The 144,179-nt window shown below is 35.4% G+C and overlaps 1 protein-coding gene across 1 annotated transcript; it reads right to left on the bottom strand.

Moving 5' to 3' along the window:
- Positions 1 to 30,490: 30,490 nt before the first annotated feature.
- On the bottom strand, positions 30,491 to 125,905 carry nrv3 (sodium/potassium-transporting ATPase subunit nervana 3). The gene is made up of 6 exons (XM_090411010.1): positions 125,648 to 125,905; positions 85,250 to 85,390; positions 68,256 to 68,375; positions 54,365 to 54,540; positions 52,223 to 52,336; positions 30,491 to 32,507 (listed from the first exon to the last, which is right to left on the bottom strand). The coding sequence occupies exons 1-6, from the start codon at positions 125,769 to 125,771 to the stop codon at positions 32,268 to 32,270; spliced, it is 915 nt and encodes a 304-aa protein (XP_090267136.1). The 5' UTR covers positions 125,772 to 125,905; the 3' UTR covers positions 30,491 to 32,267.
- Between the last annotated feature and the right edge of the window lie 18,274 nt (positions 125,906 to 144,179).

Below are 144,179 nucleotides of genomic sequence, written 5' to 3'. Positions count from 1 at the left end.
AGAAACCACCTTAATCATCTGGACTTTTTCCAATATATCTTCATCGTTTTGAAAACCAGGTTACCATATCTGTGCACAATAGTCCACATGTGGCCTGATCAAAGCCTTATACAATGGAACCATAGCATTCTTACTTCTACATGTCAAAAACCTGCTCCTCATTCTCTTTGCTCACACACTCCTTATACAGCTTCCAGGGATGACTTCTTGTTTCCCCAGTTCTATGTAAAACCTCACCCACATTAATCTTGTAATAACCCTTTGGTAACTTATATATTTCAACCATAATCCTACTTCCCCTCCTATCCTTACCCCAGTCTCTGCAATTTGCACTTCCTCAATCTGTCTTCATACTCAACATTCTAGAGACCAGAAACCACCTTAATCATCTGGACTTTTTCCAATATATCTTCATCGTTTTGAAAACCAGGTTACCATATCTGTGCACAATAGTCCACATGTGGCCTGATCAAAGCCTTATACAATGGAACCATAGCATTCTTACTTCTACATGTCAGTGTCCTCCACATGATGTGAAGGACCCTGCATCCTCATATGATCTCACAGAGGTCGAATCTGTGAGAGTTTGCCGAACGGGTAGTTCATTGAATCGTCCGAAAGAAAAAAAATATCTGTTATGTATCGACTATTCCATCTTCCGACTTACGAGTATGTATTCCTTACCAGTGCTACGTTCCTTCTGATTGACTGCCGCCTACGCCGAACTTTATGTGTCCAATTCACCATTAGACTCATGATCGTACCAATAGTTCGAATGTTACCAACACCGTCATGGATAATCATGCAAAGCAGTGTGATAGTTTTTATAAAGTGACATAAGCCATTATCAACATTTGAATCTATAATTGTTTTTGATTTGTGTATAATGTATAACAATTTTATTTGGCTTCATTTAAATGCCATTAAAATGGTCGTCCGATTGAAACCAAAACTGAGATGACTCGATAGATTTTAGTTCACATCCTACACCTCATTAAATTCTATTCTTCCAGGGCAGAATAGTTGAATTGTATAACTTTGAAACGTTATGCTTTATCCTCTCCAAAATCCAAATGGAGAGAATGAAAATCCAAAGGTTGGTGTATCCTCGTGGAAATGTCGTTTGCCATAACACTAGGCTTCCTCGAAGAAAGATTGTTATAAGTTCGATTTAGTCGCTGACTAGAGGAACTTTCTCTAAATCTTTCTTCATCGGTTCCCGAGTTAGTCAATCTCCAGCACGAGCACGCAGGATTTTTTATTCACGTAAACTCGGGTTTTTAACCCTGCAACTCAGCAAAATTATTTGTAGAACTTGCACATATAATAATATATACGGGATGGCGGCAGTTGTCTGCTGTCCTCTCCTACCCGGATGCCTACTGAAATCATTCATAGCCTTGGGCTAGCTACTCATATTGGTGATAGCTAAGTTAAGGTTGAATATTGGCTATCCATCAGTTTTTCAAAAGCCAGTTAAGACTTACCTACTTCCTTTTTGGGAATGAAAGGCATTAGGGGATTTAATGAAAATCCATCCAGTCAGAGCCAAGGAATAACATTGGTATGGATGGACGGACCGACAGAGAGCTGCTTATGTAGTTTGTGAAATTCATCAGAAAACAGAGCTCAGAGCTTAAAAAGATCGATGGATTAATGGGATATCCAGTGTTTGAAGTATTCTGTAGAATAACTGATAACTACTTTGTTTTCTTTATCTTTCAAGAGTCATCTAAAAAAAAAAAACCTTAAGGGTCTTTGCGTTTTAGAGATGACAATTCCTCTACAATCTAAATTATAGTGTATAAAGTATCATGCGATATTATAAATGTTACTTGTGGTACATGCAGTTGGCTGATTACAGGGTCTCCAAGCTTCAAGTCATTCGTTCCCAAGACCTCTTGGAAAGCAGTAGATTTTTTTCTTTTTGCTAATTATAATCTATAATTATGTTTTCCTCAAGGTTTTCAGAATGTATTTCTCTTAGATGAGATGTTGGGTTGATCTATACGTACATGTATGTATTCTTGAACGTTTTAATAGCATCACATAATACAATGATTTCTGCATGCCTATCATACATGTCAAACGTTCTTTTAAAATTAACAAATCCTTCATGCGTACAATTGAAAGAAGTACAATGTTGAAATCTACTCTTACAAAACCTTACAGATTCTGTAAAGTTTCTTAAAACTTAAATAGCATAATAATTTCTATATGACCACATTAGTCACATAATTTTATTTCTGCATGCATCAGCTCTCTCTCTCTCTCTCTCTCTCTCTCTCTCTCTCTCTCTCTCTCTCCCAGTTCTCTCTCTATTCATGAAAAGCTAAGCTAGAAATCTGTTACACATTGGCACTATGGATTTATCAGGGAAAACACTTCTCTAAGTACTAAACATGGCCAATAAATATGATCGTAAACATTTTGTAATGTTTGTTCCATTCACACTGCGCCAGAACTAGCATAAAGATTATTCGGATTTTTAGTCTTTTTTTTTTTTTTCAGACCTAAATTTTTATACAATAAAACAAATACAATATTTTCGAGCTTCTATTTTTTTTTTTTTTTTTTAAATCTCAGCGGAAATAGTTGAGCTATTTGAAGTATTCTAGCTACTTCCTACATTGAAATCAATGACAATGAAAACACACACTCCGGCCTAATTGGTCGAGTGATTAACGTACTCGTTCTCGCCAACTGGCTGTGGATTCGAATCCCTACATGAACATGGTTGTTGGTGATCGTCTTTAGATGTAGAAACGAATTCCATCACCGGGTGTAAGACCACCTACCCGCTTACTGGAAGCCTGAAATGTCTTGAAAAAGTTCTATGTTTGATCTCTGAACAATGCTTTCAGATTTTGATAAAAAATAAATACAAATTCTTATTCCGTCCACAACATTAATGTACGAGAGTTTTTTTAAACGATCGTCTGTAGGAAACGCATAAACAAATTTAAAAAGGAATTTACTCATATTGTACAGGGCCGATAGAAATCCAGTACTTTTGATATATTTTTTTGTTGGTGGTGATAATGTAATAATGTAACTATTATTATTATTATTATTATTATTATTATTATTATTATTATTATTATTATTATTATTATCGGTAAACCCCCACCTCCAGAATCTCCTATTTTGAAATTTATGCCCATTCTCTGATGAGGATTAAAAAAAATAATAAAAAAATAGAAGACTAGGATTTTATGTTTGAAATATTGTTAGAATGTGACTTACAGAATTTGAAAGAGAGAATGGTTGTAAAAATTACAAGGTGAAATACTAAGTTTACAAAATAAAATCAAATTAAAAAAAAAAAAAATTTATGTGTTCTAATAAAGATTGTAACAAGAGATTTATGAATATTTTTAGGGATACTTTTTCTAGTCTTTACTTGAGGGTCCGAGCGAAATATCTCCGGTGGATTCCTTCATCCCTTTACACATTCTGCAGGTATGTTATGCTATTAAACTTCGTAAAATCAATTCAAGTTTTAATAGACAGGAAATTATATTATTTTTTACTCTAGTGTAAGTAAATAAACGATTGCATCTGAAATAATTTTACGATCGCTATTTTTGTGTGTGTGTGTGTGTGTGTGTGTGTGTGTGTGTGTGTGTGTGTGTGTGTGTGTGTGTGTGTGTGTGTGTGTGTGTGTGTGTGTGTGTGTGTGTGTGTGTGTGTGTGTGTGCGCGCGCGCGCGCGTGTTTGCGCTGACAGCAGTTAGCTTAGTACAAATTGTTCTAAAGCACATTGCTTTCATAGTTACATGGTGATCAACATTCATTATAATAAATTATCGAAACAACTACAATTTTTATAACACGGTAGTTGTCTTCTTAATTTATTAGAATAGATGAAAAGTAACACATGGTTGTGGCTTATTCCCAATCCTATTTAGCATTTATATAAACAGAATCCTAAAAGAATGGAAAACAACTGTCAAAGGTGGAGTTAAACTAACAAATAATATACAGCTAAATACAATACTTTATGATGATCAAGTACTAATTTCAAATTCGGAAGATATACTTCAAATTTCAACTAACCATCTAAATGAAATAGTAAAAAAATTTAAATGAAAATCTCTGAAACAAAAACAAAAGGCAACGTGTGGAAACACCGTTCAGAAAAGTTAAAATTATGCTTAACAATAAAATAATAGAACAAGTTACAGAATTCAAATACTTGGGAAATATAATCTCGCAATACAATACTGATTTACAGTTGGAAGCAAGACTACAAATGTACAATAGAATGAATGGCATAATTTAAAGAAATTTTGGAAAACAAATGACTAAAGAAACTCAATTAAGATTACATAACATGATCTCTGAACCATCTCTCAAATTTGGAAATGAAACTTGAATTCTAAAACAAAGGAACAAACAGACTGGAAGCAGCACAGATGAAGTTTCTAAGACTTCTCCTGGAACTCAGTAGGTTAGATTAAAAGAAAATAGATTGGGAATCTATTTTCTTTTAATCTAAAAATCAAATTTTAATCAAAAACAGATTGTGCGCCGCACAAGGGTGCTTGAAGATAGGGGCGCCATTTCATCACGGGAAATAATAATAAAAAAATATCAATTTTCTTATTCTTGAATTATATCGTTTGAAGTGAAACGTTATCAATATTATCACAGATTTTATTTTACAGAGTAAGCATCGACTCAGCGAAAATTGTATAAATATTCTCGATTGTTTATTAAATTTTTAGTGGCAATTGTTAGTTTAAGACAGACCGTGTATTCATTCTTACACTGTGCTTTGCCCAGTACCGTCGACAGGATGTAGCATAGAGGCAGTCTGCCTCATGGCGCTGCTTAATAAGGGCGCACGCTCGTTCAGCCGTATTACGGCAACAAGATATTTTACAAAGATACAGCATTTAGTTTACCAAATAAAAAAGGCGCCATTTCCCATTGACAGTTAAATATGTGCTTATTATATTTTATTAATAAAAAAATATAGTCATACATACTAAAACTAAACATTTTAGAACCCACTTATTAGATACTTAAGGAAACAACCCATAAAGTATCACACAATGTGAATTTCATAAACTTTTTATAGTCTATATATATATATATTAAATTATATTATGCATGAATTTTCCTACTCAAATTGCGAGTGACAATCGCCCCGACTTTTCACGTTGGAGCGATAACTCGCACCCTGCAGTAAACAATATGCCCTCCACAACAGCAACTATACTGCAAAAACACGAAAACCAATTAGTTTTATCATGTCACTGAATAAGGTTCATAGACATAATTTGCAGACTGTATAATATATTTCTCAACAAATAGTGCAATTACAGACAACTGGGAATATAAACACTAACTAATGAATCACAAGAGCCTGTGTAGCTCAGTGGATGTGGCGTTTGCACACCACGGCGCTTCGCTTCGGCTACAAAGGAAGACGTGGTTTCGAGTCCAGTCGGCGACTAGAGGAAATTTTTCTAAGCCTTTTTTCGACCGGTTCCCGAGTTAGTCGATCTCTGGCACGGGCAAGCGGGTTTTTCCTCCCGGAAACTCGGGTTTTTCGTCCTGTAAACTCAAGAAAATCGACCGTAGAACCCACATTATTTCAGACATTAAATATATTGTATTAGAGTTAAGGACCACAAGATGGCGACACATTTGAGCAGTCTCTCTTCACTGTGTGCCGCTTAATTAGTGATAGCCTTGGGGCATCTATCTCTGATTGGGTACCAGTGGAGATTGAACTGCCCACTCAGTCTCCAAAAGTTAGAGAGGGCTAAATGGCCTCGCCTACTCCCGTATACGGGAATAAAAAGGCGTTAGCTGATTTTTTTTTTTTTTTTGCTAATGAATCACATCTTCCCTCCAACAGAAACTGCTATATACAGCAGGTGCAACATATGGTTTTGCTTGACACAACCCCCCCCCCCCCCCGTCACGAACATGTTAAAACTAAGAAATATATAGCGAATGCATTTCAGATATTATGGAAATCGGTTTAAGAGAATTAGCATTTCAATTCAATTGTCAGCTTGTTTTGTTTGGGTTGCGCGATCTTTTGTAAATACCGCACCAATCATATGCACTTCTTAATAGTGGCTTTTTCTCTATTATACTGGCCTACAATCGCGCACATCTTTCACTTCTCATTAGTAATTTGTCAAGGATTGTTCATTATGTATCTCAAGTCTTAAATTACTGGTAATTTTTACTTGCTATAATGGGAAAGAAGATGACTCCATTTGGGTAGATAACTTTGATTGCACACAAGGAAACCGCTCTTGAGGACAGAAGTGATGGGGAATAGAAGCTTCTTGGTAAGTCATACCCATTTTCAGTCTTTTTTCTAAAAACTTTAGTTTCCAAAAATCCCCGCATATATCTCGCAGCACGACTTTTTAGCTTTAATTTTGGGAAAAAAGTGCGAGTTATAGTCGAGTAAATACGGTAATTTTTTTAGCTTTCAAATTGTCAGGTATGGATCATTGGTTAAAGACTGGATTTATAAAACCCACGAAAGAGAGCAATATAGCAGATTAGAAATAAGCAATTTCATCTCATTGATGATAAATTATTTATATTAAGTAAAAATGTATAGTATCTTTATAAATTTTGTTCTATTAAAAATAAATCATATTTTTTTTGTTTAAATGTACATCTAAATTCAAATAAAACAGACATTTACAATGAAATATAGTTTTATTATTATTATTATTATTATTATTATTATTTTGATAAGGGTATTTTGAAAAGGTACTTAGTAATGAAAATTAAAGAAGGGGTACACGGATATCTGAAGTTTCAGAAACACTGATTTATCCAAAAATAATTAGCCTGAATCACACGTGTATATTTCGATGTTCGTTTTCATAAATTCCGCTTCGAATTTGGATAGACGAAATAGCGTCTATCCAAAGACGCACTTCTTGCATTTTTTCGGCGTCATTTCAATTTTGAATGTGAAACATATCGAGTGTATTGTGTGTTTAAGTGACTTTGGACAATTTGACTTTGATTTTAATTGTATACTTATATTTGATAGACAAATAAAATTTTAAAGATAATAGTTTATAAATTATAAACATATAAATTATAAACATATTAATCAGCTGAGGGACCGTAGCTAAAAATACCGTATATATGCGGGATAGACTATCGGCGCATCAGGCTGACGCGGATCGGATTAAATTAATAAACATAGGTTATTTATGAGCTATAAAACCCTTTAGATGATCTTTGTTTACACATATTGCAATGGGCCCTTTCTTGATACTTTTTTTGGTGTATTTTTGCATCATTTCATTTTGTGCGTTACAGTAACAGTGTTACTGTGCAGTTTCCTTTTGTTTTATAAGATATATTTATTGTTGTTTAGTAAATTTTTTGTGAATTTGGATTATTATTCACGTAAAGTAAATACATCTATTATATTTTTGCTAAGTTTGAAAATCAGTTAAATTGTTTCATTTTAGTTAATTATCTTATTTTGAAAACACAAGATTTTTATGTTATGTTGGGTAGACATCTAGAAAATAAATAATTTTCAATAAGAGATTTATTTATGTATTTGTTCTTGTTATGGTCGGAAAACATTGAGGTTGGGGTCCGTTTACTAATTTCTTTAATAAATAATTTTAATATTCCAGAAATTTCTTAATTATTAAACAATTACCAGAATGTAAAAAATATTAAATAAATATCACCGAGAAATCAAATTTTCAAAAAATACCTAAAAAATGTTAATTTTCAAAAAATACCTAAAATGTAAACATATTTATTATTCAAAACATCTGAAAAATAATTCTATAATAAAAAAAAGTCAGTCTTGGGCCATTCATCTTAAAAATAATAGTCGATTAAGGGGTTAAAAAATAAGTTTAAGGGAAAATTTCAGAAATTATTATTTATTTTGGTGGACAACTTTTAACGCTCTTCTTATTTTAAAGTCTAACCAAGTATGTTAACCCCTAGATGTCGGGAAAAAAAGCCAAAGAAGTTATCTGGTGAACAAAACAGTAAAATTGCAACGAGAACAACTGGAACATAAATTGGCTGGATTGCTGAATAAATTTTTAACTTCAGGACCACAAAAAACGAAGAACAGAAAGTTCTGACGAAGCAAGTACTCCGTGTAGCTCTACTACAGAAAAAGAGAGGACACAAGATAACTATGAAGAAACAAATATTACATGCGAAAATGAAACTGGACTGTCTACAGAAGTTGCAGCAGAAGAAATATTGGATTCCGATTCAGCGAAACACGGAACTTCAAATTTTACTTTAAATTTTAATGTTAATGATCCACCAAAGTTAGAGATTGTTTAGTTGAGCATTGCCCGCGTCAAGTAGTTAATAATGAATTTCCCAAAGATGAATCTGGCCGCAAGTTTTCCGATTCATACTATTATCGAACTTTAGCAAATGGAGAAAAACTTTTACGAAGTTATTTAGTTTATTCAGAATCGCGAAATTCGGTTTTCTGTTATTATTGCAAAATATTTGGTAGTCAACATTCCCAACTCTCTAACGAATACGGTTGTAACGATTGGCAACATTTGAGTCACATACTAAACATACAAGAGACAAGTTCTGCGCACATTAAAAACTGTTCAAAATACAGCGAACTTAAAATGTCGTTGATTAAGAAATGCATTATTGATTGCACACAACAAAGATTATACGAAACTGAGAAAAAATATTGGTAATCTGTTATAGAACGGTTAACCTACATAATACAATATTTATCAAGACAGTGTATAGCTTTTAGAGGTTCTTCACAAAAACTTTTTGAAAATGATAACGACAATTTTTTAAAGTTAGTAGAAACTGTCGCTAAATTTGATTCGATAATGGCAGTACACTTGCATCGCATCCAAATATCACAAAAAAGGAACATTGCTCATTATTTAGGTGATAAAATACAAAATGAAATCATCCGTATAATTTCTGAAGCTATAGTGTTAACATTTTTAGAAATGGTTAAGAAGACGAAATATTATTCATTAATTCTTGACACTACTCCGGATATAAGCCACACATAACAATTATCTATTGTTATTAGATTTGTTAATCAAAATAAAATACAAATATAGCAGGTATTCATGAACATTTTTTGGGTTTCAATCTGTAGAAGATACCACTGGGCAAGGACTATTTCAATTTATAAAAAAATATTTAAAATTATTGAATATTAACATTTCGGATTTACGCGGCCAAGTTTATGATAACGGTTGTAATATGCGAGGCAAATATAATGGACTGCAGAAAAAAATCCTTGAAATAAATTCAAGGACTTTTTTTATTCCGTGTGCTGCCCATTCATTAAATTTGGTAGTTAATGATGCAGCTAAGATATCCTGTGAAACTGTAAATTTTTTTGGGTAATACAGGAATTAAATAATTATTTTTCAATATCTGTGAAGCGTTGGGCTATATTAAAAAAAAACATATTCGTGTTTTAAATTTAAAACCACTTTCTACTACTAGGTGGGAAAGTAGAGTAGAAGCAATAAAGCCACTTAAAAATAATATCAAGTAAATTTCCCAGGCTCTTTTTGATATTACAGAAGATGAAACTAAAGATGTCGATTCTAGAGTTCACGCAGACAACTTAATTTCAAAGATTTATTCGTTTAAATTTATTTGCTCTGTTTATGTTTGGTACGAAATCTTAAGTCTCGTGCAAGCAAAATAATGCAGAATCCGACATTTGATATAGGAAAAATTACAGAAAATATTGATTATGTCATACAAGAATTAAATACTCGCCGAACAGACCAATATTTTGAAAATATTATTAGAACTGCAAAAGAAGTAGCAAACGATCTCAATATTGATCCTATTTTTCGAGACAATTCGCAGAAGAACAAAAACAAAAATGTTTGGTTACGAAGCATCAGATGAGACAACGCATGATCCTAAACAAAATTTTTAAATAAATTTTTTCTTCGCGATTTTAGACACGACAATAACTTCCGTCACGGAAAGATTCATACTCTTGAAACAACATAGCTTTAAAGTGATAAGAGACATTAGCCAATTAAAAGATTGGAGCGATGAAGATTTAATGAAAAATAGTGAAAGATTTGCACTTAAAACTGAGCGACAATCAAGATTCCGACAATCGCGATAGTGATGGTATGACTTTATTTGAGGAATTAAAAACTTTGCAATGTTTTATTAAAAAAGAGTGGGCTCCTCAGGATGTTTTAAATTATATATACGAAAATGAATTAATCGACACGTTTCCGAATACTGCGATTGTGATGCGTATTTATTTAACATTACCAATATCCGTAGTATCAGGGAAAAGAAGTTTTTCAAAACTGAAACTGATACAAAATTATTTGCGGTCAACAAAGTATGGAGAGCGTCTAACGGATTTATCAATTATATCAGTTAAAAAAATATATAATTAATTCATTAGACCAGGGGTTCTCAACCTTTTCCAGTGGCTTACCACTATATTCAATTCAAGATATTAGATGTACCAGTAAGGCAGTGGTACCATAGGTTGAGAATCCCTGCATTAGACATTGCTGGTGACTCACGTTTTGTTTATATTTCATCATAAAGAAAATACCTTTTGTAAAGAAAGGTTTATAATATATAATAAAGGCTTATAATAAAACAATTGACGCAATGACCTCTCTCTCTCTTTCTCTCTCTCTCTCCTGGAATTTTTTATGCCTTCTCTAGATGGCATAAGTCTAGAGCAGGGGTTCCCAACCCTATGCCCGCGGGCACCATGGCGCCCGTCGACCAATTAGTGTGTGCCCGCCGCTGTTCAACCGTGTGGCGTATAGTTTGAAATAATCACGCAACAATTCATGGCATGCTATATGACGCATGCGTCGTTAATGACACATGACGAATATTAAACGCATACAATGTAAAGTAGACGCGCATTCGAAGTTGTTCACTCCAGTTTAAGAATTGGAATATCATCATATTCTCTTAATTATGAAGCACTGGCCAATGAAATGCAATGCCAAAGATCACACTAACTTACATATACATATTTAAATTTTTATATAATGTAAACCTTTAAAAACCTTTAAGTAACAAAACATTTAATTATAATGTAAACTTTGTATGTATTCATTTAACAAACGAATTCAAAAAAATTGCTTGAAAAAATAGATGGTGCCCGTCGCCCTATCGGTATTTTCGAATGTGCTCTAGGAAACAAAAAGGTCGGGAACCCCCTGCTCTATGATGTTCATAGTTTATTTAAGCTTCAGTGTTTTAGTGTTTTTTCTTTTTTCTTTCTTTTATAATGTCACCTGATGAAGGCTGTTTCAAACCGAAACTAGTCGTGTTTTTATATTAAAACCTTTTTACTTAAATCTCGGTTCTAGTCATTCAATTTTTTTATAAATATACATATTCTGTCGTATTTATATATTAAGGAATAAACATTTTTGAAAATTTTTATTATTAAAAATTCCTTATTAATGAATTTCAGTGATTACAATGTTCCACTACTGTTAAATAAAATTTATTTTTATGTATGCGTATAAACTGTTTTGTACTTTTAACAAAGTAAATTTTTTCATGGAAACTTATTTTTATGGGGGCGCTGAAAAAAGTTTTGCACAAGGGCGCCTCCTACCCATGGCGCGGCCCTGCATATAAATATAACCCTACAGGAAGAAGAGACAGTGGACGTCCAAGATTAAGGTAGAAAGATCAACTTCATATGCAAAGCAGTACATAAAAAGCCTATACCTGAATTGCTCAGACGACGATGACGAAATGAAAAGCGAGTTTCCTAAGAAATCAGTCACTTCGTCTGCAGACCTGATTGTTTGTTTAAACGGTGATCTTCCAACTTTCGACACTTATTCGATTCTCGTCATGACGAGAGGAACTTTATGTGTATTTTTCAGTCGAAGGTGAGTTAGTTGATCTCATATGGAAATAGAAGGGTCTTTTTCCATAACGGGGATTTTTCATCCTGCATACAGGAAATTCCGTATAAAACCCATTTAAAAGACAAAATAACTAGTAGTGGTGGACATTAATGCAGCGTTTATGGTGTTGTTGTTATTGTCGTGTAGGGTCCCCCTAATTTTCCTCATTCTTACCTTAGGACCGGTTGAGATTGTGCCTCGAATGAGGAACTTCTAAATATGAATTTTTGACTGTAGATTCGTGTGTGCTCATGGGGTCAATTTGCCTGTTCTAAGGAACGAAAAACCCGAGTTTACGGGAGAAAAAACCCTTTACCTCCGTATGAGACCGGCTAACTCACCTTTAGTCGAAAGAGACCAGATAAAAGTTCTTCGTGTTATAAGAGGGGAATCGAATCCGGGTCTTTCCCACCAAAAGGGCTTCGTGTATACCGACTGAGCTACGGAAGCTCTAGTTTATGTAAATGGATGATGGTAATAAGTATTATGTGTAAGCATCTCCAAGGAGTTAGAGACACATCGAGGGAGGGTTCTCAATTATGGATAAATCAGATTTCATTATTATTATTATTTTTTTTTTTTTAAATATATGAACCATCGAATTCTGCGGACGTGGTTTGTGCGAATATAACATACAATAAAATTTTAAACATGAGTGCACATTTTCATTGCGTTTTAAAAATTATATACATTTATTTTGTCAGTCAGAATCTATCCTTTGAAGGACTTCTTCAGTTGTCAAGGGCAGACAGCTATTAAGTATATATGAGGATAAACCTTGAATTTGTGAGATTACTAGATAACTTAATATATATATATATTAAACTGAAGAATAAATACAATAAATCGCACTGTGTCATCAACTTTTCTATAGTCGTTATCACTAAATTTCAGTGAATGAATGCACCCAAAGCACGCACGTTTCGAAAAGGAGACATTATCGCGAGATCGCTGTTGCATTTTCTTCTATAGTTCTAAACGTGAAATGCATGAGCAACTACAGATCATGATATCTAACATTTCTTCAGCTCTTTCCTTCTCTTACAAATGAAGGACTATTAACCATGGAGGTTAGACGTCTTTCAATTTCATTGTAAAAATAAGGACTGTCCAAACATTGGCTCATTATGAACTTAGAATGGGAAAGACTTCCTTCTTCTCTGTAGAATGTAGCATAATCCAAGTAATGTGAATAGATAACGTGCTGCCTATTCCGAGAAAAAAAAAATATACAAAAAAATAATAAAAATAAATAAAAAATAATAAAAATATACGAGCTTCCTCGAAGACAGAATAAAGTATATTTTTTATTGTTATTTTGAAGTATGACTTTACATTTTATAATTATTATAAAATGTAAAGTCATACTTTACAATAATTTATACTTTGTATATTTGTAAAGTCATACTTTACAATTATACAAATATTTGTAAAGTCATACTTTACAAATATTTTATAATAATGTAATTATTATAAAATGTAAAGTCATACTTCTAATAATTATTAAATAAATTTAATATGCCAGTAACAATTATGTTTCTCACTTGTGTTGCAATTGCATTTGTGTTGCAATTGTGTTGCAACTCATTTGTGTTGCAATTGCAACCGAATCAACCAAGGCTACCAGACCAAACTGTATATGTTACTTGCTTATGTTTTCTTGCCTGTTGATTTTGCGGAAGGAAATTCTTTTTTTATGCAACTAGGTAACTCACCCGCAGTTGAAGAGCTGCTTTAAGATTTTTTTAAATCAGAGGCGATTCGAACCTAGGTCTTTCCAACTGTGTGTGTGTATATCGAGCAGTAAATTTATTTATTAATAAATGAATTTACATATTAAAAATTGCTTTATTAACCACTTAACCCCCAATGTCTGTGACACGTTTTTTGTTTATTGCACCAAAATTGATTATGAATTTTGGTTTCACATATAAATACAACCGAATATAGACGCTAGACAATCTTGTGCCTATTTCCTTTCAGCCGAGAAAAGTTGCCAATGGCCTGTATCGGCTATTTCGTTTGCGTTTGCACAAATTCATCATTATTTTTCAAATAATGATGAATTTGATCCAGCAAATCACCCTCGCCTTCTGATTTTTAATTGGTACGTTAAGGGGTTAAAAATATTTCATCCTCACCACGAACAAGCACCAATAATAAAAGTTTCGTATCAATAGCAATGACAAGCGCAAACGAATATCGGCGTTAGATCGCAGTGCATTTGTTTCGTGTAACGATAATTGAAAAAAATTATTCTTTTCATATTTTCAACAGTGACACTCGTTATAATTCAGCCTTGTATCTATAATAAATAAAGATTATATGTTATTTTAACAAAATAAAATAAGATTTACAAAAAATAGTTCACCAGGCACATGCACCAATAATAAACGTTTCATATCTCACAGAAATAAGGCGCGTAAGCATACTAAAAATACACTGCCCTTTGAGCAGTTACAGTTGGGAAAGACGTAACTTGCAATGACAAGAGCAAATATCGGCGTTAGATCGCAGTGCATTTGTTTCGTAATTTAAAGCGTTAATCGAACAATTCCAATTATTAACTATTCAATCAATGTCAAAACATAAGCTGTAACCTTTAACATGTTGTACTGCATTTATATAATGTTATAAGCATTGTTATTATTTATAAACAGAAACAAAATTTAATTTTTTATTTTTTCCTTGGGAGTGCTGCAGTGTCGCAGTGTTTATGTACGCGCCGCCACTGATATCGAGCCTTGTTAAGACCCCCCATCTTGACTACTGTGCCCAGATCTGGGTGCCAGGGTTTCTTCTTGATGGGGAGGAGGTGGAGTGGATCCAGAGACGAGTGACCAAAATGATAGCAGGTCTATGGAATGAACCTTATGAGAACAAGTTGAAGATTTGTGGGTTGCAGAAATTGGTTGATAGGCGGAAAAGGGGTGTTATGATTGAGACATTCAAATTACTGAAGGGTTTCTATAAGATTAATTCGGAGGATATTTTTCAGAACAGGACTGGTGGTGGGAGGACTAGGGGACATCCATGGAAGCGGGGAAAGAGTGTGGTTAGCAAGGGTGTTAGAACTAGGTTTTTTACTTGAAGAGTGGTGAATGAGTGGAATAAGTTGCCAGAGTCTGTTGTGGGTGCCATGACTGTGAATGAGTTCAAAGTATGATAGATACTGTGTGGATGTTGAGTAGTTGTTTAGGGCCACCGTCGATGAGTCTAAGGACTCCTTGGAGTTGCCCGTAATAATAATAATAATAATAAAACTTGTAATACTAGATTGTTTGTGTATGATATGTTTTAACATGACTGTGTAGTGGCATAAGTGTTTCACCTTAAATATTTTGCGTTGTCTCCATGCTGCCTGCATAAGTGTGGGTTGTTCCCAGAATATCAGTTTTACCATTTTATCTTGCAACCATCGTAACCTATTAAGTCTGTAGTCTGCACAGAATGCATATGATGTGATTGCGTATCTTAAAATGTTTTCATATAATGCTTTATAAATTAGTATTTTTATGTGTGTCGGGGCAATGTCTTTTAATCGGTATAGTTTGCTTGCTATTACCTGAGCTTGGTGTCTAGGTAGTTTATATGGCTATTCCAACTTTAAGCAGCATCGAAGTGAAGTCCGAGATGGCGTGTTGTTTTCACCTGTGTGATGGTTGTGGTTTTAGGTTCAGCCTTGTGTATAGGAGGATGAATGTTGGATAGTGAGATATTTAGTTTCTATGGGCAGGGTTTGGGGGTTTTTGAATATCATTAGCTTTGTTTTTCCAGGGTTGATATATATGCAGTTTTCGGTTAATCAGTTAGTGATTTCATTGATGTCGTGTTGCATATTTGTTTAAGCGATATTTGCGTTGTTGTGAATGTATACTATCGCCATGTTGTCTGCGTACTGGAAGATTTTACTTTTTAGGGAAGATGGCTTATGTCGTGTGTGTGTGTGTGTGTGTATGTTAAATAGAATGGGAGATAGGACAGCTCCTTGCGGTACTCCACAGGTTACCGGTACCTCTTTGCTGTACGCTGATCCTATATGTGTGATGTGTTTCTTGTTTTTCATGTATGCTTTAAACCATTTGAGTAGACGACCTCCGAATCCGATATGCGTTAGTTTCGTTAACAAGGTTTTGTGTGTTAGTGTGTCAAATGCTTTTGTTAGGTCAATAAATACGACTAATGTTATTCTGTTTTTATCCAATGCAGCGTTTATTAGGTCTGTGAAATCTTCCAGGAGTATTGCTATTCCTTTATTTTTTGAAAGCCATATTGTGTTTTGAGTATGATTTGAAATTTTTCAACGTATGTGGAGAGTTTGCAATGCAAGATGTGCTCCATGATTTGGTTGATTACAGACAACGTGGCGATGGGTCTGTAATTACTTATAATGTTTCTTTTTCCATGTTTGTGTATGGGTGTGATTAATGCAGTCTTTAGTGTGTCAGATATGTGTCCCGTTTCGAAGATTTTATTTAACAGTTTTTGTTTAACTGGACATAGGTCGGATGAGTGTTTCTTGATGTCTTTTGGTCTGATTCCGTCTATACCCGGTCCTTTGTTAGGGTTAATTTGTTGAATTGCCAGTGATAGTTCTTCTTTTGTTACTGTGGGGAACCACATCGACTGAGCTGCTCGTGGACCCAGTGGAGAATGTTCGTTTATGTGAGGAAAGGTTGTTTCTTGTAGTTTTTGGACAGAGTTCAAGAAGTGCTGATTAAAGTTGTTTGCCAACTGGTTGAGGGATTTGGGGTCACAAGCAAATCTGTATTTTATTGTTTCTGAGGCAGTGGTTCTGTGTATATTGTCCAGCATTTCATTAATCAGGTGCCAGGTTTCCTTTATGTCTTTCTGAGCTGTTGTTAATTTTTTGCTGTAATAGTTTCTTTTTGCCGTTCTAATCTGCGTTGTTAGGATATTCCGTTTTCTTTTGTATTCAGCTTGAAAGGCGATATTGTTTGGCGATTTCTTAAGTTGTTTCCATAGGTCATCTTTTCTTTGTATGTTTGTTAATATGTTGTCTGTTGTCCATGGATTCTGTTTCGTTTGGCAGCATTTTTATTTTTGTTAATGCTTTGTTATATATTTTGTTAAATGCAAGTTTAAGATTATTATATACAGCTTCAGCAGAGTCTAAAGATGCTATATTATCCAGTCTGTTTTTCTGATTTCGTCGTTTACTATTGTTTAGAATGCTATAATACTGATTTGTAGTCTCAGTGAGTTTTATCGGTTCTGGTTCAGTGTGTAACTGTAATGCTGCGAAATAATGGTCTGCTAGTTTGCATGTTATGACGGCTGCTGTGTGGCTGTTTGGAGGTGCCCGTATATTTATATGGTCAATACAGGATGAGGTTATTCTATTTCCGACTATCTCTTCTCGTTTATACGACTGTATGGATGGGGTTATGTTACGTGCTGATAAGAGGTCTAGGTATAGTTCTGTGTTGTTATTTATGTTCCTAATGTTTATATTCATGTCTCCTATTATTATCAATCATTCTGAGGCGCCTTCTTTCGTGGCTGAAAGCCATCTGTTTAGTTCATCTAGAAAATTTGTGGTGCTTAAGTTGGGTGGCCTGTATATTGCTTTTAATATCAAGGAGTTTTCTGGTTTGATGTTTTTAATTTCTATGCATATGTTTTCTGCGTATTCTAATTTATAGTTTATTTCTGTTACTTCTAGTTTATGTTTGGTAAATATTATTATACCACCGCTTCGTTTTGTTTGTCTGCAGTGTTTGTGTTGTTGGAAGTGTGGCATTTGGTAGATGGTCGTTTGTCGTAGATACTTCAGTCAGTATTAAAATGCCTATGTTGTCTATATCTTCCTTCAGATAAGCTTGCAGGGTCAGCCAGTATTTTTGAATGCTTCTGTTGTTGATGTGGAGAATAGATAGTCCTTTTTTGGAGATAGTTATTTTGTTATTGTTTTTATTCTTTTACTGATTTCAGAATGTGGCAATTATCATGTTCCGGGGTGATTACATCTGCTTGATGGTCTTCATTCATGTAGGTTGGTGTGCTGTTCCCTTCTTTACGAGTCGTCAATATTCCTTTTAATGTGGCAACCTGTTGAGGTCTTCTGAGGATTTTATTTGGATTGGTTTTGCATCTTTTGTCTTTTTAAGGAATATTTTGCTGTCTCTTATCCATCCATATAAACTGGTAATTTTTTTCTGTTTTTACTTTCCTTGTTTGGTAGAATAGTTTCTGATAATATGGCGTTAACTATTCGGACAAGTATATTGGGGTATTGTCGTGGGTTCCTTTCAGATCCGTGACTACTGTTTTTTTGATCCTGCTAGCTTTTATAAGTGTAATTTTTGTTGGGCTGTTGGTGAGTCGCACCAAGACGGGAGGAGGACGGGAATTATTTTCTCTTTTCCTTTTTTGTGGTAACCGATGTACTGACTAGATATCTTTTGATTCAATGGGAGCGCCAATTTTTTGGCTTAGTTGTATTACGGTATCTTTTAATAATAATAATAATGATAATAATAATAATAATATTTATACGGGCATTGTTTTACTGAGCTGACTTTCATCATTCCTCCTTGCTAACAAAAACACAAACACCTGCAGTTTTCCACTGCCTATTCCAAAATCCAAAACACGCACATTCATTTATACTCTATGAGTGCAGCCTTTTTACCGAAAGTGCAATGCGCGACACGTGACCACACAATGTTTGATTCTCTTCTCACAAATATTTTTTTACTGAAACGTGTCTTTTTGACGTCTGTCTGAATGCTACTTCCACAGTTTCTTTTCAAGAAGCAATAAAATTTCCTCACTTAGCTTATTAAGCTACGTTCAGCATGTTTTGCAATGATTTACTAATCATCTCTTTCACAGCCGTGTATAACACAACGTCTGTTTGCATTCTCTGAATATAACCTCCTGAGTTCTAACTGATAAGTGTCGTGCACAACACCTGATTAGAATGCTTTAGTACTACACGACATATCCTCCATAGCATGTAACTAGACGATAAACTGAAGAATTTTTCTTTCCCTCTAACTAATTTACAGACATGGAATACCAGTTGTGGTGGAGGTGGGTGGTTGATGGCGTTGATTCGTAGTAGAGGTTCGGTGTAGTGGTTGAGACAGTTGTAGGTGTCCTCCTGCGATGCGTCTTCGGACTCCTTGGAGGTGTCAGGAATCAAAATCAACTAAACGCCTTTTATTCCCTAATAGGGAGTAGGCGAGGCCTTTATACCCTATCTAACTTTTGGAGACTGAGTGGGCAGTTCAATCTCCACCGGTAGCCAATCAGAGAGAGCTAGCCCATGTCTATCACTAATTATAGCAGCCACCGATGAAGAGGCTGGCAAACAAGTGCTGCCATCTCTTGGCACCTAACCCTAACAAGATATGTCACTGTCTGAAATAATGTGGGTACTACGGTCGATTTTCATGAGTTTACAGGACGAAAAACCCGAGTTTCCGGGAGGAAAAACCCGAGTTTCCGGGAGGAAAAACCCGCTTGCCTGTGCCAGAGATCGACTAACTCGGGAACCGGTCGAAGATAGACTTAGAAAAAGTTCCTCCAGTCAGCGACTAGACTAGACTAGACTAGAACCTAGGTCTAACTTCAAGCAGCCAAGCGCAGAGGACGCAAGCGCCACTTCCACTGAGCTACACAGGCTTACCGGTGTCAGGAATAATAATAATAATAATTCGAAGCCAAAACAAATCTCTAACTCTTACATAAATACGAAAAAGTGGCTGAAAAATTGGTGGACGCGAAATAAATAATTAAACAGAAATGCGCCTAAATTGCGCTCGATCCAACTAACAATAAATGAATAAATAAATCCTATGGTCAGAAAATCATGGTCAAGCGGATTTGATCATGATTTTGTTTTGATGCCTTCCAAAAGGGGAAGTGGGAAATCATACTTAGCGAACACGTCACTGTATACAATTCGAAGCCTCTCGTGTGATAATGTATTGCATGATATATTATACACTATTTTCTTATAGTTTAGTGGGAAAAAAAAGATTATTTCTGAAGGTTATTTTTGTACGATCTGAGTAGACTTAGATATTTTTATCATTTTATTTATTATTATTATTATTTTTTTTTTAAATTGCATTTGGTCGAATTTTAGCTCTGTCTTCTACATTGGTTCCACGTGTGATATTTTGATACCCACTTTCTTATGTTTAAGAAAATAATTAAATATTACCTCGGAGTAAATATTAAAAGAAATGGTGATAATAAGTAGTTCTGCATGTAATTCTCCATCTTTTTCCAAAGCAGTTTCTTGATTCTATCACGGATTTTCCCATAATTAATAATCGTAAGTAATTAATAAAACATACATAGAGATCGTTTTGCATTTCGATGCTTCCTTCTGCTATGTTCGTTAAGCAGAGAGCTGTTTCTTACCAATTTCTTTCCTGAAATTATATTTGAATTCTCCCCCCCCCCCCCCCACCCATCTTGCATCTGTGAAAGATTCTGTCGTGAATTACTTTTAGAAGCAATTTAAAAGTATGACCTCAATGGCGACTTACTGTTTGAAATTCAAAGCACATTTTCTCCTTTTCTTTCTTTAGAAGTATGATAAATGAAAATCTTAAGCAGACTCTCGGCAAGCTGAAATAGAAATATGAAATAGAAACATGTTAAAACTTTGCTATAAAAGTGATCATTCTCATTACGATTTGGTTTAGATGTTCACTGACTATAATATCTTCCTCCTTCTCCATTTTTTTATTCTTATTACCTTCAAAGGATTCTTTTATTATACTCTTCTACCATCTATTATTGTCTTGTTTATGCGATGCGTTTGCTCGTAGTATAGTTTCTCCTGTCATTGAAAGATTTTTTTTTTTTTTAAATATATATTTGCATTGCTATTAATCTGCTGGTCCTGGTCAATTCACAGTTTTTTGTGCTCCGATTTTACGATTCTCCTTACTGCAAACAAGTCTTCGAAATCGAAACTTACTCTGTGCGTATGTATGGGGAAAGTTGAAACGATGCAGTTTCGCTGTTCGTATTCTGCTTTGGCCAGGCGGAAGGTTTTCCATGTGGAAGGTGCTAAGAACAGAATTTCAGAATCTCAGACATTGAATTGGGGAGAAGAATCATTTACAATACTTAGCTCACTTAAATGTAATTATTTGTTATTACAAGGCGGCCCAAAATGGGTCGAATTATTAGATTTAGGTTGTTTAGAATTACGAAGCTAGTGTATTAGATCTATCAGTTTCTTGCGTTCTTCTGGTCGGATTTCCTCTTTTGTGGAATGAAAAACTCCTATTTTAACACGTTCATTGCCAAGCTGAAAATTGGAATTTCGTGTGGTGGCCAATTTTTTTTAATTTTTTTATTTAGTTGTTATTGTGCTCAAAATAAGTTAAATATATTATTTATATGCTTTTATTATTATGTACATAGGATTTATGTACTCTAAATATCTAATACGCGATATCGCGTGATATGTAATTCGGTCAAATAAGTTATATATTTTACAAATAAAAAATATTTAAATATAATATAATAAAAAAAAATCAGCTAAATATAATAATTATAACTTTAATTATCAGTCTTTTATAATCACATAGAATTTTAAAAAATAACGTACAAATAGAAAAAAATAATTATCAAAAATCAACATTTATAGGGAACTTACTAAAAAAACAAAACAAAAACAATACTCAAAATAAATCAAAACCAAACTTCAAGCACGCTAAATCAACGAATGACTAAACAAAATCGTGGCGTCGTCGCCTTGTCCGAACGCCGCCACTGTGCGCGCTGGCTAACATAAACAATAGACAAAGGCTGGCGGCCATCCCCACTCCACGAAAGTCGATCCCTTCCCTAGTGGCCAATGTAAATATTACGCGCCGTTTCGCTGTGGCCACTGTACTATTCCGCTTAGAAACTTGATAGCGACGTCCACGCGATAACGCGTGATCGACCGACAGGTGAGAACTCGCACCACGCAATATCGCGTGATTGGCAATGAACGTCTTACAAGAAAATCCTTACCACCTTCTACGAAAAGGTAATTTAGGTAGTGCAGTGAATGGGAGCCATTCGGGACCTAGGATTTTGGAGTCATCTGAAATTTGAAAATGTCAGTTGCTATTGATTTAATTTAGAAATGGTTATCGCTATATTATAGATATAGATAAAGAACAGGTGATGGACTCAGAGTCATTTCAAATGAAATCATCAGCTAGCTGAAAATGCTTATTTTGATGAAAGTGGTTAATTTGTCAGCCTATCGTGTAGATCAGTGTTTCTCAACAAGAGCGATATATCGCGCCCAGGGAGACGAAAATCGTGATTGATGCGAGAGAGAAAAAAAAAAAAAAAAAATATCACCCAGCCAGCAATGTAACTCTGTCAGATTAAACATGATGGACACATCACAAATGTGGAAATAGACACTTCGCACTTAGTTTTTAAAACAGTGAATAAATAATAGAATATCTCTTTTAAGCATGCTGCATAGAGTAAGATTCACTGACAATATACGCTGCTTGGAAAAAAGTCAGCGGACACCGTCATGGGCAAGGTGCATAGTGCCAAGTAACACGTCACCTGTACAGAGGGATTTATTGAAATATATCAACATGTATTTTCACAGAATAAATATAAGAAAGTCATATAAAATAAACTAAATGGATCATTAGACGACTTTGGTAACAACACAAAACATTAGTAGCATTAACATGGAAAAATATTTTGAAAAAAAAAGGCTTACAAATGGGGAAATAGCAAATTGGAGGAATATGATGCTCCCAAGTCAGTGCAATTGTGTCTAGATAAAATGACTACGAGAAGGGAACTGGCGGAGTTTGAAAGAGATGTTGTGATAGGATGTCATGTTGCAGGCCTATTTGTTCAGCAAATTATTGACAAATTGAGCAATCTCAGATGAACAATCAGTGATACCATACTGAGATGGAAGTCAACTGCAAGTGCTACCCGCAGTGGACGACCGATCCGCCACACTCACCGAAGGTGACTCGAGGGTGTTACGAAGGATAATATGTAAAAACCGCCATTCGTCGGCCGACTTGTTGAATGTGGAGTTCTGGACATTGACTGGAACATGAATCTGCAAAAACAAAAACATTCAGAACCAAGGTTCTGAATGTTTTTGTTTTTTCAGAACATAGTATTTTTTCAGAACATATAGAAAACATTCAGAACATAGGTTTCCGTGGCAGAACTGCAATATGCAAGCCCCACATTACCCGAACCAACATGTGATGATATGATCCTGATTTTCCTGGTTTGGTCTTGGGCCTCTCTTTTTAGTGCCACGAACATTGAACTCCGACAGGTATCTGAATATTCTGGACAATGCAATGCTTCGTGGCGTTTCTATGGAACTGACCATTGTCTTACAGCATTGTGACATAAGGCTGTTGCAGTAATTGCGTGATTTGTGGACATGACCACACTTGAGTGGCTTCCACACAGCCCTAATCTCAACCCTATTGAACATCTGTAAAATTAACTGAAGTGTTGGGCGAGGTCAAGGGATGTCCATCCCGCAACAGTATAGGACCTCATTACATACCTACATGAAGAACGGTCTAAAATAACTATTGATCGCTATCGTACGCTTGTGGAAAGTATGCCCCGTAGGATTGCTACAATCATCACAAAGAAATGAGGGCGCCATTACTGTTTGTTCCTCACACTATGGTGTCTGTTAACTTTTTTGTCCAAGCAATTATTCGTCACTTAAAGATGTAGTGATTTTTTTATCGCAATGTTTCACATTTCAAAATACTCGGAAGACTTGCTTTAGGTGTTCTGTGTGCTTTTCCCTCCCATTTTGTACTGTCCTGTACGCAGTAGGTTAAATCCAAAGTAATTTTTGTTTGTTTGTTCATTTTGTTTATTTCATTTACACATAGAGTGGAATTGTGCACATCCCAAATTGCCTTAACTGAAGTGTCTCTTCTATGAAAAACATTGCCTCAAAATTTGCAAAACATTAAACAAAGCTAAAACAGAAAAAAATTTCAAAATAATAAAGATGTTTACAATGTGAATGGCGCCCTTTTTGAGGTGGAGACTTTGTGACGTGCATAACCTGAACACCGTAAGCTGCACCATGCTGAAATCGCATTCCAAGTGTTGTCAGATCTGAGATTTTCTTGCCTAATTACCCCCTGTCCCTTTATTTTCTGACTTTACGAGTACTACTCACCTAAGTGTGATCACTATACTGACTTTATTGTCCCTCTCCGAAAGTTAATTATACATACAGTTTAACTACTCAAGTAGTAAATTCTTGAAGATTTCAACGTCAATATTCTGACTGGCTAATCTTATTTAACTTCAAAGATGAAGCTGAATTGTTTTATGTCTAACAATTTAATGCCAGATAATCCTCAACCTACCAACAAACTTTTCTTTACCAGCTTTTCTCCAAGTACATCATGCCATTAGCTCTCCTTGTCTGTGCTTCTTTTTCTGCAGATCATCTTTCTCCCAGCCAACTCGGCTTCGTATCCTGCTGGACTAGTTCCCTCTCGTCCAATTTTCCCACAATGCCAAAACATCCCAAAGTTCTGTTCTTTCATCTATACTCTCCTCCTAAATATTATCTTATGTAGCATCCAGTCCTGCACATAGGTTTGCTGATGATAGTACGTGTCATTCCTGATTTATAAAACATTGTAGTTCTCAGATGACAAGCTTCACATATTCTATGGTCTTGAACACCGCTCTTCTAGCCATTCTTAAGTGGGATTAATTCTACTAAAACACAATCCTGCTTTATTTCCCGGAAGAAAGACCATGCTTCATTCTCCTCACTTTTGATAATACTCCATTAGCCAACCAAGGTGTTTCTTTTCTTGGGCTGACTTTTACATCTAATTATTTACATAAAAACATGTCTGGTTCGTGGCCTCTTCAACCTCCAACAGATTTTTTTGTTTGTTTGTTCTAAATATCATTTTCTTCTGCTCAAATCCCGACATCTTGTGAATTCCAAATCTGTCCACATCTGGGATATGTACGAAAAAATTCTCCCTTAGAACAGATGGATATTTTACAGATTTGCTTAATAGATCGTCCTTCTTTCATTAACTTCAAGTTGATTTTCCATAGGTGCTCAGTTACAGCAGTGCTTTCTGTAGATATTTCTATAGACACTGCTGGACTAAACTGGACCCTATCATTCCTCCATTTTTTATTTTTTTTCCTAATTACGTACAAACACAGGTATATGTGTTTATACACTTCTTTCTGCCATAAAATGGCACTCATACATTAATCAGAACTGGCATATCCATATATAGATATTGCATTGCACAACCTGGAATCTACCCCACCACCACCCGTTTGAACTGCTTTGTCTCAAAATTTCTCTACAAAACAAACCTGCCTATTTCATGTGCTCTCTTTCTCTCTAAACTCTGCTAACTACTCTGATCTGATCTCTTCAACTATCTATCTCTAAAGTTCGACTTTCTATACCATAATAGTGAAGTCATCCTTCTTGGGGGATTTCAACGTTCACAACCCAAATTGGCGTCCCTTCTCCATTTTCACCAGTCAAGTAGGTAGGTATGACTAGGTGTTTGCCATTAGCAGCGACCTATCGCAGATCGTCAATCTCCCTAGAAGAATACCCGACAACCCCTCCAGTTGCAAATGCACTCGATCTCTTCCTAACGCTCCTCTTCCAAGCATACCGTGGATGCAGATCTCCTCTTGGTTACTCAAATCCCAATCTCATACAAGTCTCTTTTGCTGCAGTACAATCTTCACCCACCAGTTCCCAATTTCGTCCTTTGGCACTATAACGTGCCAAATGGGACGACCTCCATGATTCTATTCATCCTTCCTATTGTCCAATTATTATTATGGCATGGGCGCCCTCACGATGAATCCCAAGACTCGTGGGCAAATACTGCTTCAGTTCTGATCCAAACACCTACTTAGACAGCATAATAGAAATCAATCTAACAGGAACGATGACCATGGCCTTCATCACTTATTCCACTATAATAGAAATCAATCTAACAGGAACGATGACCATGGCCTTCATCACTTATTCCACTCCAAATTCATAGCTACCATTTAAACCTTGGTTCTCAAAAAGTATGCCAATGCAATAAAAGAAACTGCATACCACGAGTGACTCAAGACAAAAACTCCAGCTGCTCACCCCACCACCATATACAGAAGCTCGCAACAGCTGTAAACGAACCATCAACTCCAAATCAGGATTTGAAAAGTCCAGATGCTGCAAACTTGCCTTCTGCCCAAATGGTAGTTACTCTTCCCGGTCCCTTGGGCACAACTTTTCCCCACCACTCTCATGTCTGGATGGTATTGTAGTCACCTCACCTAAAAACTGCTCAATCTTCTGCCAGAAAGTATTCGAAGCTTCCTTAACACTTTCATTGCCAAGCTGAAAATTGGAATTTCGTGTGGTGTCCAAATTTTTTTTATTTAGTTAGCGATGGCAACGCGATAACGCGTGATCGGCCGTTTGGTGAGAACTCGCCTCGCGTGATATCGTTCATTGCCAAGCTGAAAATTGGAATTTAGTGTGGTGGCCAAAGTTTTTTTATTTAGTCAGGACGTCCACGCGATAACGCGTGATCGGCCGTTTGGTGAGGACTCGCATCGCGCGATTGGCAATGGACGTGTTAATAACCCAAACACAAAGAAGGCATTGGGTTCTGTGGTATCTCACCTATTGAGTTAAGAACTTGTGCCTCAGAACTAACCCCTATCTGGTATCACCTCTTTAATCTATCCTATTCAAATGGTACATACCCTGCAACAGGTAAGGAAGCACACATCCAACCCATCCCAAAGAAAGGCAATAAAAGTCAACCAACGAACTACTGTTCAGTTACTCTCACTTCTCTAAAATTATGGAGGTCATCAACTCTGAACCACCTAAAGATTTATCAACTAATCGGAGACCAACAATACAGATTCTGCCACTCACAAACTACAATCCATCTTCTAGTGTTCTACACCCACCTCTGGACTCAAGCCATGGAAAAATTTGGAGAAACTGACATGGTTGCCCTTGGCATTTCAAAGGCATGCCACAGTAGCCCCACTTAGCAAACTGCTATCCTTCATCTGCCCCTCCACACAGCAACTGAATTGCCAGTTCTCATTGGTGGCTCATTACGTGCTATGGTGGACGGTTTTTCTCTCCTGAAATTTCTATACCAAATCAGGAGTACCCTAGGGTTCCATTCTTTCACCAACTTTTCCTCTTATGATCTGTTCTGACAGACTTGTCCTATCCATAGCTTTGCTAATGACACTACACTCCATTCCTCCATTTGATTTGACAAACCTTGCAGTGCCAAAGTATTAGAATCCTTAAGATCCACCACAATCTGTCTGATCTCTTGCAAGAAAGAGCTCATATCCCTTCCCCTCACCTTCAATAATACATAGATATCCAAACACGATCAGATTTCCTTTCTTAGACTCACTAATACCTCCAACCTTTCCTGGGATAAACACATTTCAAATATATATACATATGTAAGCTTTTGCAGCTGCTAAAAAAAAACTTACTCTTTCGCACAAAATACTTCACATTTGCTAACTGTATTCAAATCCCAAATACACCCAGTCATGGAATATTGTTTCCATATTCAGGTGATTCACCAAAATCCTCTGTTGCTCGATTCTACCTAAATCGAAGGCAATTTGGTTAATGATTCCTCTCTCACAGACAGCATGTGTAGAAGCAGAAAACATTCACAGACAATGCTCTGTAGAATTGGCCACTGTATATTTTCCATGAAAATCATAAGAAGAGCCCCTGCTAACCCTTTTAGTTTATCTTGAAACTCACTAAACCAACTTCGTTGCATCCTCTTTCATTCCACATCTAATTTTTCCGAAGAATACAACCTTTAGTTGTTAAAAGAAAGAAGGTAAACAGATTTATCCTTTCCTCTTGCCCACACATGACACTAACCTGTTCAACCTTTTGTGTATGGATATTGTAATAAGAAATCAGGTGGATGACTACAGCAGTGTTAAACTGAATATTGAAATGAGCTATGAAGAGCCAGAAGAATATCAACTAGTATACACGAGCAAGTCCATCTTCAGTTCTCTTTATAAATAGTTGAATATCTTAAGGTGATCCTCAATGGGTCAATATATTCTTTACTGAAAAACAGGTTCATATATTCGCAGGAGTATCAGTATTTTGGTAGAATCCACATTTCACATTAAGAATTTCCCCTTGTAGTTCTATGGCTTTGCAGGCAACTAATTTCTAAGAATTAATGGATTAAATCTGCTTGTATATGTCAGTTGATTTTGGGGAAGTGCAAACAGCTAGTAACATATCTTTCTCTGAAAGAATGTTTAATCCATGCAATCTTCTTCTCTTCCACTCATGCCAGGTTGAGTTCCTCAGACGAATTTTTCCCATTTCTTTGTCTGCTGTCTTTTTAGTAAGTGCTGTTATGGAGTTTAAGTAGGTGCTTTCCTTAATGTTGTCAATCCATTTCTTTCTTGGTCTTCCTCTGCTGGGCTCTCCTTCAATTCTACCATTTAATAATATATTTAGTAGTCTTTCTGGGTTCATTCTTGATATGCATATCATGAATCCATTTCACAGGACACCCTGTCCAAAACGAAACTGAACTGCGATTGGAGAATAAAACATAAAACACAGGCCGATTATAATTATTCAAATTATTTATTTCAATCAATATACTCTCCCTCAGCTTCGATACAGCGTTTGGCGATGAGTTTTTTATATCGGTTTTTGGGATACTGTTGAGGGTTGTGGTTACTGCCACTTGAACGTTTTCAATGGCGTATCGCTTTCCTTTCATCGGCAAATGAAGTCGGGCGAAAAGTCACAGGGTGCTAAATCAGGTGAAAATGACGAGTGATCCAACACAAACTTAGTTTTCGCTCAAAAACTGTCTCACAATGTTCGAACGATGAGATGGTGCATTATCGTGCAAAAGTGACCAGCTGCCTGCATATTCATGTCATACGCGACGAATTCTCACTGTCAATCGCTTCAAAACTTCGAGATAAAACTCACCATTGACCGCTGGAAAGAATTCTTTGTGGATAATGCCCTTGGAATCGTAGAAACAAATCAGCATTGTCTTTACTTTTGACTTCTCCAAGCGACTTTTTTTCGGATGCCCCTCTTCTGGTGGTTTCCACTCAGCACTCTGTTTCGGGCTCATACTCAAAACACCACGTTTCATCACCAGTAACGATTGTTTCAAGGAAGTTTGAGTACTTACGAGTGGTTTTAATGAGGTCCTTGCAATGTTCAATTCGATACATTTTTTGGTCGTCGGTCAACTTGTGGGGAACAAATCGCAAATTCAATTTACAAAGGCGTAAATTGAATCGCAGCTCTGTTTGAAACTTATTTTCCGACCGTTCATCAAAACACAGTCACTATAACTTGGCTTCTAATGAAACAAATGTCAAACAGTTGACAAACTAATGGTTGCCACTTTCGACAACAAAAAGATACAACAGGTGGCGCCACTAGTTTCTATTTTCAAAATGTTCAGTTTCTTTTTGGACAGAGGGTGTACATTAAAATTACATTCAGGGATACAGAAGTACTCATTTTTTCTACAGAGGCCTAAAGGTTTTTTTTTTTTTTTTTTTGTGCGTGTATAAACTGTTCGTTAGTTAACAGAGAGAAGTCAGAAAAATATTTTGATACAGGGTAATGAAAGACCAAGAAAGGAAAGCAGTTAAAGCTGTGTGCAGTAAAAAAATAAAAAATACGTAACTGTTGATATAGTTTTACCCATTTCTTCAATGAAGTACAACGTGATCAAAATTAAAGTATCCCTATTTAAGGCCTTGCGGAGCACCATTCAGTGATTGATTAAATGCTGCAAAACTCTGCAGCAATACATTGTGCATCATATGGAAGTGATATCTAAGAAGAAAAAATAATTCCAAAATTCACCACCAGGGGTATTGGAAACACCAAATGCATGGAATTTGCATATCACGCAACTCAGTAGGTGCCAGGAGAGTGAAAAAGTTGGATTTAGTGAGTGATTCAAAACACATTGATGGCCACTATCATGATCAATGATGACAAGTTGCCAATTGAACACAACCGACTCAAAATAGTGGTAGTGACTAAACCATGTTGCCAGATGTGTAATTTTATGTGATGAAAAACAGGCTTGTTTTGGGAACATAAATAACTTGACCACATTGGCAAATATCTATTTAGACAATTATAGCAATCAATCTAAAGAACTCAATTATGAAAATAATGAAACAGTACTCTTGTTTACAACTGAATAATATTCCTGTATTTAATTATTACATTAGCTGTAAATAGCAAGTGACTCAAAATGAGTACTTTTAATATTAAGTACTTGTTATATTCACTTAAATGTGCTTTAAAAGAAATATCCTGCCCCTGCCAAACCAATTTATGTATTATTCATACACTTGCATACAGAAATAACTTAAATTATTAAAAAAAAACTATTTGCCTCTTTAGTTAGATAAAAAAATATTAAAACAGGAACGTCAATGTATTTTTTATATTTAATCACAAAATCAGCCAACTGGGTTTCTATACCTTTATTGGTGGTTTCTGCCGCATACAAATCGTAAATAATCACTCAAGATGTAGCAATAACCACATAATGTGTAACATTCTTTCAATTAATGAATTAAACTAATTTCAAGGCTCTTCAACAGTATATCATGGCAGTGGCACCTCAACAAACAAAATGGGCCTAGTCACATGTATAGGTTCAACACCCTGGTTTACTTCACAATTTATTGCTTGTAATTACATGTTGCCTAAAGTTACCACCATAATACCAAAAATGTTCAAGGTAGGTTGTACTCAATTGATAATTTGAAACCCAGCTATTTATTTTCTTCTATATCAACACTTGGTAGTTACAGCATTCTCAGGGATCTATGTAAATATCTACAGATTTTTTGTTCAAATTCAAATCTATACACAATATATAGACAAGCTAGAAGATAAATGAATAACAAAAGATTTCTTCAAAGTGTCTGAAATTTTAACCCATCATCCAGTTATATGCTGTAATTCATTTAATTTGATTTTAATATACCCTGATCATTTCATTTTTTTTTTTTTTTTTGAAATTGTGCAGCCTAATTTTCAAAATTGTGTATATACACATACATATACTGACACGCACACATATATACATATTTATGTATATACAAATTTTTCATATTTTTGGGATCACAAAAATTTCTTATTTTAAAACCATATCTAGAAATGCTGTTTTGCCATTTCTCTACAACACAGCTCCATTACATTCAGGGAAACGATTCACCTATAAGGTTCGTTAAGTATTCATTATAATATATAACGATTCATCCAGTTAATGTTCCACAGTTCTATTCAGGAAGTTGTATATGCATACCAATTTATTTTCACCTTACTATTTCATATACTGAAAAAATTGTAATACTACTGTATCCCAAAATAATCTAAGTATTTGAGTAACATGGCAGTCTGCTATGTTTAGCAAGCACCCGCGAAGTGGTTACAAATCAAATAAAGTGAAGATTAATACTGAGCGAATTTAGAAACATTTAAAAACTTTGCAGGTTGAATTGGCTGTTTGCATTCCATTTAAACATTACTTGCCACAACTATACAACTAAAGCACACAATGTGTGCGCAGTATTATCCAAGAATGCTAACTACAGTTTGGACAACTTTCAATAGAGTAAACAAGAGAAATTATGATGGTTTTATATACATCTTTAGGTCTGAAACTCTAGGAGTGGCAACACTTTATATAAATCTGTCTACCAATACAGAAGCAAAGCTAGTGGTTCTCCAGACAAACTTATATTATACATGAAATCTTGAATATAAACAGAATCTGATATATTGTTTGAATTCACAGTATGAAGCACTGACTACACAAATTTCTACACCTGTTTTTCTCTCTGATAAAATATAAACTTCTGAAACACCTATATAATGTAGAGAATAGAAAGAAATACTAAAAATTATTCTTTCTCATTATCAACATGTTTAATAAATATCATTATGAATGATGAAAAACTGTTTGCAGGGCAAAAAAAAAGTAATTTTTGAGAAACTTCTTGATCTTAAATTTCAAAATGATCAATTTCACAATGAGAGGAATGTAATCTTAATAATTAAACAAATACAAGTGAAAAAAAAAAGGAATAAAAAAACAACTTGCTTTTGGTATAAATACCACTCACACATGGTCCATGTAAAGAGAAAAAATAATATAAATGAGAGAGAGAGAGAATGAAAGAAGGGGAGGAAAGGGAATGTAGGATGACACAAAACTAAAGGCATTTTAAACAACTACTAATCCACTAACAGTTCAAAATGTACACTGCCTAGCCTGTCTGCTCGATCATGAATTATATTCTTCGCCCATGCTTTGCATTCGATATTAATCAAAACTCCAGGTGTAACTTCCTTAAAATGAACAAACACAAAAGGAGAAGCATAGCCTGGCTGATTGGTGAAAGGGAAGTGGTACAATGGTATGCCTTCTGCTGGATGGTATGCCAATCTTCCTATGTTATCCTTATCAGCAGAATTCTGAAAAAGAGAAAAACTTTGTATTGATTATAAAAAAAGAAGACAAAAACAATAATGATAAAGCTCCTAAAGAGAATTATGTAAAATAATCAGCATTTGTTTTTTTTTAAAAAAAGGAAAACCCATTTTCTGGTGTGCAGTCTTGCATACCAGAAAATGAGCTAGAGTGACAGCATTTTCTGGTGAAATATGAGTCACATTATTTCATGATTACTTTCCTGATCTGATCAGCTTTTACATTTTGATCTTCCTCAGGGTCTTTATCTTGAAATTTTTGCTTTCTATTCTTTCACCTCCCATTCTGTTTAAGTGATCATATCATAGATCACCTCTTTCACATGTTCATGAAAATTTGTAATGTCCAGTGTTTTCTAGTTTTTATTATGATTCTGCTAATGATGCTATCTGTTCACTTTCCTAATTCTTCTCAGAACTCTGATCTCTCATGTTTAATCACTGTTATTTTTAACCCAGCTCTCCAATTCATGTGTTAAAATTGATTTGAATATTATCTTACATGCTGCTTGCCATGGTCTTTTGGCTGATTCCTTACAAATTGCTGGCTTCCAATCATACCAACTTACTATATTTATTTCCATATGTAATTTTATATTTTCATATTAAGAGGAAAAACATCATCTGCATTGTGTAAGAAACTAATCTTAATATTTCAATAACAAATGTAATACCACTATCCTTACTACAAATAATAATAATAATGATGTAAATAAAGATCATAAATAACAATGGAAATAGTATACAATAACTTGCATCCAATTTAAAACTTAACCATCTTCTCACATAGTTCTCTTGATCTGCAAATTGATACAAGTCATGGATCACTCTGTATAATGTTCTATTTACACCATATGGTGTTCTAAGTTTCCGATCAAATTTTTCTTATGGTCACTTAAAGGTCAAAGCTAGATAACTGGGAAGAGACCTCCATATAAACTAAGGAATGTAGAAAACTGTGATTTTTAAACCACAAACAGAAAACTGTGTGTTCTGTTAGAAATTATTCTTGTTTAAGTATCTAGGTGGATACTTAAACAAGAATAAGCTGAAAGTTTCATACATAGTTGATCACATTGTACTCTGAATTGGCTTAAACCAAAAAATAAATAAATAGTAAAACATGAAATGTCATGCCAGCTGGGACTGACAATTAAAGTCTCAATGTTTCCTTCAGCGTGCCTGAGTGAAAGTGAAAAGACAGCTCTAGGAACAATATCAATAGAAAAGTGGAATTTGCAGAATAATTAGAAAATTTGGATTTTGTCAATCATGATATACAGCATCGCTTTTCCTGCATCACCAATCCTGTGCTGTTGCCAAATCCTATCATATGCCTTGGATTTCCAAGGCATATGATAGGATTTGGCACTGAGGACTTCTCAGCAAATTGGCATGTTATGGTCTACCTTCATCCTTCTGTAATTGGACCTCAAGTTTTCTCAGATGTTCACTACATGTAAATGCAGAGGATGTCCCCCTCCCCTCTCTCTTCAGATTCTCCAACTAATGCAGATGTTCTTCATGCCTCTTATTTACCTCCACACAAACACACTTCATGTACATAAATGACCTTCTGACTGACCTCAAACCTCATCCACAGTTTTGCAGATAGCACTTCACTCATATGACAGACCATGCAGTGCTCAAACATCTCATGCCATAAATACCAATCTCCATACCAATCTTCAATGGGAGCAATGACAACAGTCACCTTCACTGCTTCTGAAACACAATTTGTCCTTTCTCCTGAAAAAAAAAAAACTTAGTTCTTCACACTTATTGTTGATAATGCTTAATTCTTCTCAGATGGATTCTTACATCTAACCTATCCTGGAATAATAATCGCATCTCTATATTAACTTTAGCTTCAAAAACTTAGCATCCTCTTTTGCTCAAGATGTTACTTTTCATCTGGCTGGCTGCTTAATCTATACAAATTCCAAATCTGCCCAACCTTAGAATACTGCTCTCACATTTAGGGTGATGCATCTAAACCACTTAAAATTCTGGATGCTACTAAAGAAGCATTTGGTGGTTGACTGACAATCCCTCTCCCATATGCTCTTCAGCTACTGCCTCTGACAGTTATGCATTGTCTCTTCTACAAATATTTCCATGGGTGCTGTTCAGCAGAAATACCATCCATGCCTTCATTTCTGCTAAACCCATAGTGGCATGAGTAGTAGGTGCCCAACATCCTTTTATAGCTGAAACTGCTAACTCACTAAACCTGCTATTCTTATGCATCTATCTACCTCACGCTTGTGGAACGGTCTTCAATCAGAGTACTCCACAAGGATTACAACCTTTAGCCATTCAAAACCAGCAGCTGAAGGTTATTAGTCCTTAGGGAATACTCTTTGCTCTTGATCCCAGCCCACATACTGGCCTTTAAATAAATACTTATAGCAAATGCTATTGACCCTTTCTTTCAGTGTTACACGGTGATCAGCATTCATTTTCGAAATTATGGATTTTACAACCGTGTTATAACTAACTCTTTTTGTTATCCCGATGTTTCGATCTTCATATCATCATTAGTTCATATCAAGATCATCATCACAAGTTATTCTACTGGCATGACCTCTAATGGAAAAAAAATATATATATAAATTACATCAAGAAAACCTAATTTCCAAATTCCAAAGACTAAAAGATCGACAGAACTAGCCGCCATATTCAAATTTCTCCACGGTGTACTTGTCTTGTATATTTGTGTATGCTCCAGATGATCTTGATATGAAGATCGAAACGTCGGGATAATAAAGAGTTGGTTATAACACGGTTGTAAAATCCATAATTTTGAAAATGAATGCAACAACCAACCAGAAGCAAGAAATAACAGGAGCCACCAATCGCCTACAGGTAACATCGTTAACCTATCCAACCCCACTTTAAACAAAGAAAATCTCAATACTAAACAAAGGTTTAAATTATGCTGTAGCACCCAGATCGATAAACACTTGAATTTATTTCTAATATTGAAAGAGGTCTAAGATTCATCCCAAATAATATAGCAGAAAAAATACATTTAGAAGCCGCCAACATTTTAAATCATAACAAAATAATAACAAGCAACCTAACCAAACACGAAGTAACAGCGATGAAATCACTAAAGTCAAATCCGAATATCATAATAAACTAGAGCAGATAAAGGAAGTGCCACCGTTACTTTAAACCAAACCACTTATGTAGAAAAAACGAATCTGCTGGTCTCGGACAATAACACATACCAATTAGTTAACTACAACCCAACCAATAGAATAAAAAATAAAACAGAAACTACTTAAGTCAATTACCACATGGCCCAAAGATATGGTCAACTATCTATCCCTTAGTTGAAGGGATAGATAGCCCAACTTATCACTTAGCCAAAAAATTAGCGGCAACACTCAAGGAGTTGGTAGGTCATTCCCCCCCTCCTATATCAAAAACACACAACACTTCATTCATAAACATCAAAGACATTAAATTAAAGATTAGAAAAAGATGATTTATTAGTCAGTTTTGACATCTCTGCCCTCTTTACGAATGTCCCAATCAATGACACAATCCTTCTTTTACAGAACAAATTCCCTCCAGATATCATGCCGCTCTTTGTGCATGTATTACGTTCTGGTTATTTTGTATGGCAAAACACTTTCTACCTACAAAAAGAAGGCACAGCCAATGGGCTCGCCATTATCCCCCCCCATTGCTAACTTTTACATGGAACATTTTGAGCAACGTTGATGATGTTTTTGCAATCTGGTCACATGGTCGCCACACACTAGACACATTCCTTAGCCACCTAAACAAACAACACAAACGCATATAGTTCACAACTGAAATTGAAAAACAGAACACACTTCCGTTTCTAGATACACTTGTCACACGTCTTCCTTCGGGCAATCTTTCCTTCACAGTTTACCGAAAACCGACATATACTGGCCAATATATACACAAACTCCTACTACCACCCAACACAAAAACTAGGTGTCATCAATACTCTAAAAAACAGGGCTCTGAAAATCTGCTCCAGTGAACAGGCACTGAAAGACGAATTTAAAGTGATCAGCAATACTTTCCAAAAAAAAATGGGTACAGCCAAAACACTATTAACAAAATTCTCTACAAGATCTCAATAAAAAACAAAAACAAACCAGACTACAACAAAACTATAACCATTCCCTACATTAAAAGGACATCAGACAAAATAAACAGAGTACTACAAAAATACAACCTCAAAGCCACCTTTAAACCTCCTGCAAAATTAAAAAGCTTACTCAACTCATCCAAAGACCCATTCCCTCCACTGGCCCACCCTGGAGTATGCCGTTTTCATTGCACCTGTAACATACCATATATAGGAGAAACAGGACACACAATTCCTATCAGACAAAAACAACAAACGACACAATAAATATAATAATTATGGTGAAGCTGGCCTTTCTGATCATGCCCTGACCTTACATAGAATTGATTGGAAAAGCACCAGTTGTCTACATCACACCAAAACATGGTATGAACACTAAGTTAAGGAAGCCTGCGAGATCATTATCAAAAACCAATCTGAACAATAATGAAGGTCTAAAAATCCTATACATATGGAAGGCATATATTCGACCCACAGAACCTTCCTCTCTAAGAACAACTATAAACAGGACTGTAGTAAATCCAGGATCCTAAATCAAAAATAACAATTGTAATACTAATTATAGGACATCATTGTTACTGAAAGAAAACTATCTATAGGAAAAAATGTTTATTCATGTTATCTTAAATTAAATCTAGCTTGATGTAATTTATAATTTTTTTTTCCACTAGAGGTCATGCTAATAGAATAACATGTGATCAAATCATTGTTTCTCTAGCTTACGGTTTGTAATGCAACTCACCTTGTCTTGTATATTTGTGTATGATGATCTTGATATGAAGATCGAAACATCGGGATAATAAAAACAGTTAAAACACAGTTGTAAAATCCATAATTTCGAAAACAAATGCTACAGACTTGCAGCCTTATGTATTGTTGTGTCACCTTTTCTTAATAACTTTGATATCTATGCTCTCTACGTTTATTCGCCCCTTGGTGTCACGTGGTACCATCTATGTATAAAGGGAATTGCCCTGGGATAGAGCCAAAATCCAAATGCTCTATCCCAGGGCAATTCCCTTTATACTTCGATGGTACCACGGTACTTTGTTGCATTTGGTACCACGGATGGTACCAAATGCAACAAAGCTTCTGAGGTTCTTCTCATAAAATCTTAAGACATTTATTTGTTATCGCTGCATTAGGACAATTAGTTTAAAGGAGAAAATCTTAAAAAAGAAGTGAATACCCAGCTGTACCTCAGTGACCAACAACTGTGCAATCGTGACTGTAGACACACTACTCAAACGTCCTGCTTAGGTTCGCATATTTAGCAAGTGGTGCATCGGATAGTACTAACAAACAACTGAATCAGAGTAAGCAAAAGATTTATTTAACATACTAACATATATACAGTTCATGGAAGTCTGGGAAAGATCATTTCTAAACTACAAATTTATGTGCTATCATAATTATCAAATACGAGCAATTAATTCTCATAACTCACATAGGATTAACAATAGAGCTGTTCTATATTACTTCACACATAGGATCCTCATAACTCTCTTAATTAGAACCTAGTAAACATACATTATCACTTGTATTCACACATCCTAAGGTTATCACTCTTTAAATTACACTTATCTACATTCACAATTTATAATCTGCTACAGTCCTAAATTTTATCTTTGTTAAGTCCTTAGATCTTGATTCACATATCATTCATGTACACTATTTAACAATAAAATTTCACGATACTGTATTATAGTTATCTCCTGTGCTTGTTCCTCTCTTTACTCGTCCTTCGACTCTCAAATTGATTTCTTCGTGCTGGGGTTAGTATCTGGGATTCCTCGATCACATGCGGACCCATTCATTTCAGTCGGTCATGCCTTCTTTTCAATAGGATTCTTGGGGCAAAGTCACTCTTTCACACGTGTTGCCTTTTTACATAGATTCTGAGGCCTCTTTGCAGACTACCCTTTTCTTCTGGAGTAATGTGATTCACCTTGGACCTTGCAAGGCATAACCTTTCCCGTGGATATGCGGAGTCCTCCGTTTCCTTCTGCTGGGCATCAGGGCAGAGATTTCCCCTCGCGCTCTGGAATCGTCCCTCCACTCACGAAGTCCACACACCAAAACCACCAGGAAAAAGCCTCGTGGGGGTCCTAACTCTTATATCTCCGCAACCTATCGGCACGTTCCATAATCCCCCTCCCCTCAGACTCATCAATAGCGCTCAACGCGATATCTCTCAGTAGAGGATTTCTTCTTTTCTGCCTACTCATCATGTGCTGTGTGCACATGATATGCTTGTGGCAAGTTCCTTTAATCCTGTGCTTTTGGCCTTGGATTACGCTCTAATTCTCGCTAAAATCTGTAAGTCATTCATCTAAGCTTTGTCTATCTAATTCCTAGGAATGGTATACTGCTTTAATCATACATTAACGATCTTTTTCTCTAGATTTTCACCACCAATATTTAACTAGCTTAAGTAATCTTTCTACATAATGGAATAACACTCTTTTCTTATGCATTTTCACAATTATTATGTTTTTCTTTATTATATCCTAATTTTGTTCGCATTAATTTACAATCTTAGATGCAAGCAAATTTTCTATTATAGGGTCTTTGCTTGTTAAATTATGAATGAATCAATTCTCTTAAGAATTTTATTGATCACAATTTAACAGGCATGTAGGAGTAATATACACAAGTACAATGTCATATGTATGGTTAAATAATATAAGATGTTGCATTCAGGTAGCGGTGATTAGGTAAAGGATGGAGCAGCTATAATATTCTACACTAAACATGAAGATAAACTTCTTGAATGGCAAGTAGTTTCAAGAGTGATGTGGGCAAGTTTCAAAATGAGAGGATAGTGTTAGATATTGAATGGAGAACTTATTGACAAGTTATTCATTCAAGATCTAACATGTAAGTTTTACAAAATAACAAAGAAATTTGCATAATACCTGCTTACCAGTAGAAGATGAGAAACACCTAAATTATTGTATGTGAAAGTTTATATCAGAATGTGTAAAATATTGGAATTTATTTATTGTAAAACAGAAAGCTAAAAAAAAAAAAAAATCAAGAATAATGTTCAGATTAGCATTTCACGTAAAGGAATAATAGCTTAATTTATGTATTATCAAACTATCAAAAAATCTTAAGTCGCTAGGTAAGAAATGACTAATAGGATCAATGGTCACGTCTAAGCCCCAAGTACCTGTCGTAATGCCAAAGGCTCACGTAAGCGCTTTTCCTCGAACCTAATAGCAAGGGAATCAAACCTAAGGGCGATGTAAACTGTGGATCATGTGAAAAACAATACAGAAAAGAGGGCGCTGAGAAAAAGTATTTAAGGCAATATGCGCCAAGCTCAAGGCTTTTTTCCTGTTTTCTTTGAATATTATGGAGATCGAGGACTCTCGACGTGTGATCGGAGATAGGACAAGCCGAGGGTGCTATGTCAACGACAGCCGGCCGTATTCGTGACCTGCGCCGAGAGGTATTCTGCAGAGATACGTACGAGAATCAACAGCTCATGGAGAATGGTGCCAAACGCTGTATGATCCACCTGAGCAAGTGGAGAAAGCTTGTAGCAACAGCCATTTCTTGATTTGTGTCCGGTAACAAAGAACGGAACAACTCAGTCACAAGATGAAGGATGACCAGAGCAACACGTGGCAGCTAGCTATTAGACCTGCGGAGGGACTTGGTAAAGTAAAGATACTTTTGTTTTATATCTTGAGATTTTTGAAGGTAGAATTTGTGTCTTGATAAAGCAAGACTGAGGATATTTTAGAGAACTTTGATAGGATAGAGTAAATAATACAGCCAATTTCATTAGACAAAGAATTGTATATCATAAATCTCTAACGTGTATATGACTGAATTAGTGAAAACCCTTGTTAACTGAGTAAACTTAGTTCTGAAATGGACGATTTGGAATTCTTCCAAATGATAAATCCCCAACAGATTTTTCCTTATTTCTCTGGAGAGGACTTTGATGATGTGGGAACATTCTTTAGACACGCATTAGAGCTTAAGAGGGGTGCTCAATGGAGCAACTTCCAACTCCTAACATTGCTTCGTAGCACACTAATAGGTAAGGCAAAAAATTTCGTTTATTCTCACCCTGTTTTAAAAGGGACCCTGAGTTATGAGGACTTTAAAAGAACACTCACCTCTGAATTCTTCAGGAAGGGAGGGATCATCCAAACATTTAAGAAATTGTACAAATATATGCAAGAAAAAGGGGAAGGGGTGACTAGTTTTTTTTAACAGAATATTAACACTCACCCAGGAACTTAGGGCCTCAACTGAGGAGGGAACCCATTTTCAATGGTTAGCACTCCAACAATTCCGGTCGCGACTCGCATATGAATTGTAAGAGAGTATTTACATGAAAAAGGTTGGAAGTCTTGATGAATGTTATGAAGCTGCCAGAGAAAGGGAGAAAATGTTGGAGAATTTGGCTCAGACCCTTCAAATAAGAAAACTGGTGATGGGGAAATCAAAAGAAAGGACTCACCAGGAGGACAAGGGCCTGTTGGCGCCAAGCTCTGACGATGAAGGCAAGATATTATTATTATTATTATTATTATTGTTGTTGTTGTTGTTGTTCCGGGAAACTCCAAGGAGTCGACAGACTCATCGAGGGAGGCCCTAACATCACGTCAAGAACAACTATTCAACATTCACACAGTATCTATCATACCTTGCCTTGAACTCATTCACGGTCGTAGCACCCACAACAGACTCTGGAAGCTTATTCCACTCATTTACCACTCTCCAAGTAAAGAACCTAGCTCTAACACCCTTGTCAACCACGCTCTTGCCCAGCTTCCATGCATGGCCCCTAGTCCTCCCACCACCAGTCATATTTTCAAAAATATCTTCTGGATCAATCTTATAAAAACCCTTCAGTAATTTGAATGTCTCAATCATATCACCCCTCCTTCGCCTATCGTTCAATTTCTGCAACCCACAAATCTTCAACCTATTCTCATAAGGTTCATTCCACACAGACCTGCTATCATCTTGGTCACTCGTCTCTGGACCCTCTCCACTTCCTCCCCATCACGAAGAAACCCTGGTGGCCATAACTGGGCACAGAAGTCCAGATGGGGTCTTATCAAGGCTCGATACAGAGGAACAACAACTTGTTCGTCTCTGCATGTTAAAGTATTTTTCAGAAGCCAAGTGATTTGGTGAGCTGTTTTAGTTACTTTTGCAATGTGCCCCCTAAACTTCAACTCCCTATCCACCAACACTCCCAAATCCCTGGCCTCATCAATCTCCTGGAGTATGGTTCCACCAATGCGATATACTGCTGCTGTTCTTTTCACCCCAAAGTGCATAACCTTACACTTTGCCACATTAAATTGACATCCATTTTTCCTAGCCCAGTCCTCCAAACTATCCAAATCATCCTGTAAAATTTTAACATCCTGTGCACTCACAATTGCTCTACCCAACTTTGCATCATCAGCAAACAAGTGAACACTTCCTCTCAGATCCTTTCCAATATCATTGATGAACAAATTGAAAAGCAGTGGTCCAAGAACAGAGCCCTGTGGCACTCCACTAGTCACAAGACGTCTTTTAGACTACTCCTGAATAAACCACTGTTTGATATCTCTCCTTCAACCACCCTCCTATCCATCTCACCAACCCAATATCTATACCCATCTGCTCCAGTTTACTGATTAGGGTTCCATGTGGTATCCTATCAAAGGCCTTGGCAAGGTCCAGTAGTATCACTGTAAATCCATTACCCCAATCCAGTTCAGCCGTCACTGTGTTATAAAACGTGAGCAAGTTACTGAGGCATGATCTACCCTTCACAAATCCATGTTGTCCCCCATACAATATCCCATTTTCATCTATCCAATCCTGTATTCTTTTCTTGACTAATTTCTCTAAGACCTTGACAATGATTCCTGATATGCTAATCGGTCGGTAATTTACAACAGCAGTCTTGGAACCACCTTTATGCAGTGGAACTATTTTCCCCTCCTTCCACCAGCTCGGGACTAACCCAGACCCGAGACTCAAATTAAACAAAATGGTCAAGGGTACTGACAATTCTTTAGCTGCTTCTCGTACAACACGAGCTGGTATACCATCCAATCCCACAGATGTATTGACATTGAGGTTATGCAATAGACTACTCACCTCCACTTCATTAACCACAATTCCCATGTAATCTACTGGTTTATTCGTTTCTGCAATGTCACCACCTGGATGATATACTCTTGCAAAGTGCTCACTCAGTAACTCAACTATCTCAACTGATTCAGTTACTTCCCTACCATCGGCATTCTTTAAAATCAATCTGCCATGTACATTTTTCCTGTTACTTGCTACATATCTAAAAAACTGTTTAGGATTCTCTTTAGCCTGCATGGCCAATGTTCTTTCGTAATCCTTTTTTGCTTTTCTTACCACACTCGTCACCCTTCTGGCCTGCGCTTTATACCGTTCATGTGCCTGCCGGTCACCCTTCTCCTTAAATTTCCTCCATAGTTGTTTCTTTTTTTGCAGCTCAAGCTTAATGGTGTTATTCATCCATTTAACCCCTACTTGATTTATTATTCGGACTCTAGGTATACAGTCAGCCATTGCTTCATGCAAGCACTTCTTAACTACCTCCCATGCACTATCAACTTCTAGTCCTTGCAGTTGTACATGCCATGGCACTGAATCAATCAAACTCCTAAGCTTGTCATACTTTCCAGCCCGATAATTCCACATGTACCCTGTCTTAATTGAAAATTCTACACCTTTAGCCACCTCCTAAGTTAAGACACTATGATCACTCTCACCGATTGGTGGCAATGTGGTCATATTTGTTACAGCCAAATCCTCAGATGTAATTACTAGGTCAAGCACCTAGTAATTACATCTGACCCCTAGTATTTTCCATTACATGCTGTCGCAGATAGTTATCCCTTAATAACCGCATAAAATCCAGTTCCTTCCTTCTGTGCGTCCTCTCCTCACTCCAATCAATGCGACCATAGTTGAAATTTCCCATAATAATCACCCTCCTTCCACTCATTTCTTCTATTTGCTTGTGCATACTGTCACCACCATCTTTTCCATCACCTGGTCTATAGCAGCACCCAATTGTATATTTAGTTCTGCTAGCCACAATCTCACACCAAATGGCCTCAAATGTGCTCTTTTCTCTATCCTGCAATTCAACTTCTATTCTCCTTGGCTGGAGCTCATCAGCTATCATCAACAATACTCCTCCCCCCATTTTATTCTCTCTGTCATTCCTGAACACACGATACCCATCACATTCAATCCCACTAGTTATATCATCTACAGTCAGCCATGTTTCACTAATACCTATAACCTGTGGTCTGGAAGTGCCAACCATGGCCAAAAACTCTTCCTTCTTGTTCCTAATACTCCTAAGTATTGGTGTACATGAATTTAAGACCCCCATTAGCCCCAACCCTACCTTGATGCCTTATATTAACTATCCCACTCAGATTTGTTGTCCTTATTTGCTCTGGCATATTATATTCATTCTTACATTCAACTGCCTCCATAAGGACTGTATATCTACTCCCCCCCCCTTAACAAATCTAGTTTCCCTGAATTTGCACATCCACTACATTCAGCAACACTTTCTCAAGTCTTCTTACACCGTAACAATTCAAATGCAAGCCATCCTTCACCTTCCATCAAGGTGAAGAAAACCTCACCTTGATGGAAGGATTAGTGGAAGAGGTCCCGTGCAATTTCCTACTAGACACAGGAGCCCAAGTTTTGGTCATTCCTTTTTTCGATGTTCTAAAGGCTTGGCTCTTTAAATGCCAAGAATCTCATCGAATTTCAGCAACCCCCCCCCCACACACACACTAGTAGGTATTGCCAGGATCGAGCTTTCTTCCACTACAAAAATAAGAGTATAGATATCCATACCTTGCTTTCCCATAAACCTCACACACGAACTAATAGTTCTCCTGAGATGTCAGGCCTAAGCAGTCAGGTTGTTCTGGGCATGGATTTCCAGGAAAAAAAAAATCGATTCGCATGTGATTTTGGGAACCAATTCCTGTCCCTTTGTGGAAAAACCGTCCAACCCAGACACAGACACAGCCTACATGAAAGGGGGGAAACGATTGAAACCATGCAAATTGAAGTAAGTACATTAGAGAAGGATCATGATGAATGGAAAGAAAGGCTTGCACACAGTGCCATGGAACTGCATGACTCCGATCATGTCAAGAAAGAAATTAGCGAATTCTTCCAGTCAGCATACAGGGAATACCCCCAAAGTATTCACCGAGGGAATCACTTCCCTCTGCTGTATGAATGTGGTAGAGCACACACACACACACACACACACACACACACACACACACACACACACACACACACACACACACACAGTGCAGGTTACCTCGGAAACTCCAAAATATACAAGACAATATAAGACCCCCCCCCCCCACCAACTGAAACACCAAGACAAATTAGAAAAACTCTTGATAGAGTATGAGAAGGCAGGAATTATTGAAAGGTCAAATTTCTGTTGGAACAGCCCTTTCATTCTTGTTGAGAAATCGAATGGAGATCCGAGATTTGTGCTAGACTTGAGGGAGGTCAACAAGGTTACCAAACCCATCGATTTCCCTGTCTGCATGATAGAGGAATTGTTGGTTGGCCTGGAAGGAGCAAGAATATTCTCGAAGCTAGACCTGAACTCTGGCTATTACCAAATCCCCCCTCAGTAAGAAGGGCAGACAGTATTTTGCTTTCGCCACAAAGTGGCAAAAGTACCAGCTGTGCCATCTTCCCCAGGGAGCAAGAAACTCAGCCATGAGTTTTCCGAGTCTCATGAACACTGTGTTAGCTGATGTATTAGGCAAGGGAGTCGTGCTTCCAGGACAACTTGTTGATCTACTCATCCACACTAAGAGAACATCAGGGAATCCTGCTGAAGGTTCTAGATAGACTGAGTAGGGCCTGTCTATCACTTAAGTGCTCAAAATGTAGATTATTTTTGAAAGAAGTGGAATACCTGGGACACATAGTGAATGATGCAGGAATAAAACCAGCCAAGGACAATGTGAGTGCTATACTGGAAGCGAAGCGAAGACCATACATTAAAAATTCGGAAAAATATATAGAAAAGAGCAATGCTAACAATAATGGTAAGGACCTACTGAATTTTTTTGTTTAGGACAGACAAATCATTACCAACACCATATTCCATCAATATAGATGTTTGCAAATTCAAGAAGATATAAAAGAAGCATTATTGACTTATTATTGATAGTGATATCCTTACACAGGTTCAAGATTTGAAACACAGGAAGTAATCACCATTTAAGTTTTCACAGCAGGATTAAAATGAATATGATACTGAAAGAGAAAATATGTATAAAAGATTTAAAATGAATTGAATGTAAGCAAATATACGAATATTATTCATGAACTGAAAGTTTGGAAATAAGAGCCATGCCTTACTTCTTTGACTATGACAAAGCCTTCTGGATTAAGTTACTACACTCTTACATCAACATATTGGGGTGCAAGTGAGGACTCAGAAGTTAAAAAAAAGAGTTGTAGGCTGTCATTGTTTAGAAATACTTCTTGTGATAGGCTGTACAAAGGATAGAGGTGGATGGAATAAAAGAGGAAGAAGGAAAGCAGGTCCAGCAAGTTTGTAGTTGCACAATAAAGGGGGGGGGGGGTGCTGAGCAGCTACTACTCTCTCTTGTATTAACAAGAGAGTAGTAGCTGCTCTCACTGAAGTACCTGTAGAATACCAAGCTAAAACACTGAGATATTGTCTACGAACCAAATTGCTCTTCTCTAAACAGCATCAAGAATTTTTAGAGAAGTTTTATGTGCTCCAGCTCAAACATGTGAACAGTATTCTAAGCATGGATGAATTTGGGATTCCTGATGGATATTTTCTATCAGTGTTCCATCATCTGTTATCTTAATTTTTCAAAGCATTGAAGATACTAAAATATTCTTTTATCTTTATTTTTATCTGTGCCACTTTTTTGATATATAAATTCTATACTGAATCTTCCCAGGATGTTTAACCATTTTTACACATAAGTTACATTTTCTGTGTCCATCACAGAGTTCATCTTTGAAGAAAATTTCTAAGCAAGTTTCTTTGAACACCTGAGGGTTATAATCATTAGGAAAAACTGTAGAGGGAAGGAGGAAGATGAGAAATTGGTTTGATGAGTTCAGAGCTGAACCACATATGAGCATAAATTAGCAGCTACTGATTAGAAGAAAGTAAAGGAATGGTAGTGGCTAGTTCTGTGGAGCAGTTCTAAGGGAGGGAACTATTGTTCCCAAATGTGGAAACAATATTCTAATGTTGGATGAATTTGAGCTTTATAAAGTGAAAGTTGAACAGGAGAGAAGTACAGTACTGTTTATAACAAAAAAAACTTTTCAGAGGGGTGCTTAAGGGTCAAAGCTGTATAACTGAGAGGAGACCCCCACATAGCCTTTAAAGGAATGCGGAGAACCGACCAGGGCTTCTGACCTAATGTCCAATCCTCACCTTCTCGTGGTGCACCCTGTTGGGTATCTACTTGGATACTGAACGAACGAGGATGGGCTGGCAATTTGGGATTTAGCCGACCAAATTGTATTCTTATTGGTTAAACCAAAATAAAAAATGATGGTACAACATGACAAAATTTCATGCCGGCTAGGGCATCGCCTGGTTAAACAAGGCCCCCGTTGTTTTCGCCAGGGAACCAGGGCGAACAGCAAAAAGTCAGCTACTGGAACAAATCTGAAAACAAACCCCAATTCAACATCACCAGAGTTAAAGATCGGTACTATCAACATAAGAAGCCTGAATGGCAAAGAAATGGAGTTGCTGAGGAATTAGATAAGTACCAGATCGACATAATAGGGGTGACTGAAACAAAAAAGACCAAAACTGGTGAGATCTTTCTGAGCAATAAATACAAAATGTTATATTCAGGCAATGACAATCTAGGAAAAGGAGGAGTAGCCATAGTATTCAACACAAAATACGAGGCTAATTTTCTTGAATGGCAGTCAGTCTCAAGTAGAGTAATGTGGGCAAATATGAGAATGGGGAACTGGACAATAAGACTTATTTGTGCCTATGATCCCACAGTTCTACTAAGGTAGAAGTGGAGCAATTTTTTGATGCTTTAGAAAAAGCAACTGACACAATGAAAATGAAAAGTTGGTCCTTGTTGGGGATCTAAATAGCAGAGTAGGAAATGATTGTGAGACATACAAAAATATTTTGGGAAAATTTGGAGAAAAGAGCAAAGCTAATAATAATTGCAAATATCTGTTGGATTTCTGCTCAGGACATGGACTGGTTATTACTAACACCATGTTCCAACATAAAAATGTGCACAAATTCACATGGAGAGAAGAGGCTAGGAATAAGAAAAGTCTCATTGACTATGTTACTGTTGATAGTGATGTTTTCTCCCTGGTGCAGGACACCAGAGTGTACAGAAGATTTGAAATTGGAAGTGATCACTATTTAGTCTTGAGTAGGATAAAATTGAATTTCATATTGAAAAGAATAACATGTAAGAAAGTTTTAAAGCGAATAAAAGTTGAGCAGCTCTCCAGATGTGAACTGCAGACTAAAATACACAAAGAGTATTGAAGAAAAAATGAAAGAGTTTGAGAACAGGAATCAAACCTTGGAGATTCAGTGGCAAGCCTTGAAAAAAACCCTGATTGATTCTGCCAGAGAGGCATGTGGTGAGGTTGTCTGTAAGGATAAAAAAATCAAAACTCCCTGGTGGACACAGGAAGTTAAAGAGGCAGTGAAGGAAAAGAAAAAAGCATATCAAAAGTTCCTGTCAAATAAGTCATCTTGTGCTCTTAGAGATTATAGAGACAAATGCAAGAATGCTAAACATTGTGTAAAACTAGCTAAACAAAAGTCATGAGAGGACTTTGGCAAGAATATAGAAAATAAATATCAAGAAGGTGGCAAAATATTCTGGAGGTTGTTGAAGAAGCTTAGGAATGGAGGAAAGAGTGCTGTAAAAGGAGTTAGAGATGATAAAGGTGGCATGAAAACGGGAGAAAAAGATATCCTTGAAGTATGGAACAATTACTTTGAAAAACTTCTAAATGAAACAAGCAGTGATGACAGCATAGTGGTAAAAAACACTGACCAGGCATGCAGTCAGGAATACATATCCATACTTGAAATAGAAAAAAGCCATCAAAGGCTTGAAATGTGGAAAGAAATGTTTCAAATGTTGAAATGTGCAGCAGGAGTAGATGATATTCGACCAGAAATGCTGAAGTATGGTGGTGTGAGAGTCTTACAGTGGCTGCACCGCATAGTTCAGAAGGCCTGGACAGAGGGACGAATTCCCGATGATTGGAGTAGAGCTCTCATAGTACCCATATATAAAAAGGGAAATAAAACTGCATGCAAGAATTACAGAGGTATTTCCCTACTGAGTGTTCCCGGCAAGATCTATGCAAGTATACTTCAGAAACGGTTGAGAAGAATTGTGGAAGAAAATCTTGGTGAAGAACAAGCTGGATTCAGGCCAAATAGAGGATGTCAGGATCAGATCTTCACTTTACGACAAATAGTCGAGAAAGCATGGGAATATAACAAAGATCTGTATTTAAGTTTTGTAGATCTAGAAAAGGCATATGACAAGGTGCTAAGAGAGAAGCTATTCAATACGCTACAGGTATGGTGTCAATGGGGCATTATATCAAGCAATACTTAGTCTTTATTTGAGTTGTAAGTCAGCAGTTAGAATTGAAGGAAGTACAGGAAGATGGTTTAATGTTAAATCTGGTGTGAGACAAGGATGTACATTATCCTCTCTGTTATTCATTATCTATATGGATCACATTATGAAGGAAAGTGGTATTAAACATGATATCAAAATTGGAGATGTTAATGTCAGCTCTTTGCTTTATGCAGATGATGTTATACTTCTAAATAAATCCGCTACAAGTCTGCAAGATTCTCTGACTAAATTGAATAGCTGTTGTAATAGATATGGTATGAAGGTCAGCAATAAAAAGACAAAGACAATGAAAATAGGTAGAATCATTGAAAATGTCAACTGTGTTGTGAATGGAGAACCTGTGGAACAAGTAAAACATTTCAGCTACTTAGGCACAATTTTTACTGAAGATGGTAAATTAAATATAGAAATAGACAGAATCAGCAAAGCTGGTATGGTGGGAAGTCAATTGAATAAATTCATATGGAATAAGAGAGAAATCAGTCGGAACACTAAATTAGCTGTATACAAGACAGTGTTCAAACCAGTTTTAACTTATGGATCTGAGAGCTGGGTCAGAAGTAAAACACTTGACCAAAGACTAGAGACCACAGATATGAGAGTTCTGAGAAAGATTATAGGCGTGAACAGATGGCATCAATGGCAATATCATATTAAAAACGAGGATATTAGGAAAGAACTTGACATTGTCAGCACCCAGGAATGCATTAGCAGAGCTAATCTCAGGTGGTATGGTCACTTAAACAGAATGGGCGAGGAAAGATTAGCAAAACAAGTGTTCTCTGCTAGGTTGGCAGGAAAACGACCCAGAGGAAGACCAAGATATAGGTGGACTGATACGGTACAAAGTGCCTTAGACGATAGAAATATAAGATCTGATAATGTTGGAGTCTTGACAAGTAACAGACTGATTTGGAGGAAAATTGTAGATAGGAAATTAATAATGATGTAATTTTTTTCATGTAGTACTATCATATCCTGTACACCCCTTGAGGGTACATAGCAGGAATTTGATGATGATGACTTTTCAGAGGCAGAAGAGGATATGAATCTGATGTGGTTTTGCCAGGACAGACTAGATATTTACTTTTATTATGGATGTGCATTCAAAACACATCAGCTTTGTCAAGAGACTTTTCCTGGTTATTGAATTCCATGATCTTGAAAATTTACATCACCACTTCTGAGTGGCACAATTTTTGTGCTATAAAATGGAGGAAGAAGAACTGAGAGGATACCATCTAAGAACTGAGAGGATACCATCATGGAAGAGGATATTTCTCAAGCAATTGCATATGGAGGTGCTGCTGCTTGAAAAATTGGCTTTAGCCAACTATTTCAACTGGGCTCAAGAACTTTTGTCAGATAATCATTGATTCAGTATTTTGTCACTAGTTTCTATAATAATAGTGCATGTGGAACTAACAATTTCCCGTGTGATTTTCAGACAAGGTGATGTTCACTTTAGACTGCATTTTCAAATATCACAACCAATCACATTGGCCAATCAAATTCCACATGTAGTTATTCAGTCAAGATATCAATAACAATTCTCCATTGAAATTTGGGTAGGTATTTTTGGAAACAGATTGACAAAGCTGTTTTGTCAAACAGGCTTACAAGTCCTTTGTACCTGGACTTCTTGCAAAACCTGGTAGAAATGACTTCCACAATGCTCTTGATGTTCCCCTGGCATGGAAGAGAAACATTATTCATGCATGATGGAGCTCCACCACAGTTGTGGGGGGACCCTGAAATATACTGATCAAGGTGAGTCAATTACATGGCCTCCTCACTCACCTGACCAAAAATCCTACAGATTATTTGCAGGACCACTTGAAACAATTGGTGTACTCAACCCAAGTGAGGAATGTTGAACTGTGGAAACATGTTGACATGCATGCATGTACTGCCATTAGATAACAACCAGGAACTTCAAGCATGTACCATTGTCAATGGGTGAAATGATCACCCATTGACATTCATCAATGGATGATAGCTGGCAGTTGAGGTCATTTCAAATGACCTGCTGTGAGATAAGTTCATCTTTGTGTTTCCTTTGCTAGGTAACAAGAAGTTCATTCTCATTTCCTAATTTTCCCCTTTATCTGCATTGCAGGTTATTAGCATTTGTTATATATATATATAAAAAAAAAATCAGCTAACGCCATTTTATTCCCGTATATGGGAGTAGGCGAGGCCATTTAGCCCTATCTAAGTTTTGGAGACTGAGTGGGCAGTTCAATCTCCACTGGTACCAATCAGAGATAGATGGCCCAATGCTATCACAAATTAAGAGGCACCCAGTGAAGAGAGACGGCTCAAATGTGCCGCCATCTCGTGGTCCCTAACATAATATATTTAATGTCTGAATTAATGTGGGTTCTACGGTCGATTTTCTTGAGTTTACGGGAGGAAAAACCTGCTTGCCCATGCCAGAGATTGACTAATTCGGGAACCGATCGAAAAAAGGCTTAGAAAAATTTCCTCTAGTCGCCAACTAGACTCGAAACCAAGTCTTCCTTCATGCGGCCAAGCACCGTGGTATGCAAACGTCACATCTACTGAGCTACACAGGCTCTCCATATATATATATATTTGGCTTAAAAGTAATCAAAGAATCAATCACCAAAGTCTGAAAGATTTCCTCTTGGGTCATCTTATATAAAACAGAAAATCCACCAAATGAGAATAAGCATTTATAGGATTTGATCACTATAATACTATGAATCTACTAAACTTAAAAATATGAATTACACTGACAATACTGTAGATCATTTTAACACACAGTATCTTGAAAAATATTTTAATAAAATTTTTATACTCACTTCACCCTCACATGATATCACAACAAACTTGCCATTATAACTTTTTTTCATATCATCTGGCATATTGTCTGGCAAATCGTTTTCTGAATAGGGCTCAGGTTCCCAACCATATATCTATATAAAATAAACAACTTCTATGCCTTATAAACACACACAAAAAAAAAATAAAAAAAAGACTAAGTGATAAGAACCAAATGAATCACAAAAAATGATTTAACAACTTTAAATTCTTTAATTTTTTTTTTTAAAAGTGATACAGTCTTACCATAAATACTGTCAACTTCCACACATCCCCATGCTGTCCACAGTATTGCGTGAGCCCAGTTCAGTCAGTGGGCTCAGTCAGTGTGCAGCTAACGTTCACATATTTATCAGTTTATCAGAGTTGTCTAGCTGTACGGGTTAACATGCTATGGAGGGAGATTATGAGAGCTGTGTAACTGTAATCACGCTTCACAAGGTTGGAATGCAGCCACCTGTTATTTTCAATATGCTAAAAGCACTTGGGATCAGTAGGATGTTGTGTATTGGACTATTAACTATTGTAATGATACAGAAGATGTATCTGACTGCCAAAGAACAAGTAGACCATTCTGCATTAGGATATAACAGCTTGTGAGGGCTGTGAAAGCATGCTGCTATCGTAATTCTATGAGAATGCAGAAAGTGATGAACGTTTCACAGAGAATGATTATCACACGTATGAATTGATGACCTGGGGTAAGAGCATATTCTACTGGACGCTTCTTAACACAACTTATGCAGCAGAGGGTGTTAAAAATCAAAAGGCACTTCTCCAGCAGTAAGTGAACAACAGACATATCCTCTTCACAGATGAGATTTTCACCACTGAAGTCATTTAACTGCCAAAACAATCAAGTATATGCCTTAGATAGTCGTACAGCACGTCATAGCACCCAGGATTCAGAGAGAGATCATCACCCTGTGTCAGTGATGGAGGGGGGCTGACTTATCAGGGGTATCCAAATGGCATTTCTGTGAAATGCTTCTGCCAAAGTGTATCAAGACACCGTGCTAGAACTACCCTTGGACGACACCATGGTAGACAGTGAACCTTCCTACAGGACTCAGCCCCTACACACAAGGCAAGACCACACAACAGTGGTTGGAGACAAATATGCGTGACCACATATCACCATCTGATTGATTGTCTGGAAGCTCTGATCTGAATCGGTTTGACTTCATATTGATTGGAGCTTGAGAGAATAGTCTGCAAGAAATCACACCCTCCAGCATTGCTAGCCTGAAGGTGGATTTGGAGCGTGAAGTGACAACATTTCCATTAGATGTGTGTGTGTGTCACCATTGATATGGCCTCACAGACTTCAGGCATGTGTGAAAGCAAAATGGGGACATTTTGAACATTGAGTGCTGCTATGTGCACGTTATACACGTAGTTTGTATGTGCTGAAAGCTGTAAATGACTTACTAATAGATTAAAGGTTTACGTACTGTTCAAATTGTAACAGTATTGATGGCCAGACTAGGTACAAATACCTGATATGTCAATTTATATTTAATTTGTAGCTAAATGAAAGGTAAGAAAATCTGAACAAAATAATGCTAGCTACTCTAAAAAAAAAAAAGTTATAACTAGTTGTACAGCTGACTCATTATATCAAACTAACATAGACCACAGGAATAGTTAGTGAAGTTAGAAAGAAATTAGTAGAAAGAAATGAAGGACGTCCGAATTGGTCGCCAACATGCGAAATCACGTGCTTTATAGGTAAAATTTTCCAAATGTTATACACGCGACATAGTTAACTACAATAATCATAAAAGAGAAGTTAATTTTTCGACTGGTAATAATAAACAACTCATCCCACAATACGGACTGATTACCCTATTATCGGAATGGATTCTCCTTTTTCTGAGATGCGCAGAAGTGTCGAAGGATCTCTAATCGGTGGGCAAACTATAATAATGATAACTTAACCATGTGGCACTGTCATAGTATCCTGTACACCTGATCTCTTGAGGATTTATATAAAGAAATTAATACAACAATAATAATAATCTGTTCTTTCAACAATTTGATTTAATGTTTTAATAAATGGCCATGTACTAAAAATATTTTCTTTCATTCTTCAAATATAGTAGCTATAATTGAATACTTACTCGGTTTAGCTTGATTAAGATACATGGGTGACGATCAAAATAGCTGTAACTCTTTTCTGAAGTGCACTCCTTAGGTATGTCTTTAAATGGAATATGACATGCTTTGTCTCCTGTTGGCCTCTGATCTTCAGTACAAGATATGACAGAGGACCCAACAACGTTATTGGCATATGATGCTAAACAAAATTAGTTTTAGTTAGTACAATATAAAGAAATATCTTACAATACAAAATTGTACATATTTTGAATCTATATAGAGTACTAATGATTTTTACTGATGATTAAATGACAGTTCACAACCTCTGGTATGCAAAACTACCTTTACTGGTCTCACAGGTTCCTGTGTAATAGTACATGCTGGCACATGGAGAAGGCTATCCAACTACCACTTCATTGAAATTTATCACCTCCAAGAAGAATTGGAAAGCAAACAATCTCAGTCATAGAATAGCACATTACTTCCCACCACATATTCAGGTGGACAGACTTTCTCCTATTATGTAAAATGAAAACAAACCATCTGAATGTGGAACCCATGAACTGATATGAAATCAACTTGTCAATAAAGCAACATCAATTATTTCACTCAAAAAGTTCTTATATACCTTGTAAAATGCATGCTGCACATTGTATTATACTTCTGAAATACTGCTTTAGACAACTGAAAAATGAATTCGTAATTTTGCATATGAAGTTGATTTATTTTGCAGCAATTAGTTTTAAACCCAAAAATGCACCTCATCTGAAAACATACAACGTGGGCTAAAATCATAACTGGTAAGCAGAATCTTAATGAGGGGTAACTGTGCAACAGTCAATTCAATAACCTTGAGAAAAGGTTTGGAAAACCACTGATCTAAATGATGGTTATCTTGATCACTTAAAAGGAGAAGGAATGATATCAGAGTAAGCAATACATGATGAATCTTCCAAGAAATCTGTGATCTTTTTTTTATGTAGTATCAGCCCACATGTATAGAATAGTGACAACTGGGCTGATACAATATTACTCAAGGACCACATATTTCTTTGAAGATATTGTGTGGCCATGCAACTGAAGAAAGTTGTGAATCCTGAAATCTGTATGTATTATGTATTTATTTCCCCAAAGGTTTTGTTTTCTGTCAATCATTCTTTCCTCATAGAAATATATATTTTAAACATTAGCATCTGAACATAATTATTCCTCCTCATCTAGCCATTTCTTTGCAGTATTTTAAATGAAAAATTAAGAATGCAAAAGTCCTTACTTCTCATTGTCCACAGAATTATTCATTTCATCACTTAAATTTTGATATTTGAAGTTCCATTATCAGATTATATGTCATTTTAATCTGATAATAGTATCAGCTTTATCTTCTAAAATTATAACTTGTATCTAGATATAAGTTTATAAACTAATTACTGCAGATAGTTTGAGGACAATTAGTGGACTTAACAGATAGCATCATTAGAAGAATCATTAAAAAGAAAGACATTAGGATAGTGACATGAAGATTCAAATCTCAAACACAAGGTTGTTCAAGCTAAAGAACATTAGTATGGATGGGCCAGAAAGTCAAGGAGAAAGAAGAAACTTGATAACACTGGATTTGAAATACATCTTTAGGAAACACAGGGGGGGGGGACTATTCCACAGCAAGTGAAGGAATGAAGAGGACAAAAATTTGTTCTACAAGTTTGGAATTGAACTGTCAAGTCATATTGAATGGCTTGTGTCTTATAATTGACCTCTCAATTGCCTCTTGACCCTTTCCAGTATCTCCTCATTCTTTTGAAAACCAAGTGAGCAAATCTGTGCACAATAATCCATATAGTCTGATCAAAATATTATACAATGGAATCATAATATCCTTACTCTTACATGTTAGTCTTCTCCACATGACTGATAATGCACTGTGCTGTTCTCATGATTTTAGCAAAATTGTCCTAAAATTTTCAGATCCCTTGTCTCCTCTAAGATATCCCCACCAATCTTATACTCTGCATCCAACTGTTCTTCTAAATTTCAAAACCTTATGCTTTTCCACATTAAACTGCCAGCCCACTCATTTGCCTATTTACCCAGTAAGTTCACTTGCAAGGTACAACATATGTTCTACTCCTCATAGCTCTCTTCAACTTTGCATCATCTGCAAACAACAGTATATCATTCTTCACAATATCATTTAGATACAAATTAAACAGCAATAGTTCCAAAATAGACCCTTGGGTCACACACTAATGACTTTCCTCTTCTGGGATATCACTTCCCCCATACATAACTTGCTGATACCTATTACCCAGTCAATCCAATGTACTAATCTACTATCCCCCCCCCCCACTGTCTAATTTAATTACCAGCTTGTCAGTCATGTGGCAATCTATCAGAGACTTTAGCAAAATTTATATCTATCACTGTGTATTCATCCCCTTTGTACAATACATATGCCACTTTGTTATAAGTAAGTAGATTACTGAATCACAATCTTCCTTTAGTAAACCCACACTGTCTATCAAAGAGAATGTTACCAACCCAATTCTGAATCCTGGTGATCACTAGCCACCAGGGGTGAATTCTCCATACTTGCTATGCAAGCTCATTACTTGAGAAAGAAGTAATATTTATTTTTTAATAAATGCATGCATTTATAAGCATTCCATTTAGGCTTTTATTTTTATAGACAGAAGATGTCTTAAGCTTGCACGGCAATAATTGAGCTTTGCATTGTGTATCGAAGGCTGATGCTTACTCGTCTAGTCAAAGCTACCTTGGCTTGCTCGGTTGTGGGAGCTTCCAGGTCGTCACTTCAGCACTGTGATTTCATGCACACGCATAGCCATTTCTGCTCCCTTCAAGTCTTCTCACTCTGTTGCTTAAACACAGGCCATACACAGTCAAAGTAGCTCTAGCCAGTGAGCTTCAGCCAGCCTTTACGTGTGTGTGTGTGTGTGTGTGTGTGTGTGTGTGTGTGTGTGTGTGTGTGTGTGTGTGTGTGTGTGTGTGTTGCTTGGGAAAATTAAGTTACAACCAACTTTTTATGACAATGTTATTGACCAGTTCATAAAGAAAATTCTACGGTAGGGTAGAATTTGTATTCAAGTAGGTCAGCTAAACTGAAAAATATAGAATATCCTTTGTAAAATAAATGATGTATTTGTATGATTAAATGTACATAAATTTCTAAATATATAGTTCTAAATGGTCAGTAATTCATTATTCCTCTAATCAGACTTCAATCACACCTATCACTCCCTGAATGATAACAAGAGCAAGCGTGAATTTCAAGACCAGCATTCGCCCCTGCTAGCCACACCTTGACCACAACTCCATACAAACAGATTGGCCTCTAATTCAAAGTTTTAGTTTTATCATCCCCTTAATGAAGATACAATAGGACCATTCATATATGGTACAAGCAGCAACTCAGGAATGGCTCTTACAGAATTTGCTATCAGTAACAAGCTTTATATTATGAATACATTTTTAAAGAAAGCCCTCAAAAGAAAATGGACATGGAGAAGTCCAAACAGAGAAATAAAAAATTAAATAGATTATATACCATGTAATAATAAAGATATAGTTCAAGATACCTCAGTACTAAATCAAGTAAAAACAGGAAGTGACCACAGACTGGTGAGAGACAAAATTAAAATAAACCACAAATTGGAAAGAATAAAATGGCTAAACAACAAAAGATGAAGTTTTGACTTAAAACCTATCGAAAACAAGAAAGATTACGAAGACAAACTCAATCAAAAACTAGACTTAATAAATACCATATTTGCCGGAGTATAAGACGCATTTTTTTTTCTTTGAAAATAGGTCTGAAAAGTAAGGTGTGTCTTATATGCCGATACTCAGTTTTTTTATTATGTACTTTCATTTCTGGAAATTTTTTCTGTTCTGAGTTATGCAATTTCATTCTTGCTTCCTTGCGGTGTGTGAGAGCATTCCAATTACGTAGAGTTCAGTGGATGCGCATGCGCTGTCATTGGCAATCACAGTTGTTAAATCACAGATATGCCGTTAAATTTTCTCTAAATTTCTTGGAAAATTATGGCTGAAAATGTCGCCATTGCTACAATATTGCATATACTAAAGAACATGGAAAGAGGGCTGCAGAGAGGCATTTCGGGACACCCCAACTGAGAAAATGATAAGAACTTGGCAGAATCAGGAAGAGGATCTAAAAAAAGCAACTCACAGTAAACATAACCTATGAAGTGGAACTGCAAAATGGCCAGAACTTTAGGCAGAACTGAATACTTGGATTTTAGACCACAGAAAAGCAGGACTTTCAGTGTCTACAAAAGTGATTTTTCATCAAACAGAGGGATCGCCAACTTTAACAGATCAACATCATGGTGTTCAAGATTCATGAAGAGAAACCAGCTATGTATGCAAACTAAAACAAAAATATCACAAAAGATGCCAGCTGAATATGAAGAAAAAATTATTGAATTTCATTATGTAAATTCATTATAATATTCAGTGATCAAGTTTTTTTCCTAAAAAATGTGTACAAAAAAGGGGGTACGTCTTATACGCTGGCAAATACAGTATATTTGAAGAAGACATAAATAAAATAAGCAAAAACCTAACAGAAATAATAATCTCAGCAGCCAACAACAAAAAACCATAAACATTCAGAGGAAACCTTACAACTACTAAAAAAGAGACGAAATATGAAACAAGACAAAAACTTAATTTCTAAAATAGAATATGCAAAAGTATGCAAAACAATAAGGAAAAAGATGAGAAATGAAATAAAATCTTATAACACTAAAAAAATAAAAGAAACAATTGAAAACAATAAAAATATGAAAATACTAAGAAAACATCACTTGGCAAAAGTCAAATAAGTGCAATCAAAGATAAGAATGGAACTACAATAAGGAACCAAGAACAAATCCTAAGCAGGCTAGAAGAATTTTATAAAGAACTCTATAGTGATCCTTCAATAGATAAATCAAATATAAATAACTCTACACCATCGCATATGGAATTCATCCCCCCCATTCACTTCAGATGAAGTAAAACAAGCATTAAAACAAATGAAAAAATGTCCTGGTGAAGCCCTAATTCACATAGAATTAATTAAACAATGAGGAAACAATATAATTCACCATGTCACAAACTTACTAAATCTATGCCTAGAAGAGGGGAAGATACCAGAAAATTGGAAAAATGTTACTCTGATACTGTTATTTAAAAAAGGGGACAAAGAAGAAGCAAACAACTATAGACCAATTAGTATTCTCTCTAATCTGTACAAAATTATCACAAAAGTAATAACAAACAGGTTAACACCTCTTCTAGACTCAAATCAACCAGTAAAACAAGCAGGATTCCATAAAGGCTTTAACACAATTGATCATATTCATGCAGTAAAACAAATAATAGAAAAAGCAGAAGAAAACCAACTGCCTCTGTTTAGCCTTCATTGATTATGAAAAAGCATTTGATTAAATCAAAACTAATTCAATAATCAAAGCACTCCAGAATCAGGGAGTTCCTGGAGAATATATGGACCTCCTCCAGGCAATATACCTCACCGCAACAGCCCAACTTCACACGAGTAGCAATAAAATATCAATTGAAAAAGGTGTCCAACAAGGAGACTATCACTCAAAATCTTTACAGCAGTCCTTCAGGAAATATTTAACAATATAAACTGGACAAACCTTGGTATAAAAATTAATAACGGAAACTTAACACACCTAAGATATGCAGATGATATCATAATTTTTGCAAACACTCCAGAAGACCTTAATATAATGATAGAAGACTTATCTCATGAAAGCAGAAAAGTCAGTCTAAAGATAAACAGAGAAAAAACTAAAATCAAGTTTAATCATTTTGTAACACCAAAAAAAAAACATAATAGAAAACAATTTCTTGGAAAGAGTCTCTTCATATACATACTTTGGTCATCTCACTGATCTAAACTGTGGACTCCAAAAGAAAATAAATAGGAGAGTTCAAACTTGCCTGGAGTGCATTCAGAAAATTGAAAAGCATTTTTCAAAACAATGATGTCCCACTCTGTTTAAAAAGGAAGATGTTAACCAGTGTATACTTCCAGTCATCACATATGGTTGTGAAACTTGGTCTCTAACAAAAGCATTGGCAAATAAACTAGCAAAAACTCAAAGAAAAATGGAGAGATTGATGCTAGGCATCACATTAAAAGACAAGAAGCCTGACTCGCATCACTGACATCATTCTTCACCACGAGCAACTAAAATGTAAATGGGCCAGACATTTATCCAGAAGAGAAGATGAGTGATGGACCACCATACTAACGATCTATTTTCAATGGTATGGAAGCCAAAATGACTACTGGTGATCCTTCTTCTGCTGCAGCCTTCTGCTATTCCAGCTCAAGATATAGAATATTTAATTCAGCTTATCAGCTGTTGAGGTCTCTTGGATTGCATCCTCGACCTTGGCATTTGAGGTGATCCTTCAAAAGATAGGACAGCATTGATAACAGGAAACATAAGCTTCTCCAGTGAGAGGATGGCAATCTATAGATGAAGTTATAAACTTATAGCACATTTAATACTAAAGGTTACATAATCTGGCAACTAAACATAGTACTTCAAGTTAGCTATTAGACCATCCTGCCAATTAGAAGGATAGTCTAATAGCAGTTAATGAAAATTATCTACCATTGAAAGACCTTCAGAAACAATTATGCCACAGTGGAATTCAAGTCTACAGTCTGTAGAACAGAAAGTGATACTATTTACTTAGCTAACCAGGTCATAAAGTTAATAAGTAACACATCACAACAGGTTGTGAATCTCTATTTCAAGTGCAAATTACAGAAAATGTAAGAGCATATATATAAATGATTAAAAGCATACATTTAAAAGAATAGACATTAAAAAAAAAAAAAAATAGTATAAAATGCTACTTGCATAAAATATTACGAAAAACATAAAATGTCTATTTCGCTCATCCAGTAACTAATATACTTTAAAGCTCTTTCATTACACTGCATTACATCATCTCGGATATATATATTATTAATGTATATTAGGCAGCATTGCAGAATACGTTCCATGGTTTGTTTCACCACATGAGCAGATGTCATTGTCTGTGTAGCCCCACCTGACCATATTCTGCTTTGATCTGCCCGTTCTGGAATGAAGTCTATTCAGTGTCTTCCATCTTTGCCAGTCTAGATGTAAACCGGAAGGAAGAGATTCGTTTAAGTTCAGAGCCTCTGGAGATTGTTCTTGCCACATTGACTTTGTAGCTTTTATGGAATCAACCAGCAGTTCCAGTACGTGAGTAAAACTTTTCCTTGATCTTAAGCCTCCGATGTATGAACCTCTAAGTGTAATAGTATATGTACTATACATAGCCTAAGATAATCTGAAAACCCTGTTCTATGGATCAAACCATTCCAATCCCCAATAAGATATAAGATATCTGTATTAAAATTCAGATATCCCACAAATTAAAAATGAATTAAAGTTAGTAATAAGGCATTTTATAAAAGAGGCTAGTTGAACATTTCTTTTTGCATGTTGCGAGCAGAACGTTTTGCAATTTCATTTCTGACTAAGTCTTATTTATATGTAAAATAAATATATTTATTTTACACATAAGCTTGTAATTTTAATCTAAATACATTTATATTGTACTGAGCTGTGATATCCATTCAATTTCAATGTTGAAATGTGTGTGTTGTTTGTTATTTAGGCAAATGTTTACAAAACATGTTGCCAATGACAAGGGAAGAGACGTTACCACTAATTCACGTTGTGGAACTGTTAAATGAATTTACCTCAGTACATAAAAGATTGTGAAATGAACTGTTATAAATTCTGGCTTTTTCATAGTTTCTGAACATGTGCAGAAGTGAAAAGAACATTAGTGAACGATGCTAAGCATTCATCTGTTCAGGGAGTAGGAAGGGAACACAGCTGGAAAAAAAAAATTGCAGTTTGTGTCTTCAATATATAAAGCCTAAACAGAAATCAGAAGAGTTAGAAATGGAAGACAGAGGATATCCCCGTTTAAAGAGATAAGTGTGAAGTTTTTAGCAGTCATTAATCCATCATCAAATTCCTGATATATACCCTCAAGGGGTGCACAGAACATGATAGTACTACATGAAAAATTTACATCATCACTAACTTCCTATCTACAATTTTCTTCCAAAATCAGTCTGTTACCTGTCAAGACTCCAACATTATCAGATCTTATATTTCTATCTTCTAGGGCACTTTTTACTGTATCAATCAACCTATATATTGCTCTTCCTCTAGGTCTTTTTCCTGCCAACCTGGCAGAGAACACTTGTTTTGCTAATATTTCCTCTTCCATTCTGTTTAAGTGACCATATCACCTGAGATTAACTCTGCTAATGCAATCCTTGATGCTGAAAATGTCAAGTTCTTTCCTAATATCCTCATTTTTAATATGATATTGCCATTGATGCCATCTGTTCATGCCCCTAATCTTTTTCAGGACTCTCATATCTGCAGTCTCTAGTCTTTGCTCAAGTGTTTTACTTCTGACCAAGCTCTCAGATCGATAAGTTAAAATTGGCTTGAATACTGTCTTGTATACAGCTAATTTGGTGTTTTGACTAATTTCTCTTATTCCATATAAATTTATTAAGTTGACTTCCTACCATTCCAGCTTTGTTGATTCTGTTGTCTATTTCCATATTTAATTTACTATCTTCACTAAAAATCGTGCCTAAGTAGCTGAAATGTTTTACTTGCTCTATAGGTTCTCCATTCACAATGCAGTTGATATTTTCAATGTTTCTGCCTATTCTCATTGTCTTTTTAATGCTGACCTTCATACTATATCCACCACAACAGTTATTCAATTTCATTAGGGAATCTTGTAGACTTGTAGCAGATTTATTAAGAAGTATAACATTGTCTACATAAAGCAGAGAGCTGACATTAACATCTCCAATTTTGATATTATTATTATTATTCCTGATATCAGGTTTAATATCACTTTTCTTCATAACGTGATCCATACAGATCATGAATAACAGTGGGGATAATGTACATTCTTGTCTGACACTAGATTTAACATTAAACCATCTTCCTGTACTTCTTTCAATTTTAACTGCTGACTTACAACTCAAATAAAGACTAAGTATTGCTTGATATGATGTCCCATTGACACCATATAACTGTAGCGTTTTGAATAGCTTCTCTCTCTCTCTCTCTCTCTTGGCATATACCTTTCCTAGATCTACAAAACTTAAATACAGATCTTTGTTAGATTCCCATGATTTCTCAACTATCTGCCGTAAAGTGAAAATCTGATCTTGACAGCATCTATTTGGTCTGAATCCAGCTTAATTTTCACCAAGATTCTCTTCCACAATCCTTCTCAACTTTTCTCAAGTATACTTGCATATATCTTACCAGGAACACTCAGTAGAGAAATACCTCTAATTCTCACATTCAGTTTTATTTCCCTTTTCATATATGGGTAGTATGAGAGCTCTACTCCAATCATCTGGAATTCGTCCCTCTGTCCAGGTCTTCTGACCTATGCAGTGCAGCCACTGTAAGACTTTTATACCTCCATACTTGAGCATTTCTGGTCAAATATCAGTTTTTTTTTTTTTTTTTCCTTTTTCTACCACTGTGTCATCACTGCTTGTTTCATTTAGCAATTTTTTGAAGTAATTACTCCATACTTCAAGGATATCTTTTTCTCCTGTTTTCATGTCACCTTTATCATCTGTAATTCCTTTTACACTCTTTCCTCCATTTCTGAGCTTCTTCAACAACCTCCAGAATATCTTGCAACCTTCTTAATATTTATTTTCTATGTTCTTAGCAAAGTCCTCCTATGACATTAAATCATATATTTAGTTTAATCCTTTATCCAAATGTAAGCAAACAAAATTTGTGCCTGAAATATCTCCAAGACTGGGGCAACTCATGGCAAAGTTGGACAAACTTTACATCACTTGCCTTAATGTCCCATAATGCAAGGCACATGTATAATGCATAGCAAGGAGATGCATTATGGGAAGGTCACTATCCAGTCCAGTTTCAACCTTTGAGGTTGAAACAGGTCTGGGTAGTGACTCTTCAAATTCAAATAAAGCCAGACCCAGAGGTGATACCAAGTTTGAAGCAATGCAGAAGTCACACCTTATTAATAAATTACTCTGGATTAGAGAACGATGTTGGAAGTTTTTTGCCCTTGGTTAGACTATAAATTATATATTTAGTTTAATCCGTGGCAATTCTTGGCAAAGGTGGACAAACTTTCAACCGTAGTATCACCTCTGGGTCTAGCTTCCACTGAAGAGACCTCAATAAAGGTCGAGGCCGGTCTGGGTAGTGACCCTTCCCATAATGTATAGCATTATATGTGTCCACAAGGAGATGTGCTTTGCATTATAGAATACTAAGGCAAGGGATGTGAAGTTTGTCTACCTTTGCCACAAGTTGCCTCATTCCTGAAGATACTTCAGAGGCAAACTTTGTTTGCTTACACTTGGATAAAGGATTAAACTAAATATATAATTTATAGTCTAACCAAGTGAAAAAAAAAAACTTCCAACATCCTCTCATGACCTCTGTTTAGCTAATTTTACAGAGTGCTTAAGCTTTCTTACATTTGTCTCTGTATTCTCTAAGAGCACAAGCCAACTTATTTGCCAGGAACCTTTGATATGCTTTCTTCTTTTCTTTCACTGCCTCTAACTTCCTGTGTCCACCATGGAGTTCTGATTTTCCTATCCCTACAGACAACCTCACCACATGCCTCTCTGGCTGAATCAATCAGTGTTTTCTTCAGGGTTTGGTTCCTGTTCTCAAACTCTTTCATTTTTCTTCAATCATGTTTGTGTATTTTAGTCTGCAGTTCATATCTGAGAGCTGCTCAACTTTTATTCGCTTTAAAACTTTCTTACATGTTATTCTTTTCAATATGAAATTCAATTTTATTCTGCTCAAGACTAAATGGTGATCACTTCCAATTTCAAATCCTCTGTACACTCTCGTGTACTGCTGCACCAGGGAGAAAACATCACTATCAACAATAACATAGTCAACGAGACCTTTATTATTCCATGCCTCTTCTCTCCATGTGAATTTGTGCACATTTTTATGTTGGAACATTGTGTTAGTAATAACCAGTCCATGTCCTGAGAAGAAATCCAACAGGTATTTGCCATTATTAGTTAAAGCTGAAAGGAACTTCATTGCTCTCCAGTTCATATAGAAATGGGCCCAATAAAGTTTTTGTTTAGGATTCTCAATCTGATAAGTGATTTCTAACAGTTGATCTGGTTTTAGTTATTTCTTCAAGATCTTTCATATAGAAGGCAAATTTGTTCTGACATGACAAAACTCTTTTAAGGCCTTTAGTTGTTTATACAATGGAGTCTGATGCTACTTTCATATAGAAAGTGAATTTCAGAACTTTCTTATATGAAGAGATCTGTTTTTTTTCCAGTGTTCTGCAATTCAGGATACAGGAAGAAATTGACTAACATACATTGCTGTCATATTGAGAGCAAGTTCTATGTTAGTCTTTCTCCAGTGTGAATTCAAGAAGGAATAAAATTTTCTATAGGAATCAAGAAACTGAAATTCCAGAATTTGCTGTTTTAAGGATACTTGTGACATAAGATTGAAAGATATATTCACGTAAACACAAGAAAGATATTCATTTAACCAAATATTTCGGTCTGGAAATAGCAGACCATCTTCAGTGGTATTACAAGAACAGTTTAAAAAAAAAAATACAAGCTAGAATACTAGGTTGTATTTTTTTTGTAATCCACAAAACAACAAAGTTTCAATACGTCGAGTGCCTATTCCTTATATCTCCGGTATTTCAGAACCTATCACAAGAATTTTAAAGAAATATGATATAACAACTACGTATTCACCTATTAACAAATTGTCTTCTCATTTTCCTTCTCCTAAAGACAAATGCTCAGCTTTATCTCTTCCTGGAGTTTATCAAATTCCTTGCAACTGTGATGTCTCCTATTTTGGACAGACTGGACATTCTCTTGAAAAAAGAATCCAAGAACATCAATCCTCCATTCTTCACAACAAACATGAAAAGTCTGGATTGGCTCAACATGGGATTGAAACTGACCACAGCATCTTTTGGTCCAGGACTCGCCTCTTACATAGATTCCATTAGAGGTTCGAACGTTTGTTCAAGGAAAGCGTGAAGGCCTTGCTCCATCGTCCCAACCTGAATCGTAACGACTGCATATCTATATCAAAAATCTGGGAAAGTCTAATCAAGATTACTCATTAATTTTTTTTTTTTTTCAATCATGTCTCTACTTCAAAATATTCCATTTCATACTTAGTGATATAACATCATACGGCGTGTTCTATTTTAACAATCTATTGTTAGTATTCTAGCTTGTATTTATTTTTTAAAACTGTTCTTGTAATACCACTGAAGATGGTCTGCTATTTCCAGACCGAAATATTTGGTTAAGTAAATATCTTTCTTGTGTTTATGTGAATATATCATCGAAATTCCAGAAGTTTTGTCCATATAAGGTATTAACTGTTGTCCTATGTAACAAAGAAGGCTATGTAACAAAAATATCTTTCATGTTGTTTGAAGAATACATTGACACTTGTAGTTAAATAGTTGTTGTGATGTATACATTTGTGTTCATTTGTAAATTAAAGATTTTTACTTCATTCACAAGAGTGTTTCAATTCAATATCTTAATGGATAAATAAATGGCTACTTAAATGGTTGCTGTTAATTTAAGAGGTAAGTTACATATGAGATATCCTGAGATGCAGATCACTGTGTAAGCTAGATTTGGAGTTCAATATTTTCTATTTTGAAATTCAAAATAGAATTTCAAAACTTGGAGTGTGATGTGAGAGAGTAAGTAAAAATATACACTACAACAGACACAATTTCACACAGGATGATGAAATTCATCTAACACATTTACAAACATCCATGCCCACATTGGAATATGAATGCACAGCCTATTGGTTGGAGAGCAGGTATACTATTCACTCAGCCATCCAAGATGAGCATTTGGAAAAGTGGCATAACATGGAACCTACAATTGAAAAATGCTTCCTTTCTTAAAGACTTGAAAAACCTTACTTAAAAAAAAAATATATATATATATATATTTAAAGATAGAAAATATTATTTTTTTTTTTATAAGGCTTAAGCCTTATATTACTAACTGACCACAACCACACTAACGGCATCTACCGCCGACTACCACTGGTATTTACAATCACTAACATCCATGCCCAGGGCAGGATTCGAACGTGCAGCCTTTTGGCTGGAGAGCGGATATGCTATCCACTCAGTCAACCAGGCTGGTATGATTGTATTTCACTGCCATATGACTGATTATGCCCATTTGTTAGACCACAAAATTCTAGTAATTCTCCAACCTCTCACATCAAGCTGTTTTTCAGCCAAAAATACCACTGAATCAATGTTTGTGATTAAACCATTTTAAGTACATTACAGATAATGTCATGGGAACACTCCAGCAGATGGAAATTTACACGATACTTGAACCAGCATATCTGCCTGTGACATGTATCAAGCTCAGAATCACTGTTGGCCACTATCACAATGAATTATGTGCTCTCTCTTATACACAGGTCTCTCAACATTTTCTTATATTGTCTGCTTTATATAGCCCAAACGTGACATTTTTTTATGAAGAAATTAAACAAGAGATGATTAGGATATACCTAATGAACTGAAAACTGAACTTACTGCACATATAACCAGATCAATGAAATTCAAACCTCTCCCATAATATCATAATTTCATAAAATTATCTTAATAGGTTTATATAGTAAATTAGTAATATTACAGATTCACAGAATCTTATATTTGAAGTCTTATATATAAATAAAAAAGCATACTTACTATTAATATACTGATCAAGTGCATTTACCCAATAATTTACAGTCTCTGAATTATTAGCATTAAACCATATTAGAGTACTGTCGATATTCTTTTCTGGAGGTAAAGGTCTAAATCCTAGTCCTGCAAAGACATTTTCAAGATTAGGCAAGACTGTAGAAGTGGTGTTCTTCTGTTAATTAAAAACAATTACATATTTAATTAAGATAAATGTAAATCTGAATTAAGGAAATTATAAATATATATATACAGTAAAACCCCTTTCTTACACTTTCCAGAAGACTGATGGGAAAAAAGTATAAATAGCAAGAAAATGTAAATAGCAGGAAATATAAAAAACATTAAAAAGGCTAAAAGATGACTTACTGCTAGTATGTGACTACACACTAGATTACAAAATTTAATAACTGAAAATAAATGAATTTACAATTACTTACATTTATCTATTTAAAAAAAAAATCTTTAATTGTTGATTGTTTTTGCTTTTTCTGCACTCTTATAAGTTCCACCTGCCTCTCCAAGGCATTAAATGCCCCATCGTCTCCTGATGCACTTGCAATATATCACCTCAAAACAGAGATAGCTTCTTCAAACACTTCATCTTCTTCTGCACTTGGTACCATTGATGTGATCACACTATGTTGATGCTGGTGTGATGTGATCACACTAGCATCAACATAGTCTTGAAATGAGGAAGACTCATCCATCACATACCAGCTGTTGGGCTCTGACATTTCTTCTTCCTCCTGTAGTTGTTCCTCCTCTTTCACAAACATAACTCCTGCCTTCTGGAAACAGTTGGATATGGTTCAGGAGTAACATGCATCCATGCTTTGGCCACATAATGCATGGCATAATGGATTGATATGGTCATTTGTTTTGGGTCCATACCATTTATCATGCATAAACACAGCTTTTTCAACAAGCATTTTTCTATATTTCCATTTAAATGCATGGATGATGCCCAGATCTAATGGCTGAAGCTCATTTGTACAATTAGGAGGAAAGAACACTAATCTAATGTTTCTGAGCTGCAGATCTTCAGGGTGTGCAGGACATTTGCCTAGCAGCAGCAGTATTTTGTGGTGATTTGCCCCCATTTCACATCCACCATAATGCATGGTGGATGTGAAGATGCTGCTGGTCATCTGTGCTGTGCTGTTGGCATCATACTTAGTAGGCAGATTTTTCACATTCTTAAAACGCCTTGGCTTTTGAAATTTACCAATTACCAGTGGAGGTAATTTTTCTGATCCATCAGCATTGACCATGAGCAAAACAGTTACCCTCTGCTTGCTGAGTTTTCCACTGTGACACTTGTCTCCTTTAAAACACATTTTACTTGGTAGAATGTTATAAAAGAGCCCAGTTTCATCAACATTGAAAATATTTTTCGCTTTGTAGTCCTGAATAATAGTCTTTAGTTCATGTTTCCACTGGTTTAAAGTGTTCTCTGAAACACTATTACTTTTTCCACACACTTGAATATACACAATACTGTGATGAGTCTTGAAACGATCAATCCATCCATTTGACGCAGTAAAACCATTAATCCCCAACCTCGCAGAAAATTCAAGGGCTTTCGCTCGGAGTATAGTACCATCGACTGGAATACCCGACACTCTCATAGAAACAAACCATTCCGCCGCAAGTTTATCCAATTCATATGTTGATGTCCGGATATATTTTCGTTTTTTTGACATAGCGCCTAATTGCTTTGCATCGAGTTCAATGCTTGACCTGTTTTTTTACTATCGTGCTCAAAGTGGACATGGAGAGTCCAAGATCTTTTGCTAATTGCACATGTGTTCCGGCATGCCAATCTACACGTCGCAGAATTGCCATCTTTTCTTCTACCGAAATAGGTTTGCTTTTTTCTCCACGTTACTAACATGGATCATCTACCACCGCAACTTGAAAGTAACTATCACATGCTAAATTAAGTAGCAGAAATTCTGCAATATAACACGTGCTTCTAAATTGCGACTACAAACACCAACACTGCATGCTAGTGAAGCGATATTTCACGAACTGTGGTTTATTCACTGATATCTAATATTCACGAGTAACAACTGTTACTTGGTAGAAGTGTGAATGTGATTTCACAATTTGTGTATGATCCTTGTTCACGATTTCAATACAGCACTGTGAATGTGAAATCACACCACAACACATTATGGGTGCCATGATCTACTGACAGTTTAAAATTACTGATACGAAAACTTCACAGTATCAATTCGTACTGTGATTGAAAAATCACGGTATCGCTCATTGCTACTGCAAGCATGCGTCACCGTGATGGCAAAAACAAAACTACAGCTGAAAGCAACACCATCTGGGAATAGAAATTCACAGATTTCTGCAGAAATCAATTTGAAAATCAGTGTTGCCACCCGAAAAAAAATCTGCAAATCATGGGAAATAACGTCCACATCAAGTTATTAATGGTGGGAAAACAATATGTCGTAAGAATAGGCCTTAAAACGGGACCAACGGAGAAAACGATATAAATGGCAGGAAAACGCAAATTGCAGGAACGTAAAAACGGGGTTTTATTGTATATGCTTTTATTACTTTTAGCTGAGGTATTTCTGAAGTACGATCAGCATCTTCAGAACAGGCTAAAATGAGTAAATAACTCATGCAGTGATTTAGTTTTTTTTTTTTTTTTTTTTTTTTTTTTTTTTTTTTTTTATCTCCACAGGTCTAACTCCCACTGATGAAATCTCAATAAAGGTCAAACTAATCAGGGTGGTGACCTTTCCACACACTACATGTACCGTGCATGAGGCACAATCAATTTGATGTGAAAAACCAGTATGTACAAGCAGTCAAGTTGTAAAGATACATAATGCACAAACTTTCATTTGCTTTTGATTTGCTGATACTCATTACTGGATGAAGGATAAAAAATAATTTCTTTTCAAGTATAATTTGCAATGAAGGAGTAACATCACCACAGAAAAAAATAAAAGCATAGAGTTCAAAACATAATATGCTATCTAGATATGTGAAAAGTCATCTTCCAAAATTTACTGGTTACTGGATTGATTGATTTGGATTTACAGTAGAAGCAACTAATACAGACCAGTGTATTATGTTTGCAAATTGTGTGCATTCTTCTGCCTGGTCTGTTTTGTAGGATGAAAAGCAGTAAGTTTTCAGTTCTCATACTTTGTACGAGACGAGACAGCTAATTCATTTTCAGTTGTTGAAAAGCTCTTATAAAAGTTCTTTACATCCTAGACATTATTCAAACTTAGTTTTTTCTAAATGAAGAGCATCATCAAACCTGAGCTACATAGTGGTAGGGTTTGACACAGTGAAAATACTATAGTATAAGTCAAATCAATTTTGTAAGGAAAAAAAAAAATTAAAAACCTAAATTAGTAGTCATTTATTTCTAGGAATGCATGGTTGGGTGTGTGTTTTCATTTGCCTGTTTAGTGTTTATAAACGGTTGTTAGCTTGTATATTGTTAATACAAGCTGAGTTTGAGGCTACACTGAGTAGCCAGTGTATTTAGCACTCATGAGAAATTGGCAATTTTTAGGTTGTGTTTATAGTGTATTAGTGCAGATTTTCATGTTTTCATGACATTTTTATTGAGATATTACAATATTAAATAGAGCTGAAAATGAAACAAAAACAAGGAATGGAATGCTAACAAGAACAGCAAAATCAACAAGAGGCTTGTCCCACTAAAGATAAACTTGATATTGAAAATAAATAACTTCAAAAATTTTTGTAGAATGTTTTTTTAACTTGGGTATATTATGTATTCAAGATACCAAGTAATTTTATATAAACTTGGTTTTTAATCCTATTTCCCAAGTGAGCAAACAGACAAGTAAGTCAAGTTTGCATCTGCACATAGTGCAAGTCTTAGGCAACTCGTGGTAGTGCCACTCTAGGCAACTAGTGGTAAAGGTGGATTAAGATCTGATCACTTTCCTTAGTATTTTTCCCTTAATGTAAAGCACATCCCCTTGCGGAGATGTATGATGCTATGCAATACTAAGGAAAGTGATCTAAGAAATACTAAGGAAAGTGACCTTTACCGCGAGTTGCCTAGAGTGGGCATTACCATGAGTTGCCTCAGACTTGCACTACGTGCAGGTGCAAACTTGACTGACTTGTCTGTTTGCTCACTTGGGAAATAGGATTAAAAACCAAGTTTATATAAAATTACTTGGTATCTTGAATACATAATATACCCAAGTTAAAAACATTCTACATCTTTCTCTCATCCTGAGATTTTATCTAATAAGGTCAAAGCACCTTGTGGCAACTTGTTTAGGTAAAATTCATAAGCTCTGCATTACTTCAACCTTAGCATTGTCAGGTCTGGCTCCCACTGACGAAACCTCAATAAAGGTCGAAACCAGTATGGGTAGTGATTATTGCCTTTAATGCATAGCATCATACATCTCCACAAGAGGATGTGCTTTACATTAAGGGAAAAATACTAAGGAAAGTGATCAGATCTTAATCCACCTTTACTACGAGTTGCACTACCATGAGTTGCCTCAGACTTGCACTATGTGCAGGTGCCAACTTGTCTGTTTGCTCACTTGGGAAATAGGATTAAAAACTAAGTTTATATAAAATTACTTGGTATCTTGAAAACTTCAAAAATTGTAAAGTTAAAACAGATTATTAGACAGATGATGCAGGAATTAACGAAAGTTGAACAGGTTTAAAGAAACATAGGGAGGACAAGAAAGTAAGCAGCAACATAAGAAACAACAAAGCAGCACAGAATCAGAAAGCACAAAGCATAATGAAAATCAGGTAGGTAAAGTCGATTGTAAAAAAGGATATTATTTAGTAATAGTGACTATCATAAAACATGCCACTGATGACTGGGATAACTTCAAGGTTCCCAGAGCAAAAATTAAAAATATAGTACAAGCAATTGAAAAACAGAAAAGAAAAGCAAAATAGATCATAATTCTAGTAGATACAAACAAATTAAATCTTGAGTGTGTGTGAGAGGACATGAAAGGATTTTTGGAAGAAGTGAGAGTGAAGAGTGAGAAAGTGAAAATATTAAGCATATCACCTAGATATGATAGAAATTAATTAAACACAAGGGCAATGATGGCATACAATTCAATGTGTAGGCTGTGTAGAAAGAATAGATGCAATTTTTTGGATGTGTGGAGTTTGAAGGAAGAATGGATTTGTATAAGGGACAGCTTACACTTGAATGCATTTGGAATCAGGAGCCTTGAGAAATTAATTGGTATGAGACCTAACAGTCAGGGAAACTAGATGGGAGAAATAGTGAGAATCTGCATGTAACTGTGTTAATGATGGAAATGTGCATTATTAATAAAGGTGATTATGAGAAGAGAACAATTTTATGTTCATCTAGTTCAGACTTACCAAGCATGTGCAAGGATGTCTGCATAAGTTATCAAGTAGTCCAACTGTCATGTAGACTACAGAAAAGAGTACACAAAAAAGCATACAGGGAACTTATATCTGTGCACGAATGCTAGGACTATAAGAAACAAGGGGGGGGGGGGTAGAATTTTTTGCCTTGATGAATACACTGGAATTTCAGATTGTATGAATTAGTGAGACCTGGCTATCAGAGGCAGACATTAATCAATATTATTGAGCATAAAGGATACAGTATCTTTAGGATAGACATGATAAGATAGAGGTGGTGTGCTAATAATCATATTACATGATTAAAATCTAGTCAAAGTAGAGACTTATGACTGCAACACTAGCACGTTTTTCATGTAGCAGCGAGTGAAGCCATCTAGTGTGAGGTCGAACCTAACAAGATCAAATATATATAGTGTTGTTACCAACATAATGGATCAGTTGCTAGTGAAGAAATGCATTATCAAATAAAGATAGGTGTGAAACAAGTAATCATAATGGGAGAATTTATTCAAACATTATTATCATCATGTGATGCCTCCAAGGAGTCGAAAGACTCAAAGGAAAGCACCTACTCTATAGCTCTCTGTCTCGACTCAATCCACCAAATACAATGAACTGCAACTCCATCATCATCTACATCAATGCCATCTACCACCACATGGTGGATTCGAACCCGCAGCCTTTTGGCTGGAGAGCGGATACGCTAACCACTCGGCCAACCAGGCTGGCAAATTGATTGGGTAGCAGTGAAATCTCATAAGAATGAAACTGAATTTATTGAGCTGTTGTGAAACAACTTCCTTAAGCAGCATGTGACAGAAGGAATTTGAGATCAGTTTTAGATCTGAATGTAGCGTCAAGAGGGTGTTTCAGTTAAACCCTTAACTCGTCTGCTCCTGGTAATGATGGTGATGAGTTGGGAAGTGCTAAGTTTATGAATTTCCATTCAGGAAAGGTTACATGTTGAACAACAAAGCAGGAAATCATGACCAACCAAGGAATATGCTGGATTCTGTGCCAAGCTATCAGTTGGTGGAAGAGAACGATATAGACAGTGCATGAAAAACATTAAAAAAATAGTGTAGGAGTGAAATGGATATATAACCTTATTAATCATGAGATTTATAAGAAAAAAAGTAAAACGAATACGGTGTGCATAAGGATGATATCAGTTATGAAAATTCTAAGGGGCAAGCCAGAAATTACAACTACTGTATAGAATGTTAAGTCTGAGTGTGAAAAGAAAAAATGGAAAGAATTCTATCATTATGCCCCAATAAAAGAAAAATGAATATGAAACAATAACTTTGCTGAATGCAGGTGGACAGATGCAGAGGAGAATGGTTTTAGCAAAATGGGCACTCATTAGTTGAACAATCAACCTGCTGTATGCAACATTGAGCTTACTGCTACCTCTTCACTAAATAAAGAAATTCAAGTATATGAGGAAGAGATCTCAGAGCTTTCGCACAAACTGAATAAAAATTCAGCAATAGGGACTAATAGTATATCAGCACAGAAGCTATAAGAATATTCACAGCTGAACTGTGAATTCCTTTGACCAGGTTATATAATTTGAGTTTCAGAACAAGGAAGATTCCACAGGAGTGGAAAGAATAAGAGAGTGATCTGAAAAGTTCTCAGCCTAACAATGAAAAAACGAATTTATAATTTCAAAATTATTTTTATTTTTCAACATAATCTCCATTAAGACTAATACATTTATTCCAACGATGCTCCAGCACCATTATCCTGCCCCTGTAGTGGTTCTCAGTAAGGTCTGCAAAACAGCTGCAATCACCTCTTGATTCGAAGAAAAATGCTGACCAGCAAGGAAGAGTTTTAGTTTTGGAAAGAGACAGAAGTCAGAGGAAGCCAAATCTGGGGAATAGGGTAGGATGTTCCAACAATTCATAGTGCAGATCCCTTAATTTTCCTATTGCTAAACACTTTTGTGGGCAGGTGCACTGTCCTGATGAAAGATTCTTTTCTTCTGCAAACTGGGTCTTTTCTCAAGAATTTTTTCGTCTAGTCTGGTTAAAAGATCGGAATAATATTCCCCGGTTATTGTTTTACCCTTTTCAAGATAATTAATAAACAAAATGCCTTTAGCATCCCAAAACATCGATGCCATGACCTTTCTTGCTGATGGAACCGACTTTGTCTTCTTTGGTGCTGAACAACCGGCTTCGGTCCACTGTTTTGATTGCTGTTTGGATTCTGGTGTAATGGCGAATTACAAGTCTCATCCATAGTAATAAATCGACGCACAAAATCAGTCCAAGCACTGTTCAGAGATTTTCATGCGAGTGCGTTTTTGATCTGCTGTGAGAAAGCACGGCACCCACCTTGCGCAAAGCTTTTTTCATATGCAATTCTTCCTACAAAATATATCCTACAAGTTCTTTTGAAATGCCTAGTCTCAGCAATTTCACGCACTTTGACTCACTGGTAATCCCATACCATATTGTGCACTTGATCAATGATTTCTGGTGTTGTTAAACTTTTGGACGTCCTTCACGTAGATCATTTTCAAGGCTGGTACGGCCACATTTAAACTCGGCAGGTCATTTCTTAATTGTCAAAAATGAAGGAGAAGAGTGCCCATAAACTTTTATGAACTTGAAATGAATTTCTTTTGCCATTAAATCTTCTTTTACAAAGAATTTTATAACCACACAATACTCAATTTTATCCATTTCAAGGGATACAGACAACATTTTTGCTTTAGTCAGCTGTATAAAACAAACTACTTGATAGAATGACTCGCAATTTCACATGGATGCTTATGACAGATGTACCAACTTTAGGAAAAAAAATCTTGCCGATAGTGTTGCCATCTATGGTCGAGGCCGAGAACTTTTCAGACCACCCTTGTATATGGTAATCCTATTGCACATGGGTGGTGCAATGACTGATGTATGCAACTATTGATTTAGCAGTATCTCTGGAGCGGCGGTGAAGATTTTGGAAAAGTTGGACAGGGTTAATATACAGAAATGGGTTGACAAAGAATCTATACTCTGAAATTAACAGCATGGTTTTAATAAGGGAAGGTCATATTTGATACTTGCTCAGATTCTATAATAATGTTACCACTGAATTAGACAAGAGGAATGGATACACTGATACTTTTTGACCTAGCTAAGGCTTTTGACAGAATACAGCAAAGACTGTTGCATAAATTGGAGAATTATGGAATTGGATTATGAAATGAGTGGAAAAGCTTGTGTTCACAGTACATGTTAATTTATTTTCATGGTATTAATGACAACACAGAATGATAAGAAAATAACTAATATTTATTAACTTATTTGCTGATATTTCGTTGGTATTATATCCAGCATCTTCAGAGCACAAAAACAGCTTGCCACAGTACGCGAAACAACAATTTGGTAGAAACAGTGGGACTAGTTTAAAAAATTGTAGTGGACAACACAGGGAACTAAGGTCCTAATTAGATGCCATCTATGTTGGAAAAAGAGAGAAAACAAGTATTAATTAGATCTTAAGAATGACTCTCCCAGATTTTTGGTATATTTATGCAGCCATACTTGTTGAGGTTTGGAGTAGGAATATGTTTTAAATCTTCTGTTGATTCCAAAAACTATCTCTTTGACTTATGACATCTGTGTAGCTTGTTTCCTTCCAATTGATCCTATGAAAGGGTATTCAAGGCATGGTCTGCCAGACCCAACTTGCCATAATAATAGTGCAAGATTTATTTTTGTATGTTCACCAAGGCAGATGTCAACAGTTCTTCCTCTGTCCGTAGTAAGCAATGATAATGGATGAGAGTTGCCAATTTGACAGCAGGTTTAAATATGGCACATAGCTGGTATTTATTAAACACTCTCAATATCTTTTCAGATGTGCCATGAATGTATGGGATGGTAACGGTTTTGCTATAGTCTTGTGTGGTAGGCAATGGAGGGGATTTCTGGGGCGCATTTAGCATTTTTTTTTCTACACTATGGGGATTATAGCCATTCTTTAAGGTGTGATATGAGTGAATGAATTCAGCAGTTAGTGTTTTTAGGATGACACACTGTTGAGCTAGATGGTGCGACTGTGCAAATATATCCCTGTGTGTGTATGTGTTTTCTATAAACCAAAAAAAGATTAGGAACCATATGGAAGCTGTGAGATTAATGTATCCAAGAAAGGGCAGACAGTCATTCGCTTCTTCCATCGTGAAGTGGATTTTAGGGTGTTAGCTATTTACATGTGCTAAAAATGTATCCAATGTGTCTGGACAGTGTGGCCAAATAGCAAACACATCAACATAGCATAGCTAAACCACTCGTTTGAGAGTGGCTGTATTCATAGCTAGCTTTTCCAAGTGTTCAATGTAGAAATTGGCTAAAGGGAGGAGCCCATTGCTGTCCCATCTAGTCATTTGTATATCTTCCCTTTCCATGTAAAATAACCTGCACGCACTATAAATTTAAATAGTTCAAATATCCAGGAAAAAATGTGACTTTAGTAAATCAAGGGTTTCAAATTACAGTACATTTGTAAATAGTGAAGTGATATCAAAACTAATCATTATGTCTAAACTTTTTAAGATATGATTTTTCTAAAATACTTTTTAGGTTAACAGAATTTTTTAACAAAGGAGAATTATTTGTGAGGGTGGCCAGTAATTTAGCTAAAATGCTGCCCTTCCTAGATACACTAATCACACAACTTCCAGAGGGTCCTTATCTTTTTTGGTTTATAGAAAACCAACACATACAGGAGATATTTACACAAACAGTGCCACCAACATCCAGCTCAATAGTGTTTTTAGGATGCCGCACTAACTCAGAGATCTAGAGCTATCTGTTCCAATGACAACTCTTACTGCAAACTCACTCACTTCACACATTCTTAGCCAATGGCTATAACCCCATAGGATAGAAAAAATGCTAAATACTACCCAGAAATCCCCTCCATTGCCTACCACACAAGACTATAGCAAAACCATTACTATTCCATACATTCAAGGCACATCTCAAAAGATATCTAGAGTGCTTAATAAATATCAGCTATGCATTATATTTAAACATGTCAAATTGGTAATTCTCATCCATTCATCTAAGAACAAACTCTCTTCTTTATCATATCCAGGAGTTTATGAAGTACCCTGTTCTTGTGACTGGGATTACTATGATCAGATAAGAACTGTTGACATCCACCTTGGTGAACATAAAAAAATACATCTGGCACTATCGTTATGGCAAGTCAGGTCTAAGCAGACCATGCCCTGGATACCCCTTCACACAGGATCAATGAGAAAAAAAAAAAAAAAAAGTGCTACACAGAAGTCATAAGTCAGATTGTTTTTGGAATCAACAGAAGCTCTAAAACATTCCCCAAACCTCAACAAATATGGCTGCATAAATTTACCAAAATTCTGGTAGACAGGCATTTCAAGATCTAATTAATACTTGTTTTCTCTCTTTTTACAACATAGATAGCATCTAATTAGGATCTTAGTTCCTTGTGTTTCTGCTACAATTTTTTAAACTAGTCCTACTGTTATACGAAATAGTTGTTGTTTCATGTACTGTGACAAACTGTTTTTGTGCTCTGAAGATGCTGGATATAATATCAGCAAAATATTGCCGAATAAGTTAATAAATATTAGTTATTTTCTTGTCATGTGTCATCGATACTATGAAATAAATTAACATGGATTATGAAATATTACCATGGATGAAAAAAATGGCTGATGGGTATATCAAAAAAGTTGTATATGGAGGATGTGAGTCTGAAAGATTTAAGGTAACAAGTTCTGTACCACAAGAATCAGTCCTTGGTTCATTGTTATTCAACTTTTATATTAATGACATTGGAAAGAGTTTGATTGGCTAGCTACACATAGCTGTTTGCTGATGTGAAGATAAGCAAGGTAATCAGGAATGAGACTATCATGTGGCATTTTCATTCCAATAGGCTAGAACTGTGGAAATGTGAAAATGGCTATCAGTTCAATGTAAGTGAATGTAGTCATGCATTTGGTGTAATGAGATATTCAATGTAATATTATATTAGTGAGATTATGCTAGAAGAAACTGATCAGGCTAGGGATCTTGGAGTTTTAGTAGATAGGAAGTTGAAGTTCAAGGGTCATATAGCAAATACAACTCAGAGAATAATCGCAATGCTGAAATGAACTGTTACATGAAAAGACTTCACACTATTGTGCAGAGGTCTGGTCTCCTAGTTTCTGTGGCAATTGATATGGTGGGGAAATTGCAATGGAGTATCAAAAATGATATCAGGATTGTGGAATCTGTCTTCATACATATTATGAAGACAGATGGAGAATTTGGAAAAAGAAACTAGGAAAAGAGGGATGATATAATGTAGACTAACAAACTTCTGAAAGAATCATACAGGATATCAGTAGATGGAATTTTTCCTTCAATGGAGGGTAAGAAAGAAAGAGAGGGAACATCCTTGAAAATTGAGCCATCAAGAAGGGGAACAAGATTTTTCTCTGTGATGCATGGATTGCCATTGGAGGTGATGAGTGAGTCATGCAAATGAATCCAAGAACATGCATGCGGACTCCCTCAATGAGTCCTTGACTCCCATGAGGTCTATTTAATAATGTGCCAATGCAGTACAATAGTGAATGAATTTAACATGGATTTTATTACCTGCAATATGTGGGAAGAAAGCAGGAGTGATGAAGAAGCATGTTAGAAATTGCTTTGTAAGTGGATACCACAAGTGTGAGAAGAGTAGGGACAGTGGAGTAGCAAATAAAAGGCAGGAAAGTATAAATGTCAGCAAGACTGTAGGCAAAAGTCAATAACAGAACATGAATGAACATTTACAGACAAGTAAAGGTTAAGCATGTTGTGAGATAGCATGAAAAAGTGGCAGAAGATGAGAATGATATAGCATGCTTATGTGAAGTCTCTCACAGAAGAAAACATGAACTTTAACAATTGGAGAAACATCTGTACGTATACCACAGTCATTCTATGATGAAAGGAGTGTTGATGAGAGTAAAGAAATGTTTTTGAAGAATAAAAATTTAAGAATATTAGTGAGGAAGAGAGGGAAAGTGAGAGATGGCTTAGTATGTGGCAGGTGATGTTTGTTATACAATAAGATATGAAAAGAGTTGCTAGTGCAAGCATAAGAAAGGAATGAGAGCATGTTGTCATGATATGATAGAGGCAAACAGAGAAGGACAATTATCACAAATGAATCAAAATGGGAGTGTGCTATCATGATATGATAGAGGCAAACAGAGAAGAAGGACCATTATCACAAATGAATCAAAATAAATAATGCAGAGGAATGGCATGCACTTTGTGAATCTCCTAATGATAGAGCACTTTTTAGACTATGGATAGTGAACATGTTAAACTAATGTTAAGTATATTGATTACACAGAGACTTCAATCTCCTGATATGTACCATCAGGAGTGTTCAAGGATACTATGACATCACTATGTGATGTAGTTTACCTTTTTAATTAACTATCAACAATTTTCCTTCAAATTAGCCTATTACTTATCAGCAACTCCCAATATTGTCATATCCAACATTTCATTCTTCTAAAGCACTTCTGACTGAATCAATCCACCTAGCCCTCTGGGTTTCTTTCTTGTAATCTCGGCACCAAACACCTATTTTGCTAACCTTTCTTCTCCAATTCTGTTCATGTGACCATATCACCTTTAGCCCCGTTCTTGAATGCAAACAATATTAAGTTCCTTCCTAACTGTCTTCAGTTTTAATATGATTCTGCCACTGATGCCATCTGTTCACTCCCCTAATTTTCCTCAGAACTGTCATATCTTTGATCAAGTGCTTTATTTCTATCCCAACTCTCAGATTCATAACTTTCATAACTTGAAACTATGAATACTGTTAGTTTGGTGGTTTGATTAATTTCTCTCTTATTCCATATAAATTTATTCATTTGGCTCCCCACCATATTAGCATTGCTTATTCTGTTGTCTATTTCCAAATTTAATTTGACATCTTAACTAAAAACTGTGCCTAAATAGCTGAAATACTTTACTTATTCTACAGGTTCTCCATTGAGAATGGAATTGAAGTTTTCGATGTTTCAGCCTATTTTCATAGATTTGGTTGTTTTATTGCTGATTTTCATGCCAAATTTGTTACAACTATTATTCATTTGAGAGAATCCCAGAGACTTGCACTGGATGTATTTAGGAGTGCATAAAGCATAAAGATAGGTATGATATCTCCAGTTCTAATATTCGGTTTAATGCCACTTTCTTTCATAATGTGATTCATATAGATGATGAATAACAGTGGAGATAAGTGTGCATTCTTGTGTTATACCTAGTTCCAAACTTCTTTCTCTATTTCTTTCAATTCTAACTGCTGACTTACAACTTAAATAGACTGAATTGCTCTGTACAGTATAATATTCCATATCATTGTAGTGTTTCAAAAAGCCTTTCTCTAGGCACCTTGTCATATACCATTTCCAGATCTACAAAACTTAAGTACAGATATCCTTGTCATCCTCAAATGATTTTCTGACTTTGTCATAAAGTGAAAATCTGATCTTGACTACCTCTATTTGGCCTGAACCTAGCTTGTTCATCTCCAAATTTCACTTCCACAGTTTTTCTCAGCCTCTTTTCGAGTATGCTTGCATAAATCTTATCTGGAACAATTAGTAGAGAAATTACTCTAATTCTCACATTCAGCTTTATTTGCTTTTTTATAAATGAGACCTATGAGAGATACACCCCAATTATCTGAAATTTGACCTTCTGATCAGTCCCTCTGAATTATGCAGTGTGACTACTGCAAAACTTTTACACCTCCATATTTGAGCATTTCTGGTCAAATATCATCTATCCCAGCTGCCTTTCCACATTAAATTTTTGATGAATTTTTCTACCTCAAGTATTGATATGTATTCTTCTTTGCATTCCTCTTGAAAGATTTTCTACCATCATGCATCACTGCTTGTTTCTTTTAGCAATCTTCCAAAATAATTACTCCAGAGATATAGAATATCTTCATCTTCAGTTTTCATGTCACCATTATATTTGATTCTTTTTATAGTACTCTTTCCTCAATTTCTAAGCTTTTTTTGATAGCCTCCTGAACATTTTGCCGATTTCCTGATATTTATCTTCTATATATTCTTACCGAAGTTTTTCCATGACTTTTTTTGTTTATTTGTTATTTTGACACATAACTGAGCTCTTACGTTTTTTCTCTGTATTCTTTTAGGGTATCCACCAACTTATTTGCTAGGAACTTTCAATATGCTTTCTTCTTTTCCAGCATTGGTGTTTTTATTTTTCTATCCCTGCAGACAACTTCACCACATACCTCCCTAGCTAAATCAATGTTTTCTTCAGAGTTTGCCATTGAGACTGCAAAGTTTGGTTCTTGTTTTAGAACTGTTTCAGTCCTTCGTCATTAATATATGTATAGTTGAATTTACTGTCTACCTGTAAAAGCTGCTCAACTTTAATTCTTTTTAAAACTTTTTTATGTGCTGTTCTTTTCAATGTGATATTCATTTTAACTTAAAACTGATGGTCACTTCCAATTTCAAATCTTCTGTATAGAAATATGTTCTGCCCAATTATTTTTCTGGATCGCAGTATTTGTTTTTCCATATGTGACAATAAATCCTGCTGAAAATACTGTCAGTTATTATTATTTTTTAATCAATCACATTGATTTTCACATTATCTCTTGTTTCTTGATTCAAACTGTGTAAAATTTTATGCTACTGAATTTTGTTACATCTCTAAATACGAAATTATTCCAGCATTTTCCTCACTTCTTTTCGTTATTGGTTATGTTATATTCAATCTTATTTTCAAGTGATCTGGCTGATAAATACTTCTCAAAAGCATTTAAAATCTTTTATACTATTAGAAATATCCTCAACCATGGTGTCGAAGACTTTTTTTTATAATGCCACCTTTTTGCCTAAACTTTCAAATGCTGTCTGTGTTAACATACAAATATTTAACCATTCTTCAATTCAATGATTTGCCATCTCCTAATTTGACCATTGAAAAGCCACTTTATACTAGAGTTTTAAGAGAATGGAATTTAATCACGGGTATAGTTTCAATATCATGACTAGTTTCTGCTTTCATTATTCTCAACAAATGTGAAGGAAATCAAATTAGTGTGACTAATGGGAAGTGGTCAGTTTCAAATTCAAAGTTTTTAAAGATCCTTCCATCAAAAATAAATTAAACTACTTTACTATTATATGATTATTATTGATATGTGTCCTTTAGCCATCCAAGTGTATTTATGCCTGTGCAGGAAAAATGCATTTGCTTTAAATTATAAACTACATAACTGATTAGCCTTCTCCCATTTCATCATATGATAAGTGAGATAAAGGGTACATTATTATTATTATTATGTGACACCTCCAGGGAGTCCAAGACTCATCGAGGGAGTGTGCCAACAGCATCGAACGATTGATTCCTTCCAACTATTAACCGCACTCAAACTTGCTTAACTTTTTATGAGCCGTTAGCAGCAGAGGCTCTACCAATCAACCAACCTTTGCTGGCATCCAGAAACCTTTCTCCAAAGATCTACAGTGGAACTTTTTCAAGCTGTTTTAGGCCTCTAATAAGCAGAATGGTCTCCCACTTGGCAATGAAGTTTATCTACACCTAAAGACATTCACAAAACATCCAAGCCTACAGTAGGATTCAATCCCACAGAGGTTTTATTATGTGGCACTCATCTGCAAAAGTGTTCTATAAACCTATAGTACATTCATACCTGGGGGGGGGATTTAAGGGGTTTTTCCCCCTATTTTTATTGATTTTATATTTAAATTAAGGGGATATTAAATCCCACATTGTTTTAAAACCAAATAAGAAACTCAAAGATCGGGATCAAAGAGTTTCATGCTGAATATAGTAACTATAAACGTATCGGCGACTACTAGCGTAAGTTAAAGCACGTAGTTAAAGTATGTAGTACAAACTAGGGCAACGCGTAGCAAAGGTGGAGAAAGTTCTGATCGCTATTCTTAGTATTTTCCATAATGTAAAACCCATCTCCTAGAAGACGTATGATGTTATACATTATGGTGGGAGGTCACTATCCAGACCGGTTTCGATCTTTGAGATCTCATCAGCGAGTAGCTGAACCAAAGTATAATACTAAGGGTATAGTGAAAAGAACTTATATATATATATATATATATATATATATATATATATACTCTGCTATACGAGTTGTCAAAAAGGTACACCCATAAATTATTATTTAAATAATGTTTACATCGCCGAAATGAAGCCTATTGGCTCTTTATATCTCTAGACATGGAACATTTTCAAGCCACTTCAGACATCCAATAAGCAGGACAGTGGTCTCATATACTGGGTGATAAGATCCATCTCCAACATAAAGACATTCACAAACATCCATGCCCATGGTGTAATTTGAATCTGAAACCTGTTGGTTGGAGAGTGGATGTGCTAACTACTCGGCTAACCAGGCATGCAACCAAGTCTGCAACATTCAACATCCATATTTTGACTAAATTCCAAGAAAGTTGATTAAAATACATATATATCCTTGCAAAAATTTCAAATATTTACCAGGACTTGACCCAATCCTGCTGCTGCTTAACTGCCATTTAGGTTCATCATTTTTAAGTGTCTGATAGAATATAACAAGCATACAAGTCCAAAATGCAGCAAGGCAAGCATAGAATATGATGTAGAACACTGTGATTTTAACTGTAAAAAATTACAAATAACATTACAAATTTTATGAATAATTAAAAGAAAAGCAATATTATGTACTTCAAATATCTTTAAATCTAATACGTATAAGAAATGCAGAAATTTGAATATTTGCATCTGAATATTTAGCATGTATTTGGCTTATTTGTTGGTTGAAGTTTTCATGTTGACAATTAAGCAGGATGAAGACAGCACATAATAAATTACAGTAGTTTTGACTCATGTTTCATCTGTCAGAGATTTCAGGGACAATTAAAACTGTGCATACAGGCAACACACACACACACAAAGGAAGTTATTAGACAAAGCCTGAAGTCCAGGTAAGGTGTCCTCTATAGGTGTAAGTTACTAGTATGTGGAGTGGAAGATAAAATAATGTGATTAGCTTATTTATAGGTTTTAATTCATGCCCCAAGAATAATAAAATACTATTTCACTTATTTGCTGATACTTTGCTGGTGTTATGCCCAGTATTTTCAGTGTACAAAAACTGTCACAGTAAGTGAACAGCAACAATTAGTAAACAGTGGGACCAGTTTAAAAATTGTAAGACAACACTAGGAACTAAAGTCCCATTATCCAACAATAGATGGCACCAATTAGAACTTCAATTCCTTGTGTTGTCCATTACAACGTTTAAACTAGTCCTACTGTTAACTAATTGTTGCCATTCACACACACTGAGTTTTGTGCTCTGAAATTATTGGGTATAACACCAGCAAAATATCAGCAAATAAGTTAAATATTTTTACTATTCTCATGTTTTTTTATTAAAACCAGTAAATAAACTAATAAACTGCCAAAACCTAAGCCTTTCTACCTATTCGATAAAAATTATGGTTTCCCCCTCATCTTGGGAACTAACTTTTAGGTTCAGTTGATTAAAAAAAAAAAGCTCATAATTGGAGACTTATGGCAATAAAGTTAGTCTCCCTCCACAGTTAATTCTGTGGGCAGTTTTGATACATACAAGAATGCATGATAAAGAATCTAGCAGAAAAGTAATTAGACGAAATCTGTATAAAATTGTGTATTCAATTAATCTGATACATCGCAGCCACCTTCAAAGTAATTCTCCCCACACGAAATGCACCTGTTCCAACGTTCCATCCATGTGGTATAACAAGCTAACAGAAGAGGATTGGTAATCCTCTTCTGTTAGCTTGGTTATGGCTCCCATTGCAGCACCTCAGCTATTTTCTACAATCTCAAAATGGGTACCTTTCATCTTGTTCTTGGGGAAAAGTCACACAGAGACAAGATGGGTGAGTACAGTTGCTGTTCCAAAAGTAATGCATTTTTTTTTTGTGTGTGTAAATACTTGCAAAATGACAGCATAGAATGAGAAGACACATTGTCTTAATGCAAGTCTAATCATTCACAATCTCAGGATACATCCAGGGATTGCAAACTGCTCCAGAAAGTTAAATTCTTGGTGGACCACACCAAGAATATGGGCCATCAATAGTTATGGTGGACCACACCATAACTATTGATGGCCACCCTGCACACCTTCCACACTGTGCACATGATAAAGAATCGTTGCCATATGCACGCTTAATTTTAGTGAATGTTTCAGTAGCACTATTGTTCAGTGTAACATAAAATTTAAACACACAACATTGTTTAAGATTTCACTTCATTTTCGTGCCAAACAGACCAGGCATCCGCTTATTAAAAACACAATAACTCACCAGGTGTTTACCTTACCGACAATAAACTGGTACTGACAGAAAGAGCGGGAACCACTAACATATTACATCATCAGTTTGACAGTGCTGCCGATTGTTGATAAAAAAAAAAAAAAAACCTCATTATTTTTTTGTCAGACCTTGTAGAATGGCATGATCTGCTAAACCACACTGTTATAATTGCAGAAGTCATATTTCTTGAATTTTTCCAGAGACATTGGCAGATCTCACAATTTGTTCACAGGCCAACCTGCAGGTGTACGGAACTTAAAAAAAAAAAAAAAAGTCTTGTGGAAAGTACCCAAGCTGGACATGGGTCTGGGTCTAAAAGCAGCACAAACTATATTTCTTTTAAAGTTTTGGCTGCTTTTTTTCTGAGGTACCCAAATATAAAGAATAGTGATTGCATTATTTTAAAAGGGTCTTGAAAACAGATGAATTTTTTTTGATATCTCAGCTATTTGTTCAGTTGTGGGGATGTCTGGCTATAACACTCATAGCAGTGCAAAAGCCAGTTTGTCATTTTTTAATGCCACTATCTTAACTAGATAAGTTTAAAAATAAAGGCATCTACAGCATGTTTTTCAACATGTCCTATGTCAAATAACAGGGGAAAAAAAGAGGATGAACTTAGCTACTCTCTATCAGTTGTATCCTTTCTTTTAGGCTTACACAGTGATCCGAATACATTTTGGAAAATTATGGAGACAAGTTGTATATTTTGTTCTTTCAAGTGAAGAATCCATCACTGATGGTAAATTTGTTGTAATCTGATTGATTTTTTAATAGTGAAAAGGTGTTATTAAGGGATGAAGAGAGAAGTGTTAAATTGACCAGGATATCAGAATTGTTTAAAATTAAATTTTGGATTAGACTTCAAAATGAGTAAAGCATTTTATGTAATAAAAAGTTATGGTCAGTGAGGGTGAAAGGCATTTGATAATCTTTCACAATGTTTGGCTAATCTGAAGAATGAAAACTCAGTCATGTACTTTGTGGGTACGAAGTTTATTGGGTTTATAGATTTTTGGTGGAACTAAAAAAGATTTAAGCTTTTTAATAATTTCAGGAGAACTTTGGGTAATCCTTTTAAAGTCCCCCCCCCAGGAGTTAGCATGGTCAGAATCTGAAATATTAGGATAATCTCTAAGACATTCATTTTTTTTTTTTGGCTGTATCAATGTTGAAAGTTTTTTCATTTGGTTAAACTACAAATTGAAGATGCCAAGAAATTATATTCTTGGTTTAATCCTTTATCTAAGTGTAAGCAGATAAAGCTTCCAAGTTAATATGAAGTCACTTTAGCCTCTACATACAAGCTGTCCAGTCGTGAAGAAAATTTGTGCACAAACTTTGCTTACACTTGGATAAAGGATTAAACCAAGAATATAATTTCTTGGCATCTTTAATTTACAGTTTAACCAAGTGAAAAAAACTTTCAACAGTTCTAATCCAGAGTAATTTAATAATAAGGTGATACATATATCTTTTCATTACTTGTATATGGAAATGTGACTTCTGCATTATTTCTACCTTGGTATCTCTTCTGGGTCTGGCTCCCACTGATGCAGGCCGTGGATGTGGAAAGTCTGCTGAAATGGTCTCACAGCCATTTTGGTGGATGCTTTTCCCTGGGATATGAGCAACTCTGCTCAGTGGTAGGGTGGGTTTGTTGCTGGGTGGAGCTACCACTAAGTAGAACCAGTACTGAGTAATAAGTTAAATGATTCTTCAGGTCACTCATCATTGGGTGATCTGTTTGGATCAAACAAAGGATCAAACCAAGAATATAATTTCTTAGCATCTTTAATTTATGGCTGTATTTATATTAGTGTTAGTGACCACAATGATATTATCCTGTTCTGATCTCAGACTATTTTCTTATCTTTCTATAGATAAGAGGTAAATTTTGAGTTGAACAACTTCCTTAGGATACACAAGGATTGAATCTTGGAATTGATCACTGCATCAGATGTTAGGAATGAGGTGAAATGGCATGAAGGTGACTTGTTATATGAGGGCTTCTGTGAGGAAAGGAAATATCTGAAAACTACTAATGAGGTGATTACAGTAAGCTCCTTTTGTATTTGATTTCTCATCCCATGAAGAATTAGATGAAAAGGAGACTTTACTTGACTACTGTTTATGGAATATTTAATACCAGCAATATCTGAATGCACTTCAAAAGGTTAAATGAGGCAGGTACAAAATGAATGATGAAATTAAGCCAACAATCTGGAAAAAGGCAGTATTATAAAGGAGGATGTGTGTGTGGCAACCAGTTACACAAGGAGTAAAGAGCAGGCAAAGAAATGTCTAATAACTGGTAAGAATCCAAGAGTAAAGTATGAACAACATTCAGCTTATATGACACAGAAAAATCCGAGTTCTTTTGAATGATACATGCACGTAGACACAAGAAAGATATTTAATTAACTAAATATTTCGGTCTGAAAACAGCAGACCATCCTCAGTGGTATTACAAGAACAGTTTTAAAAAATAAATACAAGCTAGAATACTAACAATAGATCGTTAAAAATAGAACATGTCGCGTGATGTTATATCACTAAGTATGAAACGGAATATTTTGAAGTAGAGACATGACTGAAAAAAAAATTAAATTAAATTAAAAAAATAATGAGTAATCTTGATTAGACTTTCCCAGATTTTTGATATAGATATACAGTCATTAAGATGGAGCAAGGCCTCCACGCTTTCCTTGAATAAACGTTCAAACCTATAAAGGGATCTATGCAAGAGATAAAAAAAGAGGCTAGTCCTGGACCAAAAGATGCTGTGGTCAGTTTCAATCCCATGTTGAGCCAATCTAGACTTTTTAGGTTTGTTGTGAAGAATGGAGGATTGATGTTCTTGGATTATTTTTTCAAAAGAATGTCCAGTCTGTCCAAAATAAGAGAGATCACAGTTGCAAGGAATTTGATAAACTTCAGGAAGAGATAAAGTTGAGCGTTTGTCTTTAGGAGAAGGAAAATGAGAAGACAATTTGTTAATAGGTAAATACGTAGTTGTTAAATCATATTTCTTTAAAATTCTTGCGATAGGTTCTGAAATACCGGAGATATAAGGAATAGGCACTCAACATATTGAAACTTTGTTTTGTGGAGGATTATAAGAATTGAGAAGATGTTGAGTACTTTTTTCAGTAAAGCCATTGAGTTTCATGTGTTGTTGGATAATAGAAAGTTCTTTCTGTAGATAATCAAAAGTAGAACGATTAGTTTTGGCTCTTCTGATGAGACATTTTATAATTCCTATTTTTTGACATGGATGATGGGCTGATTCTTTAAGAATATAACGACCTGTGAAGGTTGGTTTCCTGTATGCTGTAGTTGTAAGAGTATTTGAAGGTGACTGGATGAGGAGAACATCTAAAAAAGATAACTAGTTGTTTTCTTCTATTTCCATAGTAAACTTTATACGATGATGCAAGGAATTGATACTGTTTAAAAAAGAAGGTAAAGGGTTTTTGCTGTGTGGCCAAATAGTAAAGATGTCATCTATATATCTTACCCAAAAGGATGGTTGAGGGAAAATAGATGAGAAGAGGACTTTTTCTAAATGTTCTAAATAAAAGTTGGCTAAAGCAGGAGAAAGAGGACTTCCCATGGGCGTTCCTTCTACTTGGTTGTAAAATTTATTTCGACATACGAAATATCCAGAATGTATTACAAAATCGAATAGTTTTATAATGTCTTCAGGAAAGATGTCAGCAAGTAATTTTAAAGTTTCCTTGAGAGGTACATTGGTATATAAAGATTCTATATCAAAGCTAACCATAAGATCCCGTTATAGGTTTGAACGTTTATTCAAGGAAGGCGTGGAGGCCTTCCTCCATCGTCCCAACCTGAATCGTAATGACTGTATATCTATATCAAAAATCTGGGAAAGTCTAATCAAGATTACTCATTAATTTTTTTTTTTTTTTCAATCATGTCTCTACTTCAAAATATTCCGTTTCATACTTAGTGATATAACATCATACGGCATGTTCTATTTTAACAATCTATTGTTAGTATTCTAGCTTGTATTTATTTTTTAAAACTGTTCTTGTAATACCACTGAGGATGGTCTGCTATTTCCAGACCGAAATATTTGGTTAATTAAATATCTTTCTTGTGTTTACGTGCATATATCATTCAGTGTTATGTCACAAGTATCCTTAAAAACAACTGAGTTCTTTTAATATGTACCCAGTAGAAGAAAGAATGATTATAGGAAAATAGTGGAAGTTGATTAGAACGACAGACAGGTAACCATTAAAGGATATAGCCAAAGTATTTGATGAGCACTTCATAGATATTTTATGCAGGTAAATGAAATGCTATGCCATAAACTAGATGGAATGAAACAAAAAATGAGGAATTAATAAAACAATTGTACTTGATGGCATACCATTACAAGCTTCAAGGGAATGTTACAGGGAGTTAACAATGAAACTAATATTTTTGTTTAATCAGTTTAAAAAGAGGTTCAAAGAGAATGGAAGGAGAATAAGTGAACAAATAATAATAAGTGAACATTGCCTGCCATAGGGCAATTGGAAGAATAGCGGAACATTGCGCCCTTTGATCGGAAAAGACCTGGGTTCGATTCTCGTCGTGACGAGGAGAATCCTTATATGGTATTTTTCAGTTGAAGGTGAGTTAGCCGATCTCATACGGTAGTAGCAGGGTTTTTTCTTTCGGAAACTGAAGTTTTTCATCTCACGTACAGACAAATCGACCTTCAGAACACACACAAATTACAGAAAAAATACAGTTGTTGATGATGGGCGATAGATGGCGTTGATGGTGGTAGTGTCGTAGTTGGAGAATTAAGTAGTAGTGGAGAGGATGAATTGTATTTAGCGAAGTAGAGTAGTGTGCCCTCCCACGATGAGTCTTTGGACTCCCTGAAGGTGTCAGGTAATAATAATAACAAAAGTAATAAGACCTGGAACTTCAATTTATAGGCCAGATTATCCAGGGTTGTGATTAAGGAATACATGGACCAGGAATACAGGACTACATTGAAAACAGCAAAATATTTTAAATGAATATCAGCATGAGTTAACAAAAATTCATGTGACAAAGGAATCAAGACAAAGTACAGCTTAACACTGAGCCTATACCACAAACAGCAACTGTAATAAAAAGCCAGCAATAAACAAAAATCCAACTTTTGAAAAGTTTCTTAACAGCAGTAGTTCCTAATCCATCCAAAGCCATTGGGAACAACTATCAGCCTTCATTATACCACAAGCAGCTCAGTATACCTCGTTCAGTATTGTCTGAAGCATTCTAGTCCTGATTGTATGCCCCCCACCCACACCCAAATGTTCAAACCTCTGTTCCATAATTATCAGGTAACCAAAAAAGTTTGTACGGTTTTCGGTAGTTTGCTGCAGTAACTTCTTTTTTTTGTAGTGGTTTGCAGAGCCCAATTTTTTTACGTGCATCAGGAGGCACAAATATGTCAGTCAATTGGTGCACTCTAACTTGGTGTATACTCTTTTTTTCTGCGACTTTGAACCCTTATAAAATATCAGTTGAGCCTGGTGTTTGCTTTATAAATTTAAACTCGGTTCCAAGGCTTCCTGTAAGATACGTGTGGCATTTGGAAAAGATGCGGTAGCAGAAATGGTTTAAGAAATTTGTTTCTGGTGATGAATCACTTGATGCACCATGTTCAGGAAGAGCCTCCATTATTGATAAAGGAAGAATTATGTGCCGCTGTTGAAAATAATTCAAGATTAAGATGTCAAGATGTTGAAATTTTATTTTTCACTTGGCTAGAGTATAATAAATTTAGTTTAATCCTTTATCCAAGTGTGAGCAAACAAAGTTTGCACCTGAAAGTATCTTCAGGACTGGGGTAAGGTGGTACAACACCAGGGCAACTCGTTGCAAAGGTGGAGCAAGCTACCAACAACTCCTGTCTCAGTATCTCCTATAATGCAAAACACATCTCCTTGCGGATATGTCTAATGTTATGCATTAAGGGAAGGGCTACTACCCAGACTAGTTTCGACCTTTATTGAGGTCTCTTCAGTGGAAGCCAGGAGTTGTTGGTAGCTTGCTCCACCTTTGCAACGAGTTTCCCTGGTGTTGTACCACCTTACCCCAGTCCTGAAGATACTTTCAGGCGCAAACTTTGTTTGCTCACACTTGGATAAAGGATTAAACTAAATTTATTATAAGATGTCAAGATCTTTCACAAATGTTTAATGTGAGTGGTGAAACAATTCATTTATACTTGCATGAACTGGGAAAATCATGTAAGCTAAGTAAATGGGTCCCACAAGCGTTATCAGATGACAAACTTCAAGCTATCAATTTGTTCAATTCTTTCATGTCATAAAAACGAGCCGCTTTTGGATTACTTGCTCACTTGTGATGAAAAATGGATCTTGTACTCTAACAGGAAGTGAACTTATCAGTTGTTAGCAAACAATCCAGTAACACTTCAAATGCACTGCTTCATCACCAGAAGACCATGCTTGTGTGTGTGTGTGTGTGTGTGTGTGTGTGTGTGTGTGTGTGTGTGTGTGTGGTGGACTGGAGCTGATATTGTCCACTACAAGTTTCTCACTGCAGGCCAAACAATTACAGCCAAGATTACTCAATGCAACTCGACCATCTGCAGAATGCATTACTTCAAAAACAACCAGGACTAGTTAATTGAAAGAAAATGCTATTCTTAGGACAACACAAAACCTCATACTGCAAAATTCATTTTACCTTTCTTTTAATGTTGCACGGTGATCAGCATTCATTTTAGAAATTATAGACTTTACAACCGTGTTATAAAAAACTCTTAATTTCTCGACATTTCGATCTTCACATTAAGATCATCTGGAGCATATACAAATATACAGGATAAGCTGAGTTACATTACATACAGTAAGCTAGAGAAACAATTATTTGATCACAGGTTATTCTACTGGCATGACCTCTAGTGAAAAAAAAAAAATTTAATTATTTAGAAACTACATGAAGCTAAATTCTATTTATGATAACATGAATAAACATTCTTTCTTATAGATAGTTTTCTTTCAGTAACAATGATATCCTATTTTTAACATTACAATTGTTATTTTTGATTTAGGATCCTGGATTATCTACATGCTTATTAAATAATTTAAGGAATTTACAACGTACACAGGATATAAATTAAATTAAACTTTAATCTATATTTCCAATATTTCGGTAACGTCACGTTGCCATCTTCACAAGAACTTAAAATAAAGACAAGTGCACGCAGGCACTACTCACAGTAAACGAGGACAAAGCAGGAAGCTATTGTTTTTCCTAAAAGTTCTGATGGTGCCCCTAGCGGGATATGTAGGTATTCTTGGCCATTGGGCTGAAGGTCTTCTGATGTAAGTCTCCCAAATTTGGGACAATTTCATGCAACCAAATTTGTTGAGGTTAGGACTGAGGCTGATTCCATGAATAGTCTTTCAAATTTGAATTTACTACGGTGTATTACTGTGGCTTTCTTCCACTGTATTCTGTGGCATGTATCCAAAGCATGGTCTGCAAGACCAGAGTGGCTGTACTAGTGAAACCGGATGTAGTACGGATTAATTTATATCCTGTGTACATTGTAAATTCCTTAAATTATTTAATAAGCATGTTTAACCAACGTCTAAACCTTTCTATGAGAAATATGGATTATCTACAATCCTGTTTACAGTTACTCTTAGAGAGGAAGGTTCTGTGGGTCGAATATGTGCCTTCTATATATTTGGGATTTTTAGACCATCATTACTGTTCAGATTGGGGTGGTTGATAATAATCTCACAGGCTTCCTTAAATTTGCATTCATACCATTTTGGTGTGATGTAGACAACTAGTGCTTTTCCAGTCGATTCCATGTCTCCAAGCTTTTTAATTTTGCAGGAGGTTTAGAGGTGGCTTTGAGGTTGTATTTTTATAGTATTCTGTTTATTTTATCTGATGTCCCTTTAATGTAAGGAATGGTTATAGTTTTGTTGTAGTCTGGTTTGTCTTTGTTTTTTTTTATTGAGGTCTTGTAAAACACTAGAATATTACTAATGTGTGTGGGATAAGGATTTTTTTTCCTGCATTTTATTAATTTTTATAATTTTTTGTATAGTTTATTTTTTACCTACTCAAGAAACCTTGCTCAAGATCAAACATGAAACTTTTTCAAGCCACTTCAGGCTTCCCTACATTTGAAGTTCGATTTTTATTAGCTCAAACAGGATGGAAGTCTCACACTAAGCAATGAAATTCATCTCCCACTTAAAATGAGGTACCATTGTGTGCTAATAAGTATATAGGCAATAGGCTTGAGACAGCTCTCTAGAGGAACAAGGTGGGTTACTAGACAAAAGGTTATAAAAGAATAAGTTGAGACACCAGAATTATGGAAGCTATTACAAGTGCTTGATTCAAAAAGTCATAGGGATGGATAGGATGCTGGTATGGACTCTAGAAGGAACGTGCAAAAGAAGCAATGTCCCTGAACTAGATGTTCAACATAAATGTCAGCATGAATAAGATTCCTAATGCATAAAAGGAACGCAAGAAAGTCCATTATGTGAAGATGAAGTTAGGAGTGATGCAAACAGTTATAGACAAATCGTTTTCTGGTCATTAAGAACAGAGATAATTTGTTCATTAACAAATGGTCATTATAAGATATTAGAGAAGTTGGTGAAGTCTGATATCCAGAAGCAGGTAAACAGCATGATATTCTAAAGAAGATAGCAGCCTAGGTTTGTTCAAGTTAGGTCTTGCTTTAGCAGTAAGCTCACGAAATTTATTTTTAAGAAAGCTTTCTATAAAATAAAAATAATTATACAGAAAAACAAATTTTTTTTCAAATGAACTTAGATATTCTAAACTTACAGTTGAGAGAACTGAGACACTTTAATGTCCTAAACCGGTTAATTATTTACGACTTGTTGTGACTTTTTTAACAAATCCATGCAAAAAAAAAGGTTGGAAAAAAATACCATTATCAAATCCTTTTAATCTTCATAGTCATCTGAATCGATGTCCAAATCGCCATCACTTTCACTTAAACTGATCACCAAAGGTTAGCATAATTCTTCGATAATTCCGTCTCTGTCCCAATACATATTTTCCAATGAGGTGACATGAGAACAATATTTTCCCCAGTTTTGAACTGTAATACTTTCAATCGCCTGTTCTGAAAGCTTAAAAAGTTTTGACATGTCAATATCCCCAGTTACGTTGAGATGGCGAATGAAACTTTTCACTTCTGCCCAAACATAAATTAATAATTTTTAATAGCATTAAAACAAAATCCAATTTCACGAAGTATTTTCCTTAAAGTTTCTCTTTTCCAAGAAAAATTAATTTTTTCTTTATGCACAAGAATCAATTTCAGAACAATTGGCACTCTTTTCTCAACTAAGTAAAATTCGTGAATAGTTCTTATAATGCCTACATCAAAATCATTCAAAGCAACGTTTCGATGGCTTTCTTTCTCTGGCACTTTTTTTTTTTTAGGAGATTTAAATTTTGGCTTACCTTCACCTTTTGATTCCCTAAAAATTCTTTTTAACAGTCGACCCTGATATGCCCACAATTGCACTTGCGCGTTTTATGACTTGAGAAAAGGGAACAAGGAGACTGCCTTTTAACGATTTTTTTCGCAGAATGTCAGTACATTATTCAATATTCTTCTTTTGCAAGAGCTACTGAAACATTTAACAACAGAACTTGTTGACTGTACTGGATCCATCATACAAATTAATAATAAAAAAATAATGCAAAAAAGCAACAACAAAAATCAAGCTACTACTAGTACAGTGACAGACAAGAAAGCATGTGATTTCGCATGTTGGTGACCAATTCGTACATCATTTCTTTCTCCCCTTCAGCATGAATAGACTATTATATAAGAAACGCCAAGCAGAGATCTACAAACGGTGGGCGTACTATAGAAATCCTCAACAGGGATAAGTAATGTAGAATAGGCTAGTAAAAGAGTGGCTTATTAACAAGTATCAGGAAGTGTATGGAGATACCAAATATAGAAGAATGACCACTGGTGTACCACAGGATTCTATATTGCACTACTGTTCAACTTGTATTAATGGTCCAGGGATGCTGCAAAGCTAGGGTAGTGGGTAGTAATAAGTGACAGCAGTGAGCTGCACCCACTGGTTCTGTGAGCAAATGAGTGTCAGTTCAATGTTGTAAGGTTATGCATTCTAGACTGAAGACATTGCAGGCAGAGTAATATATTAATGGGAATTTGCTGCAAATATCCAAGAAAACAAACTTGAAGGATCACAGACAGAGTTTAAGGGAAACATTGTAAAGATTGTTCACACAGAATCCAGGGTTTGTTATCCTAGATTTTGTGAAGATATAGTTGAGACTAATCTGGCCTATAGAATTGAAGGAATGTAGTCTTTGAAGTTTGAGAAATATAGGAGGTAAGATATATATAGGAGGTAAGAAATATAGGACATAAGAGTTTAAAATTGAGGGGGGGGAATCTTACAGCACAGAAGTGACATTTCATCACATGACAAGAGATCATAATCAATGATGGAAGGAGAAGTAAGGCAGTGAATAAGAAAAGCTGAAATTTTCAGGGGATGGAATAGAATGGAGAAAACTGTGCAGACCTTTGTCCAGCAGCAGACTGATCCAAGTTGATAAAGAGAATAGGATTGGAGTGAGGAGAAGGGGGGGTACTGCTGATATCAGATAAATCGCAGAAAAAAAAAATCACCAGAACAGATATGGAAGATATTGCATTTGAGGCTATCTGGTATGAAATTGCCAACATGACAAAATATACAGTTGGCTGCTGCTATACAGAGGATGCAAGGAAGACATGGATGACATCTTCCTAACATGGATTTAGGTCAAGTAGCCTGTTCCAGTCTCAATAACATCACCAACTTTCTTCTATTTCTTTTCTATCTGTATAGTATTTTTAAGAGTCTGCTACTGCCTATTCCATTTAGATTTTCTATCCATTTTTGTTTATATTTACTTATACAATAGTTAATTGGCTTTATACGAGGGTTATTTGAAAAGTTTGATAGATTTCCAATAGACGGCGACACAATTCGTTCATTCATACCAGTGTCACATATCTTTTTCATGACCCATGGCAAAATTTTAGCCAGATGCAATGCGTAGTTCTCATTTGGCAAACATTTAAAATGACCGTGTTTGCATTTTTCATAAAAATGGAGAAAAATGGATTTCGTGCAGTGATAAAATGCTTTTATTTGAAGAAGTGGATGACCACGCAGATCAAAGCCGAGTTAGATGCAGTTCATGGAGATTCTGCACCAGCATTAAAGACTATTTTTGGATAAATGAGTTTAAACGTGGTCTTAAATCCATCGAAGATGAAGCGTGCTCAGACATCCGATTGAGGTCACTACAAAGGAAATGATTGAAAAAATCCATGGTATCGTTATGGAAGACCACCGAGTGAAAGTGCAGACTGCTGAGATTGTAGGCATCTCAACTGAATGGGTATATAATATCCTGCACGAAAAATTGCACATCAAAAAGCTGTGTGCGCGCGATGGGTGCCAAGATTGTTGACTGTCAATCAAAAACGCATACAAAAAGACATTTCAACAGTTGAGAGTTTATTTTTCACTTGGTTAGACTATAATAAGTTTAGTTTAATCCTTTATCCAAGTGTGAGCAAACAAAGTTTGCGCCTGAAAGTATCTTCAGGACTGGAGTAAGGTAGTGCAACACCAGGCAACTCGTTGCAAAGGTGGAGAAAGCTCTCATTACTCCTATCTCAGTATCTCCCATAATGCAAAGCACATCTCCTTGCGGATATGCTGGAAACCGGTATGGGTGTGACCCTTGCCTTAATGCATAGCATTACACATATCTGCAAGGAGATGTGCTTTGCATTATGGGAGATACTGAGATAGGAGTAATGAGAGCTTTCTCCACCTTTGCAACGAGTTGCCTGGTGTTGCACTACCTTACCCCAGTCCTGAAAATACTTTCAGGCACAAACTTTCTTTGCTCACACTTGGATAAAGGATTAAACTAAACTTAACATTTCAACAGTGTTTGGCGATGTTTAATCGCACTTCGCAGGATTTTTTGCATTAATTCATGACTGTAGACGAAACTTGGATCTACACTCCACATCTGAGTCCAAGCAGCAGTCAAAACAGTGGACAATGCCCAGTGAAAGAGCACCAAAAAATGCAAAGACCGTTTTGTCAGCTGGGAAGGTGATGGCCACTGTTTTTTGGGATTCCCAAGGAATTATCATGATAGACTATTTAGAAGAGGGTAAGACAATAACAGGAGTCTATTATGCATCATTGTTGGACCATTTAAAATAACTGAAGAAAAAACAGCCAAGACTGGCGCACAAAAAATGCTCTTTCATCAAGACAACGCACTGTCCCACACATCGGCCATCGCAGTGGCAAAATTACACGAATTGAGGTTCGAAATGGTTTCACATCCACCCACCGTATTCTCTGGACTTGGCCCCGTGTGACTTCTTGTTCCCAAAGTTAAAAATTTGGTTCGGTGGAAAAAAATTTTCTTCGAACAAGGATGTCATCAAGACTGTCAATGATTATTTTGCACAATTTGACAAATTCTACTTTTTAGATGGGATGAAAAAATTGGAAACTCGCTGGACCAAATGTGTAGACCTAAATGGAGGTCTACACTTATTTTTTTTTTACTAAACTTTTCAAACAACCATCGTATTCAGGAATAGTAAAATTTCTTAATTTGTTTTATGGTTAAGCTTTCTGCAGTTTGAATCAGTTTTTCATCCTTTTTTCTGGCCCATGTTTCACTTCCATATAATAAAGTTGGTGATGCATTAGCAAATTAACACAAAGGTGCAGGCTAAGTAATTATGGGGGATTAACTATGGGAACAAATTAGAAAAAGGAAAGATCACATGGCAGGATGGAAATGGAATTTATTCAACTATTAATATTACTTAAAATGACATGTGACAGGGAGGATACAGGATTTGAGAGTGCTGGATCTGGTTAGGACATCAGAGAATCTATCCATAACCAAGGTAACTCCCATTACTTCTGGTGAGAGTGAACATGTGGTCTTAACTTGGGAGACTGCAAAATGTGAAATTTTCAGTTAAGGGATGTATATATGTTGAACTACAGAGGAGGTGATTATGACAAGATTACTTTTCCTTCATGCTTACATGGTGATCAGAATACATTATGAAAAATTATAGAGACAACTACCATGGTAGAACAAAACTTCAGTTTAATATAAACCAAAATGAACATTCGACGTTTCGACCTTCATATCAAGGTCATCATCTAAAGCATACATATATATATACACAAAGAAACAAGCTGCACTACTACAATCTACATGGTTTGCTAAAGTTACTGACCAACCGTTACAACAATTACTGGCCTGACCTCTGGTGGAAAAAAAAGAAACTTTACTACATCAAAGCTAGAGTCCTATTATCTATTAAGTTACAAAATTAAATTTAGCCTGGAGAGCAACATGTTTGTTTGCTTATATATATATATATATATATATACACACAGTCATACCCCAACTTGCACAAATCTGGAGTTATGCAGTTTCTTATATGTACGTATTCCCGTCCTGCTTCACGCCTCACCACTAGTCATATCTTTCCGGCATCAGCCACATTTGCCAGTGTTGCGCATGCTGTGAACAAGTACTGATGTGTTTTGCGCAGTCTCCATTCATACACGATTTTTATAGTCTACAAACCTTGCGATTGTTTATTGTTATGTTCTTGATAAAAATTTTATGACATAAAAAATAATAATGTCTTACAAAAGAAGCAAGTCCAATTCTTCTACAGGTAGCAAGAAAAGAAAAACATTGACTTTGGAAACAAAACTCAACATTATTAAGGATTTTGAAGGCAGAATGAAAATTTGTGAGCTAGCAAAGAAGTTCGATCTACAGGAATCCACAGTAAGAACAATCATAAAAGAAAGTTTACAGATTTTGGAAAACATAGATTCTAACGAGGAACGAACTGTAGCCACAAGGCAAGGAATAAAAAAATCATTAGTTTGCTATGAAGAAATTTTGCATGACAAGAAAAAGACATTATGCCATCAGACAAATCTATTAGATTTTATGAAATCATCGACATCGAAATAACTTTATTTTTTTTTATGTACGAAAAACTACAATTATGATTATATTTCTTAAAAAATAGTAGTCGAATTCGCGAGTTACGCGAATTCGACTTACGTGCTTTTTGTTGGTCCCATCTACCACATAACTTCGGGGTATGACTGTGTGTGTGTGTGTGGAATAGTTTCCAATAAAAGCTGAAAATTGTTTAACATATTCGCTGCCAACTACGAGTATACTCTTAGTTCGTATATGAGCTTCAGAAGCCAACTACGAGTATACTCTTATGTCGATTTACCGACCTCCTATGCCAAACACGAGTTATCCCTTTTTATAATTACCTTAATTTGGACCCTTGGATTTTGAATAAAGCGGAGAGCATGTCTGGGGGCTTGGTAGAAGAGAAATAATTTCAACTAAAATATAGTATATTATGTATGTGCCTCAGTAGCCAACTACGAATATACCCGTATGTCGATTACCAACCTCCTATGCCAAGCGCGAGTTAATCTGTAGTATAACACGTAATTTGTAAATCAATTTAAAACTAGTAAAATCAATAAAAATAAAAACCAATCAATAAAATAAAAAAAGCACTCAGTAAAATAAAAAAACAATTTATTCAAATTAAGAATGGTACATTTTAAAACAATTTTCCGTGCACAATGGTGGTTTTTCTTGGGAAACAGGACAATAATAACGTGTTTTGCATCTACGTTTGTTTCTTGTACAGACACGGCAAGGCTTTGCGGGCGATTCTTTTTTTTCTGTTGGTGGTAACATTTCCAAATAATGAAAATCCCGATTCCGCCTGATATTCTCTGATGCTGTAAGTTCATCCATTCCAACAAAAATTGAGATAAATTGATCTCTAAATTTTAATGCAGACATTGCATTTCCAGTAATCATGTTATAAAATTTATGTGCATTTTGAATGTATACCTCAAAAATGTGTATTGCCAATTTCTTTGGCCATCTAATTGTCTTTCGCAAGGTGGAATAGTATGAAAGCATTTGATCAGAAAGATTGGTGCCTGACAAACCTAAATTATAATCCCTAATGATATTTGGTTTTAATTGAAATTTACCATTCCGATTTTGCGCTTCAACCATTTCAAATTTGTGCATATTTGAAATGGAAAGGACTTCCCTCTTATCCTTCCATTTGCTGACTACAACAGGACCTCTTCTTTGCCAGACAAATTCCCCTTTCTTTAGTTTCTTCTGAATAACATCTGGTGGATTGTTTTTATTTCTCAGCATTCCACACGTACATTTTTCTGTCGGTAAGCGATTCTGTTAGAGCTACAGAATTATAAAAATTGTCCATATGCAATACATAACCCCTGTCTAAATATTCTTCCATCAAGTGGAATACAACATCATATGCATGACCCATTTTCGCTAAAGAGGATTCAGATTTTCCTGTATAAATTTTCATTTTTTATCACCAATCCATTCGATTCGCACAGTTCAGAGAATTTCATGCCATATTTATGTTTTTTATGTATTGCTGAAACACCAGTCTACCGTGCCACAACATCACTGACTCATCAATAGATAAGTTTCTGTCTGGTGTGTAGCAATTTCGCATTACACTATTAAAATGATCTAGGACTGGTCTTAATTTGTGCAATTTATCATTGGCTGCTTGGGAATTATCTGCGAAATGCAAATGACACAATAAAATTTGAAATCAATTTCGGCTCATTTTAGAGCGCCAAAATGGCAAATTGTAAAGTTGATTTGTACTCCAATAATGCTCAATAGACGGTAAATTACAAGGACCCATATGAAGTAAAAGTCCAAGAAATAATTTCATTTCAGGTATGTCTGTTGCTTTCCAGTTAGAAATTCTTCGACTTTTTTTGAACTGCGCTCGGCTTTCCTCAATATTTTGTAAAGCATATAAATTGGTTTGTTCTACTAAAATTGTGAGAATATCTTCAGAAAAGTTCAACTAACCTTTTGATACTGAAATTTCCAGCGTCAATTTTAAAACCTGCAGTTTCAACAAAGTCAAATTGTGAGGGCTCTTCTTCTGAATTTTCCCAATAAATTGATGTTGATGTATTTGGCTGGATGCTAACGTCATCTTCAAAAGTTTCTTCATCATTGGAGTCACCGCTAGTCGTCTGTAGGATCATCTTCGGAATCAAATATTTCATGAAATTCATCATCGCTCATATTAGCATAAGCTTCTACTTCTATATCAATAAGATTTCGTTTACTGGCCATGGCGAAATTGAAGGTTCTTAGAGACTAGAAACTAAAACTAAACTAGACGCAATAAACACCGTTGTCAGCACATGAAATATATAGATGGAAGTGATACGAGATTACTCGTAGTTGGCCTATTAAAAAAAATTCTGTCTGATAAGCCGGCTACGAGATTACTCGTAGTGACCTTGAAGATGGGGGTGATACGAGATTACTCGTAGTTGGCGTATGAAACAAAATTCTGTCTGATAAGCCGGCTACGAGATTACTCGTAATGACCTTGAAAGCGCTTGGTGTGCGGGAACAAACTATGACTGAGCAGCATGGCAGTGAACGTGTTAAAGTCTTAAAGTCAAGGTATGCTGGTAACTAACTAGGCTGAATATGGGCCATCCAAATTCTTGTAATTTTTATGCCACCATTATTATTGAGATTAGGGTGGTTAATCAGAATTTCACAGGCTTATTTAAATTTTAGTTCATACCATGTTTTTATATGATGTAAGGAGCAGGTACTTTCCCAGTCAATTTGGTGTAGGGTGTTGAGAGCGTGATCTGAGAGGCCTGCTTCACCAAAATTGCTATATTTAGTTTTTTTTGTTTTTTTTTTTAAACATATAGAGATTGTACATCCAGTTTCATCAATATAAGGTAAGTTACAGTAGATGCAATAAACTCCAGGATGTACTAGTGGGAGGAGAGGATCCTTAGAGGAGTTGAATATGTTTTTTAATTTTATAGGTGGTTTAAAAGTGGCATTAAGATGATGTAGAATTCTACTGACTTTTTCTGATAACCTTTTAATGTATGGGATTGGCTATGGTTTTACTCTAACTATATTCTTTTTTGATGAAGTTTTATGAAGAACTTTATTAATAGTATTTGTTATAGCCATTATTTATAAATGTGTTACTAATAATCTTTAATTCTTGTTTAAGAGCTTGTTCATTAAAGCAAATTGTTATAGCTCTGTTCGGGAGCGAGTTCTGATTTTCAATTTCAATAGTAAATTCCTTAGCCACCTGAACAAACAACATGAGCGCATACAATTTACTATTGAAATTGAAAATTGTTATAGTTTCATATATAACAATTTATATATGAAACTTGCATCCTTTACTGGATACACTGATCACAAGTCTTCCCTCAGGCAGTCTATCCTTCGCGGTTTACTGCAAACCGACACATGTTAATTCTTATCACCAACCTTCGCAAAAATTTGGAGTCATTAACACCCTTAAAAACAGAGCTATAACAATTTGCTCTAATGAACAAGCTCTTAAACAAGAATTAAAGATTATTAGCAACACATTTATAAATAATGGCTATAACAAAATTACTATTAATAAGGTTCTTCATAAAACTTCAAAAAATATAGATTACAGTAAAACCATAGATCCCATACATTAAAGGGTTATCAAAAAATCAATAGAATCCTACACCATTATAATCTTAATGCCGCTTTTAAACCACTTATAAAATTAAAAAACATATTCAACTCCTCCAAGGATCCTCTCCTCCCACTGGCACATCCTGGAGTTTATTGCATCTACTGCACCTGTAACTTACCTTATATTGGTGAAACTGGACGTATAATCCCTATATGTAAAAAAGAACACAAAATACATATTAAATATAACAATTTTGGTGAAGTAGGTTTCTCAGATCATGCTTGCAACACCCTACACCAAATTGATTTGAAAAGTAAATGCTCCTTACATCATACAAAAGCCTGGTATGAACAAAAATTTAAAGAAGCCTGTAAAATTCTGATTAACCACCCTAATCTCAACAATAATGGTGGCATAAAAATTCCAAGAATTTAGATGGTCCATATTCAGTCTACTTAGTTTCCAGCATACCCTGACTTTAGGACTAAGCAATTTTCAGCATTTATTATACATTATATATAATTATTATTCTTTTATTATACATGTTGCTTTCCAGGCCAAATTTAACTTTGTAACCTAATAGATAATAGTAACAGGACTCTAGCTTTGATGTAGGAAAGTTTTTTTTTCCACCAGAGGTCAGGCCAATACTTTAGCAAACCATGTAGATTGTAGTGCAGCTTGTTTCTTTGCATATCTGTGTATGCTCCAGATGACTTTGATATGAAATGTCACGTGTTCATTTTGGTTTATATTAAACTAAAGTTTTGCTCTAACACGGTAGTTGTCTCAATAATTTTTCATAATGACAAGATTACAGGCAGCTCTAAGCATCATGGTAGAAGAATCTGCAAGGAAGGATGCTAACAGTGCATGGGATATAATTAAGAAGTATCTGAAGGAAGCATTATCAGACTATATATTCAGATTACATATAAGCTAAAATAAGAATCAGGTTAGAGTAAATGGATAAGTAATATCATTAAACAGGGGCTAGAAAAAAAATCATGAGAGTTGTAAGAAGGATTATCTTCAATCTTACAAGGTACAGACAAGAAAGGTAACCAGAATATAAGAAACTCAAAATCAGATGACAACAAAAAATTATCTAAGCAGGCAAAGGAAATCTTGGGGTTCTTTTGCCATATGAAAGTAAGAATGGAAGGATAACCTTAATGATTGTGTTAAAGATATCAAGCAATTTTATAATCTAGATTTTAATCCTTTTTCCCAAGTAAGCAAACAGACAAGTCAGTCAAGTTTGTGCCTGAACATAGATAGTTCAAGTTTGAGGCAACTCATGGTAAAGGTGGAGTAAGCGCCGATCACTTTCCTTAGTATTTTCCCCTAATGCAAAGCACATCCCCTTGCGGAGATGTATGATGCTATGCATTAAAGGCAATGGCCACTATCCAGACCAGTTTCAACCTTTATTGAGGTCTCGTCAGTGGGAGCCAGACCCAAACATGCCAAGGTTGAAGTAATGCGCAGAGCTTATAAATTTTACCTCAACAAGTTGCCACAAGGTGCTTTGACCTTATTAAATAAAAATCTCAGGATGAGAGTGAGATGTAGAAAGTTTTTACTTTGGGTATATACTATGTTAAAGATACCAAGCAATTTTATAAGCTAGGTTTAATCCTTTTTCCCAAGTAAGCAAACAGACAAGTAAGTCAAGTTTGCCCCTGAACATAGTTCAAGTCTGAGGCAACGCATGGTAAAGGTGGAGTTAGCTCCGATCACTTTCCTTAGCATTTTCCCCTAATGCAAAGCACATCCCCTTGCGGAGATGTGCTTTGTATTAGGGGAATAAAATAAAAAAATAAAAATCTTTCTAAACCTTAATGACTGCCGATGGCAGGGAGGTGACAGAAGCAAAAAAAAAAGTTGAGTGACTTTTTGCAAAGATAGTGAGAACAGAAGGTTTGATGAATTAGAAGTGCTTAGGATATTGCAGAATCGCATTGCAAACAAGACCATGAATTACAGTCTATCAGAATGTGCAAAGGAAATGGCATCGCCTCTGACTACGCTTTTAACTCAAGTCAACTCAGGTAGTGTATACTAAAGGAGTGAGTGGAAGGAGGGGAAAAATAGTTCAACTGCACAAAGGAGGCTTGAAGAAAGAGGTAGCAAATTATAGCCCAAAAAGTATCAAGAGTTGTTGTGAGCAATGATCCAAAGTAGTCACTACCATTCCTCCACTTTCTTATAGTCACTTAACACACAAGCAGATGCTATTTCACACTCATAAGTTCAACTGTTTTTCCCAATGATAACAACCCTCAGATTTTAACCGCCAACAAATTCCTTTCTTTTAACCACTTGCTCACACACAATAGGTTGGGATCTCTCTCTCTCTCTCTCTTGTGTGGAGTTGATTTATATAAATTATTTACTTTAAAAGATTGCTAACTGAAACCAGTGATAAAACAGTAGCAGAAAATATTCAAAAGAATACAAATAAAAAAAAAAGTGAAAAGGCTATTGGAGTATGCAATTAACTAGAAATGCTCACATATGGCAGTATAAAATATTATTACCTTAAGAACCCATGGAGTCAGACTCATCTAGGAGGTCCCTTTGTCATACACACACAGCTCATTATACTGCACCTTAAACACATTCAAATTCTCTGCATACACCACACTCTCAAGCAAGCCATTCCAATCATTTACAACTCTGCATGTAAAAAAACTGCTTTCACTCCCTTGTTCACACCCTCCTTGAACAACTTCCAGAGATGAACTCTTGTTCTCCCTTGAACTCCCACCATTTTATGAAAAACCTCTTAACATTGATCCTATAACCTCTTAACAACTTGTACATCTATCATATCACCTCTCTTCCTAGCCACTAGACTGTAAATTGCATCTCCTCAACTTTTCCTCATATTCAACACTCCAGAGATCAGAAACTACTTTAGTCAATCACTTCTGGATCCTTTCCAACATTTCTTCATCCTTTTGAAAACCAGATGACTAAGAAATCTGTGCACAGTAGTCCATGTGTGGCCTAATTAGGGCCTTATACAATGGAACAAGAATCTCTTTACTTCTACAAGTCAGTGTCCTCTAAATTTTAGATCCTTATCCACCATCACTTCAAGATCTATTTCCTCCAACAATATATCCCCACCAAACATAAATTCTACATCCCATCTTTGTTTCCCAAATTTTAAAAACTTACATTTTGCAACATTCAACTAACATCCCCACTCCATTGCCCATTCACTCAATCTATTCAATCTCCTCTACTCTTCAGTTCATCCAAACTTTGCATCTTCGGCAAACAACTGAAAATTCCGGTCCAAATCTTCCCCAATATCATTAACATACTGGTTAAACAGCAATGGCCCCTGAAGCACACCACTAGTGACTTCCCTTTTCTGGAATATTGCTCCCCCCACACACAACTTGATACCTATCAGATCTGTGTATCTATCTCCTTTGTCCAATGAAGTCGTCACCTTATTATAATAAGTAGATTACTAAAACATGACGTCCCTTTAGCAAATCCATGCTGTCCAAAAGTAACATTGCTATCAACCCAATTCTGGATCCTGGTTCTCAACAGCCTCTCCAACACTTTAACCAACTGACATACAGATAGGCCTATAATTTCACAGTGGCTTTAAAGATTTACAGTTGCTACACTGCATAATCCAGAAATTGTGATCAGAAGGCCGAATCTCAATACAAGAAGATTTGGTGAAGTGTTTTTTTTTAAATATTCAATAGCAACCTGAACTGTACAAGTACAGAAGAAAATCTTAGTATAGCAATTGAACTATACAAGACCTGAAGAAAAGCTTAGTACAGGAAGACTTCAGCAGACCCACTAAAGGTCAGGCTAAGTATAGGATCAATTAACAGTGCAGATTCAATTTACCTTTGTAGAGTGCAAGAGCATGTAGCTTGTTTTCATATAAAATAAGTAAAACAATCATTTCAACACGTGTTTTGTGTCCCTAAATTTGTAAATATGAATGCTGATCACCGTGTAACCTTAAAAGAAAGAATTACATCATTATGGTCAAATTTCGATACTTAACCACCCAAATGGCCAAGACATATATATACCCAGCCAGGTTACCATGGATGCGAAGTGCATATTAAAATTGTAATACCATTGATATTACATTGAAATATAAGATGGATACGAAGTGTAGAGGAGATGTATTTTATCCATATTGACAGCGACGTGGTTAATATTGCTCATCATAGAAATCCAGTGAATGCAAATATCCTAGTGTTAAGTGAAATATGGATCAAGCCACCTGTTTTTAAACATTTATCCCGCAGATATGAGGTACAAGAACCTATAGCATATCAGTGCCATCCATGTGCGAGGTGCAGGTAAGGATTGAGAAAAAAAAAGAAATCTATTAACATTCTGCTTGAAGAGCTGCAGGTTGTAGTTATTGGGAAACACATTAAGAAAAAGGTTGTTCCAGAGCACACAGATAGATGAAATAAATCAGGAAGAGAAGCAGGTTCAATGTGTTGGCAGTTGTACTGAAAAGGGATGTTTTTTTATTTTTCAGGAAATGATTACATATACTAGAATATTAATTATAAAAAACTAATTAATACCTTCCTATACTTCAGCAATGTTACACTGCCATCAACAGGGATCACAAAAAACAATATGTGCTAACACTGGCAAATAAGGCTGCAGAACGGCAACAGAAGCCGGGCCTAGAAACAGTGCCTCTAGTGGGCTAAATTGGGCACATTTTAAGATCGTTGGGCTGACGATCATAAAATGTATGCTTCCCAAATTTGGGGGTAGTCTCATGAAAACCCAAATTTGTTGAGGTTTTTTAGAGCTGAGGCAGATTTGAGGAATAGTCTTTCATACCTATATTTGTTGTGGTGTAATAGTGTGGCCTTCTTCTATCGTATCCTGTGGTGGGTGTCCAAAGCATGATCAGCAAGTCCTGAGTGACTGTATTGGCAGAACTGAATGTAGTGCTTGTGTCGGATATCTTGAAATTAGCTGTCCTACCTGTTTGGTGGTAGTACAACAGTTTGTAACTGCAAGGGGCCTGGTATACTCCTGGTAGGTTTGTAGCTGGTCTTTGGTGGAGTGGATAAGATAAGAGAACTCAATTTCTTATGTGGTCTGTAACTGGTTGTAAGGTCATATTTCCTTAGGATTTTTAATTTTTCAGATGTGCCCCGGATATACGGAATAGTGATACATTTTGAATAATCTAAGCTTTGAAGGAGAGGGTTTGAGGTCAGCTGTTTTAATGTTTTTTGTAGCCACTGTCTAAGAAAATATTAAGGATATGGTCAAGTTCAATAATTAGGACACTGTTATCCAAACCAATTAATTTTGCCCTGTTATATAGAGTTTTTATAATCCCATATTTTTGAGAGACGGGGTGGTGTGACTCATGGTGAATGTATCTACCTGTATATATAGATTTTCTGTAAACTGAGAATGGCAGGGATTCATCAGTTTACAAAAAAGTGTCTAGGAATAGGAGACTGTTGTTGTTTTCCTTTTCTTAGATAAACCAGGTCCTGGGATGTCAATTGTTTAGGTATTAAAGAATTGTGGAGTGTATCCAGGCCATGTGATCAAAAGATTTCTTCTTTTTTTGCATTTGATGGCCTCTGCAAGGAACCGGAAGGCATGTCAGCCATTTGTCCCTCCCACCTCCTGCTGTTTTCAAAGATTTAACATAAGTAACCTAGAGTTCTTGGACACCTTGAAGATGTCACATAATAAGTGGCTTACTATCAAATTATTTATTTAGGAATTTATTTTATGTGAATATCAAAAGATTTGTTCAGCCACCTGTTTCCTCACAGTTAACAATTCAGATAAAAAGACAATATTTTCTTTCCATAAACAAGCAATAAAGACAGCATAAATTTGTTGACTCTTTATTAGCAATTTTAGAATTTCTTATATCACTTTTCCCATTATTCTTTTTATATCACTTTTCTCATTATGCAAACTAGTGGCATATTTGGCCTCTTTAGTCTGAGACAGCTGCTTGCACCATCTTTCCACTTACTCCACCAGACCATTGCCCTGAATATTCTTGGACCAACTAGACAATCACATCCTAGAGGTAAGTCAGTGAGGCACTTGCAGATGCTGAACTCCACATGATCCCACAGATGTGCGATGGGATTTGAATCAGGCGGCAAAGGAGCACACAGAATGCTTGGATATGCTCTTTTAAACCATGCTTGCACAATGTGAGCCTTGTGACACAGGGTGTCCCGCTTGAAGAGTCCAGATCCATTGGACCACGTTATCAACATGTAAAGCAATATCTGGTCCAAACAATCCCAAAGTAAGAATCAGCAGTCAAGGTAGGTTGTGTGTAACCACTTTAGGTAAGAGGACCTAGCGATCTCCATGAGTAGGGCTTGCAATGAGTAAATTTTGCCAGTTGGCAAGTAGTCACAGATAGTACAAATTTTTAAATTTATTTAAAATTTTCTAAAAAATCTTTTTAACTTTAAAAACACAGATGCAGCACTAATCAGTTTATGGAACTCTTAACTGGAACATATTGTTAAAAAATGGGGGATGGTTACTAGGTAAACAGGATTTTGCACAATTTGTCAAGTCCTGTCCACGAAAATAATCCCAATATCAGGATACCACCACCACCACTAATTGGCCTGTTTCCAGAAGATTGTGCAGTTTGGTTTGGCATACTCATTAGTTACTCAGAGCAAACAAATGTACCAGATTTTTACCTTTTTATTTATCTCATACACAAGAGGTTGAACCCATACCACATCAGCTGTGTGTGGTGCAGGTGAAGACTGAGAAACAAATACAGAACTTTGTTATAACAAGTGCAGACATAACAAGATCATGGTCGTAATGAGAAAAAGTCATGATTTTAATTTACAGATATTTCCATACAGTTTCTCACTTTTATAACAAGCATATTACATAGATATGCTGTACAAATTTTGGTGACTATGCAAACATTTTCAATTGTTCAGGTAGTTCTTGGAATACAAATTCTTGTATTCCAATAATTTGTATTGAAAATGAAAGGAGCGACTTAGCTTTTCTTACTACCTACATCGCATTATGGGCCGGTTTACAACCTATTCCTGTCTTTGGTAACTACCTAACTTTCCAGCATCTATCCTCTGGCCCACTTCCCTTACTTTAGCCAAATACTGCCACGACTGTAACATCAGTTAAAAACAAACAATTCCATCAGAAACATGTCTACAAAAAAGAACAAAAAGTGCCTCTTGATTCATGAGATAGAATGATGCAAAAAATGTTGAAGTGTGTAAAAATCTTTCCTTATCCTCTTCACAAAATTCCTCAAAATTCTTCCACAATAATGATACTGTTGAACAGTATCATTGTTGAAGAATAAAAATGCTGATATATCAGCACTGGGGAAAAAAAAAAAAAAAAACTTAAAGTGAACTTACAAGCATCAATGAAGCATTGCTTCAACAGTTCACTACACAAAGAGGTGCTGGATTCTCAATACATTGTCCAATCTTAAAGGATCAAGCAAAAAAATTTGCTAAACTATTTTGAATGTAAAAAGTGTTATAGTACGGCAACAGATTCAAGACCCTTCGACACTTCTGCACGTCAACAGAAGGAGAATCCATTCCGATAATAGAGTAATCAATTTGTATTGTGGGATGGGTTGTTTATTATTACATGTCGGAAAATTAACTTCTCTTTTATGATCATTGTAGTTAACTATGTTGCTCGTATAACAGTTGGAAAATTTTATCTATTCTATCTATTTAAAATTCTATAAAGCACGTGATTTCACGTGTTGGCAATCAATTCATACGCCCTTCACTTTCTCCCCTTCATCGTGAATCGACTATTCTTGGCAAGTCGCCAAGTGAAGATCTCTAAAGCGTGGGCATACTATAGCTGGACTGATTTAAAAATAGACATCATTTATGCAAAAATTAATGGGGAATCTCAATCTGCAGAACAGATAATGGCAAATGAATGAATTGACTGTGTTTGGACAGAAATCAGGAAAGATTTCAATAACAAAGACATCTATACTACTGACAAAACAGAACTTTTTTTTTCATAATTACCACCTGACAATACATTTAAATTCAAAAGGATAAAATATATTGGTGGAAAAAAAAAAATCACTCGCTTGACAGTGCTCGTATGTGCAACTATTAACTGATAAAAAAAAAACTTGTGGATTACACTGCGAACAAGAAAGTTTGGATGACATCGGATTTTTTTGGCAGTACTCACAGGATTGGAATAAGGACCTATTCAAAAAGAAAATACTTTTAGATAACCATCCTGCACATCCTTAGATTCAAAATTTGTCCAACATTAAGCAAGTTTTTCTGTCTCCCAACACATCAATTTTACAACCAATGGGTATAATCAAGAGTTTGAAAGAATTTTATAAAAGATTTGTAGTTTTACATCTAATCAGTCAAAGGGAACAAACTTAACAAGTCTATATCAATACCAGATGATGCGTGGAACAATATTACTTTTTTTACAATTATATCCAATTGCATCAAGAAATCAAAATTAAATTCAAATAAAATTTCATAGATGATGGAAATGAAGAAAACAACTTATTATCCAAATAATTGCTATGTAACAATATTCTAGGTTTTAATAATGACATCAATGAATTTGTATAAGTCAGTGACAACTTGTTAATTAGTGGTCTTCCTACAAAGCAACATTGCCAATGCTATGCCAGCAAAGATGATAAAGTGGTGACTGATGATAAGTGATGAAAATGAATCAAAATCAGTGCAGACAATCTACCAAGCTCAAGGTGCAATGGACATTACTCAATTTCTTTAAAGGAACTGAGGTAAATAATGAGACAATGTGTTGAGCATTTGCAAGGAAAATATGAGAAATATCAAAGTGAAATCTTTACTACAAACATCAAGTTTCATCATCAAATTTCTGACATGTATCCACAGGTGGGTGTACAGGATATTATAATAGTACTACAGGAAAAGTGACTTCATTAATAACTTCCTATCAATAATTTTCCTCCAAATTAATCTGTTGTCTGTCAAGACTAATATCAGATCATCATTCATTATAAAAATTATGGAAACAACTACCATGTTAGCATAAAACTTCAGTTTAATATAAACTAAAATAATCACTCGTTTTGACCTTCACATTAAGGTCATCATCTGGAATATACACATATATACAAAAATTAAAGATGCCAAGAATTTATATTCTTGTTGGAAGTTTTTCCACTTGGTTATACTATAAATTAAAGATATCAAGAAATTATATACTTGGTTTGATCCTTTATCCAAGTGTAAGCAAACAAGTTTGCACCTGAACTATTTTCAGGACTGGGACAACTTGTATGTAGAAGCTTATGACTTCACGTCACCTGCCTTAGTATCCCATAATGCAATCACATCCTTACGGATGTGTATAATGCCATGCATTATGGGAAAGGCCATTACCCAAACTGGTTTCGACCTTTATTGAGGTCTCATCAGTGGGAGCCAGACCTAGAGGTGATACCAAGGTTGAAGTAATGCATAAGTCATATTTTCATATACGAGTTGCCAAACCAGTCTGGTTAGTGACCGTTCCCATAATGCATAGAGTTATACATATCTGTAAGCAGTGGTGAGCTATAAGGGGCTCGCGAGAGCCCTTTGTTAAATTTTTCTCAAATTTGCGAGCTCTTGTTCTTCTTGTTTAATAATCTTGTAGAACTAGAAAATAGCACCATGGAATGTATATATGCTACTATAATTGCTTCTTTAAATTCATATGGATTTTCTGATAACTATATAAAAAATCATTTCATTTCACTCTGATCGAGCTAGTGTAATGTTAAGAAACAAATCAGGTGTTGCAATCAAACTTCTACAAAAATTTCCCAACGTTGTGATTTGCCATTGCGTAAGATCATCGTTTACACTTAGCATTAAACGATTCGATAAAAAACACTAAAGAAATAAATCATTTTGAAATATTTATGGATAAATTATATGCTTTTTATCATCAATCACTAAAAAATCAACAAGAACTAAATAAGATTGCAAAAGACCTTGGTAATGAAATTTTAAAATCGGTGCCGTGTGTTTGGACCACGATAGGCAGCTTGCAGTTTACGAACGGAATGGCTCTTGCTTTGTGGAGAAATTACCCAACTTTATACAAGCATTTTACATCGAACGATAAATATAAGGGCTTTTTAAACCGACTTCTCAATTTGGAATTTTTAAAAGATCTAGCATTAATGATTGATATCTTATAGGAATTATCATATCTGTCAGAAGCTCTACAAAGTCGTAATATAAGTATTATAAGGGCTCTTTTTTTTTTTTTTCCCCTCGACGATGCGAGCCTTTTGTTAAAATTTTTATAGCTCACCAATGCCTGTAAGGATATGTGCTTTGCATTATGGGATACTAAGGCGTGATGTGAAGTCATAAGCTTCTATATGTGAGTTGCCCAAGTCCGGAAAATAGTTCAAGCAAACTTGTTTGCTTACACTTGGATAAAGGATTAAATCAAGTACAGTATATAAATTCTTGACATCTTTAATTTATAGCATAACCAAGTGGAAAAACTTCCAAAAATATATATACAAAGAAACAAGCTGCACTACAATCTACATGGTATGATAAAGTTACATTGATTTGTGCTTTGTATTTTTTCCTCTGGTGGAAAAAAAAAAAAAAACTTTACTACATCAACACTAGAGTCCTCTTATTATCTATTTGGTTACAAAAATAAATTAAGATAGAGAGCAACATGTTCATACAAATTTATAAGTATACATATAAATTAAAACAGTATGGATGGTGGTCAATAAAAGCTGATATAATTGCTTAGTCCCGAAGTCAGGGTTTGCTGGAAAACTTGAACTAAGCAGAAAGGAAGAATCATGAAGGAAAGAATTATCAGATCTTATATTTGTCTTCTAAGGCACATTTTACATATCAATTCACCTAGATCTTGGTCTTTCCCAGAATCTTTTTCCTGCCATCCTGGCAAGAACACTTGTTTTGATAAGATTTCCTTTCCCATTGTGTTTAAGTGACCATAAAACCTGATATTAGCACACTAACAAATTCCTTCTGTTAACACATTCCTGAATGCTAACAATGTCAAGTTCTTTCCTAATATCCTCATTTTTAATATGATATTGCCATTGATACCATCTGTTCACTCCCTTTATCTTTCTCAGAACTCTCATATCTTTGGTCAAGTGTTTTATTTCTAACTGAGTTCTCAGATCCACAAGTTAAAATTCGTTTGAAGAAATATAAGACAATGTTCTGACATTGTCTTGTATTTCTTTTATTCCATATAAATTTATTCAGATTTCCTAACCAGCATTACTAATTCTGTTGTCTATTTCCATATTTAATTTGCCATTTTCACTAAAATTTATGCCTAGATGGCTGAAATGTTTTACCTGTTCTATAGGTTCTTCATTCAGGATGGATATTTTCAGTGTTTCTATTTTCATTGTTGATTGTCATACCAAATTTATTACAACAGTTATTCAGTTTAGTCAGGGAATCTTGCAGACTTGTAATGGATTTATTTAGGAGTATAACATCATCTATATAAAGTAAAGCGCTCAGATTAACATCCTAAATTTTGAGATCAGGTTTAACACCACTTTCCTTCATAATGTCATCCATATAGATGATGAATAACAGAGAGGAGATAATGTACATTCTTGTTTCACACCTGATTTAACATTGAACAATCATCCTGTACATCCTTCAATTTAACTGTTGACTTACAATTCAAATATATAGACCATGTATTGCTTGATATAAAATCTCCATTTATGCTATTTAACTAGCATTTTAAATAGCTTTTCTCTTGGAGATGCATTTATTTCCACGATTTCCCAACTATTTGTCTTAAAGTGAAAATCCTCACAGCCTCTTTTTGGCTTGAATCCAGCTTGTTCTTCACCAAGCTTCCTTTCCACAATCCTTCTTGGATGTTTCTCGAGTATACTGGAATAAATCTTACTAGGAACACTCAGTAGGGAAGTACCTCCAATAATCACATTGTTTAATTTTCCTTTTTATAGGCGAGTACTATGAGAGCTACTCCAATCATCCAGAATTTCACCGTTTAGCCACCAGTCCTGAATTATGCTATACTACTACTACTGTAAAACTTTTATACCTCCATATACTTAAGGATTTCTAGTTGAATATCATCTACTCCAACTGTCTTTTCACATTTCAGGTTTTTGATGGCTTTTTCTACTTCTAGTATTGACATGTATTCTTAATTCCATGCCTGAGTTTTCTACAGCCACATTTAGCAATCTTTCAAAGTAATTACTTCCTATATCAAGGATATCCATCTCCAGTTTTTATATGTGTCACCTTTATCATATGATTCCTTTTAGAGTACTCTTTCCTCTGTTTCTAAGCTTTTTCAATAGCTTCCAGAATATTTTATCACCTTTCTGATATTTATTTTCTATGTCTTACCAAAGTCGTCACGACTTTTGTTTAGCTAGTTTTACACACTGCTTCTCTTCCTTATATGTATTCTCTAAGAGCACAAGGCAACTTATTTGCCAGGAACTTTTGATATGCCTTTTCTTTCACTGTCTCTAACTTCTTGAGTCCACAACGAAGTTCTGTTTTTTTATCCTTGTAGACAACCTCACCACATACCTCTGTCTGAATCAATTTTCTTCAGCATTTACCACTGAATCTCCAAAGGTTTGGTTTCTGTTTTCAAACAATTTTTTTTTTTTTTTGAATATCTGTGTATTTTAGTCTATAGTTTACATGTGAAAGCTGCTCAACCTTGATTAATTTTAAATTTTTCTTACACACTTATTTTCAATATGAAATTGAATATTATCCTGCTCAAGACTAAATGATACTACACTTCCAGTTTCAAATTCTCTGTATGCTCTTATGTCCTGAATCAGTGGGAAAATATTGCTATCAACAATAAGTCAGTGAGACTATTTCTTGCATCTTCTCTCATGAATGAACATGCAAACATCAATTTTAAGATCGTTAATAAAAAGACTAATTGAAATAGTGTATTATTGCTTCAAGTATTATTTTTAATAATAGAGAAATAAACTGTTTAGTATTAAGTGTATGGTATAAAATTAGGGACAAATAAATTATTTAATATTAAATGTATTGTAGTTTATACATGCATATTCATACAAATATCTAGGCATGTAATTTTATTATTCTTTTTCTAATAGTTTTATTTTTCTGAATATTGTTTTATAAAGTTATTGAGCTTTAAAAAAAGGAAGTAAATTTAATCACTGATATAGTGAGTAATGGTAATTGGCCCCTGGTGCTCATTATAATGAAGTTCAACTGTATACTGACAGTTTTCTTGAAGAGTTGGAGTGTTGTTGGGAAATACTGAGGAAGGCTGTTCCAGAGTGCTGATGTAGATGGAATAAATGAGGAGGACAAGCAGGTTCAATGTTTGCAGGATTACTGAAGAGGAATGCTGGCAGCTACTGCTCTTGTTTTTAAATACCCAACAGAAAGTAGAGCTATGACTTGCAAGTTAACTGGAATAGTGACCATGGAAATACCTGAAGAGCTAGAAACAATGTATCTGTGAAACAGTGGTTGAAATGAGTCTGAGGGATCATTTATGAACAGAACTGCTCTCCTTGACAGCAATAGATGCATTATAGGTTTTATATGTATAGAAAAATATCTAAAACCTATATATATATATATATATATATATATATATATATATATATATATATATAGGTTTCAGATGCATTATCTCAAACATGAACAGCATTGTTAGGATTGGGGATTAAAGGAAACCTGATCTGTATAAAATTAGCAGCTGGATTAGTGAAAAAGTGTCTTGAGCAGGAAAGAACAGCTACTTTTTTTAGAGGATAAGGAATGAATTAATGCAATGTGTTTATGCCAGAGAGGATGGAAGTAAATATCAGTCCAAGAAGAGATCTGATCTTGTCTGGTGATATTTATTGTGCTTGCCAACATGGGTTTGTTAAAGGGAGGTCATGTTTTACAAACTTACTTATGTACTATAACAAGGTGACAAATGTATTGGACGAGGGAGATGCATATACAGTGGTATACTTAGATTTTGCAAAAGCTTTTAATAGACTGCCACACTATAAGTTGATCACTGAAATGAAGCAGATAGTATTAGATGATAGACTAGAAAGTTGGAAAGGTGAATGGCTATTAAACAGCCGAACTGGTGTTCAAGTCACCACTGCCACAGAGGTCAGTTTTGGAACCATTGTTATTTATTTGGTATATTAATGATATTGGGACAGGCTTAACTGGCAATATACAACTGTTTGCAGATGATGCAAAACTGGGTAGAGTGAAGGGTATCAAGCAGATGTGGCCTTACAAGAGGACTTGAATATATTGTATGAGTGAGCAACAGTAGGGAACTGTCAATTCAATGTTGCAAAGTGTAAGGCTCTGAAATTTCATAGGCATAGTATACTCTTGGCAGAAAAATTTTGGAGGAAGATGAGGATAAAAGACCTTGGAGTTGTGGTGGACAAGGATCCGAAGTTCAGATCCTCTGAAATGATGCAGAGGACCTTAACTTGTAGAAATAAAGAGATTCTGGTTCCATTGTATAAAGCCTTGATCAGGCCTCATATGGATTATTATGCAGAGATTTAGTCCTCCGTTTTTCATGGTGATGAGGATATATTGGAGAGGGTCCAAAGGGATCATGACTGGTCTTTGTGATATAAGAACAGATTGAGGAAATACAGTTTGGAAGAATATAGGAAGAAGAGAGGAGATATGATTGAGACATTTAAGTTGATAAAGGGCTGTTACTAGGTTAATATAGAAAAGATTTTTTGCAGATTGGGAGAAGGGGACAGAACAAGAGGACACAAACCCAGAAGCTGTATAAGGAGGATCTGAACAAGGGCATAAGAATGCAGATACGTTGAACAAGTTTAAACTGTTCGATGGGCTTCATGTATAACACTGTTTGCCTCCTGCTATCAATCTTGACTCCACAGAGGTCTGGTGTTAATAATGTGTCCAATGGTGGATGCCATAGGTTAAGAGGTTAGATATGGATCTACACTGGCAGAACTCATGCTGGTGGTTAGTAGTATGCCTCTTGATAGTGGATAAAAGTACAGTAGATGACTTTCTCCATTATTTCTCCTTGAGCATTTCTGGTCAAATATTATCTACTCCACCTGCCTTTCCACATTTCAGACTTTTGATGGCTTTTTCTACTTCAAGTATGAATATATATTCCTGACTGCATGCCTGTTGAGTGTTTTTTTTTTTTTTTTTTTTTTAACCATTGTGCTGTCACTGATTGTTTTATTTAGCAATTTTTCGAAGTAATTACTCCATACATTAAGGATATCTTTTCCTCCAGTTTTCAAGACACCTTTATCATCTCTAATTCTTTTTACAGCACTCTTTCCTCCATTTCCCAGCTTTTTCAACAGCCTCAAGAATATTTTGTTCATCTTCTTGATATTTATTTTCTATGTTCTTACCAAAGTCTTCCCATGACTTTGGTTTAGCTAGTTTTACAGTGTTTACCTTTCTTACATTTGTCTCTGTATTCTGTAAGAGTACAAGCTGACTTATTGGCCAGGAACTTTTGATATGATTTCTTCTTTTCTTTCACTGCCTCTTTAACTTCCAGTGTCCACCATGGAGTTCTGATTTTTCTATCCTTGCAGACCACGACATATGCCTCTTTGGCTGAATCAATGTTTACTTCAGGACCTGCCACTGAATCTACAAGGTTTGGTTCCTGTTCTCAAACTCTCAATTTTTTTCTTGAATAATGTTTGTGTATTTTAGTCTACAGTTCACATCTGAGAGCTCCTCAACTTTCCGCTTTAAAACTTTCTTACATGTTCTTCTTTTCAATATGAAATTCAATTTTATCCTGCTCAAGACTAAATGGTGATCACTTCCAATTTCAAATCCTCTGTACACTCTAGTGTCCTGCACCAGGGACACTATCAACAATAACACAGTCAACTAGACTTTTCTTATTCCTTGCCTCTTCTCTCCAAGTGAATTTGTGTACATTTTTATGTTGGAACATTGTGTTGGTAATAACCAGTCCATGTCCTGAGCAGAAATTCAACAGGTATTTGCCATTATTATTAGCTTTGCTCTTTTCTGCAAATTTTCCCAAAATAGTTTTGTATGTCTGACAATCATCTCCTATTCTGCTATTTAGATCCTCAACAAGGACCAACTTTTCATTGTATCAGCTGCTTTCTCTGAAGCCTCAAAAAATTCCTCCACTTCTACCTTAGTAGAACCTTCTGTGAAACCATAGGCACAAATGTCTCACTGTCCAGTTCCCCATTCTGATATTTGTTCACATCACTACTTGATATTGCCTACCCTTCAAGAAGATGAGCCACATATTTAGTGTTGAATACTATGGCTACTCCTTTTCCTTGATTGTCACAGTCTTTGACTCCATGAGGTCTTGTTTAATAATAACATTTTGTATTTATTGCTCAGAACGATCTCACCAGTTTTTGTCTTTTTTGTTTCAGTCACCTCTATTATGTCGATCTAGTACTTATCCAATTCCTCAGCTAGCTCCATTTCTTTGCCATTCAGGCTTCTTATGTTGATATACCGATCTTGAACTCTTGTGATGTTGAGTTGGATTGTGTTTTAGGATTTGTTCCCAAAGCTGACTTTTTGCTGGTTGTCCTGGTTCCCTGGCGAAAACAACAGGGGCCTTGTTTAACTGGGCGATGCCCCAGCCAGCATGAAATTCTGTCATGTTGTACTATCATTTTATATTGTGGTTTAAACCAATAAGAATACAATTTGGTCAGCTAAATCCCAAATTGTCAGCCCATCCTTGTTTGTTCAGTATCCAGATAGATATCAAACAGGGTGCACCACAAGAAGATGAGGATTGGACATTAGGTCAGAAGCTCTGGTCGGTTCTCTGCATTCCTTTCAAGGCTATGTGAAGATCTCCTCTCAGTTATACAGCTTTGACCCTTAAGCACCCCCCCCCTTATTTTGACATATATGATCTATACCTATCTAAGAATGAGATGATTTCTTTTGATGTAGTCTCCCTATTCACCAACATACCACCATACTGAAGAAGCACCCTCTTTTAACAATCTGATTTCCCAAAAACATTGTTAACCCATTTAAATTCACTATCGCTTTTACTTAGCATAAAAAGTTGTTCAAAGAACAGCAACAGGCTGTCCTAGCTCACCAGCCTTAGTTGATTATTATATGGATCATCTAGAAAAACAACTGACACTATTTCCTCAGCCTTGTACGGTTACGTTTCATTGATATATGTGCAGTCTGGTCCCTCCGAGTCAGAATTACTTCAGTTCCTAGAGAAAATAAGCTGTGTTCCCATATCAAGTTCACTAGGAACTGAAATAGTTTCGACTGTGTAATCCCACAAGTCAACCTTTACTGGCAGATACATTCACTTGTCCTCCCATTTATCACAGAAGATGGGTATTGTCAAGTCTTGTATGTGTGTGTGTGTATATATATATATATAGCTCAAAAGATCTGCTCTTATTAATTCCGTTTTGGTAGATGAACTGAATAAAATTAAGAGCAATTTGATATGTAAGATACAACAAAACTATCATTCAAAAAACGTATAATTATCTTTATACCAGATTACAATATATTGTAAAAAGAATTTCAATACCCTACCTTAAGGAACCTTGGAACAAATAGCACAGATTCTTTGGAAATTCAATCTATATGCTTCCTTCAAGACAGTTTTCAGTTTGGAAACTATTTTGCTTCCTACAATCTACAAAGAATACATTACTGCCTCTTTCCTTTTGAGTGTCTATCCGAGTCTATACAAAATAGTGAAGATGACATGAGCAGGGTAGACTTCTGCTATGATCAGAATCAAAGAAAATCAAGACTATTACATTTTTGGAATCTGAACAAGTCTGGCCTTGCTTATCACACTATTGACACTATGAATAAAGTTCTTTGGAAAAGAACAAAGATTCTTCATTCCAGCAGGTTCAAACTTGATCGTCTTTTCCATGAAATCATCCAACCTCCAACCGATCAGATCACATGCCAATCTCTAAGTTTTGAGAAGTGATCACTGTTGTTCATAATTTTTTGTTTTTCTTTAATTTAAAGTATTTTTTACGTAGGCAACTTTTTACAACTGTTCCTTTGAACTCAGTGTAATCATATACTGCAGCAGCGATAAGACATACACGATTTATGACTCACCGTGATTCATGTTTTAAATGTAGTTAATGGTCTGTCTCCCCTGATGATGTCCACTTAATGTTGGATGAAATATTGGAGTTTTTGAAAATTCTGTATATTTTTTTTGTTAGATGTGTAAGCTGTGAAAGATATAAATACATCTAGTACACATGTTCCAATAAAACTATTTAAACTGGTTATGTACTCAAATATATCAATGGAAAAAGAATTTACTAACATTACTAATATGATATTCATTACTTTGAAATATTAGGTCATGGTAATTAGTGTGATTTCAACTTATTGTTGAAATTAACTGCCAGTCAAATTCTTAGTGATATGACATTTACAGCACATCATATGCAATTATAAGCACAATGTAACATACTTGAAATGGTATGCTGCGTATGATATGCTTGAAACCACAACAGCTACAGCAAGAACTTCAATAGGAAGTTCTTGCTTCAACTTGATGCAACAGAATGGCTTCTGATAACAAACTATAACATATCTGATTCCTATATACCTACTTCAAACAACCATGAAACAATATGGAGAATTTCAATCCCATACATCTCTAAACCAATCTCAAGAATCTATAAAAATAATATAATCTAGTGGCCATATTTATTCCCTTCAACAAACTTTCCTCTTGATTCCCATCTTCTAAAGAATGAACAATCTCCTCTTGGCATCAACCAAGTTCCTTGTGACTGTCACTTGTCCTACTTCAGACAAACTAGACATTCTGTGGAGAAAAAGGAATATGAGAACAACAATCTTAAGTTGTTATTGAAAAATCTGAGACATCCAGCGAGACATCCAGCTTAACAAAACATACCATTGATACCAACCAGAATAATCCACTGGTCTGAAACATGCTTACTCCATCAATGCCACCACAATTTCGAATGTCTAAAGAGTGCTGAAGCTCTGCTTCACATCCAATCTTGAATCAGAATGACTGCCTCACCTTACTGAAGATATGGGGGAAGTCTTAATTTGATCAGATAAATAATCTTTAATTACTTTTCATTTTATTTTATTATTTTTTCAAAAATAATTTAATACATCTGCTGTTAACCACTTGCATTTTTCTTTATTATTACACCACCATGCAGCTCTCACTGTTTTACGTAATCCACTGTTTGTTGTTCTACCCTATATTTCACCTAGCCTATATGCCAGTGATGATAACCTGTAATTTTCAGGTCAAAATATCTGGTCATTAAAGTTTCATACTTTATTTCATTATCCTTGTGTGTGTGTTATTTTGTCTTACATTTATGATGCAACTATCCTTAAATAATCAATTCTCACAATGGCGTGTGTGCCAAAAGGCATGTGGAAAATTTCTGATGTAAACCAAATGAGTCTGAAACATCAAGATAAGCAGTATAATATTCATTCGCTCATTCTCCAAATTAAGAGTTATTATAAACAAGTTAAAACAGCTGGTTTGCCTGTCATCATCTACAGAAAACTTAAGATTAAAAGGCAGTAAATTTATCATGTATAGTAATTCATAATTACTATACATGATAAATTTATGTACAAAAATTTCCTTATTTTGTAATTTTTATTATTTTATTTATTTATTTGTATGAATACATCTGCGATACAATATCCCGAAATATCAAGATGACACGAAAAACATAACTAGCCTTTTCAATCCTCATTTTAGCGGCACTAGCCCATTTCTTACATTACGATGAAAGCAGTTTTCTTTAACTATTTAATGTCACCATATACTGATACAAAGCATCTCGGGTCGGAAGGTATAAAATATAGTAAATAAGATATATTAAAAGTATTGCAAGTCATATATATTATCAGCTTGTGTTTAGTTATGAGCATACAGCTTATGCAGCCACGTATGAATCGACCTATATCAAGAATTATTCTCCAACGCTTAAAACTTAGTTACGCAACTTATCTATGTAATGCTGTGCCTATTACTGGCAACACTGTTTTCCTCGATGAAACTGATTTTGTGTGTGTGTGTACGCGCGCATAGATGGACGAATGCGACCTTCGTAGATCTATGGAGGATAAGGCAATTATATGTACACTATGATGATATCTTATTGACAGGTTGATTGGTTACTGCTCTTACAGAATCCAGTTTTATCCAAGTAACCTTCAAATAAGCTTTCAAGTATCCATACCATATTTTTATAAAATAAAAATTAAACAATTACAGACACACACGCATATATATACATATACTGTATATATATTTGTTGATTTTAACCTGTAGAGAGTTATTAGCCACGCCCACCAATCTTCATAAAGATTTTATGAATTGAGCACATATAGTACCATCACGCAATCAATAATCATTGACAAATAAAAAAAATAGTCTTCTTATGTTTTAAATAATAGGCAAGAATTGCGTAAAACTATACACATAAATATTCATACTGAAGTGACAAATTTAGCAGACTAACGCCAAATGTTCCTGAAGAGGGTGATAAAAATGTCTGTATTTTTAAGATTATTATTCACAGTTAAAAGGTGCAGTTGCTGATGCTACCGGTCCTGCATCTAGCGAAAAAGTGATAAGTATTAAAATAGAACTTACACCAACTCGTTCCCGTTCGGCCGAAAAACTCCCGAGTTTCAGGATTCCACACAAGCCTCTTAAAACCTTCCCATTTGGACATCTGCTCAGCTGGTTTATAAAAATGTCCTTCCTTCTCATCCATCTTCAAGAAAATCAGAAATTGACTTTTACCAAGGTTAAATTATATATGTATAACATAAACGATAACGCGAAATGAAGATAGACAGAAACAGACTAGATACCAAAACTGCTAACCAAGTGAACGACTGCCCAGAAGAACACCTAGGTTATGATGATATGTTCAGCTTCTTCCGATAGATGGCACTTAAACCATTACTAAGTCAATTACGAAACTAAGAAGGTACGTGTAGAGATCTCTAAAATTACAAAATACTATTAAATAGGGAATTTTACGCAATGAAATAAACATTTAATAAACTATTCGAGGTAAATATTCTGATGAAACATGTACATATACATTATTTAAAATAATATCAGAGAATATGTTTATATAAGGTTGATGCAGGGGAAATAATTTAGCAGTGAGATACCAATGGAAGAACAAGAGGTCATCGCTGGAAATTAAGTAAGCGTGTAGTTAACAAGGGTGTAAGGACAATATTTTTCGCTTCGAGAGTGGGGAATGAATGGAATGTGTTGCCTGACTCAGTTGTGAGTGCTTCGTCTGTCAATGAGATGAGTTCAAGAAGAGGTATGATAAATATTATGTGAATAGTTTGGGTCTCCCCCGATGAGTCTTCTGACTCCATCAAGATGTCCGTATAATAATAATAAATCATACATTTGGATTCACAATAATGATTTTCCTAATAAAAGGAATGAAAATAAATAAATAAAAACCAATTTTATATACAGACATTGAATCGAAATTATGTCACCCCACTCAGATAAATCATACATTAGGACGGTTTATCTGAGTGGGGTGAGCTAAGAATTTTTTCCCCTATTTGTACTCATTTTACGTAATTCAAAGACCCAGTTCTAATGACAAAACACAACTTTTTCAACCGTTTCAGGCCTCCAATAAGTAGACAGTGGTCTCACACCAGGAAATAAAATCCATCTCTCACCTAAAGGTAATCACAAAGATCTATGCCAACGGTCGAATTATTTTACAGTTATTATTTTACTGTCAACGACTGACTATAGAGTACCTTACGTGAGACTTTATTTAGCATAGAATTTTCATCCTAGTGTCACGAGCATATCAGCATGGTTTTCATATGAAACAAGTAGAATAGAAACCGGCAGACTCAACAAAGGAAACAGGTGAGCTACTCATACGAGTACATGATGCAGGAAAAAAAACATAATTTAAAATACATAAGGCCCAAACTGCACAATTTTAAATAAGAAACAAAGTGTTAATTAATTAAAAAAACTACTGACTACGGAATGTGTAGAGAAAAACTATTTTCCATAATAGGTATAATTTCCTACCGTTATGTCAGTTCATATTCAGATGATGAAGCAAGGTTTCATAACTCTCTTTGTATAACCGCTTCCATGACGCAATTGAAACAGCAATGGAACATTGTGCCTTTCGACTGGAAAAGACCTGAGTTCTCGTCATGACGAGAGGAATCTTTATCTGGGCTCTTTTTCAATTGAAAGCGAGTTAGGTGATCTCATACAGATGTGACAGTTTTTTTCTGCCGGAAACTGGGGTTTTTCATCCTGCATGCAGGAAATCAGCCATCAGAACACGCGCAATTTACAAACATAAAATACTAATGTTGATGGCATGTGCAGTATATGGCGTTGTGTGCTGATAGTAATGGTGGTGGTGGTGTCATTGGAAAATTAAGTAGGAGAGATCTGTGATGTGTAAAGTAGAGTAGAGTGCCCTTTCACATTGAGTCTTTGGAGGTATCACATAATAATAATAAACGGTCCATAAAATAACTACTTTTGTGAACCTTAATCTCTTCCCATAGGCAGCGGGAACGCCGGCCATATGTGCAATGTGTGCGATGCACACAGGCGCCAGGGTAGTAAAGCCGCCAAAGAGGAGGAAATATTAAAAAAAAAAAAATGTTTTTTTAAATGTTTTTTTTTATTGGGGGGAGCAACTAAAGTTTTGCTCACAGGCTCCGGACACTACTGCCGTGCTACTGGGTATAGGGGTTCCAACTAACGTTTTGCACACAGGCGCCGGACATTACTGGTGCGCCCCTGCCCATAGAATTCGATGTTTGGTGGTGAGGGTTTTCTGTAAGTCCCGATTATTCTGGCTCATGGAATTTAATGAAATCGAGATGTTCATCAACGAATAGCAACGAAGATGAAGTCGACGAATAGCAGTCGATCTACAAGTTTGTCCAAAATGTGATAACCCAAATGGGCACTGAATATGATAGACTTCAGATTTAGCTAAAGTTCTTAATAAAGTCTTGTATAAGTTATTCCGCAGTTATTTTATAGCTCCTATGTCGCTTGTTATTTCAGCATTTTATAGAGAGGTAATCTCTAATCATTTATGGTAAACGTTTAGTTAAATATGCTAAATATTTTAACGAGATCAAATTCATGAAACGATTGTTATCTTGTTGCAACCCAGGTAATACGTACCTGTTTCAGTATAAAAGAAACGTTTTAATATCTAAGTGCTCATTGAATTTATGCACAAGCTAGCAAGTTGTTATTGTACAGCTGTGCGACGCCAAAAATGCTTAATTTGTTAAATAAGGACATTAAGCCTTTTCACAATGAATTAGTCTGAATTTTATCTCCTTCTTTCAGGTTGTACACCATACCTCTACTGATTCAGCTGACAAAATCTTTGAGTTACACAGGATAAACGTATATGAAAATTCGATTATCTTGTTTAGTCTTCATTAATCTTTTTCATCTTCTTGAGAGCCTAATAAGACAATAATTAATATTTTTGGTCGTCCTCTATCTGCGAAGGAAAAAATTCTGCTTCAAGGTCCATATTTCGCCATGGCTCCGAAAGTTGTTTCTGTAATGGATTTTTTTCTGGTTGTAAATAAAGGGCTATATGATGTTTTCTCACATACAGTTAAAAGTTTTTGTTTGATATCGCACTTTTTTTTTTAAGTCCGAGCCTCTACCTCGGAATCTGTGTTACCCCAAAACGAAGGCATTACCCTCTAACGAGAAACACTGACTAATTACTAATAATTACTAATACTAATAGAGGGAAAGCATTAGTAGCAAAATATCGTCCGGATAGCGTCACCATTGGTATGCTTTTAAGACAACTAGTGGTAAGATTTTTTCGCTTAACTAAATATGGACGATATTTGGAAGTTATTTTTTATCGACCTAGAAGCCTTTGTATGCTTTGTGGATAATCACTACCCGCAAGATTAAGTTTATGCTGGAGATTGAAAATGGCAAATTACCATTTTTGGGTGTCTTCATAAAAAAATAATAAATAAATAAAAAAAAAAAAAAGAAGAGGCATAGTGTGTTAGGTGTCTACAGAAAACCAACTCACACAAAACGATACCTATATGCCAGCTCATTTCACCATCCTCAACAAAAGTTAGATATCACAACCGTGCTTTAAGGATTATTATGAACGATGAAACAAAAATAAAAAACAATTGACTATTGTTCAATAAATTCTTCAAAATGGATATTCAAGAGGGATATTAAACCAATTGATAAACCAACTCATCAGTCTGCTGTTGGTCTGCACTCTTCCTTTACCCAATGCGTGTGGAACATTAAGCCAGCGGGTATTTTAAAAATTTCCAGTTCACGTTCGAACAACCGTTAAACCAGTCCACATACAAAACTTCATATGTTCGCCTAAAGGCAATGTTCCATCAGAAAAATACCTTAGTATATATGTACAATATCATGGTCATGTGGAGGCAGAAGTTTCGAAATTCGTAAGAAAGAGCGTATAAGTGACGTTAAACATAAAAGGAAATGAAAAGTGGTCTGACTGCACACTTCTCTGAACATCATGATATGGCTGGCCGTCTGATTCCATGCCATACTTATAAGATGGTGTTTTCGCTAGGATGCTTAAGGAGTCTTCTAAAGCGATTCGCTCACTTAATACCTGGAATAGAAACCAGGGCCTTATACCTCATGACATTTGGAAGTCTCTTACTCGTTTAGCATGCAAGATCTGTATTATGCTAATAACCTAGAGCCTCCGTGGTTCAGTTGGTATCGAAGATGTCTTTGAGTCGGAAACATGTAGATTCGAATTCCGCTTGGAACATGTGACACTTTTATGTTTTTCTCAAGTCAAGGCGAGGTTGCAGGGTTTTTCCTACCAGAAACTCGGTGTTTCATCCCACATAACAGGCAAAGTGGCCAGAAGAATGCAAGTACTTTAGAGACATCATACTGGCTTTATATTAGTAGTTTCAGCTGTAAATCAAAATCAGCCACCAAACCATCCAAAAACCATCTACAGACTTGACACAACAATACTCAGAACGCACATGAAGTGTCAAATGAAACGCGTGACTAGCTATTATATTATTATATGGCAGTGTTCAAATCTTATCTACTGCTTTTCCTGACGATGCTCTGAACTAATTAGTGGAGAAACAAGTCCAAATTTTCTCATTTTTGAAAAAGAAATCTACAAACATTTTATTTCTGTAACTGTAATCTTCGTAATTCTCACATCAAGTTAAAAGCCATCAGTTTATCGTTATCATATAATTCCCTTTTCCAACTAGATAAATAAATCCTATCCTTGCAGCAGTTCTACACCAGGCTTTCAGTGTTTTTTTTTTTTTTTTTTTTCTAATCTTAATTTTGTCTCCGCTATCATATTTGGGCAAAATAGAGGACAACATGTGCAAACCCTAATGTACATCGCAAGGAATCCTATCTGTCTATAACATCCTTAATTCCTGTTCGTGGTAAACATATTTTGTTCCTGCCCCCAAACTGTCTTCTTTATATAAGATATTTCCAGCATCTCTTATCAGCGAGTCTCCGATTAATATTAATTTGCCGCTCACCTCGTTATTGTTAAATTTACTATCAGCAGGTCAGTCCTTAATAACTGACTGCGTCTTCTCGAGAAGTGGATGGTGGATATTGCCATTGTGTGTATATTGAGGATTCAGTAGTGTAAACAGGGGATTGTGTGGGGTGGGGTGGAGTGTCCTTTGGCAATGAGACTTTGAAATCCTTGTGGAAGGGAATAACTATCTATGCCTTGGAGGTGTAACCCTATTACTACTACTACTACTAATAATAATAATAATAATAATTTTGATACCATTTTCCTGTCAAGAATAGTCACTGTACTTTGTAGGATTTCTGCAGGTATTTTAAACTTATCCCATGTTTTTCTTTGCTCTGCGATTCCTTTACAGTTTGTGAGTGTGCAAAAGACTTTCCTTAGCTTTCCTCACTGCGAATAATCTTATGGTCTAGTAAATAAATAAATAAATAAATAAAATACCTCTATAGGCCAAGTTAACTGAGTGGTTAGCATACCACTCTCAACTAACAGGCTGCACATTCGAATACAGTCGGGGCATGGATTTGTGATTAGGTAGGAAATGATTTTAACTAAGCCTGTTTTAGCCCGGTGAAAGTGGCGCTTGTACTCCTCAGCACTAGGCCTTCCGAAAATGGAGCGTTCTAAGTTCGATTCTAGTCGCCGACTATCGGAAATTTTGCTAAGCCTATCTTGGACCGTCTCCCGAGTTAGTCAATCTCCACACAGGGTTTTTCTCCCGGAAACTGGAGTGTTTCGTTCCGTAAACTCAAGTAAATCGATCGTTGAACCCACGCTATTTCAGGGTCTTGTTAGCGACCACAAGATGGCGTCACTTGTTAGCCGTTCACTGGTTGTCGCTTAAAATTAGAGATAGTTTTGGCCAGCTAGTTCTGATTGGCTACCAGTGGAGATTGAATTGCTCATCCAGTCTCCAAAAGTTAGGTAGGGCTAAAACGGGCCTCGCCCACACCCTTTAAGGGAATAAAAGGCATTAGATGTTTTTTTTATTGTCACTGCCCAATGAGATATTCGCTCTGCATGTTGAGCACTTGATGTGGTCTGAAACATTTCGTGCTTGGTCTCTAAAGAAGGATTTCCGAACGGCGTAAAAGATAAATATAAAAAATATTAAAAAATAAATACAATAAAATACAATGATAAAAAATCTTTAGTCACACACAGCATACTCAAGTACTATAGGTTCAAAATCTTTTGTGGTGGGAGACATAAAAAATTATAACATTTCAATATAGCTCTATCGAACTGATGTTACCATTATTTATTACGATCTCTCTATCTTTCAATCAATCTAACTATCTAAAACTATCCAAGAAAAATACTGGTATCGACTCCATAAAGAAGAGAAGAGACAGAGAATATGCAACTTCTGCTTCATCTGCGCCAAGGCTGTCAAAAGTTAACAAGAATCCATCAGTCACTGAGTCAGTCAAAATTTCCAGTGGATCCTACATAGCATACTACAAAGCAGGCTCTCCTCGAATATCACAATCACCAAGAAACAAGAACTCTAGTCAAATTCATTGAAGAGTGGAACCTAAATGGAATACAACCTTTTCTGGATTGTTCGACGACAATACATTTCATCTATAAAAGAAAGCTAAAAAATGATATTGATAATGTTGACTCTTTCACTAAAAAGACTGATCCTCTCTGCGATTCATGTATCGTTTGCTTTCTTTCTATTTTTATCCAAAAAGAAAGTCTTTTGTTTCTCTGTAATATAGTCTTGTAACATGTAAATAGTTTTTTGTTGACTTTCTTTCAAATGTATATTTTATCAAGTTATAATTTCAAAAATATAATAAAAAACAACTATCTCATGCAATCTACAGTATCTGTATCACTATAATGATGCAGAGCATGTTTCATAGTCATTAGGTTATAGGTTATGTCAAGTGCATCTAGGCCTGCGTCCGTTATATTACCCAAGCTGTAGAATTGGTATATCTTACCACATGTTAAAGCCATACCACATGGGTAGCCCATGTGTGTATGGCTTTAACAGTATTTCAGCCATTGCCTTGATTTTAAAATTGTTCAGAATCGTTTGGTACATTTTGAGTGCTCTTCATTTTAATTTTATTTAAAGAATATCACATGCTTTAAAGATTCTCAGATACACACAGTCTTATTTGGACATTAAAATTTGGCTTATATTTTCGGAAATACCTTCAAAATCCAAATTCCATGCATATATTGTGGCCAAAGGGATATCTTATCTCTACTAGTAAGCAGTTCAAGCCATTTTGATTTTTCTTTACGGTTTAAAATCATCCATATAAAACAGATGTGGGACTATTCCAGATGGCTTGAAATTTAGTATCCTAGAGTCTTCAGAAATGCTGTTAAAGAAAGAGTTGCTGTAATGATGGATTAAAAAAAATAGTTAATCTCCTTGAAATATGGGTTTAAACTCGTCCTTCTCACTTGCCATCAGTTATGTTTTCTGTAATCATATGACAGGGTTTAAAATGTTCGTATTATTTTTACTAATCCGGTTTGTAAACATTGTTTTTAATACAATCATACAATGCTCAAAACATTGTATGATTTGACTATGTGGTTGGGAATCATATACTCATCCGTAGTCAATCTACAACATGTATTAAGGTCAGTTTTCGTCTTTTTGAAAAAAAATTTTTTTTGATAACATATTTTTTGTTTTGTGTTTTTCATAAGAAAGAATGTGTTTTCATTATCATCCATTCTCCTCAATCTATCCTTTTTAAAGTTTCTGCTGTTGCTTTTCTATCTTAACTGCATCAGTTATGTCAGCCAATTTCAGTTTTCCTACTTTTAGATTGTTTAAGAATGCTGACATAAAATTCTGGTTTATTATTTCTACGTCTAAACTGATTTTCCACTTTTATCTTCGTTTTTTTCTTTTTCTTTTTCTTTCTTTTTTCCTCGCGGGGGTTCTTTATTTCATATCCTTATCTTTGTTATTTCAGCTGCGACATTTTACATTAGATTAGTCTCTTTAATAGTCTCAGATGGAATGTCTGAATTACTGAATTTATCGCCTGTAGTAATTCGGCAAAGCTCTTTCCACTGATGCACCACTTTATGCAGGTTTTTGTTGTTCTGATACTGCATTTATATGCTGTAAGAACTTTTCAATTAATTCGTTTTGTCCACAGCAGTTAATTAAGAATCTAATTCTTGTTACAGCATGCTAGAATTTTCTTACTCTTCCTTTGACATGTTCTCGGTTGTGTTGGTTCTTTCTTCCGTTTCTTTTTGAACTTCATGGTTTCCCTCTTTTGCAGGGTTTCGGCGACGTCTCTAAATACGTCATTTCTGACAAAATATCACTTTTTCTCTGTTAACGTAACATAACATATTAACACAATTTAGGATCTCTTTCTTCAAAAAAAAAAAAATAAATAAAAAACTACCAATAGGTTTCTTCTTTCCTAACCTTCATCTACACTCCACATACGACACCAATATGTCTATGTATGTCTTCTATACATACCGGCGACTGAATTGGAAACTTTTATGCAGATCTACATAAACGTCACTTACGCAGAGTATATGCAAGATACTTGATCATGTGCTTCATCACATGTTTGGAAAATCGCGGACATTATACCTCTGAAAAAGCCTGGTAATAACCCACAACTTCCCCAAAGTTACTGGCCCATCAGTCCTTTTTCCTGTCTTGGCAAAGTAATAGAAATGGTCATCCTATCAAGACTACAATCAGCAGTGAACCAACAGAAAATAATCCCAAATGAGCAATTTGGGTTTCGCAAAGCTCACAACACGGTGCAACAAATTCACCGACTAACAGAACATATCACTCATGGTTTTAACTGGCACCTTCACACTGCTGCTGTATTTTTAGATGTTGCCAAGGCCTTTGATGAGGTCTGGCATCAAGGCCTTATCTTCAAACTAATTGAAAACAATATCCCAATTAAACTAGCGAAACTCATATATTCATATATTAATGAAAGATACATGCAAGTAAAACTCAACGGAATTGTGTCATCAAGGCGCAAAATCCTGGTGGAAGTACCTCAGGGTTCTCTTTTGGCCCCAATACTTTTCACAACTTATATGGCAGATATTCCTCTCAATTCAAGAACAACTACTACGGCCCTTTATGCCGACGACACCGCTATTCTAGCTAGATCACTCAGCCCTCGCCTAGCAATCACAAGACTCCAAGTAAGTATCAATGAGCTAGCAAACTGGTTCACCAACTGGAGGATTCAAGTGAATCCCCACAAAAGCTCAGCCATGGTGTTTTCAAGAAGAAAGATCTGCAACAAATAAGACATCCTACTCTCTAGTCATAAGATCCCATGGCAATCAGAGACCAAATATCTTGGGGTATTAATGGATAAGAAACTCCTTTTTAACAAACACACCAATCTCATTTGCTCCAAATCTTCCAAAGTAATAGCACAGCTCTACCCATTGATCAACCGCAAGAGCAAATTGAACCTACATAATAAATTGCTTCTTTACCGGATGGTAATACGTCCAGTCATTGCCTACGCCTCACTAGCATGGAGTCACGCTTCAAGATCAAACATTTCAAAATTACAGAGAATCCAAAACAAATGCCTTAGGATTATCCTGGATGCACCGTGGTTCGTCAGAAATTCACAGATTCACCGAGAAACCGGCACTCCATACATCTCCTCCGTTCTTCGTGATCTTGCAGAAAAATTCTTCGTGAAGTCAAGTTCACATTCAAACCCACTAATCGTACAAGCTTTCAATTACAATGAGACTGATTACTACAAACACAAAAGACCGAAGGCTATTCTTCTCTCAACCGATCATAGCTAATACAACTGCCCTCAGAGGGCGAGCTTAACTGCTCACAAACCTTTCATTTCCAAACAACTCTCATCACAGATAAAGGGGAATATGAAAAGCACTAGTGCTTCACCCATCCTGTCAGTAATGTTAAGGGTTAATGGTAATCGTCAATAGTGTGATCTCAATGGGAAAAACAAACGATCTTTCGAAGTTCGATAAAGGGCTCATTGTGGATGCCCGTCTGGCTGGAGCCCCGATTTTAAAAACAACATAGCTGACTGACTGGTTTCTTAAAAGGTAAGATTCCAGGGTGTTTATTCAGTGAAAAAATAGCCTACATTGCTTGTCTAAGAGGCATTACTGTGGTCCTAAGACAGTCTATCGGGAACGAGATCGCTGTCATCTGAGAAGGCTTGTACAGACAAACAGGATTTTTTGTGTACAGCAGTTGACCAAAGCATTTCATGAAGACTGTTCCCGGCTCTATCTCACCGAACTATGCGCAAGAAATTAAAGAGGATCAGTATTGGTAGTCGCATGCCTATAAGTAAAATAACAGTTTCTAATTCAGTGGCCGGTATATGTATCGCATATGAGATTGCCAAAAAAAAAAAAAAAAAAAAAGAAGAAGAAAAAAGTCCATACATTTCAGTTTGGGATTTATTATTATTATTATTACTATTTCATATCTGACACATTTTTTGAGGCATCATAAAACTCCTTGTTATTTGGTTTCATTTTCATTCATATATATAACATGTTTTCAGATATACTGTACTGTATATATTTCTTCCACTTGAGGTTATGTTTACAGTTATTTTAAACTTGCATTCGCTGGTTGCCCAGTAAAGAAATTGAGCCTGCAGCCCACCCAGAGAATCACCGATTCAGTAAGCATGATCTTTTTTTTTTTTTTTTTTTTTGTTCGAACTATTATAATTTTAAACTTGAATTCTCAACTTCTGTCTTTTTTTCTGATTTGGAGTCCTCTACTGGTTGTTACTCTACCAACGGAATTTTTTTGAGCGTCAGTAGAGTACGCATTCCAGAGTGAAGAAGATTATTACTGCTATTGTTCTTTCTTCCACAAGGAGAATTAAGTTCATTGAAGATGACAACAGTATTATTATCTTTCTTTTTTTTATATTGAACCCATACAGGAAAGGTTGGTTAATCAACCTATAGTACGTTAGTACCGTGTATAGGTAGTGAGAATTATTTTTTCATTATTTGAATTCATATTTTATTCAAATCATTATTTGAATTCATATTTTTTTCCCTCTTTAGAGTATATATGTCTATTATTAAATGCATTCGAGGTTGGTTTCATATTTTTGAGGAGAAAACTGAAGAACAACCCTCGGGAATACCAACGCTACAGCCATCAAATAGCTCAGTTAAACTCTGTAGTGAGCGATTAGCGCTGTGTGTGTGTGTGTGTGTGTGTGTGTGTGTGTGTGTGTGTGTGTGTGTGTGTGTGTGTGTGTGTGTGTGTGCTGATTAACATTTATATTTTTGTATCAATATTCATATTTACATTTATACTTTTGTATCTATATATGTACATATTTTTTCCGACCTTTACGTCCATATTCATATTTTTATATAAATATAAACATATATTTACACTATATAATTTATACAATAGCAGTCATTTATGTTACATCACAACGACTGAAAGTTGATCTTATTGGCAAATTTAATTACTTCTGGGTAATACTTTTCGATAAGAGTCTCTGTTTTGACACTGACCACTTGTCTCCGGAAGTGATGGCGTGTCTTATTAGGTGTGTGTGTGTAAAAAGTTGAATGAAATTAAAAGTTGTAAAACTATCTCATATTTTATACTGTGAGGAATGAGGATTAGAAAATCTGGGAATTCTGTTCTAGAGACAAAACAATATTTCAAGCCTACAGCTTGAAAAATCAATAACTGAAGCAGAGCGTAAAACTACAGCTCTGCTTCAGCAAACAGAACTGCAGTCTTACGCCTGGAGATGAAAATTGTCTGGCACCTAAAAACATTCACAAGCATCATACTACAGTGGGATACAAACTCAGATCCTGTTGCTTGGATCCAATGAAGTTGTGAAATTTAACAGGAAATGTATCATATATTGATTTGCTTCTGTATATTTTTACATATATATTTATAAGCAGTATTGTGAGTGGAGTATTGCTCTTCTTTATGATGTGAAACGTCGACGTTATTAAAACAGAGACTCTTATCGAAAAATATTACCCAGAAGTAATTAAATTTGCCAATAAGATCAACTTTCAGTCATTGTGATGTAACATAAATGACTGATATGGTATAAATTATATAGTGTAAATATATGTTTATATAAAAATATAAATATGGATGTAAAGGTCGGAAAAAATATGTACATATATAGATGTAAAAGTATAAATGTAAATATGAATATTGATACAAAAATATAAATGTTAATCAGTACTTGGAAGCTACATGTAATATATGCATTGTATGCAACGGAGCATGTAGGAATAAATTGCCTGGCGCCTAAAAACATTTACAAGCATCATACTACAGTGGGATACAAACTCAGATCCTGTTGCTTGGATCCAATGAAGTTGTGAAATTTAACAGGAAATTTATCATGTATTGATTTGCTTCTGTATATTTTTACATATATATTTATAAGCAGTATTGTGAGTGGAGTATTGCTCTTCTTTATGATGTGAAACGTCTACGTTATTAAAAATAAAAACAAGACATTAGAAGAATGGAAGTATTTGAGATAGGATGACGGAGAACATCACTGAAAATTAAATGGGCAGAGAAAGTGACCAAAAACGAAGTTATCCGACGAATAAGGGAGAATAGACGAAAAATAGACCAGGAAAAGAGATAGGACATTTCCTCCCACAGGCTTATTATATTGGAACACCAACCATATATTATCTATAATAAGTCTGAGAAATCTAGTCTAGACAGCATGCAGTTGTTACTGGCTACAGAATCTTCTGATCTTCTACTAAGAGCTATTACATGGCCCCAGCTTGAACCATAATGACTGTCTTTCTTTACCTAAAGTTTGGGAACTTTTATTCTTATTAGTTACAAGCAATGTTGTTTGGTTTTAATCACATCTCGCAATTTTCTGTACTGTAATTATACTAATGCGCGGCTCGTATCGTTTGAAATCCATTGTTATTCTACCTTGTTTGAAATGTCAGCTCACTGAAGATGATCTGTTATATTCAGATCGAAATATTCGATTTAATGAAGTGTTATTAAACTTCTGTCTGCATCTTTTCAATTTTCTTTCTCAATGGGTTATAGAAAGAACGAATTGATGTAACTTTAGAAAATAATTAGATGGTTATTTTAAACACTGCTGAATATGTTTTATGTATAAGCATATTACATGTATAAAAAAATAAAATTTAAAAAAAAAATCAAAATTTGAATGAGAGCACCATGAATTTCAACATTTTGCAATATGACCCGGCACAGACAGTAAAATCCCATGAAGGAAATTAGTCAAATTTTTAATCAACGTTGAGACTGATTCGACTGAATTCCTCTCATGAGCTCATCGTACAACTTGATAAACATTTATATCCCCTGGCAAGTGGAAAGACTTCTTGGTAAATATTAAATGGAATCCCTAAACAGCATTTTTGTAATTCTCATGTTCTTTCTTTTCTTTTCTTTTTTCTTACTCCCCCATACCCAGTCATAAACGAATAAGGTATTAAGTCATTTCAGCTTATGATATTTTTTCTATTCAACATAACTGAGATATGAATGTTCACTGTTAAAGTACTGTTCCTCTCCACTTCTTTTTGGGAATAAACAAACATATGTGTGTTGCTGTTACCACACTTCATCTATGCTACTACTATATAAGACAAAGGATATACGCCTTTGAGTGGACTATACATCTGTATAATATCGACGAGGTGGGATATTGCTTCGAATAAGTTATTATCATAGGATGCCATATTCACAAGTGGGATATTCACTTTTGTCGTTGGTAAGATTGAATCTTAGAGAACAACTGTAAAAGAACATTATCAGTCCAATGGAAATGTGAGCGTGCTAATCAATAACACAGTTCCGATCCAAGAAGCTAACATCACAGAACCAGATAATTGCGAGAACAGCGATACATAATCTTGAATTCTCGGAATATTTTTTCCAGGCTTATATTTGAAACAAGGATGTTATATATTATGGAAGCTAAATGCACAACATATTTCTAAAGTCGTTTTGCATAGTAGTGGCACAGCAGGCCAGCTGATTCCTTTTCTCATAACCTCCTGATCCTGATTCACTCTTATGTCCTTATATTGCGCATGTTCTTATGGCCGATTTGCTTATTTTGAGAGACGAAGAACCCGAGTCTTCGGGAGGGATGAACCCTCTACCTCCTATTAGACCCTCTAACATCATTTGATTGAAAATACCTGATAAAGGTTCCTCACCTCATAGACGGGATTCGAACCCAGGTATTGAAACCAACTCGTGTAAACCAACTGAGATAAGGAGGCTCTCTTTTCATATCACCAGTCAATATTCTCTTTTATATCCAATATTCATTTATTTTATGTAGAAATGTCAGTATCTTGTATGGACCTCTCTCTCTCTCTCTCAGGTTGTAAAAGTGGTTGAAGTAATTTGTATGCTTAAAGTTTTTGTTAGCATTGAATGTTTGTTTGTAATAAGTGGATAGTGACTGCGATGGATAGATTCCTTATTTGGTCACCTTTCTAGCAACATGTTCGATATTGTAAAATTGAATGAATCAAAAAATATTGGGATTGGATGTTTAGAATTACAGCCGAAGTAAGCACGGCATTGTGAACATTAATGGTATATCTGTAAATTGCATGTGTTCTTCTGGCGAGTTCAAGGCATTGGAAAAACCCTCCTACCTCCTCATGAGCTGGCTAACTCTCCTTCAACTGAAAAGATCTCATAAAGATTTTTTGAGTACTAGACGGGATTCGAACACGAGTCTTTCTCACCGATGAGTATCATAGGAGATTCTGGTGCATGGTCAGCAGAACAAGTCAGAGAACCATCTAACTTCAGACTACAAAAATCTCTTATCAATACTAAAAATAAAATTTGACTTTTCGGTAATCCTTGTTTTAAGCAATTACTAAATGTCTCACTTAGTAATAAAGCTCGTTTTCTAGTTTGTGAAAACTTTTAAACCAGAGTGAATGATTTACAGAATTCCAATACCTTCCTGATATCGTCGTAACGTTTTTTTTTTTTTCTTGTTTATACCTGTGTAAATTTTATTTGTCATATTAAGAATTACTTTCTAATCGTTCCTACTTAGTCTGAACCAAAATTACGTAATTACGTGAGGTGAGATGTATCGCTTCATAAAAATCGATCATCATATTATTCGTTATTTTTTCAATCATATTGAAAAAATAACGAATGTAATTGGTAAAAATAATAAGTAAAATAAAATAATAAAGCAACCTGACTTGATAGCTTCTATATGAAATCTAAAATTTCAACATAAATAGTAAATAACTCTAACGGCACACTAGAGGGCTCCGCCTCGTCAATCGCCAAGTCCTCTAAAAAGCGATTGCACGTGCCATGTAGATATACATGCGCACTTACCAAGTGTTTGAACATCTCCATGGTGTTAACAAAACGAAACTTAACGGTCTGATGTTGTTTGTTCGATTTAGTCGGATATAATTTTTTTATTCCTTTTTTTCATTAATGTATATATGATGACTACATACTTTTCTTTTGTTTATATTTCATAATTATATTCTTGGTTTTTCAATAACATTTAACCTCATGCAGTTTTAAATCTCCTTGAATTATTGCTTGGTCAAATAATTAGAATTCTAGTCTTTTTTTTTCCTTTTTTATTTGTTGTTGTTGTTGGACGTAATTGTTTTGTGAGTGGAGCAACAGTCCAAAATTATTTATGTATTTTTGCAACACTTGTATATGACCTTTCTTCTTAGTATTGATATCTTGGTATCATTCCCCACCCCTTCTCCTCCTCCATTTTTTTTTTTTTTTTAATTCTGAGGTTCATTTATTTAATGCATTTGGTCATGCCATTATTTCTATCAATCTAACGTGAAGGGTGTGTCTGAAAGAGAAATTTCGTGCCTCGCTCAGTTTGCCTATTAATAGATATTTATATTACAGTACACTAGCTATATATATGTTACCGTAGCAGGTTTCGAATTGCGTGTTTAAGTTTCTTTGGATCAATAATATTTGTGATATGAAATATATAATTCATTTTGTTCGGTTTTAGAAGTAACTCAGTTGGTATGGACAAATTTTAGTTGAAAAGACCTGGTTTCGAATTCCGTCCAGGACCCGAAACACCTTTAAAGGTTTTCAAGTAAAGGTGAATTACAGTACTTGGTTTCATAGAGGAGTGGCACGGTTTTACACCACGGAAACTTGTGATTTTCATCCCGAAGAACACATACATAATACGCTGGCCTCACTTTGGTTGCTGCTTTGGTTGTAATTGCAAGCAATAACATCCTTATTAGGGTTTTGTTGTGTATCTTTATCGCAAATTAATTTTTTTATTCTTACTTTTGAAAATATATTGCATAAATATTTGGGTAAATATATATTATATTATATTATATTATATTATATTATATTATATTATATTATATTATATTATATTATATTATATTATATTATATTATATTATATTATATATTGCGTGTATCATAGAATATACACAAATCCCTTGGAGAAAAGAAGAGTGAATTACTGATAATGGACAATGAATTTTTCTTTCTACCTCTAAAAACTTGGTTAAAAAACCTGTAATATTACATAAATACTGTGTGAGTAGTTTTCGGATTACATAAATACGAGTCCTGCATCGAAGGTTATCTGCTTTATGTCTCCTTTAATTAATGTGGTGACGTCACAATATGCTAAGTAAATTATTGATCACCAAATATTAAATCTGTCTTTTCATTTTATTCGGTGATCTTCCAGAATACTAGTGTAATTTTTTAGTTTAAAAAATAAAAACAAAAATATTCACTTTTATTAAAAAAATTCACATTTGTCATATCAAATCACCTGAACTGGATACTGAAAATTACTACCTTGTTCGTATAATAGGAGTGCGTCACACATAGCTACTGGGGGGGGGGATGTATTCAAATATCGCCTTGAGAATTAAAGTAAAGATATTTCGACTCGATGACTCAATTTAATTCGGCTGAAGAAAATAAATTAAGATGAAGTGAGTGTTTTCTACATTATTTTATTTTATTTATTTATTTCTATGTTTCATTTTTACGCTTTTCCCACCTCCACTTGCTGGTATTGCAGCTGTTTCTATGACAGACGCATGATTAAAATCAGTAAGGCGAGTTGTTAGAGGAAACAAGAGAAAAATATGTTTTAGCATGATTTTATATTCATTTTATATTCATTATTTAACTATAATATAAAATAGGCTCAGAAGAAGACAAAAGTAATATATATTCAACTACATGGGCTGGTGTTACAAAAAATATTATAAGTGTAATTCGAATGATAAAATATAAACATACAATAATTCCTTTCTTAATATTTATTATTAGAAATCACATATAAATAATATTAGACGTGTGAATTTCTAACAGTTTACTATATTGTAACTTAATTAATTAATCATTTAAACTTTCATTAATTATTATGATACTAATAATAATTCTAGGTTTTTATAGACATTTGGCAAGATACCTTTGCCTTCGTAGCCCAATTGGAAGACGACGGACCGTTGCACCCTTCGCTTAGAAAAGGCCTAAGTTCAATTCCCATCGCGACGGGAGGAATCTTTATATGGACTTTTTCAATTGAAGGTAAGTTAGCCGATCTCATACGGAGGTAGCAGGGTTTTTCTCCCGGAAACTTGAGTTTTTCATCCCGCATACAGAAAAATCGGTCCTTCAGAACACACGCAGTTTACAGACGAAAAATACTAATTGTGGTGGTGGGCGGTGGATGACACTGATGTGGTTGAAGAGGTTCACTGTAGTGGTGAGGACGCCGAGTTGTGGAGTGGGTGTCCTCCCGCAGGGGCGCGCCGGCAATTTGTGCAATGTGTGCGACGCACACAGGCGCCAAAGATTTCAGGTGAGGAGGAAATACTTAAAAAAAAATTATTAATTATATCAAAATAAATTACATTTTGTTTAAATTTTAATTATATTTTATAGATTTGTCTTAAACAAATTATTCAGAATCACTTATTTGTTACTACTCCTTGAAATCTTATTTTATTCTGATCCTAGTTCTAACAAGTAGTTTAGCGTAAACAAGTAAAAACTTGAACTTGCGTGAGTTTACTGTTTGCAAGGATGACGCGCGTTTGAATTTGTTTAATCTTGTTCACACTCGCATTTGCTCTAAACACATAAGAAAATCTGTTGCAGTTTTTAACTTTATTCTGTATTCTGCTGTTATCAGCAGAATATAGGCAACATCTTGCAATGTACCTGAATCGTCATGAGAAAAAATTTAATTCATTTGAACAATTACAAAAAATGGGCAGAATTAATTACATCCTTAAAAAATAAAACTTGTATTGATCTTTTGCAACAAACAGTTTTAGACAATGAAAGGAAACGTTGGTATGAAGTTATAAAAAGAATAATTTTTGTAGTACAGTTTTTAGGCAAACAAAATCTAGCTCTTCGTGGTAAAAGTAATAAACTTTACGATGGCAACAATGGATGGATGGATTAAAATGCATTGAGATGTTAGAAAAGTTTGATCCTTTTATATCGGAACAC

This window comes from Typopeltis vanoorti, chromosome 21, assembly GCF_054136105.1.
Source record: "Typopeltis vanoorti isolate ZY-2024b chromosome 21, IOZ_Tvanoo_1.0, whole genome shotgun sequence".
NCBI classification, from domain to species: Eukaryota; Metazoa; Arthropoda; class Arachnida; order Uropygi; family Thelyphonidae; genus Typopeltis; species Typopeltis vanoorti.
The sequence above is the reverse complement of the archived record's forward strand: the minus strand, read 5'-3'. Positions and strand labels throughout refer to the sequence as shown.

Excerpts from the sequence above, each read along its gene's own strand:
- nrv3 (XM_090411010.1), bottom strand. The coding sequence starts at position 125,771 with ATGGATGAGAAGGAAGGACATTTTTATAAACCAGCTGAGCAGATGTCC. Across the intron at positions 85,391-125,647 it reads CCGAACGGGAACGAGTTGGT|TTAAAATCACAGTGTTCTAC; the intron begins GTAAGTTCTATT and ends AATTTTTTACAG. Across the intron at positions 68,376-85,249 it reads CAGGATTGGGTCAAGTCCTG|GACTAGGATTTAGACCTTTA; the intron begins GTAAATATTTGA and ends ATGTCTTTGCAG.